At 54.0% G+C, this 108,876-nt stretch overlaps 4 protein-coding genes across 12 annotated transcripts in view; 1 reads left to right on the top strand and 3 right to left on the bottom strand.

The window, feature by feature from the left end:
- TNFRSF13B (TNF receptor superfamily member 13B) overlaps window positions 1-2,442 on the bottom strand; it is a 7,248-nt gene extending 4,806 nt beyond the window's left edge. Inside the window, exon 1 of the mRNA XM_065850458.2 lies at window positions 2,316-2,442. Coding sequence (XP_065706530.2) covers window positions 2,316-2,442 — 127 coding nt within the window. The remainder of the gene's footprint in view (window positions 1-2,315) is intronic.
- A 9,805-nt stretch (window positions 2,443-12,247) lies between these two features.
- MPRIP (myosin phosphatase Rho interacting protein) lies at window positions 12,248-87,051 on the top strand. Of its 7 annotated transcripts, none has more exons than XM_071815319.1 (26): window positions 12,249-12,816; window positions 23,399-23,476; window positions 25,572-25,637; window positions 43,192-43,343; window positions 45,169-45,253; window positions 49,589-49,799; window positions 50,804-50,963; window positions 51,084-51,320; window positions 56,714-56,855; window positions 57,377-57,493; window positions 60,104-60,160; window positions 61,405-61,473; window positions 61,691-61,780; window positions 62,168-62,277; window positions 66,489-67,074; window positions 67,962-68,078; window positions 70,849-74,718; window positions 77,183-77,330; window positions 77,942-78,059; window positions 78,763-78,922; window positions 79,058-79,177; window positions 79,744-79,830; window positions 80,428-80,590; window positions 81,559-81,644; window positions 82,758-82,819; window positions 85,846-87,051. In XM_071815319.1, exons 1-25 carry the CDS (start codon window positions 12,697-12,699, stop codon window positions 82,788-82,790), a joined length of 7,182 nt encoding a protein of 2,393 aa, XP_071671420.1. In that variant the 5' UTR covers window positions 12,249-12,696; the 3' UTR covers window positions 82,791-82,819; window positions 85,846-87,051. The 7 variants fall into 7 exon arrangements, with proteins under 7 accessions (XP_065706464.2, XP_071671420.1, XP_071671421.1 ...); XM_071815320.1 differs by having other exon boundaries at window positions 82,758-82,823; XM_065850396.2 differs by lacking the exon at window positions 82,758-82,819.
- A 6,392-nt stretch (window positions 87,052-93,443) lies between these two features.
- Window positions 93,444-95,206, bottom strand: PLD6 (phospholipase D family member 6). Its single transcript, XM_065850401.2, has 2 exons — window positions 94,804-95,206; window positions 93,444-94,712 (listed from the first exon to the last, which is right to left on the bottom strand). Exons 1-2 carry the CDS (start codon window positions 95,189-95,191, stop codon window positions 94,468-94,470), a joined length of 633 nt encoding a protein of 210 aa, XP_065706473.2. The 5' UTR covers window positions 95,192-95,206; the 3' UTR covers window positions 93,444-94,467.
- Window positions 95,207-97,290: 2,084 nt separating this feature from the next.
- On the bottom strand, window positions 97,291-108,449 carry FLCN (folliculin). 3 transcript variants are annotated; one of them, XM_065850974.2, is made up of 12 exons: window positions 108,278-108,449; window positions 107,111-107,389; window positions 106,175-106,321; window positions 105,394-105,615; window positions 104,740-104,900; window positions 103,877-103,968; window positions 102,981-103,171; window positions 101,742-101,855; window positions 101,262-101,385; window positions 100,757-100,888; window positions 99,515-99,620; window positions 97,291-98,723 (listed from the first exon to the last, which is right to left on the bottom strand). In XM_065850974.2, the coding sequence occupies exons 2-12, from the start codon at window positions 107,357-107,359 to the stop codon at window positions 98,522-98,524; spliced, it is 1,740 nt and encodes a 579-aa protein (XP_065707046.2). In that variant the 5' UTR covers window positions 107,360-107,389; window positions 108,278-108,449; the 3' UTR covers window positions 97,291-98,521. The 3 variants fall into 3 exon arrangements, with proteins under 3 accessions (XP_065707046.2, XP_065707043.2, XP_065707044.2); XM_065850971.2 differs by lacking the exon at window positions 108,278-108,449 and adding an exon at window positions 107,958-108,252; XM_065850972.2 differs by lacking the exon at window positions 108,278-108,449 and adding an exon at window positions 108,042-108,252.
- Window positions 108,450-108,876: the final 427 nt, after the last annotated feature.

Here is a 108,876-nt window from a genome sequence, read left to right as displayed (position 1 = left end):
ATTTGAGAAGAAACTTCTTCCTGGTGAGGGTGTCAGAGCCTGGCCCAGGCTGCCCAGGGGGGTTGTGGAGTCTCCTTCTGTGCAGACATTCAAACCCGCCTGGACACCTTCCTGTGGAACCTCAGCTGGGTGTTCCTGCTCCATGGGGGGATTGCACTGGATGAGCTTTCCAGGTCCCTTCCAACCCCTGACATTCTGGGATTCTGTGAGGAGAGGAAACGTGGGGCGGACACCACAGGTCTGGGACCGTGACCCCTCTCAGGGGATGCTCAGCTGTTCCCCAGCCCTCTCTGGTCCTAGGCTTGGGCTCGAGCATGCAGTAAAACCTGCTTCAGGCTTCGCAAGCTCTTCAAATAATCACCCTACATGAGCATGTCCTGTGCTGGTCCTTGGGGACACACAGGAAGGTCACCTGGGCTCATAGGTGGCCCCGTGCTGTGCCCTGAGGGTCTGGGGATGCACAGAACTGCCTGTGAGAACAAGAGTGGTGGGAACCGCTCCTATCTTTGTGCGCTTTTTCTGCAAATAACAGAAATACGACCAGAATGACCACTGGCAACATCTTCTGGAACAATTTTTGATTCTGGAAACTTCTGAATTCCTCTGTAGCATCGGGGCGGTTTGTGTGTCATTTCTGATGTCTCCCTTTGGTGCTCTGGCATCATAATGAAACTCTATTTTGTAAAAAATGCGTCAGACTCCCCCGAGCAGCAGCAGGAGGGAGGTCTCCTGGGAGAGCTCTCAGCGCTGGTTTAACCCCCGCCAGCCAGGACACCTGGGGTGGTCGTGTTCATGTCCCCATGAGTTCATCCCGTCCTCCTCTGCCACCGTGAGCCCTGTGCTGGATGTGATGCCAAAGGCACAGGAGCGAGGCATCAGCTGCAGCGCTCAGCAGCGCAGAAATCCAGCCAACAACGTACCATTTTAAAAATCAGCTTGCTAACGAGCATTGCCTTGTTACCAGCTGAAATATTCATGCGTGTCCCCATCTCTGTTTGCAACCTGTGCCACTGCAGGGTTTGGCCTTGGAGGCAACGCAAGTGATGGCCGTGCCATTGGTGCCAGTGTGCCGTGCCATGCCCTGCCATGCTGTGCCATGCCCTGCCATGCTGTGCCATGCCGTGCCGTGCCCTGCCATGCCGTGCCATGCCGTGCTGCGCACGGGGTCTGCAGCAAACACGACAGAGCAAGGGCAGGAATCGCTAACCAGCGTGAGCATGGCTGCGGTGGAAACGTGCCATTTGCCGACCGAGAGGGCCCACGGGCGACCACATCCCCCTGCGGAGCTGCAGCTGTTTCCTCCCAGTGTTGAGGGACCCAAAAGGTTTAAAACCCCCTGATACCACAGCACAACATGGGCCTCTGCATGCCCGGAGTCTGCACGTTACCTCGGCCGGAGCTTCTGCACCGCAGCCTTTGCAAAGCCAAACTTTGATTTCTATAGGCAAAACTCAGTGTGGGGATCCCTCCTTCTCTCTAGTATGTGGGCAGTCAGGATAAATCCACTCTGCACAAGGATGCTGGCCCTATAGTCCCAGTCGTTCAATTAACATTGCTATAAAATTAAATAGTCGCTTTCTAGCAAGCTGAGTGAAGACTTTCCCCAGGGCAAAGTGAGGTTCAAGCTGATGGGCTCCTCAGATGCTCTTTGAAGATATTTTGTACCCAAAAAGAAGAAAAAGAAGACCCCTGGGAATGCTGGTGACCCCTGGGGTCAGTGGTGACCCCTGGAGGTGTTGGTGAGCCCTGGGGATGGTGTGAGCCCAGCCACCCTTGGGTGATGGTGATGGTGGGGTTTCCCCTGGGATAACTGCATGGGAAATGGAGATTTGGGGCTGTGTCTAAGCTGGGGGCTGTGGGCTGGGCAGCTCCTTCCCCACTGCTGCTCAGGTGGATCCAAACTGGGTGTTTGGCCCCATTTGGGAAAAATCCTGCCCGATGGCCGAGCTTCCCGGGGAGCCTCAAGCTGCGCACGATGCTCCCAGCATGGCGCGGGCAGACTTTGCAAACCCACGTTTTCCAGCAGAGCTGGGTGAGTCTCCCCCTCTGCCTCCGCACCAGGGACGAGCACCCCAAACTCCACTGTGCGCCCCTCATCCAAAGCATTGGGCAACCATTTCACCTTCAGCCCCACGGCACTGACCGTCCTCAGCAGGGTGGAAACCCTTCCTGTTGGCTCTGCTTCCCAGCAAGAGCCTGGCGGGACCCGCTGCTCCCAGCCAGCGCTCCGTAAATGTCACTGTGACCCGGAGCCCTCTCAACGGTGAGCCCCTCACCTCCATCTCCCCCCACAGCCCCTCCATGGGGTAACTCACGTTTGAGTCTCCTGCAGCATCTAGTCCCCCTCAGCTCCCGCCATCGCACCGCGAGCTCCAGCCCGGAGCCCGTGCATCGCTCGGCAGGTTTATTATTAGAGATCGATTTGATTAATGCCTGGGCCATGCGTTTCCTGGGGTTTCCCCTTTTCCCTTCCATGCAAATCGCTCACAAGCACAGCACATTGCATTGGCTCACCGGGCGTCCCTGGGCTGTCAGGGGCTCAGGGAGGGACATTGTGGGGCCGTGTGTCACACAGGGAGGGGTGTCCTGGGCCTGGCAGCCACGTTGCAGAGGGGCTGGTAGGGTTGGGGGCTCTGCAGCACCTGGCCTTGCATTGCCTGGCTGCAGTGGGGTGGTTTGTTCTGCAGAGAAGGACGTTTTACTCTGTAGAGGAAAGAGTTATTGTGGGCCAGGAGAACTGGTGGGTGACACTGGGGGGTTGTTGCTCTCCTGGGCTTTGCTGTGTCAGAGCAACACAAAGGGGATATCACTGCGCGGAGCTGCGGGTAGAGAGGAACAAGTGTCCCTTCTAGTGGATCTGTGTCACACAGCCCTGCGTGTAACGTCCTGCCGATGCCACGTGGCACCGGGTGCTGGTCACCCTCACCTGCAGGGACCGAGCACCGCGCTGTGCGCCCGTCCGGTCCCCGTCTGCGGGGGGGGTCAACCCACCCCACCAATGTGTCTCCTGCTCACAGCACACAGAGCATCTCATGATGGGATGGGAGGAAATGGCACCAGGTTGCACCAGGAGAGGTTTAAATTGGGAACAATTTCTTCATGGAAAGGATTGTTGTGCATTGGAACAGGCTGCCCAGGGCAGTGCTGGAGTCACCATCCCGGAGGGGTTGGACAGACGAAGATGAGGTTCTCAGGGACATGGGGCAGTGCCAGGGGTGGGGGAACAGACGGACTCGATGATCTAGAGGGTGTCTTCCAAGCAAATTATTCTATGGCCCCCAGTATGATGCTTTACGCAGTGCTTTTCTCTGGTGCATCCATGCCCCAGAGGCAGGAGGGCTGAGGGGTTTTCAGGGGGACTCAGGGGGGCTGTGCTGGTAACAGAGGGCCTGGCGCTGCTGGCACTGGGTCTGCATGAAGCATTAATAGCGTGGCTTGGTTTTCACAGAGGGAAAGAGGTACCTCTGCACTGCTGGCAGCCTCCAAGGGTATAGCTGTATATTTGTTTTTAGGTTTCACCTCACCCTGCAAGTGGAATGGGTTTAACCAGCAAACCCAAGGTGGAGCAGCCAAGCAGCACCCCCAGGGATGCCTCAGAGGGGGCATTCAGCCCATTCCATGGGGCTGAGAGTGTCTGCCTGTGGTCACCTGGGCATCCACCCATCCATCCATCCATCCGTCCGTCCGTCCATCCATCCATCACTGCCCTGGTGCCTCTGACCAGCAAAACACTCCGGGTAGACCTGGCCGGTGGCACAACGCTCCACTGGGAACGTCTCGTGAAATCAAAGCCAGACTGTGCGCCTGCTGGTCTCCCCATTTCCCACTGGCAGTGGGCTCATTTCTGGAGGTTTCTCCCCCTTTCTGTGCAGGTGCAGGGCAGGGCTGTGCTGTGGCCGTGTCACCGGGAGGGGACAAGGGGTGCTGGGACTGTGGCAGGACGGTGACTCAGCTCAGCCCAATGGGACCTATTTGCAGAAACAGCTGAGGGGGGAAGGAAGCAGCAGCGATACCTGTTACTTTCTATAAACACCGGCAGGGCAGCGTCAAGGTTTTTTCCGCTCGGTTCAAACACTCCTACTTCGTGCTTTACCGCAGCGATCTGCAACTGAGAGAGAGCAAAAGGCCACTTGTGGGGGTGCAACACGCTGTGTCCTTTGCAGGGACGTTGGGGGATGAACCTGCTCACAGGGAGCAAAGCCCAAACCACAGGAACCCAGCGCTGCTTGGCCCTGCCTGCCTGGATGTGACCCACCATGTCCAGCTCCTGTAGGATGGACGGGACCAGCATCGGCACCATCCGATGGACCCTGGTGCTCAGGGTGGGGACCGGGAAGGGACAAGGCACGACATTGCCATGGGGACACAGCAGCACCGATGCTGTGCCACATGTTGTGGCTCTGGACGTGCAGGTGATGCGAAGGATGGGCTCATCGCTGGGCTTGAGTGTTGGCCTGCAAAGCTAAAGCCAACGGCAAAGGAAATCAGGATTTCGGCGTCGCCTGCGCTGCTTGAGCGTGACCTGGAGCGACGGCTCCAGCCCTCTGCTCGCGGGGTTTTGCAGGGGAAACCTGCTGCTGTAAATAGCAGCGGGAGACTTGCAGTTTCCACCCTGGTGAGCCCTCAAGAGGGAACTGAGAAGCACTTAGGGGTGGTTTGTCCCTCCTCACTGAGCAGAGATCAGGCTGGGTAATTTCAGCTTTAAAATTGTCAGTGTACTCTGTGACCAGAGCCCCATCTCCTCAGCTGCGCGCCCCACCAGCCCGACCCCCCGTGCCCCGAGCGGCATCACCCCCTCCCACACTCTCTGAGGACAGCGTGTGCCTTTTAAATGTCTCCAAACATGGTCCCTGTGAGCTGCCGTCTCGCAGCCAAAGCAGTGGCTGGGGTCGTACCTGCGCTCTGGGTGTCCCTGTCTCGGGTTCCTGAGTTCCTGGGTTAGACGCTTGGCTGTGTGCCACTAGTGGGAGAGAATCACCTGGCAGTTCCCTGTGCAGCCTCCCAGTGTGGTGCATCCCCCTGCATCCCACTGCATCCCCCCACATCATTTTGCATCCTTCAGCACCCGTCTGCATACAGTTCCAGAGGTGCCACAGTCCATTTGGGGTGATAGAGCCCAGTTTTGTCCCCACAATCAAATCTTTCTTTCTTCTGGGCTCTTGCCCCAGTGGCATCGCTGCAAGGAGAGCTGCAGGTGACAGGCAGACAGGGTGGATAATATTTGGCTCCAAAATTTTTTGGGGGGATGCCTGCCCTTCTCTTTGAGCAGCTTTGCTGGGATATTTTCCTCCCAGCTTCTCCTCAGCCCGTTTGCCTTTTGCAGTCCCTGTGCTCAGGCCCTTGGCCTTGGCCAAGGCATTTGCTTGCACACAAGCTCCCTTTGGGACCTGAAAAAAGGGGCCGTGAGGGTGCGAAGGGGAAGAGGAGTCATTTTGGGTCGAAACCAGCAACTGCGAGGCTGGGCTGAGCACAGATGGCTCCGAGCACGGCAGCTGAGGACTCATTTCTTTCACCTTCATTCCTTGCGGACACGTGCTCGCTCTCGAGTGCACTGGGGTCAGGATGCGCCCGTCCCCTGTGCATCGCCGCCTGTCCTCCGTGTCCTGTCACTGCCACCAGTTCCTCATGGCAAAGCTCAGAGCTGCTACGTGCCCAAAGTTGCTGGGCTGACGACACACAATAGAATCATAGAATCATTTTGGTTGGAAAAGACCCTCAAGATCATCAAGTCCAACCGTTACCCTACCCCTGGCACTGCCCCGTGTCCCTGAGAACCTCATCTCTGTCTGTTCAACCCCTCCAGGGATGGTGACTCCAGCACTGCCCTGGGCAGCCTGTTCCAATGCCCCACAGCCCTTTTCAGGAAGAAATTGTTCTCAAGATCCAACCTCTATGTCCCTTGGTGCAAATTGAGACTGTTTCCTCTCATCCTAAATAGCCACCACCACTGCCTGGTTTTTCGGTGCAGGCAGGTGCACGACCATGGCCGTGGCACCACACTGGGTGTCAGCACACGACCTGCACCATGCGCAGCTGCAGAGCCACGGCCACACCACAGCTGTCCCGTTGGCAAAGAACCACCATGATGTGCTTGCGGTGACATCTCGAGCATCCCTCCCTGTCCTGCCTGCCCTGCCTGCAGCACTGCAGCCCAGCTGGGAGCTGAGGGCAACCATGGTTCAGCCTGGGGGGCACAGAGAGCCCCGGGGTGCAGCTCCAGCACCCCAGTCCTGTAGCCCAGGGGTGCCCAGCCCTGCTCCTGGCTGTTTGAGTCTCTCCCCAGGAGATGGCACCCTTGGCTAGCCCAGCCTGGCTTCCCACTGGGTGCTCTGGCTGCTTTTGCAGCCCCAACACCCCAAAAACAGCCACTCCAGCTCCTCCCAGGGCTACTGTGCCCCACAGCAGCCCAGCTGGTTCCTGCCCGCTCCCCAGTGCCCCAGTACCTCTGTTTGCAGCAGCCCCTCACGCAAGGTGGGGTCCAGATGCCCCTGTACCCCTCACACTGCTCTGTTCCCCCATTTGCACCATGGCCACATCCTGCCACCACCCCATGGGGATGCAGCGGGCGTCACTCCAAGGATGCTCAGCACCCACTGGTACCCGGGCACTGCAGCAGCCCCTGTGCCATGGGGCTGCAGATGAGCCACGGGGTGAGCCAGGCTCCAGAAGTGCCCAAGTGGTCATCGAGGGTGATGCCGTGAGAGCCACTGTTCCAAAACCTAGCACAGATCAGGAGAAAACCAGGCTGTGCTCAGGGCCAGCTCCCCAAACCTGGTAGCCAGCTGGAGAGCAAGGACAGATGGACGGGAAAAGATTCGGTTTGGCTGAGAGCTGGCACGGAAGTAAGGATGAAACCCATTAAATATATAGCAAAGGGGAAGGGAAAGGAGACTTCAGCGCCAGGGCTGCGTGCTGAGGTGTAAAGCGTGGGTGGCAGATGCGGGGGATGAGTCAAAGAATCATTTTTGGCCAGAACAGCTAATCAGATAACGTGACGTTTTTAACCTGGTGGGAATAACTCCGCGTCCCCACCTCTGACATTGCTGGATTTTCTCAGGACGAGAGGCGTTTCTGGCAGGACTTTCGCAGGAAGGAGCTCTGCTGTTAATTTTTAACACTAAAAGCCCTGGGGAAATTCCAGAGGGCTGGAGGACAGCCAGTGGGAGTCTAATATTTAAAAGGGTTAAAAGGGCTGACCCTGGGAATTACAGACCAGGTAGGAGGATCGCAGTCCCTGGACAAATTATGGGCTGGGTAACCGGGGATACTGTCAGCCAAAAATTAGAAGCTAAAAATATAATTAAGGTCGTTAGCTTGGTTTCATGGATGGCAGCTCCTGTCAAGTGAGTCGGCTTTGGTTTTTGGCATGACTCTGGGCTGGCTGATAAAGCTAATTGTGTTGCTGCATTATAATGGGTTTCTCCAAAGTGTTTAATTTACGGCCATGTGACATTTTCATTTGTAAAACTTGCATTATATGGAGTCAGCAGAGCAGACACCCGACGGCTGCGGCTGGCAGGGGCGGTGGCCACAGGGACGAGCGGTGGAGGGAACTGGAGGGACCCAGTTTTGCGGGGGATAATGTTTCTAGCGAGGATGCTGAGGCTCGTGTTGAGAGGCGGGTGGGCAGGACAGGCAGCTGTTCCCTTCGCAGGGGAATCTGCTCTGCCCAGCTGAACAGGCAGGGCCTGGCCAAAACATGGGGGAGACGTGTGTGGGAGCAAAGGAGCCAGATTTTGCCTAAATCACAGCGAGATCCGATGGCAGGAAGCAGTCACAGGACCCGGCCGCTGATGACCCAGCCCAGAGCGTAATTAACCATTGGCCTGATTTTAGGAGAAGGGTATGAACTCCACAGGCACTTGGCGTCTCTGGACAAGAGGAAATCTCTGCTTGGTGCGATGTGATTTAATGCGGCTTCTGGGACAAGCTCAAGCCTCCGTGTGTGTGTTTGTGCATCCAGCAAAGCCGAGCTGTGCTGGACCATCCTCGTGGGCTTTTCCAGCCCCGTGGAAGCCGCATCTCTGGGCTGCACCCGCTGCAGTCGAGCGCTGTGGGTTTCCTACAGTGAATAATTAGGGTTCTTATATTTTTCCCAATGGGAAAATTTGGCACAGGTAGAGCAGGGCACAGACACAGTCCCTGGGGCAGCCCGGGGGACTTTCCCTCTATTTGTGAGGGTGTTTTTCACCCCCATACAGATTTCTAACCTGTGAGGGGCATCCAAGCCTCCCTTAGCCAGTGTTTCCCCTGCCAGATGTTCCCCAGGCAGGGCTGGAGGTTTGGATCCCCCATAGCTGGCCTGCCTGGCTCAGGGGCCACATTCAGCCCCATGGTTTGGGCTCCACTCAACACAGGGCAGGACCAGGGGAGCCCTCGCAGGCGCCACTCGGTCCCAACCTGGATCCTGTGGGGATCCCAGGGTTTGCCGGCTTTAAACCATGAATCCTGCCCTCTTCCCTGGGCATCCATCCGTCTGGCTCCACCGTAATGACAGTGAGGTGAAGGCGCAGAGAGATTAAATGACTTGCCCAAGGTCCCGCGGGGAGCGACGGCCACTCGGGAGGAGCATCCAGCCGTCCTGCTCCTGTCCCAGCAGCACCCGGCCCCGCGGGAAAAGCTGCTGCATCGCAGCTTCTCCTGCAAAACCAGGCATGGCCACGTGTGCCATGTCCCCATCACAGTGACATCCTCACGGGCGGGGGCGGTGGATGGTCCTGGCAGGACATCCATGCCACAAGGGGAGTGGGTGCTGCTCTCCTCTCTCTGGTGGAGTTTGGTGCTGCTGAACCTCTCTGCCTGAAAGGAGGTTGGAGCATGGAGGGTGTTGGTCTCTTCTCCCAGGTAACAAGTGACAGGATGAGAGGAAACGGCTTCAAGTTGCGCCAGGGGAGGTTGAGGTTGGATCTGGGGAACAATTTCTTCCCCAAAGGGCTGTGGGGCATTGGAACAGGCTGCCCAGGGCAGTGCTGGAGTCACCATCCCTGGAGGGTTGAACAGAGATGAGGTTCTCAGGGACATGGGGCAGTGCCAGGGGTGGGGGAACAGGTGGACTCGATGATCTTGAGGGTCTTTTCTAACCAAAATGATTCTGTGACTCTATGAACTCTTTCCTGGAGCAGGAGGGTTTTGCCGATGCTCTTCCCAGGCTGGGGCCGGTGCAGCCGGAGCCAGTGACTAACACCTCCTGGTCTGCAGATTGTTTACCTGGCGCTGGGGCTCCACTTTGGATCCCTGACTCACCACAGTGCCTTCCCCCACCGCTACTGCAGCTCCCTGACGAATACTTTCCATTTTTCCATTACTTTAATTGCCCTCATTTGAGAAAACTGCTCTGGACTGGCTTTGGGCTGAAGAGACCTGTTATGCATGGCTGGCCCCATTAGGCATCTCCATGACAGGGGCAATGTGGGGATGACGGGATGGGACACACACCTCCACAGCACATGTAGGAGACCCCCATGCCATGGCGTGCGGGGAGAGTCATTGGCAATGAGTTTTTGTTGGCCCCGCTGGCTGCTCACGTTGAAGGCGGCCGGCGGTGCATGGATGCTGGCTGTGGCACGGCTGAATGCGGCCCGACAGGTTTATGGAGAGGCCCGTCCCGTTCGGCTGGATTTTTGGAGAGGCTGGAGCCAGCCCCGGCACCAGCCGCTTCCCGCGAGGTGCTGCCGGCTCCGGCGGGGCCGTGCGTGGCGCCGGGTCGTGGCCCCGAGCCGCGGTGCAGCTCAGCCGCGTCTCCGGGCAGGCACAGCCCGCAGCATGGGAGACGCCAGCCCTGGCCCCTGCTCTGTGCTCTGTGCCACCGCTGTGACCTTTTTTGAGGGGACAGTGCCCCTGGGTGCTGGGGAAAGAGCAGCCCCTTCGCTTCCGGAGGGAACCCCCCAGCCTATGGGATCCTGCCCCAACTATGTGCATATCAACGGGGGGACATGCACAGGTCACCCCCGTACCCATCTGCCCCCGCTTTTGGAGATGTGTCACCCTGTGAGATGTTTGTCCTGGCCACTCGCAGGGAGCACGAGAGGATGCTGTGCTCATGGACCTTGTGTTGGCTGTGGGTGCTGTACCTCTGCCAGCTCATGGAAAGCCCCAAGGAGGTGGCAAAGAGCTCGGGGCCATGTGGACAGCACGTAGAGGTGCTCAGGGAGCTGCAGAGGGGCTTTTTGATGGAAAAAAAAAATGCTGGGTGTCTTTGGGACCCATGGGATACCGAGCACACCAGGTCCTCAGTGATGGGTGAGATGGAGAATAATCGAACAACATCAGGGATGGACAGAGAGAGGAAAAGGGGATCAGGGCAGGGCAAGGGCTGGTTGGGAAAACAATCTACCCTTGTCTGTAGAGCAGACATTCTGCAGTCATGTGCCAGGTGGACCCTGGACCCACGGCGAGGGCGTCAGGGTCTGTAAGTCCCAGAAGGGGAAATCCTCCCTCCCTGGGGAAGGACTGTGCTGTTTTCACAACATTAGGGTCAAGGGAAAGGCAAGAAAATCCACCCAAACTAGCAATACGTGGGGGGCCGGTGGCCACCCCTCAGCCTGGGAACACCACGTGGGCTCGTGGCCACCTGGGCAGCTGGTCCAGGGGCCAGGTGATGGTCCAGCGGTGTCACTGGTGTGGGAGGGGGTCAGCCCCGCAGCTCCACTGTCCCATCCTAATCCGTGGCACACCAGCACTGTGCGTGCTGTAAGCGGCAATGGCAGGAGGGAGAGAGACAGATGATTAAAGCAGCCTTTGATGAAGCAAAAAATTAATAAACAAGCAGACAATTGTGCTAGTCTTTATTTACTCCAGGATGACAGCGTGGAGCCGGCGCGGCGAGGCCGCCGAGGCCAGGCCCCACATCAAACGGCGGGGCAGCGCCGGGTGCGAGGGGACCACGCCACCGCCACTTCTCTGACGGGTTTTTCCTGGTCCCAACAAACCCGGGAAGGTCTGCCTGGCTCTTCCTAATAGCAGGGCCCCGTCCCATGCTGGCGGGGGATATTGGGGTGACTGGGAGATGCTGTGCTCCACAGCGGCATCCAAGCGTGGTGGGATGTGCCAAGCTGGGGTGCATTTTGGAGGTACCATTTAGCACGTTCACCTTGTCCCCCTGCTCCATGTCTCTCCTGCCCAGGTGATGCTCCACAGGTGCAGAGGTACCTGCGCTAGCCCTTGTCTGGTTGATGTGCAGAATTAGGGCTGGGAGAGTAAATCCAGACCCAGCATGTGCCCATGGGTTGATCCCTTGGCCACCCCAAGGGACAGAGCTGCGAGGCCAAACCCGCGCCCTCGTGCCAGGTCCTTATCACCTGGTCAGGTGTATTTACCTGCCGGTGTTGCCAGTTTCCACCGGATAACAAGCGCACTGGACAAACACAGGAGTTCCCTGCTGGCCCCAGGGCGGGTGCACCCCCATCCCCGCTTCGCCCCGGTGGGTCTCCAGCACCCCAAGTCGCATGGCTGCAGGAGGGGCACAAGGCTGCATTGCCCCCCAGATGAATTTGGGTGTCCAAGTGGGTGATGAACCCCTCTCTCCCACCATGTGCCAGCCTGAACCAGGGTGGGGCTGTGCCCGAGGTTGGGAACGGGCTTAAGGGGGGCAGTGTCCCTGCTGCAGAGGTTTAGCCCCCCACGTCTGTGCCACCCATGGGCCCATGTGCTGCCCCTGCGCTGGGGCAGAGGTGTGGGGCAGAGCAGTGTGCGGGTGGGGGGGGACTGCACACCTCTGCTTGGGGGTGCTTGTGGGGGTGCAAACCGCACACGTTGCATCGTGCGACCCCTCTATTGGGTCGCCAGGAGGGGCCTGGGCTGTGCAGCGGTCACTCCGCTGTATGGGGGGGCTGTGCATGGCGGGGGGATGTGCACAATGCGGGGGGCGTGCGGTTTGCAGGGGACCTGTGTGCTGGGGTGCGGAAGTTCATGGCGGAGGGGGAGCAGAGGGGAGAGAAGGGGTCGGTACCCGGTGTGGGAGGGTCTGCGCACGGCGGGGAGACGGCAAAGTGCGGGGGGCCCACGCAACCCCTCCCGTCGGGGCTGTGCCGAGCCGAACAGAGCCGAAGCCAGCCGAGCCGAAACGAGCCGGCCCCGCCCCCAGCTGTCAGCGCGCCGCCTCTCCCCCGCGGCCGCGCTCTCCCCTCTCCTCGCATCCCATTGGCCAGGGAGTCCTTTTGTTAGCGGCGGATACTCGTCCCCATTGGTAGGCTGGTCCGTCCGTCCGCGCCGCGGCTCCGCCCTCTTTTCCGCCTGGCTCCGCGACGCTGGAAACTTTGCGGGCGGCGCAGTCGGCAGCGGTGCCCGCAGCGCCGAGCACCCGCCGCCGCACCGGAGCCAGCGGGCCCCGCACCGCCCGGCACAGCCCAGCCTCACAGGGCGGGGGCACCGCGGCCTCTACGCGCCTTTCCGCGCCGCCCGGCCATGCTCGCCCGCTGAGCCGCAGCGGAGGCGGCCGCCTTGCCGTTTGCTCCCGTCCCCGGTTTTAACTCGACCTCTTTTATTTCTTGGATTTTTGGGTCGTTGTTGGGTTGCTGTTCGGGGAATTTTTTTTTTTGCTTGTTTGTTTTCCTTTTTCTGACGCTCCCCCCCGCGCTCCGCAGGCGCCAGGCGGAGGCCGCGGCCGCGGGGAGGGCGGCGCGGGGCGGCGATGGGCGCGGCGGCGGGCGGGCGCTCCGCGGGGCGCTGAGCGGGCGCTGAGCGGGCGCGGGGCGCGCCATGGCCGCCAAGGACAACCCCTGCAGGAAGTTCCAGGCCAACATCTTCAACAAGAGCAAGTGCCAGAACTGCTTCAAGCCCCGCGAGTCCCACCTACTCAATGACGAGGATCTCAACCAGGTGAGACCTTCCCCCCAAATCCACTGTTTTCCCCCCAAAATCCGCCCCGGGGCTCCGCCCCCTGCCCGCCCACACATGTCCGGCCCCAGGGCAGCCTGGGTCTCCGTGGGGAACCTGGGGTCCCGTGGGTGGTGTAGAGCCCCCGTGGGTGCCTGGTGGCCCCACGGGTACCTTGGGATGCACTGGGTAGGTTAAAGTCCCACGGGTGGCCTGATGGGGTGCCTAGGATCCTATGGATAGTGTTGGGTCCCATGGATGTCCTAGGGTCCTATGCATAGCAGAAGGTGCCATGGGTGCCTGCTGGCCCCACGGTTATCACAGATTCCTGTAGGATCTCCAGGGATCCCATGGGGTGTCTGCTGGTCACATAAATATTGTAGGACCCTGTGGGTGCCTGCTGCTCCCATGGATGGTGTGGGGTCCAGTGGGGTGCCTGCTGACCCCACAGATAGCACAGGGACCTAAAGGTGTCCACGAGTCTCATGGGATGTTCAGAAGCCCCATGGGTGCTCCTTGGTCCTGTAGTGTCCAGGGGTCCCGTGGGGTGCCTGCTGACCCCATGGGTGGTGTGGGGTTCTGTGGGGTGCCTGCTGACCCCGTGGGTGGTGTGTGATCCCATGGGGTGCATGCCGACCCCACAGATAGCACAGGGACCCGCAGGTATCCATGAATCCCGTGGGGTGTTCAGAAGCCCCATGGGTGCTCTCTGGTCCTGTAGCATGTCCAGCGGTGTCACGAGGTGCCTACTGACCCCATGGGTGGTGTGGGGTCCCATGGGGTGCCTGCTGACTCCACAGATATCCAGGCATCTCACGGGGCACCCAGCATCCCCACGGGTCCCTTAGGGCATGGCGCCCCACGGGAGGAGGCACCGGGGTGGCTCACCCCTTTCCTGAAGCCATTTGGGGACTGGCACCTGCGCTTGGGGTCACCTCAGCCCGTCTTGGGGTGCACAGCAGCAGGTACCTGGGGATCCTCTGGGCTCCACCATGAAAGTCCTGGGAGAAACTTGACTGCAAACGAAACCCAGACTTGCAGGGCATGCCCCCCCAGCCTATAGTCCCCTGCTTTCCTGGGGGGACAGGGAGGTGACCCCAGTCCCTTGCCGGTGAGGGTCTGTGCGGGCAGGCTGAGGCTGTCAGGGCTGGGCCTTCCTCCTCCTCTTCCTCCCAGGCCTGGCGCAGGCCCGGAGGCCCGCGCACCCATCACGGGGGGCGTTTGGGGCGGGGGGGCCTGTCTGTAGTGTTGGGGTGCGGGGAGCAGGGCCACCCTCCCTCCTCCCACACCTTTGTGGGCCAGGGCTGACATCCCCACTCCCAATCCTATTATGGCAATGAGATCAGACATATTGCTGTGCTTGCCTGGGGGGGGCGGGGGGGGAGGTTGGGGAGGGGGGGCATAATGAAATCTCAGGGCTAATATGGAAAAAATGTAGCTGGAAAAAATGCCGTGGTGTGTGCGGGAAGGGGCGGGCGGCGGGGAGCATTGTGGCCGTGCCCAGACAAAGGAGCCGTCCCAGAGGGGGCTCGTGAAGAGCCCCCCGCTCCCGGCCAGACCCTTCCTGCTGCCCCGCCTGGGGTTTTGCTGCCTTCTGGGTGCAAAGCTTTTTTATTTTTATTGGAGGGGTTCAGAGCATTGCACGTTGTCCCCCATAGTGCCTGCCTGTCCCTGCTGCGGGGGGCCTGCCGCCCTCCCTGGGGACCCAGAGCCGTGTTTCGGGCAGCCTCTCGTTTACTTTGTTCCCGTTGGGTTGGTGGGTGGCCCTGGGGGGGGCTACCACCATGGCCGGCTTGTGTGGGGACGGGGTCATCCCCATGGCCGGATCCGGGCCCTGTGCGGGGGGCTCCGGTTGGGAAAACAGCACAATCCTGCTGGGCTTCTCCCTTGCAGCTGGGGTGAAGTAATCCCGCTTCCCAGATAAGATGGTGGCTCTGGCAGTGTGTGATGCATGCACGCACCCTCCCGCCTGGCCGACCAGCCCCTGGCCACGGCCGGTCCAGCGCTTCCCCACCACCCCTCCGAATTCGTGCCCCATGTCGGGGGGAGGCTCCGCGCCGCAGCGAGCAGCCTGGCGGGATGTGGGGGTGTGCTCATTCCGGAGCACACCCAGGAATAACGGTTCATTTAACAGCTCTGAGGTTTTCTTGCCTTTTTAGTTGTTTGTTTGTTTGTTTTTCTTTAATCTTGGTTTGGGTAGAGGGGATATCGGGCTGCAGCGTGGGGGCTCTGTGCTCAGCTCACCCCATGGACAGGGGCTGTGTTGGTGATTACCTAGAGTCAGGCTAGAAAAGTGCTTTTGAGTCATCTGACCTTTCCACTTGGCTTGCAGGAAAGGTGAAGGTACTTCACGCTTACGCACTCATGTCTCTTTTGGATTTTTATTATATAAAAATACCTGTGTGGGCGTTAGGAGCCGCTCCTCCTGCTTCCCCGGGGTGCTCTGGGGGGGCTGGAGCTGCTCAGGGCAGAGACCAGCACACGTTTGCAAAGAGTCACAAATATTTAGTATTAGTGGATTCCCATCGTACTCGGGAACTGAATTAGGAAAGGGGCGGGAGGGGGGAATCCAGCCCCAAACATCAGGATTAATGAGCTGGAGCTCTCTAATAATAATCGGACTTAGCACTTCCAACTTCAAAGGGCTGCGTGGACGCTAAGTCCCTAATCCTGGGAGCGCTGCGTTCACGAGTTGTTTTTCTGCGTGGCTGTGCTACCAGCCGGGGGTCAGTGTGACTTGGGGTGTCTATGTGTGGTCCCACCGCCCGTTGGAGCCTTGGCCATCCCCCTGGGGCTGCAGGAATGAGGTGACGTGCCCCTGACCCCCATCCCCAACTTTGTTTGACCTTCTGGGGTGCCCGCATGGCATGGGAAAAACTGGGTCCGTTGCTGCGTCTGCTCCCCCCTTGGGAATATCTGTTGCTGTGGATCTACCCCAGTGATCGCGAGCCCCAACGTGGGCACTCGGAGCCCTGCGTGGTGACAGGATCTGGCCGTGGTCCCTGGCAGACGTGGTGTGGTTGGGTGTCTCTGTCCTGGACGTTCCACCCACCCATCACCAACTCCCTTTGTGCTGCCCCTTTTCCCAGCAAGGGCGAAATTCCCTTCTTGTGGGAATTCCCTCTTTCCTGGCAAGAGGTGCCTGTGCTGGCACCGTGTGGTCCCCTGTAACATCCTGCGAACCTCGGCTGGAGGGTCAGCCTCCCAGAGCCTGCCTGGGAGGACGCAGGGTTCCTGAGGACCTTCTTCCACCTCCAGGAGAAAACCGGCCTGGCCAGCGGGACCCTCTTCCTGGGGAAGCTCCCCAGGGCTTTGCAGGGCCATGGGGTGCTCTCTGCTCTCCACGCCGGCTGGCCCGTGCGCACACATGCCCTTGACTTGTAAGGGAGATGAAGCCCCCATGACAGGGACAGGCTGGGAATTAACCTCAAAATTATGCTTGACCTGAATTGGAAGAAAAGCAGAGTGTAAAGCAGTTGCTTTTAATTTTCTCCATGCGTGTGCTCTCTTGGGGCATGGGGACTGGCACAGATAGAGGAATTTGAGGACGTCTTTCCAGCTACCAGTGCCTTTTATTTTCTTTTTTCTTTTTCTTTTTTTTTTTTTTGAGACCATGGCATGGATGCCCAGAGGACCACCCAGTTAGAAAATGGAACTCACAGACTTTTCCCACTGCCTCCTCCCACTCTGGCCCGTTACCCCCCTGCCCAGCAGCAATGGGGTGCTTATTTCCATCTCTCTTCCTTGGACATTATCACTTTCCTACTGTTCTGGATGCTGAGCAGCCCTGAGGCTGGAGGGTGTCAGCGTTGGGTTGCAGATTGGGCTTTGCTGTGGAGCATTACATCCATGGGGCTGCAGTGCCCTGGGTTGGGGTGTTATCTTGGCTTTGCGCCTTGTCCGAAGGGTGGCAGGGTAAGGGATCATGTCCCGGGCACGCTTTCGCCTCCAGCCCCTGTTCCGTGGGGGAAGAAAAGCCCCCTCTTTCCTGGAAAGCGACCCCCAAGCTGGCATTCCCTGCTCCCAGCTGCTTGTATCATGCTGCAAAAATCTGCCTGTACTTGACTAATTATTAGGACCGAACAGGGGGAGATTCTCTGCAAATGTCAAACCCGCCTCCGCTGGTGGCTGCACTGGGCAGGGACTTGGGGGTCATGGGCAGAGGAGCTGGGGTGGGCAGGGGGTGGTGGCTGTCCCACCCTGGGGAATGTCCCACCCTCCGAGAGTGGTGTGAGGGCAGCAAGTACTCAGGAGGGATGTCAGGCTGGACACCGGCGCCAGCTTTGGGTGCACTTAACCCTCTCCATGGCCCAGGGCAGGGGGCATGGCGGTGCCTTTGGGTGCTGGAGAACCATTCCCCTTGCACACTTATTTGCTGCTGGTTTTTTGCGTGGTGCCGCACCTTATCTGCTGTGGCACCCGAGGAAGCAATAAATCCCCTCTCCAGTGTTTTGGAGAGATGTTGCGGCTTCTCGCGGGCGCTGAGGAAGCCCCATTGTGGGAGATACGTGGTTAGATACACCGGCTTGCTGTGGGGCACGCCGGGCTTCGGGGCTGCTCGAGGAGGGTGAGCTGAGATTGCAAATCCCATCCCTTCCCGCTTCCATTTTGCTGCTGCTTGACAAATTGCCCATGCACACTGCAGCTGGCCCCTTGCAGCTCTTGCTCTGGCTGCCCAAGCCGATGGCAACACTCGGACCTGAGCGCAGCTCTGGGGCCAGGACCAGGGTATTTGCAGAAGGAGACCGGCTGTTTGCACGAGGGGTGAACTCAACCTTTCTCCTTCCTGTTCCTCCAGTGAGTTGGTCGCTCCCGTTGCCCACGCGGCAAACTGCCCAGGCAGCTCCTTTCTTGGTGTTTGTCGTGGCTGGGTCAGGGCTGCCGGTGTGCCGGGACGGCTGTGCCGTGCGCGGTGCCCGCCAGCCGCCCTGTGGCAGTGGTGCCTCTTGCTCCTCACACCCCAGGTCCGGTCTGTCCAGACTGGTTTGGCCTCTTCCTGTGTGATGAGATGTGTTGGTGATGAAAGCATCGGCAGCAGCCTGCTCCTGCCCACAGCAATGCTGTGCAAATGTGTTTTTGCAGGAGGTGGGTGGAGAGGGGACTGTCCCATGTGTCCAGGGCTGTCCCCAGGAGGCTGCCCAGGTCTTGGCTTGGAAAAAAATGCAGTTTGGGCTGGACGCAGGGGGAGTGAGCGGCCACTCGGATATGGAGCTGTGGGATGGAGGGTGCCTTCACACAGCACCCTGTGCTGGGGTTTGGCCCCGTTCTGCTGCAGGTAGCTGAAGGATATACAGCGGAGGGGAAATACTGCATGGACAGGGAGACTGAGATGTATGTGGCTGAGCTGCCAAGGCAGGGTTATGTCCCTGGAGCGCGGGTTTGCACAGTGGTGTTTGCAGAGCCTCCTGCCGGCCGGGGTTGTGGGTCTGCAGCGGTTCCATGCGGCATCCCGCTGGGAGCGTACAAAATGTGAAGCGATGCCTGACTCTCGGTTCCTAGAAGCCGTGTTGTGGGCAGGAAAGCCTGCTTGGGTATCGCATCCCATTCCTGCTCCAAACACCATGTCACCTTCCCCATTCCTGCCAGGTGACAGCTCCTCCGACTCACCCTTCAACGATGTTCTCTCGGGCTCCAAGGTGTGCAAAACCAGGAGCGGAGCGGAGCTGAAGCTGCCCAGATTTCCTCTTCTGAGGTTGCAACCGCAGCGTTTGTGGTGACTTTCCCCTTGAGCCATGCCAGAAATGGGTTCCTGCCCCTCAGGATCCCTGAGCAGCTTGGGAGCTGGTGCACAGGTGACGGTGACTGTGTTGTCCCTACTCTGGTCTCCTGTGGGTGCAGCTGAGAGCTGAGACCCTGTTCCTGAGCACCCTCTGTACTGAGTACTCTCTGCATTTGGGATTGGAGGCAGAGGCTAAAGCTCTGCTGCAACAGTCCATTTTTTTTCCCCCTTCCCGTTCAGTTGCCAAGCTTGAACAAAACAAGCCCTGCCTCCATCTGAGACAGGCTGATTACGTCTGCCGGCAGCCTAAACAGATTATCCCTCCTGCCATGCGCTCGGAGCTGGGAGTCTCTCCCAGTGATGGATTTGGACGTCCCTTGGAGCACGTTGTGGTGGGTGAGGACCGGCTGTGGGGGCATCCCCACCACGTGTGGCTGTCCTAGCACCCCAGTGGGGTTGTGGCTGCTCTGCCACGGGGCTGTGGCTGGACCCTAAGAGGAGATGTGAGTGTCAGCAGAGCTCTCCCGTTCCCCCTCCTGCGATGAGCTCCTACGGGTGCCCTGTGGCTCTGCTGGGTGCTGTTAAGCACCCTGCTCGGCTGGCTGATTGCAGGGAAGAGGTGAAGGTACTGCCAACAAACACTACAGGTGTCCAGTGGGCACGCTGGTTGGTGTCACAGCCCTGTGACCTGGTGCTCCATGAACTGTCAGGCTCCTGTGGCCTGTCCTGCCCTCTGGAAGCAGGTGGCTGGGCTGCGCCCACTCTGCCCTGAGTAAGTGCAGGGGTTCCTGTATCACCCCGTGCCTTCGAAAGTGCTCAGTGGCCCTGCATGTCCTGCAAGCGCAGTCTCCTGGCTGCTGGGAACCGCATTCCTGGTGCTGGTGGAGCTGGTTGGGGTGGGCTGGTTTGTCCGTGCCTGGGCAGCATCAACTTGACAGCTTTGTATAAACCGAGCTGGGGCCGCTTCCTTCTCTGCTTCCTCCCACCCGCCGTGCTGCCAGCGCCAGCCTTGGGCTGCAGGCAGTGTCCCCCCTTGATGTGACACAGGACAAGGGGACAGATGCAGTGGCCAGAGCAGCGACCCGAGGGGCAGGTGAGGGGCTGCAGAGCACCCACAGCGCAGCTCTGGTGACAGGTCCTGTGGGTGGGGTGGGACACCTGGGCGTTGCCAGAGGTGTGACAGGATGCAGAGCGGGGACATGGGGACACTTCTGCCTGAGTCAGCTTCTGCCGCTGCCGTGGGACAGGACAGGGCACTGTGGGGCTCTGACTTAGCCGCACCCTCTGTTTGGTGGTGCCCCTGGATGGCACTGGCTTTATCACCTTTTTTTGGTGGCAAGGTGCCTGCAGATCTTTCCCGGCGTGGTGAGGCAGCGGCTTCGGCACCTCCCGGCTGAGGTTGCGGTGGGTGGTTGGCTTCGTCACCGCGAGCCGTGCCGGAGGAACCGGCTCTGCTCTTCCTGCCTGCCCTGGGAGCGCCGTCCCACCCCACCCCAGGCGTGGATGCGTTGCTGCCAGCAGCTGCCCTCTGCTCTGCTCTCCACCTCGTTCTGCGGCTTCAGCCAGGAGCTGCCTGGATAAAAGCAAAGCTGCCCGATTCCCGAGCATCCCACATTGCTGCTGCCTGCAGGGAAACTGCCCGGAGCTGCCCTTGGGACATCACGGGAGACAAATGGAGCTTTGCATCGTCAAAGGCATCCCGGGAACCGCGGGGCTGCTCTAACGCCATCCGTGCATGCGAGCTTGGACAGATCTGCTTGGACAGGGAAAGTTTTTGCTCTGAGCTCTTGCTTAGTGCTGGGTGTTGCATTTTTCTCCTCTCACTGAGCCCTCCAGAGGAAGCCGAGCTGGTGCAGAGCGTCGTGCGGCTCACGGTGCTGTGAACACCCCCCTGGACCTGCCTCCCACAGCGGCCTCGAGCGGGTTTATTTTAAGCCTTGCTTCAGCAGGGCTGTTCCAATGCAGGTGCGATGGGCTTATTTCAGACACTTTGTATGCTAATTCATATCCCTTTTATTTAGGTTTGCACCTCTCTGGGCATTTGCTTGTTTTTAGCAGTAGCTTGTTTTGGTTTGGCTTTAAAAAGCACTGCTGTGTGTTCATCTGTTGGTGGGTGGAACTGGGCTGCCCACACCGGCTGGCTCTAATTCATACCTTTCAGCTATTTTGGTTTCAATATCTGAATTTGGATGCCTCTGCCAAAATAAGTATAGCCCACTAGTGCTTTTTTGTGATGCTGGTAAAAAATGACCACGCTCTATGTTAAGGACATGTATTTCAGGTGCTTGGTGCTTTATATATGGTCGGTTGAGCCAAAATTGGAGAGGTTGAGGGCAAAATAATTCCTGCGGAGGGGTGTGAGCCAGGCTGAGGTAGGGAAGGGCTTGACGCCTGTGATATGAGTTTAAGGTTGCTCACCCTGGTGATGGTGTCCCCTGTTTGGGTTTCATGTTTGCTTTGTCCCCGGTGTGACACTTGGATGTGCCCGCTGTTTGTGACACTGGGAACGCTGCTGGGGTGCAATGGGGTGCTGGGGGCAGGATGGTCCAGCCGGGAGGGCTGCACCGCTGTAGCTTGTGTTGGGGAGAGATTATGCCCAGGGTTTGCTGGGCTGAGCGTTTGGCCGTGCCCAGGGGCTGTGCTGGGGTATGGATGGATAAATCGGGGGATGGAGGAGGGCTGAACCCTGCAAGCAGCCCACGGCATCGCTGCTGAGGGCTCCTTGGGGTGCTACTGTGGTGTGGTGGTGCCAAGTGTTGGGGACACCGTGTCCTGCCTTCGCTGTCTTCCTCTTCCTCGTTCCTGGGTGGTGGAGGCTACTTGTGATGCTGTCTTAAGCACCAGAGCTGGTTGTTCAGGGCCCACTGCAGTTACCTCTTGTGGGAGTTCGGGGACCTCCCTTCCGTGCCGCAGTGACCTGTGGAATTCACTCCCAACCTCTCCAGTGGGTCGTTATTTGCCATTTTGCCTTTCCTCCTGTAAAACAGAAGAGATCCTTGGGAAAGACCATTGCAGGTGGCCCTGCCCAGGCCGCACGGGCGGCCGCGGCCAAACCCCGTTGTGATGGGGAGCAGTGGGATCCCCGCTCCAAAGCCCTCCCCTTGCGTGGGCACGGCTGCGTCACGGGCGCGTTTGGGTGGGGGCGCGGGGCGGGCTGTGCCGGGGTGTGCCGGGGCACGGCCGGATCTGCCGGGCGCTGGCAGCGTGGGCGGCGCGGGGCCGCGCGGGTGCCGGGGCAGCATGGGGACCATGGGTGAGCAGGGCACCAGCACCCAGGTGAGCGGGATGGGGGTGGCGGGGGTGCCCCGAGCCCCTGGGAGGGAGGGAAGGAAGCAACTCCCCCAAATTAGATCCCGCTCCCAACACTTCCATTGTTTTTAATGCCCTTTAAAGAGAGGGGGAAGGAAGGTCTCCTCAAATCGTGTTTTCCCAGCTGCCAGCAGAGCAACACCTAGAGCTGATATGTCACATTGCGGGGTGGGGGGGATAAGAGATTTTGTTATTTATTTTCACTTCATAAACAGTAAAAGGGCTCCTCCAGCTTGTTTCCAGTTTGCTTACTCAGTGCTTCATGCGTTTGACAGTTTTTGGTGCATAGGCAGTTTCTTCTATTGTTTGCAGGGATTTTTCCAGAGGGGAAACTTTTTTTTTTAACATTATAAAACCACAGAAACTGGCAGGAGGAATCTAGGGGAGGTTCTGAATTGGAAACAGTTTTAAGCTTTAAGGAAAAGTAGGGGGAAAGAAAAAGAGTGAGAGCAACAAGATTAACCAAATAATATCGATTGGAGCTGGGAATGTATGTGTGGCCGGGCCGGTCTGGGGATGGGCATGCAGGGATGTTTTGTGGCGGAAAGCAGCGTCCCCAGACCTGGGGGCTCCTGCAACTGGATTTGTCCCAGGTTTCCTCCCTCCTGGCTTGTCCCGGTCCCTCTGCGGAGCCACCTCACCGGTGTGGCAATGCCTTGCTGCTCTTGCACCAGAATTTGGCCCCAGCACTTGCCAGGAATGGTGTTGGCTAATAGTTTGCAACTTGACAGGCAGCAGGGCCGGTACCCGTAGGACTTTGCAGGGGAGAACATGCCCGGTGCCCATCCCCATCCCACTGTGGTGTTGGGTCTGCTTCATTCCGGCCACTTCTGCGCACAAACCACTGGTGGAAAGAAGGAGCCTGGATTCTTTTTTTCCTGCTGATAAATGGCAGTGCTGTAAGGCATTTCTTTCCGGGTATTCTTTCCCTTTCTCTTCCCGACTGGCTGAATGAACTGTTTTCCCTCCGCCTGGCTCTGACCTTCCTGCGTGCTCGGCCCCGTGCTGCTGGCGGGGACCCCCCCGCGGGGAAGGGGCTGCTGGGTTGCACGGCACGGGAAGCGGCTGCGAGCTGGAGAGCCGCCAGCGCCGGGTAGTTTTTCCTCTCTTAATTAACAAGAGGAAAACATCAAGCTCTCCTCTTGGAACATGTCTTTGCTTTGGAGTCGCGGTGTGCTGCCGGCAGCGAGGGACAGAGCTGCCGGTGTGGGTGGGCTCTGTGACACCACGGTACCCGTGGTCGGTGCTCTCCGCACGATGCTGCACAGAAGTAGCCGGGTTTGGTGCTTGAGGCTGGGGTTTTACCTACTCCCAAGTTGTCATCTCAATCCTGTTTGCACACAGTGTGTTTAACACCACAGGTTGCCATCAAGCATTGTGTTCCCTGTGCTGACAGGGCTGAGTTTACCTGTGTGCCGGAGCCCGAACTCGTGCAGCTGCGTTTGTGCCGGGGGCTGGTGCAGTTTCCCCTGATCCGCAGCCATCGATCCCCTCTGGTTCTGGTCCACATTGAGTCAGTTTCTTCTACACCTGATGTGTTTCCCTGTTTCTTTGCAGGCCAAACCCATTTATGGCGGCTGGCTGCTGCTGGCCCCGGAAGGAACGGACTTTGACAACCCCGTCCATCGCTCCCGAGTAAGTGAAGCCATGACGTCCCCTCTCCATGCTGTGGGTGTGGGTGGCAGGAGGAGCAGCGAGGGCCTGTCCCTGCCCATGGAGGTGGCACCTCCGTGCTCCCATCGCCTGTGCAAACCAGGAGGCCGGGAGATGTTCCCTGCAGAAGGGATGTGTTCCCTGGCATGTGAGCTCTCCCGTGCTGGGCAGGCTTGGTCCCTGCCGTTTTATTGCCTACTGCTGTTGCTTTTTTGATGCCCTGATGCTGCTCTGGTTGGTCTGACTTGTGCCACACTGATGGGAAGGCTCTCACGCTGGTGGGGTGTGGGCTGGATGGCTCTGAGCTGTTCTGGGACCATCAGCAAGGCACCCAGTTTCCCTTTGGGTGCTTGGAAACAACCACTTTATTATCTGCACCTTCCCACAGGCATGCCCAGAGCCCTGAAGGGAGGCTGCATCCCATCCCTTAATGCAGATACCTATGTCAGGCAGGTCCTGCATAAAGGAAGAGCCTGAGAGGTGATTCCTGTTTGCTATAACCCTGCAGAGCTCTGAAACCGAGTTGGCAGCAGAGACCTGCAGAGAGAGCGGGACACACTCAGCTCCTGCTCAAAGGGGTTTGCTGGTGCCTTGTGGAAACAGCAGCATCATGTGGGGTTGGAGCACCCACTGCTTTGCTGCCCTGGGGGTGTGAGGCCCAGAAGGATGTAGCCAGGCTGATGTCCCTTCACCTCTTGTGACGAGGACTCCCAGCCTGTCCCCAGGCTGCTCTTCCAGGGAACTTGCTGCCGAGCTCGCCAGAACAGGGCTGTCTCGTGCGTGGGAGGGATGGCAGCAGTCTGTGAACCCTCTGTCGTGCAGCCAAAATGCTCTCAGAGCTGCTAGTGATTAAAAAAAAAATCTATCCGGAGTGAACAAGAATTGGGTTCTGAGTTCAGCCTGCGGTATATGGGTCATTATTTGGAGTCACAGTTAGTTGCAGGCTTGCTGGCCCAACATCGTGGGGACATGGGACTCGTTGCCCCCTCGGAGCAGAGGCTGCTGGCTAAGCTGGGGCATGCGGAGGTCCACAGGGTCCTTGGTAGTTTTGCTTGTCCCTGAACACCATGGACTTTGCCTGAAGGTCTGAGAAAAGTGTGATAAGAATTGCTGCACTGGGGCTATGAATCCAGGACTTTTTCTGTTTCAGCCTGCTCAACCAGTTTTTGCTCTTGGCTGAAAACAACCTGGCACACACAGGAAAAAAAAGGCATTTTCCCAGCCAGATCAGTTCTCCAATCTCATTTGCTGTGCAGCTGCACAAGCAGCAGTGCCAGTGCGGTGCTGGGGGAGCCAGGACCACCTGGGCAGTGCCACCACCGCAGGGGCAGCCACCATCCAAACCAAGCTTAGGCACTGCTGGGGGACATCTAACAGGACACATTGTCACCCTGCAGCACCATGTGTTGGAATGGACCCTGCGGGATGAAGCTGAGGGCTGGGAGCACTTGGTTGAGGGATCCATCTCGTGCCATGCAGGTCTTGGATCTCCTGGAGAGCAGTGATGGGGCTTAGGGTCATTCTTCAGGAGAAGAAGAAGAAAGTCCTAGTTCCAGTCTAGGAGTTGGAGTCTCTTGTCTCTGGTTATTTTTGTCCCCTGTATGGTTAAACCTGGCCAGCTTGAGGTCTGTCTGAATGCAGAGACAAGTGAGGTGGGGAAACAGCCCCAAAACAGCCTCTTTTTGGGTGCTCATGAAGCCAGGCAGTAAATCAGCGTTGAGCAAGGTAGGCTGGTGTGAGCAGACCTCCAGCAAAGCCACAGGACCTTGCTTTGCAAAGCCCACAGCACCCCAAACAGTTGGGTTTGGGATGTGAGGGGTTGAGCAGAAATACTTCTGCAATGCTTAGCACCTTTTAGGAATGGTCCCTGCAGTGTTGGGGGGTCCCCCCTGCATTTTTGGCAGCTGTATTCCAGTGCTTGGTGAAACACATCGCCCATTGTCACCAGTGCACTCAGCACAAAGGGTTTCGGTACCTTTTCACATCACTGGCTCTGTGGACGCAGCTCTGGTGTCCCTGGTGAGGCCTGGGGACCGCTGGGCACTGCTGTGACCTGCTGCTTTGTTTTCTCTTTTAGAAATGGCAGCGTCGGTTCTTCATCCTCTACGAGCACGGGCTGCTGCGCTACGCCCTCGACGAGATGGTGAGTGCTGTGTGGCGGAGGCTGCAACCGTGTTCGGGCTGTGGGGACCAGGCTGCCCGTGCTGGGGAGCTGGGGCTGCTTCTGCTGCCCTCGGAGCAGCCTGGGCGATGCTCCCAGTATGCAGTGTGGCGAGATCTCTGCTGGACTGGTGAAGAGTTTTGCTTTCTGGGTTTGACTTAACGCCTGGCTGGGTTTGCATGGGACGGTGGTGAACAGTCTGTGGAGGATGGCGGGTGTTTTGGAGGTGTGTGTGTCCCACCTGATGTGGGGTTGATCAGTTGCCAACAGATGCCATGCTGGCAGGAAGCACTGAGGGGGTCCCCAAGGGCATCACCCATCCTTTCCGTCCCGTTCCTTGGTGCCAGCTGGGGTTTGGTGACGGTGAATCTCCTTGGCAGTGCCCGGGAAGGAGGCGATGCCTGTGGAAAGCAGGTCAGCTGGAACGCCTTCCCGCTACTCACCCGCTGTGGAGTGAAAAAACAGACGGGAGAGGAAGGGAAACCCTCCCATCCGCTGCGAGCAGGGAAGCGGGGCTGATGAGCCCAGGGGAATCTGGGCTGCTGATTTCTCCTCCTGGTTACAGAGGATGCCCAAGGCTGACCGACCATGCTGGCACGGCACAGCGGGAGCCTGGCAAAGCCGGGAGCGCCGGGATGTGGGATAGTGTGTGTGCACACGTGGGGCTGGGACCTGTGGGGACACACAGGGACCTGCTCTGCGACCAGGAGGCTCCTGTGAGGGCTTTGTGCCTCAGTCCTCCACCGCTGCCTCCTGCGAGGGCTCCGTGGGGCACAGCAGCACAGCGAGCATTGCTCGGGTTTCATGCTTTGTTTGTTTGTATTTTTTCTTGGGGTTGATCCAAGTGCCCTAAATAATTTAGAAGGCTCGGGTAGGAGCAGTGGAGGCTTTCAGTACATTTTTAGTGTCTCAGCAACCTGGCTGCACACTGGGCTGGTGTTTCGTGTCCTACAGTGGCAGGGCAGCAGCGTGGGGCTGGCTGGGGTGGGGACATATGCTGATCTGAGGAGAGGTGGAAGGATGTTGGGAAAACCCAATTTGTAGTGGTTTTGTTTGTTTGTCTTTTCCGTTTTGCATTCCGGGGGGGCATTGGATTCACTGTCCCATGGCCCCTCGTGGTGTGACGGATGCCGCTGAAGAAGACAGGAGGACTGGGTCCGGTATCTCCGTGGCCGTAGATGGAGGTCATGGCTCCCTCCTCCTCATCAGGGTCTGACACATGGTGTAAAAATACCCTCCTGACCTTTCTGCAGAGCACGTCACTGTGTGGGATCCACGCTGCTGTTTGCACTGACTCTGCTAAAGGTGTTGTCTGACCATAGTTGGGCACAACCTCCCCCAGCTCCTTCCAGCCCGCAGCACCAGAGCATCCCCTGCAACACTGGCTGGACTGGGGCTGGAGGAGAAGCCCCTGAGCCAAAAAAGCCCAACTGTTTTTGCATGGAGAATCCACTTTGCAGCCCATGCAGGGGTGATCTGCCCCAAGTGTGCCCCTCTGGGAGCCAAGTGGGGGTCCCATGGGGGCCTCGGTGTGGGGACAATCTCCGCAGTGGGCTGGGAGCTGGGCGGCAGCTGGCCAGGGACCTCCCAGGCTGCTGCAGGCAGGGATTGAATTGCTTTTCCGTGAACCTGTTAGACATTAATTTTGTGGGTTTGGCGATTTCTGCTCATAGTAAAAGTGGGAGGAGAGGGAGAGGTGGGCTAGGGAGGGGAGCCCCAGCTGGTGATGGTGGCAGAGATGGTCCTGTGTGCCTGACCAAGGAAACCCCCCCGTCTCACTCCCAGCCTGGCTGAAGGCAGGGGAGACCTTGGGGAGTACCCAAAGACATTGGTGCTGTGATATGCAGAGACCATGGGATGGGCCAGCCTTGGGTGCAGAAGCCTTTTGCCATGGGGTGAGCCAGGATTGGTGTTGGATTGGAGCATTTTGGGCACGGAAAGCCATTAGCAGAAGGTGGGATGCAACGGGCACCAGCCGCCCTGCTGGCATCCAGCCCCCTCCTGAGGCCTGCCCGCGTGTCCCTGAGCTGACCCCGAGCCTGTGCCCCTGCTCAGTCACCTTCTGTGTGTCCATCCTTCCGTCTGCCCTTCCTCTGCATAGGCCATGGAGCTCCAGCCCCTCGGACCCACTCCCTGGGGTCTCCCTCTTGCACCCAGAGCCTGTCTGGCCTCTGGGAATGCCAAGCAAAGCTCTCTGCATGGATCGTGCCAGCAGCCATTCCTGGCTAAGCTGAGCCTGCTCAGACGTGCAGAAATTCCTCCCTCCCAGCCGCGGCTGGATGCGGAGGTTGTGTGATCGCTCGGGGTTGCCTTCCCATGCTGAACCTCTGTGGTTACCCCTCGGCACTGGCTCATTGCTGCTGTTTGATAAACCTCCGTGCTGGGCTGGATGATGTACAGGGGTTGACGTTTCTCCGCAGCAACTGGAGGATGGTGAAACTGCTCTTATGTTGGGTTGAGGGAAGGTGGGAAAGAGGGTGACAGAGAGCCGGGGACAGACTTGGGGATGAGCCGCTGCATTGTGAGTGTCTGAGGACGTTTACCCCTATGTGCTTCCCAGTCCTGTGGCACTTCCTTAGTTTTCCCAACAGATATATTCCCCCGTTCCCCATTGCATGGAGTGCGAGACTAAAGCCTGCCATAATACCTAAGCCAAGGCAAATGCATCCAGAAACTTGTTTTGGAGGTGTTAGAGTCACCCAAAGAGTTGAAACCTTTGGTACTTCAGAGTATTTAAAAGTAGAGAGGATAAAGTTCTCAGCCTGTGGGGAAACAGTCCTGCCTGGGCTGGGAGGGATCGTGCTCAGTCACTCGAGGGGACAAGAGGGGACATGTGCCAGGATGGTGAGCAAAACCTCTCCTGGCTGCCGCCAGCCCAGCGGCTGCATCCCAGCCTGGGAGGAGATGCCCACACTGGTGCTGGAAGCTGCAACCTCTGCCGCAGCCTCACGCTGTGCGAGGTCTCGGTCCTCCTGGTGAAACACCCAAGTGAAACCAGTGCTGCTGTGGCACTGGGAGAGCAGCCCGGTACCACGGTGGTTCGGGTGGTTTTGGTTGCGGTGTGGGAGCTGCCACAAAAGTAGTGCCAGGGTAAGGGGATGGAGCCAGGGAGTAGCAAGTGCAGAGCATTTGACTTCTTTTGTTTTGATTGCTGTGATCTATAATTAGCGGCTGAGGTCTCTATAAATAGAGCCCTGCTGCGTGGGAACGCAGTGGAGAGGCCGTGGGTGCAGGGGGGTTTGTGGGGATGGAGAGAGCTGTCCCCTCCCTCCTGGAGGGGTGGGTGGTGGCCTCAGCTGTCCCCTCCCTCCTGGACCTGTGGGTGGGTGACAGCCTCAGCACTGCCTGGGGACAGATCCAGCCCCATGGCTAGAGCAGATCAGAGAAGAGAGTCTGGATCTCCAGCTCAACATGTTAATGAATCATTACATGTCCATGGGCCAGGCCTAGTCTCTGTGCCTCAGTTTACCCCTCTGCCACTGTCCTTGGGCTGGGATTTATACTAGGTTGGCATTTGCTGGAATCAAGTTCCTTTCTACAATTGGGGACAGACATTAAGATCAGTGTCTGAGTAGAGTCTAAGAGGATGCTTAAACCAACAGTCAGCAGCCTCCATGCAAGAGTTTGCTCATGCGTATGGAATTAGGTGGTTTCATCCTCCACAGCGGCATCGCAGACCCTTCCTGGGCTTGCAGCACGGTGGTCCTGCTCCTAAATCAGGAATTCGGATGGATCATAACAGCATTAACCTCAGTACGATGGAGCGGACATCCCTGTTCCAGCCTGCGATGTCTGGGAGGGGGCTCAGGAGCTGATGAGACCAGGGTGGGATGAAGAGCGAGGCCAGCCTGGCATCTGGCAGTGGTTAGGGGAGCACCGGGACCCCTGGACTGGGTGTGTAAAGAGGAAAAGAGGGCCCAGCTCAGAGGTGGGAGGTCTGGCAGTGTTCAGGGGGCTGCCGGGTCACATCTGGAGACCTGCAGGTCACATCTGGAGACCTGCACACCCCCAGGCCCTGCTCCCGGCCATGTGGCAAATGGGTAAAAAGGGAGAGGGGTGTAAGCATTGGTGGCTGCTGGTGGGGATCAGAGCGAGGGAGCGATGTGTACCTGCCGATGCTGTGATGCGTAGGCACCTGTAATTGTTATTTCCTAATAAACCGCCTTCCAAAATTGTCTTTATTCAGAAGAAAGGGTCATTTTAAAATGTCACTGTCAGCAGAGTTGCCCCATCCTAATTTTCATCATAGTTCCCTCCTTTGTCATCTATAGTGTTTTATGAAGCCAAGAATCTGTGCGTGTGTTTTTTCTCCTCCTTTTCAGATCAAAGCAGTTTACTTCAGTCTTGGCACGGAATAGAAATTCATTGGCAGGGATTAAAAACGAACCTTAAACATCCTGGCCTCTCTGTCCTTGCTTTTTCCACACATTTCACCATTTAAGTGTTTCCAAGCTCTCCCTGCCCCCTCTTCCACAGGAGCACTGGGCTTTACAAACCCCCGTTCCCCTCGTCCTGGCATCTCCCCCCATGCATGCAGTTTTGCCGGTGCCTCTGTTTGCCAGATCTTCAAGACTTTCAGTTTCTGTTTAGCATAAAAAGCTTTTGGCTTGAATCAAAGCGCATTTCAAATTTAAATAGCGAGCAGAAACAGAAAGGCTGGAGCAGAGCGGCCGTTCAATGCTTGGAGGGTGGCAGGGACCCCCACAGATGTTTTTCCAGGGTGCGGGTCTGACTTGGTCTTGCAGCGGGTGGACTTTCTTCCCAGGTCCTTAGGTTTTTGGGTTGACCCCAACGGAGGTGGAAAGTGACCCCTTGCATGGCCACATGCTGCGATGGTCCAGAGAGGTGGCATGTCACCTCGGTGAATGCTGGTGACAGTGCCCTGCCAGTCCCACCGGTTTATGTGATGGAAGGGAAAATGGCTCCATCCAGGAGCTTCTGGATCCATAGTCCTGGTGTGGATGGAACATCATGTAGGATGCAGAGCCAGGGAAATACCTGGTTTGGTGGGGAGCAGGGTGAAAGATGGCCATGGGCAGGTTTCACCTGGGATGTTTAGCACGTATCTCAAAGATGATGCAGTAGAAATAAGGAAATGTTGGGAATGATTTTGGGGAGCAGTGATCCTTTCTCCTCCAGGAGAGGGACACCTGAAGTTGGGGTGCAAGGGAGAGGTGATAAAGTGCATCCTGTAGTTGCTTTACAGGAGATGTAGAGACAGCACAACTGTTGGTGGTTCCCGACAGAGCTCGGAGATCTTTGTTGGTTTTGTTGTTTAATTTTCAGTGCTGCTTTTGGGGGAGGGAAATAAATCCATGAACCTACAGGGAGCCCTGGGAACTCGTTCCCCAGGATATTGCTGAATCCAGGACCAGGCAGGCTTGGAGTTGGGAGGATATGCAGATCTTCATTTGTGGTCTTTCTGATGTTAGCGTCTCGCTTGATGCTGATCTGGTGTCAAGTTGTGTGCTGGGGCTGGGTGTGGGGATCCCATAACGGTGGCTTCAGGGGGGTTTGTGTCTTCCCTCTTCTGTCTGCTCATAGGATCTGGCCCCTGCTGTGGGTCCTGCTGTCAAGACCCTTGTGAGCACCCCCATGAATGGTTCCCTACCTTCTTCTATTTTCCCTCTTTCAGTTTGGTTTAGTGTGGTGTTTGGGGTAGTAAAATGGTGGTTTGTAGTGCTGAGAGGACAGGGAAGGGCTTCTCCAGGGATGGCCCCAGCACCTGGGTCCATGGCCAGGGACCATCACTGTGGCCCCAAAAGTACCTGGGACTAAAGTACCTGGGTTTACTGTGAGCTTAGGTGGGTTGACCTGGCTGTTCCTGTTCGTGTCTTCTCTACCGTGGATGGAAGGGACAGATGTCCATGTCCAAGTTGGCTGAGAAGGGCATTTGCTGCCAGCTGGGAGAGAGATTCCACGAAACACTCCATAGTGGGAGGTTTGGGAGTTAACAGAAGACGAGAGGATAAAAGCAGAGTTGGGAGAGCTCCATGCAGCCAGAGACCTCCTAATGAACGAGCAGCTTTGATGACCTGGCCCAGGTGCTTCCTTCCTGGAAACAACACAGCCCCTATTGTGTTCTGCAGGGCGAGCTGCAAAGCTGGAATCGCTCTTACACCGAGCAATGAGAACAGGTTCAAGTGGCTCTTCCTCCATCATGAGACCTAGTGAAGATCTTTGTGTAGAAGATGTGTGCAAGAGCAGTGAGGGAAATGAGCTGGATTTTAAATTGCATTTATCCAGTTTATGGGAGGCAGAGGGATACAGGCACTTGTAGCAACTGGAGTTTTTTCTTTCATGGCTTCTGGAAACCTGGGCCCAATACCCGTGGTCTGTAGCCTGGCTGTAGGCTCTCGATGAAAGAAAATCATGATCCACTGCAAAATATTCATGCAGAAATCAACCCCCCCACCCCGAAGGCATTGAAGATGTGAAGATGTCAGAGCTGGTCGTGAAATGACACAGCTCATTGCTGAGCGCAGTTACCCTCATGTGAGACCTTGGGGCCCCGTCTTCAGATGTTGGCATCAGACCCGCTTTTCCTCTGCATCCCATCACACTGTAAATGTCTAACAAAATAAGAAACCGCGATGGCCCGAGTGCTGCAGCGGTGAGTGACAGATGGGAGCACATGTATTTACTATGGGCAGTTGCTCCAGTTGTTTTCTTGTATTATTTTTTTCTTTTTCCATTTGAAACGATGCAGTGGGAGCTCTGCAGCTGAGGAGGGGGCTGCAGTGGTGGGTGTCTGGTCCCAGCTCCACAGCATCCCCCGGTCCCCGGGTGTCTGTGCCCGTCTGCAGAGACGTGAACAACCAACCAAAAGAACCAACAAAACCACAGTGTTGTTTCTTTCTCTGCTATTTTTTGGTGCCAGAGAGGGCGTGTGAAACGAGCTCCCTGTGGCACAGCCCTGTACCTGCCAGATGCACCATGTGGTGTTGGGGATGAGATTGGTTTTAATTCTTTCCAGCCCTTTTGTGGGCCATGGGCTGAGGTTGGTGGGGACCACCAGTGGGCTATGGGTTGGCTAATGCTGGGCAGTAGCACCCGGTTTCCTGTTGCGTAAAGGAATCCCTGGAAGAAATGTCATCCCGGCGACTGGCACATCCCTGTTCCCATCGCTGCTGGGTGGCACCGGGGTATCTTGGCCTCGCCTGGTAGGATTTGGCTCTGCAAAACCCTCAGTGACAGCTCGGAGAGGTGGCCGAGGACGTGAATTGAACAAGGCAACAAAGCAGCTCACCAAATCAAAGCGTGTTCCCCCCTTTTTACCCGGCGGAGATCCTGTATTCGCTGATTGTTGACATGACATATGTGGGTTGGAGAAAGGCAGCGGCTGCTTCTGGCAGGGGAGGAAGGGGCCGGGGGGGGGTTCTGCAAGCTGAGATGCTGATTACCAGGGGCAGCAAATAGCTTGCAGCTGCCTCTGCTCAACACGCTCTTTGTGGTGCTTGCAGCCACTCTATGGATGCAGCTATTTTTAATTTCCCCAAGCGTGCGCACAAAGCAAAGGGGGTGGGTGATGCTGCCGGCATCCCCCCCTTCCTGCTCCCAGCCCCACACTTCCCGGCTTCCTCCTGGCCTTGGGGGAACGAGGGGAGCTGCACCCCCCTGGTTTTTTTGGGTCCACCTGGGGAGCCGGCCTCGGCTTCCCCCCACCCCCGCCAGTGTGTGCGCGGAGCTGGGAAAATGCAGAAATAAATAAATACGCAATTAGGCCAGCGTCCAGCTGCGGCGGGGGGGTGTGCTGTAAAAAAGAGGCTCTGGCCAGATTTTGGAATGCTTGAGAAAGCGGCTGGAGCCGTGGACAAGCGCGGGGTCGTGGGCTTCCCACCCCCGTCCTGGCAGAGATGGGGCAGCTGCAGCCCCCGAGGAGGAGGATGATGATGAAGGAAGGAGGGTGGCAGCTCCAGACCTTTCTCTCTGGGGGGGGATTTTCCCCCCCATTGCCATCTTGCAGAGTCCAGGCCAAGGCATGTTTGTGATGGGAGCGGGGGGTCTCAGCCAACCCTCACTATGCTCAAGAGCAAACTTTGTGCCGGTGTTTTTGGGGCCGAAAGCCGAGGTGTGTACTCTGTTCAAGCAGCAACACGGTTCGAGGTTAATAAATTACTTATTTGCAGCCCTTGTTTCTCTGTTACGGTAAGCATTAGTGAATATTATATTTCTGGTTTATCCCGGGTATGCATTATTCATCAGGTTTAAAGTCTGTGAAAGGGACATTGTCAGGTTAAAACTTGCATGGAGACAAGCCGAGGTCTTCACTGAGGTTTTGTAAACAGCTTTTCTCAGGGTTGCTGAATGCATGGGTTTCACTGAAGCCTTCCACCTTTTGTCTGTGCTGTTTTGAGGCATTTCTGGTGAAAAATGAGAATTCTCAGACTGGTTTTGTTATTGGTCTTGTTCGGTGAATTATCATGGGCTGCAAGATATGTAAGGTAGAAAAGAAAACCAAAACAGCAAAATACTGCTTGTCCTTCATACCAGATCAGGTAACAGCATGTGAATGTGCTTTTGCTAATAGGTATTTTGTAAGAACTTTTTGTTTTGTCCCTTCAAAGCTGTGGAAAAGACGCTTCCCTGCGGTCGCTGTCTGACAGCAAGGAGGCAACAAGATGAAACAGCCACTCGGTCTTGCTGGAAGTTAAAATTACCATAGGTAAATCACGTGCACAACAGCTTAACGTTACCCTTCACCTCCTTCTCGCGGGATCCAGGAGCGGGTTTAATTTCTCTGTGTATATTAATGTGGCTTCCACCCGCCGCGGGCAGCGCGGCTCGTCCGTCACCTCCTCTGCTGTTAAGGGAGAGCAGGTCCCTGGGGCAGAGGTGCTGCATGTGGGGCTTGGGGTGCTCCAGGAGCTGAGGAAGGCTCCTACCTACCCAGGAGGGTTTTTTCCCCCGTATTTTTCTGCTATTGCACCCCAGGACCATGCTGTGTATCCATTGAACCCCTCACTGTGCGTTGCGATCTCAGGGGTCCCCGCTCTTGCATGCCCTGTGGCTCCAAGTGCTGTAGTTGTGGCTTCTCCATGATTTTATGGCCAAACAATAAGACTCTGGGCTGCTCCTCTGCTGCAGCCCGCGGTTGTCACTGCTCTCCGTCCCCATAAAGCGATTCTTGCAATGTTTCCTTTGCTGTGGGTGACAAGGGTCCCTGGGGAGAGGAGGTGGAACAGCAGCACAGGTTGGTTTTAGACATGTCCTGGCAGCACCCTGAGATTGCACGGGATTTGCACCCGTTCTGATGCTGCGGCCGAGGAGAAAGGGTGGGTTTTTGGAGCACACCCAGCCTTGGCCCTTCCCTCCTCGTTTCCTCAGCCCTGCTGCAACCACACCGATAAAGTCACAGCAGCTCACCAGGGCGCTGGGGATATAATTAGGGTTTTGGTTCACTTTTCTGGCTGCTTTCCCGTTAGGGGAGGGACAGCGAGGATTATGGACGGAGCAGATGTGTGGAGGAAGGGGATGTTTGGCTTACATGGGCAGTTAGTGCCATGCACAGGCTGCTGCTGGGGGGTGAATTCTGTTGTCCCAGGCGTGGGGGTTAGAGAAACCTCCTTGGGCTCATCCCCTTTGGATGCACCAGATTGTCCAATGGATGTTCCCAAAGGAGAGGTTGCGGGGAGCGCTCCCAGGAGCAGCTCCCGGCCGTGAACCTGCTCCTGTCCCTGAACTTCTCGGCAAGTGCAGGATCGAGGTGGGAGCAGCAGGTTTAGGCGGAAGATGCTGCTCCTCCAGGACATGGCGATGGCTCCAGCAGCCTGGCGTGTCATTCCCAGCCTCTGTCCCCGGCCATGGCAGGTGCTCGAAGCACTTTTCTCGCCTGGGTGCCACTTGCCTTTGAACCCATTAGTGCCTGCCCAGCCAGGACTGCTCTTTGCTGTCTGCGCCGGTGTCTCTGCCGCACCTTGCCAAGCTCGTGTTGTTGCCGGGTGGTCTCCTTATATGTGCCTGTTGGGAGCTTTTCTCCTTGGAACTGCCCCATTCTTGACCAAAAACCCTCCCATTTTGTGCCATTCTGTGGGATGGCCAACAGTCAAAGGTTGGAAAAGACTCTCCGGCCACTACCTTGGCTTTTGAGAAGGTCTGCAGAGTCCATGCTTGTCTGGAAGCAACACAGAGCAGGTATGGGGATTTTCTATAGGGGTGAGGTGTGGGGCGTAGGATGCGGCTGCTGCTGCTTGGTTGGCCAACCAAAGCACAAGAGGTTGGGTTGGGTTGGCCCTCACTTCTCCAGCTGCAGCCCCCCGAGCGCCCTGGGACCACGGCTGCGTGGTATTCCCAGCCCGGCAGGAAGCTCTGCAAAGCTCGTAGGAGCAACGCTGGGGAGTAATGAGATTTCCAGGCTAATTTGACCGGATTCAAGAACTTCCACTGAAGCATCTGCACCCATGGGAGTTGTCCGAGCATCCGGCGGATCTGGTGCTGCTGATCCCCACAGCTGTCCTCACCTTTTTTTGCAGTTGTTGAGCGCTGGTGCAAGGTGCTGTACTGGCACCATCTGCTGACTTCGTCCATTGCAAGGTGGTGCTTTCCTTCTTTTATTTTTGTGTTTTAGTGGAAAAAAATGAAAACTTCTAGTTCATATGGAACTGAATGTTTTTTCTTTTCTTTACTGACACACGAGGAGATGTCTTGCCATATTATTTACTCTTTTATTGTGGGAAGCACTTGTGATTTTTCACCGTGTTCTGGGTGCAGTTTGCTGTGCTTCCTGAGCTGGCATAATGCTTGGCCTTAAATTATCCAGAGCTCTAGACGACGGCTGTCTGAGATGGCTTTGCACGGCTGTGCCGGTGCTCATGGCTCAGTCTCTTGCTCTGTGTTTGCTCTGATTCTTCTCCTCAGGTGGGTTTGCAGGAGAAGCTGTGGGATGGCTGGAGACCCAGAGGCTGGTCCTTCCTTCCCGTCCAGGTTGGAGTGGAGATGGATTCACTTAGGGATGTACGGGACTTGGGTTTAATTTGTTGCTTTCCTTGGATGGCTCTTGGCTGTGCCCGTCCTTGGTGGCTCAGAGAAGGCAGAAGCAACAGCTCCCTCCACAGCCCCTTCTCTTCTCTCAGATTTCTAGATCTTCCTGGGTCTCTCCACACGGTCCGATTTTGGGTGTCACATGCAGTGGGGTGGCCTCATGTCTCAGCCCCTGCCCAGTTTCCATGCGTGTGCAGCATATCTCTGTGCTGCCAAGGGTGGTGGCACCTTGGGTGGCCCTTGGCCATGGTGGGATTTGCCCCAAATCGGAGCAGTGCTGAGCATAAGGCCTTGGGAGTCATTCCAGCAGCACTTGGTGCTGTAAATAACATTGAAACCACATCAGCTGCAGTTATTTTCCCAGTTTGCAAGAAGACTGGCTCCAAAACCGAGCAGTGAGGGAGCTTTGCCCTGGCTTCATTTCCTAAGGTTTTTCCCAAGGTGCGAAGACCTTTTCACTTAAATGCATTTCAGACCTTTTCAGAGCTGCCGTAAGGATCCTGAGCAAAGGTATTGCCCCTCTCGCCAGGCTTTCTACCCAACTCAAGGCTTGAAAGCAAAAGTTCTCTGGAGAGTCATAGTCTGAGCCCTGGTGTGACTGGTTTGTGGAGCCAGCCTGGGCCGTTGGGCAGAGCCTGTCCCAGTTTGGCCTTGGTTCTCCAACTCACCTGATGCCCAGACGGATGCTCGAGCATCCCCATGAAGCAGAAATCCAGGTCCAGCTGCAGTTGACCAGGGCTTGGGTGTCTGACCAACATGGGTGGAGACTGCCCTGTGTCAATCCAAGCTTTCCACCTCCTGAGCCGTCTCCAAAATCAGCATCACCATGTCTGTGACCATCTCTGTGTGACCTTACAAATTGTGCTCTAGGGACATGGTTTCTGATGTTTTGGTGAAGCCCTTTGCTCCTGGGGAGGGACACGTGAGCCGGCGTGCACGGTGGTGCTGGTGAGCACCCTCTCACGTGTGCCTGGCAGCACAGGGACCACCGGGGACTTGTCTCCTACACCGAGGGGGCGGAGAAGTTGATGAGGCCGATTTGGAGCAGTGCAATTTAAAATTAAAATACTAAGATGCAAATGAAGCCCGCCTTTCCTTCCCACCCCCAAATGACTGTGTTTCGCTCTCCAGGCAACTCGCCCGCCGTGGTCCCTGCGCCGAGCTCCGGTGCTTGCCCTGTGTGCCGTGCCGGCGCGTGGTCTCACCTGCCTTTTGCCATCGGGCTGATTACCATGACAACTCGCTTGAACGCTGCAGATTTTTGCTTCCCCTTTGGCCGGGTAACCGTTGTGCCTGTGCACCAGGGAGCGGGGAAGATGCCGCACTGGCAGCTGTGAGCAGATGGGGTTGGATCCGTTATCGTATATTCCTCCCACCCCCCTCCTAGGAGGGGAGGAGGAGGATGTTTTGCATTTTTAAATGCATTTACATCCCAGAGAGCAAGAGGGAAGCACAACTCTTGGGTTTGCAGGGCTGCAAGGTGCTGCTTTCAGCATAGCATGGCTGGCAAGTGCCTGTGCAAAGCTGGGCTTTCTCTTTGGTCCCCAAAGAGCTGGAATGGGACCTTGTTCCCATCGTGGTGCCGATGTTCTCTGCATCCTTCCTTTTTCTCCTCCAGCACTGGACATGGGGTGTGCATGTGCAAGGATGCACGCTGCCATGAAGGGCTCCCTGGATCTGGGGACACTGCTGAGGACCCGCAGGGAGGTTGTACCCACTTGGTGACCACCACCGGGTTTGCAGACCCTCCCTGCTCGATGTGGATGGATGTGCCAGGACAGAATCCGGCCATCCCCATCATGCACGGACCCCTTGGAGACCATTCAGCAGGAAAGAGGTTAACAGGAAGGCGGCAGGCGAGGCGCTGGCTGCCAGCTCCCGACCCCTCTTTGGGCTGGGGAGCAGCTGGGAGCTGCAAGAGCAACGCAAAAATCGCCATATAAGGCCAAGACGAGCCAGTTCCAGCCTCCCGCGCAGCCCCGGCCGGGTTCGCTGCGCTCCAGTGTGCGCTCCCCGGATGGGTGCCCGTGGGGACGGGGCTGCGAATGGGACGTGTGGCCCCAAATTTGCTGCCTGGGCACCCCCAAGATGGGTGCTGCCCGTTCCTGGCTGGGGTGGCCCTGGGTGGGAGAGGAGCCCCAGGGTGCTTGCAGGCAGCTCACGGCCTCTCTCAATGTTTAGACTCGCTTGTCTGTGGACATAAACACCGACTCTGCCTAAAAGCGGCCCCTGGCTGAACTCTCCTGCCCAGCCCCTGCACTTCGCCCCCTCCCCAACTGCTCCTGGGGAAGAAAATTCCTTCCCCTGGCGAAAGTGGAGCTGATGTTGTTTTATCTCCTGGTAGAGGCTCGGGAGGGCTCTGCGGGGGCCCGGCGTGTGGGGACAGGCATGCGTGGGGCCGGTTCCGTGGGGTGGGTGACCCAGGGCCATGGGGAGCTCCTCTGGCAAAACAAATTTCAGGACTTGGTTTTTGGTGCCTGTGATGAACAAGCAAGAGCCAGCAGTGGGGAAATGTGTGATGGGACCAGGGGGAAGAGCAGTGGTGTTTATCTAAGCAGGACGGTGTTTCTGCGCACCGGGGCAGGTGTCCTGTCCCCTCTATTGCTGGTGCAGGGTGGTTGGTGGTGGCACCACAAGCCAGGTTTGCTGTGGGTGCAGAGCCAAGGCCACGTCTGCAGAGCACCGCTTGTGCCTCCATCTGTTAAAGGAGGTGATGGGCTTCTGTCCCCTGGAAAGTTTGGGCAGCAAGGGAGATTTCGGGGTGTGTTCCCCTCTTTCTCGCTCAGGGGCTTGACCTGCGTGTGCCAAGGGACAGTAGGATGCATGTTGCTTCATATCTCCTGTTGCATTCCCTCACGCTTGGTAAACATCTGCTTTTCTCTTGCCTGGTGCACAGTCTGAGCAAGCTGGAGGTTTCTTGGTGCCTTCACTGAGCCGTAGCTGCTGGTAGGGCAATGCTACAGGTGGGAAAGGTGGCCGAGAAAAGAGACCTGCATCCCTGCCGGGCTGGTGCAGGGGGAGCAGAGAGGTGCTGTGGGAATGGGGGAGCGCTCCTGCTTGCAGGGAGGTGTGGGGTGGAGGAACACAGCCTTCTGCTCCCCTTTGATGGGCAACTGCTCCACTCCATCCTTTTGCAGAGCCCGCAGAGGTCGTTTTCAAGAGCCTTTGTCTAATTTAATAAATCCAGGATACTCAGCTTGTCAGATGATCTATAAGTGTAATGAAATCTGCCCACCGCAGAGCTCCAGTTGCAGTGTGGCTGTATCAATAGCCTTGTGCCTGGTGGCAGGAAGCCTAAAATGCTCATTAAAACCCTTCTGCTGTGCCAGCCCCGTTCACCCGGCATCTGAGCACCTCGGTGCATCCCCAAATGGGATTTAGGGAGACCATGCATAGCCTTGCATGTCTGAAAAGGCGGCTCCCTGTGATTTTTCGAGGAGTTGGTGCTTTCTTGCTGATGGCATCGGGTGGGAATGGTGGAGGCAGCGCTGGTGAGGGCTCCCTGTGCCACGCTGGTGCCGGGAGCTGTGGGTCCAAGCTGTATTTCTGCTGTCACCCAGGGCACGATTGTCTCCATGTCACTGTGATGTTGTGGCGATGGGGCAGCGGAGTCTTGCTCCCTCCCACGCCGCAGCCCGGCTGAGATCCTGCTCGCTTCTCACACCGAGCACCACGATCAGCCGAGCCTGGGCACCGGGGATGGGTGAAGCTTTTAGCAAATGCGGCAGCTGCCTTTGCAGGGTACTCGGGAGTACTGCGAATGAGCCGCGTGCTCGGCGCCTGCCGCCCTCATGAATATTTTAGCTTGGAGAATCAACATTTGTCAAGAAGCATTTATGGAGGCAGCGTGGATGTCTCTTCCCCAGGCTCCTGGCTGCTTTGGGACGGCGCTGGGAGCCAGGGCAGAGCCAGCCTGTGCCTGAGCCCTTCCCGTGCAGCATCGTGGCTGAGCAGGACAGCAAAGCCACCATCTCCCCGCCGGGACAGCCGGGCCCCGGTGCCAAGGCAACCAGCTCGCCATGCAGGATAGACAAATGGTTGTGTTTTTCCTTTATTTCTTCCCCTCCTGGTTCTTGGCAGAAAGTAAAATGTCCCTTTTGTTTGGTTTCCTCCTCCCTCTGCCCCTTCGCCTTTCTTTAAAGGTTGTGTTCCAGATTTCGTCAACCCACGTTGTGTAATAGCCCCGAAGAATGGCGTGGGCTCTGGCCGTGTCCCGCCGAGGCTGTGGCAGAGCTGCTTCTCGGGAGCGTGACCGTGGGGTTACCTGCTCAGGAAACATCTGTACAGTTGCTGAGCGAAGTTCCATTGTATTTTGCATCGAGATCCTACAATGCATAGGGGTTAGAAATGATGGGGAAGGTAGTTGGAGAAAAATCAGATATTTTTAGATCTAAATATTCCTATATTTCTACGTCAGCCCTGTAAAACCATATGGAGAGGAGGGACTCTTGCAGATGAATCCTGTTGACTTACAGCATCAGCCCCTGTGCCTGAGAGAATCCAGCACTGTGCATCCTCCTGCCGCAGCACCGGGGTCTCCGCAAAGTGTCCCCCTTGGGATTTCTTCCTTTGGACTTGTAAGAGGTCTCCATTTTTAATTTCCCTCCTTTCCACTGTCCAAGGCAGGGGATGCTGCAGTTACTGGGCTCTGCCTGCGAGCATCCATCCGAAGGTCACTGCATCTTGTCCGAGCTCCTTCCAGAGGGGTTGTGGATGTGGAAAGCACCCAGGCAGGGAGAGGAGGAGGAGAAGAGGAGCGTACTATAGGCTTTGTGTTGGATGATGGGGGCTGCCACGAGCACGTGTGTATGTAAATATGGATCTGTCATACTAGAGGAAACAGGATCGCGATTGTTTCTTGGCTCCGGTTCCTCTGCTGATGCTGGCAGCGTGGGGAGCTGTAGCTGCTCAGATGGCGCTGCCGTCCTTGCAGCCGGGAGCTGCTCCGCTCACCGGGCCGGTGGTGCGAGGAGATGTGCTGCTGTGATGGTTCCTGCGATGGTGTCCTCTGCTGGGCTTCCACCCCTTCCGCAGTTAACAGACACAGCCAAGCACCAGATCCAGTCGTGGGGTAGCTGGGTGCTGCATCCCATTGATAGCAGCATGGGAAATGGCAAAGGCAGGGCCAGCAGCTGGAGCTGAGCCTGAGCCTCCCGGTTGTGTTCCCTGGTGCAAAAATGCTCTGGGTGGGGAAGGGGCCGGACCCAGACCTTGGCTGTGCCGAAGGCCAGAGAGACAAAAACGTTTCTAAGACTCCACTTGGAGCAGGGGAAAGTTTTTTCCGTTGGGTTTTTATAGCTCCCGGAAAGCGGGGTTTTATTTTTGTTGTCTAAGACAAAAAAATCCTCTTAGGAGCTGAGTCCCTGCGGCGGTGCAGGGTGGGCGGCTGTGCCGGACTCTGGGCTCGGCTTCGCTTTCCCTCCCACCCGCCATCCCGTGGGGGTCTGTGGATGCTGGTACTGGTTTCCATAAAGGGAAAGAAGAGGTTTTGGTGTCCCTCCTGTACAAGCGGTCCTGTTGGTGTACCTGTGCTGGGCAGCGATGCTGCAGCACCTGTGATGGCTCCATGCCACCCCTGGGCTGTCACAGGGACACAGCTGCAGGGAAAGCTCTTTTGCTGGGGAAGGAGGTTATTTCTCAGAACCTGCAGCTGGGTAAACCAAGGACTTTGGGAGGCTGATCTGAATTTCCTGGGGCCGTAAGCTGGGGACATCAAACTCTCCCCAGTCGCCCCTTCTTTGCATGGCACCGGCTGCTTTTGGAGGGGTTTTACTGGCAGAGGAGCTGGTTTCCATGGTAAAAACCTTAACAGCAGCTGTCAAAAATCCATCTCCCTGTTGGCCCGGCCATCTGGAGGGCTCATGGAGTCCATGGCAGGGTGAGCAGGTGGCCATGGGCTGCTTTGGGCGGCTCGGAGGGTCCCTCTGCCCCATCATTTATGCTCCCAGTGCAGGTTCGTGCTGGGATGCAGGGGAGACCCGGGTGTCACCGAGCCTGGGGGGGCACAGATGGGCTGGGAATGGGGGACACCCAGCCTGGCTGCTCGGGGCGGGAGGGTTGTGGGTGCCGTGCACCGGGAGTGGGTGGCCATGCTGTAATCGGATGAGCCGGCGCCGCTCCAGATGGACCCGTCAGTTCTCGTCAGTGCTGACACCTCTCTGGGTCCCTCTGTGTCCTCTCGGGCTGGGGGGGCCTGTCCCACTCTGCTGTGTCTGCTTGGAGCAAGGGGGCTGGGAGGTGACACTGTGTTTGCAAAGCCCATCAGACAAAAGGTCCCTTCCCTTCAAACTCTGTGTTTTGTTAACTTGACTGGGAAAATTCTGTCTGTCTGTCTGTAGTGCCTGAGCCATCCTGCGCTGAGGACACTGGGGCTTTGCTGCTTTGCCACCCGCTGTCCCCAGGTGCCACCCCAACACCCTAGATGGTTTGCAGCTGCTCGTGGCCAGAGAGTCTTGGTGCACGAGATCCTGGTGTCCACCAGGAGAGGTTTTAGGGCTCAACTCTGCACTTGTCTGCTCTTCTCTCTTTCAACACTTATTCCTCCTTCCCCTCGCAGCCGACAACCCTCCCGCAGGGCACCATCAACATGAACCAGTGCACGGATGTGGTGGACGGCGAGAGCCGGACGGGGCAGAAATTCTCCTTGTGCATCTTGACGCCGGAGAGGGAGCACTTCATCCGGGCCGAGAACAAGGAGATCATCAGCGGGTGAGTGCAGGTCCGGGGCCGAGCGCCTGTGGGGCTCTGCCCTTAGCTGGGAGGAAGGATGTTAGGAAACATTTCCTCATGGAAAGGGTTGTGAAGCATTGGAACAGGCTGCCCAGGGAAATGTTGGAGTCACCATCCCTGGAGGGGTTTAAAAAATGCAGAGATGAGGCTCTTAGGGACATGGTTTAGTGCTGGATTTAGGTTATGGTTGGATTCAATGATTGTAAGGGTCCCTTCCAACCAAAATGATTCTATGATTCTAAGAGGAGCCGAGCTGCCGGCTCTCAGCAGTGGACTGCGACGGTGCAGCTGCTCAGCTGCGAGTGTTTCCCACGTGGGTTGTCTGGAGCTCAGTGCCTCCCTCCTAAAGTTTATTGGCATTTGGAACTGGAGTAGAAAGTTGAAGGGCTGAAGCGCTCGCGCTTTCCCACCACAACATCTCCTCCTTGCCCCAGCCCTGGCAGCAGCAGTCATTGCTTTCTGCTGAGGTGATTTCTACTTCCAAGCATTTTCTTTGGTTGTGACACCCCCCCATTTTGGTAAATACAACAGACTTGTCCCCTGGTAGCGTGGCCATCCCTCCAGCCCTGTTTGCAGTGATGAGGTTGCATCGACTGCAGAGCCGGGTATACGGGGGTATCTTGGCTCAGGGGAGCTGGCTCTTCTCCTCCAGCCAAGGCAGGAGCGATGGCTAAACCCCAAAACACGGCCAACCCCCTACCCTGCTCTCCTCTCCCTCTCCCCATGCTCCAATTCAGCCTTTTGCTGCCGGTCCTGGTGGCCGTGCGGGAGGGAGAGGCATTGCAAAGCAAGGTGGGGCTGATTTATTGTTCATTGGCCCGGTGCTGGATTTTGAAGCAGCACGTTTGCTCCTGACTGCAAGCATTAATCATCCTGAAACAGTCCCACTCTGGGTCTGAGCCAGGCGGGTTTTATTTGCAGTTGCAGCACGACAGGAAGATTTCCCCGGCTGGGGGAGAATTTGTTTTATGTTGGTTGCATGCTTCTGGCATTTATTGCTTAACCAAAAACCCACTTGATGTGGTCATCTCAAAACGTTTTACAGCAGCAGCGTGTGAAGTGGGGGGACAGGAGGGGGAAGCAGGGACATCTGAAGCAGGAATGTTTCCCAGCTCCACGGGTCCCTGTGGAGTTTGCAGAGATGCAGGAGCAGGTCATTGCACTGTGGTAGGAGGACACAGGAGGGTCCCCCAGACAAGCGGCTTGTGCAGGGGATGGACTTGTCAATGCCAAGTTCATGCTGCTCTCTCTTGGACAAAAGCGCTTTGTGTGCGGGTGTTGGCATCACTGATGGGGGAAGGTCCTGTCCCTCTCGGCTCCCTTTCAGGATCCTTGAATCCCTGTCCCGTGTCAGCCTTGGCCATGGCCTCACTCTTGCACTGAGTGGAGTCTGAGCCAAAACACCCTGGGCTCATCCATCCCCCCCTCCTCTCCTGCCTCATTTTTCCCCCAGGAGCTGGTTGGGATGATTTCTGGTTCCTATTTGCTGCACTGACCCTGTGCGGGTTGGAGAGGCTGAGCTCCTCGGCCTGCCCAGCTCCAGTTTGGAGTTGTGCTCATGGCCACGTTACATCCCCCAGAAGGCTGGAGTTGGGGATGAGGTGTGGGTGTTCATCTGTAGGGCAGATGGGATCCCAGAGGCGGGTTGAGCTGGTCAGAGTCATCTGGGTGGGGGGAACAGTTTTGGGGTCCACGGCCCACAGGAAGCTGTGTTAAACCCCACGGTGCAGTGTGAGCATCGCTGCGGTCCCTGTGCGCTGCCCTTCGGGACAGACCTCACCTTTTGTTCTCTCTTTGCCCGCAGATGGCTGGAGATGCTGATAGTCTATCCGAGGACAAACAAGCAGAATCAGAAGAAGAAGAGGAAGGTAGAGCCCCCAACTCCCCAGGTAACCCCAGTTCCACCCAAGGGGGTGCAAACATGCTGTCACCTGGTCCCTTGCCTCCCTCTCAGCGCCACAGCGTTGCTCTGCTCCTAGGGAAGATCCCCCCAAAACCATCCGCACCCCCAGGCTGGGGACAAGCCAGGGCAGCAGGACAGCGTGAATTAATTCCTGGTCGTTGCTTCCCAGGGTGACACACTGCTGCTGCCGTTTTTCTGGCTGCTTTGGGGCAGCATTTTGCCCACTCTCCCCCGTGTGCTATTTTGTGGCATCAGCCCCACACACGCTGTCCCCAGACCGGGAAGAGGTGCTGACCATTCACGGGCCATTTCGGCAGAAACAGGATGAAATTCCATCGGGCTCTGGTTACCCCCCTTTGAGATGACCCTGGAGATAATGGGAATGAAAGGAAAATATTAAAGGCCAGGGCCGTGCTGGGAGCTCCGGGGGCTGGAGCTGGGCTCTCCAGGGACTCGGCGGTGGCTTCGTGCTCACTTTGACTATAAATGGTAAAAAGCGGGGCTGGCCGTGACTCATTTGTTCCTGCTGGGCTCCCACGTGGCCAGAGTGGGGGAGAATCCCACAGATGGGGTACGTGACCCCGAGGCCACCCTCGTCCCTCGCCGGGGCTGAGAACAGCGGCTGCCTGACCTCTGGGCCTGCATCCCAGTGCCGCGGGGGACCGGCTGGGAGGGCTCCTCGGGCCCAGCCATCTGCGGCACCGGGGGACTGCAAACAGAATTGGGGCTCCCCTGAGCCCCAGTTTTTCAGGTCCCCTTAAATGAAGTCCCCAAATGGGTCCTGGGGCAAACTGGGCCATGGGTGGGTTGTGTATGGTGTTTGTTTGAATTGAGTTTGCACCACTCCACTGGATAAAGAGGTTCTGGGCAATGGGGGGGAAAAAAGAATGGGGGGAAGGTGGTCCTTTTTTTACACTTAAGCTGAAAGTTTGAGCCACCCCCTGCCAAGGCTGGAGTCATCACAGCCCTTGGGCTTGGGGAAGATACCTTCACCTTCCATGGCCAAGAGCTGGCATGTTACAAGTTGCTTGTCCTCGTGCCCCAGGAAGGGGGCTGCTGCATTCAGAACGCCCCAGCAGGACAGGGATGTCACCCCATCCCTGGCGCAACACTAAACCCGTGCTGGGTTCAGGAGAAGGACGAGGCAGAGAGGAGGAGAAAGGGGCGCAGAGCCAGAAAAACGTCATTCTGGGTTACATTTCATCGCCATGGCAACTTCTTGGAAACCATACAGGGTCTGAGCTCCTGAGCACCAAATAAGGGAAGCGGCTGCGGGAAGGATGCTGGCTCCCCATGGGCAGGCGGGCTCCTCAGGTGCTTGGGGACGGGCTGACCATGGACCCTGGTGGCACTTATCCCCTTCTTGGATTGGGGTGGACCCTCCTGTGTGAGCTTTAGCTCTGCCTCAAGCCCCATCCCACTCACTACCCTCCTTCCACCCCCTCCATCCCATCACTCCCATCCTCGTAGCTCCAAAAAAAGACTTAAATTCACTTCTACAAAACCAACCTCCGTGTGGGACCTACCACTGCATGGATGCCGCGGTGCTGGGTGCTCATGAGCAACATGCAAAGGCAGGAGGAAAATGCAAAAAGCATCTTTCCAGTGTCTTCCAAATTATAACGGTGCAGGCAGCCAGTCTGGGGAAGGAGAGAGGATACTGGGGAGAAAATCAGCACCAAATCCCCTCTGTGAAATGGCTTCTTCTGAAGTTGGCTGCTGTTCAGCTCGCTCGCAGCGTGTCAGTGGAGAAAGCCTAATTTATTTCTGAAGACGGCCACACGCTAATCTGGCTGCAGATCGTGTCTGAGAGCTGCTCAGGGAGGGACAGACACCTTTGTTATTTAAAAAAGATAAATCAAAACCATGGCTATTTCTGCTTTTTCTCATCCCCATGTAGTTTTTCCTTGTGAGTGCTACAGCAGAGCGTGGCTGCAGCCAGATGCTCCTGGGGCATCAGGGCCATTTTCAGCTCTCCCCATCATTTTGCATCTTCCTCTTGCAAAATCACCAGGGTGGGAGAAATGCAGGTGAAGCTGGAAATAACACTCCAGCTGCAGATTTTTGGACAGGAGTTTTTAGGTGCAATCCTAGAGGTGTTTTCACCTTTGCTTTGCAAGCAGGTCATGGTCTTACTGGAAAAAGGACAGGTTTCTCTGGCTGCCTTCGCCTGCCTACTCTCCCTGGGAAATTGAGGCAGGATTTGGGGCTAAAAGCTGAAATTTGAGGCACTGCCCTCTGTTGCAGGGCAGGTTTGCACAAGCTTGGGTAAGCGGAGCATGTCCAGACACACTTAATGCAACTGGAGGCCGTTTTTGCTGATATTTGGTGTGTGCTCCTTTTGGGAGCCGTTTATATTGCTGAGCAGTGAAGAGTTAATTTCTCTGCTTGCTTTTTGGCCCTCGTATCTCTGTCTAATTAAATACATATCCACAAATAATTATATGGGGGTGTGTGTAAGGGATGTCTAAAGATATAGAGCTGAGCTGGTGATTAGCTTTGGACTCTTGGATCAATGAATGGGAGAGTGGTTGAGGTTGGAGAGGACCTTGGAGACTGTCTGGTCCAACCCCCTTGCTCAAGCAGCATCCTCTTGAGCAGGATGCCTGTGAACTCGGGGTCGTTTACCTCCAACGCTGCATTCCTTTAGGGTGAAATTTCCAAGGGGGATTCTTTAAAAATTGGAGGTCATTTGGTGCTGCTTGTATCTGTGCATGGAGCTGGGACCCGTTCCCTGCGAGATCGCACTGGCACAGCCTGTGAGTGCTGGTTTGGAGGTGCAGGGCTAAACCCCACTGGGGGCTCTGCTGATGTGGGAGGGGACACTCTCAGCAGCCCTTGTCCCCAGCCCATGGCTAAGGCGACCCTGGATCCCCCTCTGCTCCGTGGAAAGGGAACAAGCAGCCGGGAAACTTCCCACAGTCCGGAGATTTTGGAGGGAGGGTTAATTGTCATTGATTTATTGGTGGCTCTAAGGAAAATAATCTGCTAATGCAGAAGCTTAAACAGCAAAACATCTGGTAGTGAACAAAGCCAAACCCTAAACGGGTTGTGAAAGCTGCTGCCTCTTCTGGGGCGTGCGCCCAACCTGGGCTGTGGCCACCAGAACGGCATCGTCATCGTCTGAGGGACTGCAGAGCCCCTCGTTAACTAGAGAAGCATTTCAGATAATGGGTGTTGTTTTAAAATAGCATAAAGCTCCATGCGACTTTTCTATTTCCTTTTTAAAACAAACGGTCTGTTAGGTAGCCGAAACACCTGGATTACAGCGCCAGTTGGGTTTTATTTGTTTTATCAGTGGCCTGTAGCAAACCAGCCGTGACAAGCAAACAATGCAGCTGTTGGTGGCAGGGAATTCATTTTCTCCTCCATCCTGTGTCCTTAGGCTTGATATTGTTTTTTAATGTTATAACACTGGGAAAATTCAGTGCTGGCAGATGGGACTCGGGAGAGAAGCCTGGTGTTGGTCTGGATTTGCGACAGGGAGCAGCTGCCTGCGAGCCAGCCCGCAGAGGGACCGGGGCCGTGCAGAGGGACATGGGGACATGGAGAGGGAAATGGGGGATGCTGTATTTTATTTCCATCAATTACAGAGGATACTCTGTCACCCCAAACTGGGTTTTGGCAGAGGTGAGGGGAGCGTTTCCAGGTTCCCCCATGAGTCACGACCCAACAGACCTGTTTCTCTGTGTTGTTGCACATGAATTCAGGTGCAGAGCCCCATGTGTGCACAGGGCAACTTTTGGGAAGAGATTTTGGAGTATAAATGGACTGTGAACACCAGGGGAGGGCCAGGGCTTTGCTCTGCTTGGGGCTGCACGAGCACAAGATGAGCTTTTCCCAAGAAGTGACGTGTTGGTGGCCACAGGAGGGCCAGTTCCTATCCAGAAACAAAGCCAGCGAGCCCCTCCGCTGCCGCAGCACCCGACCGAAGGTCTTTTTCATTTCCCGGCTTGCCTTTGCTCTGGATGTTTCCCAGCTGGATGCCAGGGGAGGTACAGCTGGCTTTGGGAGCCCTCCCTAGGAGGGCTGTGCCCCCCAGGCATCCGGCTGGGAGAGCAGCGATGGTCCCTTTGGCCGAGGAAGTTCTGACCCATCCTGGCCGCCACGCTGCCCTGGGGCAGGGTTTCCACCTGCGAGCTTGTCCCCTTGGGAATGTGGCCGTGTCACATGGCTGAGCAGCTCCATCCCCATCCCGTCGTGACATATGTTGTGAGCAGCACCCAAGCCGGTGGGACCTCTGGGGACAGCCCGCTGGGGACCCTGGGTGTGGAACTGGGACAAACTCCTCTAACCCTGTTGTCTCACCCGTTCTCTTTAGGAGCCCGGTCCTGCTAAGATGGCTGTGACCAGCAGCAACATCCCCAGTGCAGAGAAGGTCCCTGCCACCAAGTCCACGCTTTGGCAGGAAGAAATGAGGGGCAAAGACCAAGTGGATGGGGGCAGCGGCGTTAGCCCAGCGCAGAGCCCGGTGCAAGGCCAGGCTGGGGCTGCCGGCTCCCTGAAGGATCCCGTGCTGGACAGCAAGGAAGGTGAGGGACGGGGTGCTAGCGCCAGTGTGACACTGCGGTGACCCGATTTGGGCAGCTGAGCCAGCAAAAAAACACCGTACAGGGAAAAGTTTTCTACAGGTTAAGTTCCCAGAGCATCCCAGTGAGGAGGAGAAGCAGCCTCCATCCCTAATGTGTCGTGCAGGGACCTGAGTGAGGCCTTATGGGCTACAGTTCAGGAATGAAAAACTTGACATCATATGCTGGAAAACCATATAGCCTGAGGCCCAGTCCTGCCCTGGCCTCCCAGGCGGTGTTGCCCTTGTGCTGAGGGGAAAACGAGAGGGAAAAAATGCCTTTTCTAGCCCCTCTGCATCCCCATCTGGGGCAGCCGGAGGGTGTGAGGCCATGCTGAGCTCAGCCCGGCTGTCAGGGCTGCCAAACCCTGAGTGCCGCTTCCTCCTCCAGCCCCTGCGTCAGGGCCCTGTTTACATTTGGTCTCCCCGATGAGTCCGTGGAAGGCGCCAGGGCCTCCTGAAACATTGTTCTCCCTGGAACAATAAGGGCTGGGGACTCTTCCTGTGGGGCCAGGGACAGGTCCCACGTGCTGCGACCGTTTCCTTTATCTGCCTGTTCGGATGGGGGATGTTTTCTGCCTGCTCCTGACTGCCAGGAGCAAGGTGTCCGTCGCCTCGAGCCTGCAGAACTGCGGTTGGTGCCAGGCGAGGAAGGTCAGGGATGGAAATGGGTGCAGAGTGGTGATGGCTGCCATCCATTTCGTGATTTAGGTCTTTCAATCATGCAAGTCTGACCCAAGGGCTGACTGGCATCCCCAGATCCCTGCAAACCATGCCACCGTCTCCACAGGCATCGCGAGTGGTCACGATGCAAAAACCAAGTGTGCAAGATGTGCCACAGCATGTGCATAGGGCCCAGACCATCTCTGCTCTCATTTCCTACTCTCATCCTGGGTGGAATCAGGGTGATTTTTGTTACAAGCAGAACTTGGACTTCAAACCAAGCGTGGTGACTTTTCCATCTCTTAGACGAGAGCTCCATGAACGGAGACCGAATAGACTGTGGGCGGAAGACACGTGTGGAGAGCGGGTACTTTTCCTTGGAGAAGACCAAGCAAGACTCGAAGCTGGAAGAGCAGCAGCTGCCGCCCCCACCGAGCCCACCCAGCCCCAGCACCCCGAACAACAGGTACAGTTATCCCAAATCGCCCTCGCAGGAGCATGCCCAGCCCTTTCCTTCCCCAGGTACCCGATCAGGCGACCGAATGATTCACAGCTTCTCTCTGAACTCCTTGGACTCGAAGAGCAGTTGCCCCATGCACAAGGACTCCAGCAGCAGAGATGTAGGAAGGGGAGTTGAAAAATCGGGGCGTCCCCTTTCTTTTAAAGCCAGCCGGCAGTACACCACCCTGGCCGACGTTCCCAAGGCCATTAGGATCAGTAATCGTGAGGCCTTCCAGGTGGAGAGGAAGCGGCTAGAGCGGAGAACCCGGGCCCGTAGCCCTGGGCGAGAAGAAGTGGCCCGGCTCTTTGGCAGTGAGAGAAGGTAAGAGATGAGTGGCTCATCTCCTTGCATGCTTGCAGTGAGGCTGGGTCCCTGCCGCAGCCCCGGATGGAGCAGGCGGTGTTTGCTGGTGACACCCCTTTTTATTACAGTGCTCCTGGGTTTAAGAACGCCCATCCACACCGAGCAGGGGGTGGGATGTCCTTAGTGCCAGCAGGCAGGTGTAACCCTGCCTGGCTGCTCTGGGGACATCTGGCGATGTTCAGTGATTGTATTTCCAAGGAAACCCACCCTCCCTGTCCCCTCCCCGGCGTGGCACATGCTGGCAGCTGGCACTATTAATTAGGTTAGCTATCTAAATGGTGTTAGAGCCGAGTGCGTTATGCAACTGCCTAATGAGCTGAGAGGGGTTTCAAAATGTCACGGCATTAATCTGGGAGAGGAGAGGCGGGTGCAGCGCCGAAGCAGGGCTGCAGAACAGCTTAGTGTGGAGGAGGACGCCCGGGCGCGCGCCCGCACCGCGCCGGTGTGCTCGCTGCTCTCCGGGCGAGGCCAAGGACGGGCTCGACTTGCCCTGGGAGCCACACGTTTGTGTGGTGAGGGCAGCAGAGCAAACCAGGAGACGGGCCCCGGGCGAGAGGGCTGCCTGCCAGTCTGATTTTTCTTGCCCTTGTTTTCCTCCGGGCATGTTCTCTCTCGCACGGTTTCAGCAGGCGCTTCTCCTCGCTTTCTTCCCAGCCCCTCGAGGACTGTTTTCCAGCCTGGCTTCCTCGCACCGAGAGCTGGGAGCAGGTTTGGGGAGGGTGGAACAGCTTTGTGCTGGTGCTACCGATTGGCCAGAGGATACCGAACCCAGCCCGGGCTCGGCAGCGTGCACAGCGAGTGCCAGGCTGGGGATGAAGGAGGAGAGCGTGGGTTTGGCTTTCTCTGCCTCAGGAGCTGGGTGGGAGGAGAAGGGTGCTCCCCTGGTCACCCTGACTGGGGACAGGGCTGAGGAAAGGCTGGTGGCTGCTGGATTGCAGTGTGTTGGACGAGATTGTGTCCCTACTGGGTTTTCTTGCACAGGATGCCCTGACCAGTGCCCGCCCCAGTGCGAGAGGACCGCACGTCCCTCCAGTGCCACCAGCCCCTTGCTGCAGCCCCAGGGGTATCGTGCAGCACTAGCATCCAGCACCGAGCTGGGATATGCCAACCGAGGACAGGGAGGAGCAGATTTAGAGGCAGATATCAGGATCTGGGAGAGCATACTGCTGCCAGAGACTCCTTTTTTAACGTCAGCCCCACTCCCTGCCTGCTGACAGGTGCCTTTTCGCAGGGAAAGTCTGTTTTTCCCAGCCCAGCTGGGCTCTTGGAGCTGTTAACGTGTTTTTCTTGCTTTATCAGTAAAATGGCAAAAAATTCCCCGGTGTCAGCTTAGGGGCTTTATCAGAGCAGGATGGGTTTGGGGAGAGGAGTGGGCGCTGCACCAGGCACAGAGTTCTTGTGTTTGAGAGGGGGGTGATGGCAGAGATGGGGTCTCCACTTACTGGGGGGTTTGGCCAGGAGTTGCAGCCCATGGTGCCGGGTGCCATGAGCAGGGACGGCTCAGCAGGCGGGGTTTATGGACAGACATGTTTTTCTCCTCTGGAAACCTGGTAACTGGCTGGTGTGGGTGAGAGGCCCTGTGTCCCGGAGCTCGGATGGACTGGACAGACACAGAGATACAGTCCAACATCGCACCAGAGAGTTAACATCACCAGCACCCTGCTCAGCTTGGCTTGGCTGCTTTTGAAATTTGAGTTTACTTAGTCCGCGTATCCCTGTCATTTTTCTCCTTGGAGCTCAGGCTGTGCTGTTGGAGGTTGAGCAAATACAGTAACTCGCTTCCATGCTGTGGGGTCAGCTTTTTCCCCCAGGTTTAACACCATTTCTAATAATCCTTCTCAGTAACCCACTAACATGTCCAAAAATGCTTGCCTGAAATCGCTTGCCTACATGCCAACCCCATAGGTGCCAGCTGGGCATCGTTCAGATCGGACTTTCATCTCTCAGTGCAGCCAGACAAACTTGCTCTGATTCTGTTGGTATTTTCAGCTCTTCCTCCCATTTTCCATTTACCCACCGTAAATCAGTGCGAGTGTCAGAGCTGTGGATGCAAAATAATTATTTTAGGTACCCAGTGCTGCATCCTGAATGACACACCTGTAGTCTTGGCTCCAGATAAAGCTGTTTTTCATGCTTCTCGTCCTGTTTCCTTATAGTCAGAGATATTACACAACTTATGTCCAGGACTGTGCTGGAGATTTTCCATGCTGACCATTTACACCTGACTCCACGCCCCATGCAGGCGTCTGAGCTCACAGCCGCTCAGAAACGTGAATCAGAAACCAGGAGATAACCTGGGTGGTTTTGGCAGAGCGGCAGAATGCGGGTTCCCTCTGCTGGCACTTGGCAGGATGGGGCTGCCGGCACCGCACGGGGGTCCCCACCGCGCCGGGAAGGGAGTCTGTGTCCAGAAGGATCGAGCTGTACCTCCCCTCTCCCATCTCAGACCCATCCCAAGGGCGAAAGAGCAGCAACAGCTCTTTGCAAACCCTGTGGATGAATTTTGAAGCCTGTTTCACACACAGAATCACAGCGGAGAGGGCTGCAGGGATAACTTTGGATGCTGGTCCCCATATCCCAGCAGAGCTCTGCGGCTGCCGGGGTAAATCCTGGCACATCTCAGGAAGGTGTCAGCACCTTTGGGAAGGAGACCCCCATTGGGTGGGGGGTCCTTGGGGTGCAAAGACCCAGAGCCCCCTCCTCCAGGTGTGCGGCTGCAGGTTCACCCGCATCCTGTGCTCCCGGGGAACGCTGGGATTTCTGGTTGGCAAATTTGGCTTTTCTTGCATAATTCCAGGGATGCAGCCTCTAAACCCGCGGCTTTCCCAGTTCACCCCGTATTCTGCTCACACTGGCACGAGTCCATGGGGGCATCTGCCGGATCTGCTGTAGGAACGTGGTCAGAGGGCTGAGGTGTATTCCTGGCCTCAATAAATAGCAGAGCTGCCTGAAATAACTTAAAAGACTTTCTCAAATTCCTTCTCTGGAGCTTCTCGAGATGTCAGGCTCTGCTCCAAGTGCTGCTTCTACCCATAGAGAGAAGCTCCTGCTCTCCCAAGTATATATATATATATATATTTCTTGTATAACTGTCCTCTTCATTCTTGTGGACCTTTTGGGCAAACTCTTCTTCCATTTCCTGACACTTGCTGTCTTTCTTGCTGCCAAATAATGACTGAATCCAATAAAAACAAGCCCTTTCTTCCAGTCAAAGAAAATCACTTCAACGATGGCTCGTGCTGGTCTTTGTAAGCTTTCCTTCCCACCACACGCACCCCTCCACCTAACAGCCGAGGTTTGTAGCTCAGGTTTAGTGGCCTGGAAAAAATTAACAGCCTGCATGGCCGAGGAACTCCTTGGGATGAGCTTTGTAGTTGAGCAAGCACTGAATGGCTCCGCAGCTTTTAAAACGCTTTCCCGTACCTGTGTGCAGCCTCATTTGGTCAGCACAGAGCTGCTGCTGGGAGGGAGCAGCTCTCACTGCTCCCCGGCCCCCCAGGATCTCTAGCAGACCCCCCTCTGAAATGTTGAGCTAGTGGGAAAAAATATATATATATATTTATTCTTTCCTGTAATCTGGATTATATTAACCCTTGGGGCTGTGATTTGGTTGCAGTGATTGATTTTTCTCCTTCCTTTTTCAATGACGAATTACTGGAATGATTTTGATTTTGTTTTGTATGTAGATATATAATTTCCTCTTCTGTTCATTCATTTTCCAGCCTTGTTTTCTTCCAGGTCTTGTTGCTCTCCACCTTCTCCTGCTGTGTTGCTGTGTGACGTGTCCGCCTTTACTTCGCCTGCTTCGCTACCATCTCATCTCAATCTCAAGCCGTAGAACAACCTGGTGGTGCAGCCCTTTTCATGAGAAATCAACCTGCTTTTGATTTTGTTTTATGCTTTTTTTGGTTGGGTTTGGTTGTTTTGTTTTTCTTCTGATTTGTTTTTCTTCAGACCTTCACCTAATAGGGCACAGACAATGTTAATTCACACACCTCTTACTCCCTCCTAAACTGAGACTCAGAGATGGCTGGACCAGTGTAAAAAGGGTTGAAAAATTGTAACTTCAAAATAATTCCCTGTCTGTTGGTGAACGGAGGATGAGGATTTATGCTCCGCGGGCTGGTTTATGTGAACAGACATCTTATGTTTTTTGAGTCCTTAACCTGCTGTTCCTTTTTGTGGGAAGTGTTAAAAATGGGGTTTTTTGGATAACCTGTTTCTCCTCGTGTGGTTGCCGTTGTGATTTTCATGCACATCAGAGGTTCGCACAGAGCAGGCAGCCCCGAGTTTAGATGCAGAACGCGTGGGTCCAAATTTTTTGTCAGGAACCCGCCCAGATGAAGCTTTTTGAGGAGGTTTGAAATAGAGCTTTAAACCTCACAGCTTGGAGCTCAGCTGGTGTGTATATTGGGTTATTGCTTCACATTCCCAGGTTGTGATTAAAGACCTGAGGTTGATACCTGCCCAAAGCCCCAGGCGTGCAAACTTAGACACCAGCAGGTCCTTTGAAAATTCCAGTATTTCCTCTCCTGTGGGTCAGCGAGCAGCTTTTCATGCTGAAATGGTGCTTTAATTCCACCTGCCTGTTGTTTGCTCTTTCTTAGGAGCATCCCATTTGGGTTTGGTCTGGGCTTGGCTCCTTCTCCATGCACATTTCTCGAGAGTTCTCCTCCATCCTCGCAGACACGTGTGCCACGATGTGATGGGCCACCAGGGCATGGTCTGAAAGCCCAAGTTGTGCTCCCTGCTGTCCATACCGGATTTGCAGACCGATTTCAGAGAAGGGTAGAGCCAGACCCACTGTCTGGAGGCACCTGTGGATGCTCCACACTCAGTGCAGTCCTGTGGATGTCACCCATGCGGGGCTGAGTTTTTAGAGGGTGAACACGTGGGGTGACCCGTAGATACCAGTTACCTCTGCCTCCCAGCTTGGTCTGATGTGTCTCTGCTCTGTGGCCTGGGGAGCTGTCAATAGCTGCAGTGCCAGAGAGTAAAGACAAAGCTTAAGCTGAAGCCGCTCAGTAATCCCCGATTCTCAAAGGGTTGTAAAATTCACAAGTGAAAAGTTATTGCTGGTTTTGCAAGGGTTTTCTAGATATTTAAGTTGCTGTTTGTGGGGCTGAGTAGGGCGAGGTTTTTCCCCACTTTGGCTGCAGATTGGGGGATTTTGCCCCAGATTTGTGCACACTAGAGCTTGCAGAGAAACAGGGACCAAAAGCCAGGTGTTGTGCATGAACTCTGGGTCGAGCAATTCTGCAACCTTAAATTTATGGGATTGTACAGCTCAGCGCAGTCGCTGTTCTTGTGTTTAAACCGGCTCTGGTTTTCTCTTTCTCTCTGTTTTCCAGGCGGTCCCAGGTGATTGAAAAATTTGAGGCATTAGATATTGAGAATGCGGAGCACATGGAAACGAACGTGTCGGCCGGCGCTGCCCTTTCCAGCGAGACGCGGCAGGGCAGGAGCGAGAAGAGGGTTTTCCCACGGAAACGGGTGAGCTGCTCAGCCCAAGTCTCATGGTTGGGTTTGGAGGATGGAACCTGGGATCCGGCAGCCCAGGATAGAGGGTTTGGCTATAGGGTTTAGCTCTAGGGTTTGTCCCAGGGGATCTGGAGTCACCTATGGGCAAAACCACTGTGTGAGCTCGGTCTGGGCAGGTTTGCTGCTTTGCTGCTCTGCTCCCTGGCCCAGCTGCAGAGCAGTGGGAAATCAGGCTGTCTTTTCTCCTTCTTCCAAAATAGAAGGAAGGAAACTTCAGATCTGGCGTGGCAGGACATCAGGGTGGGGTGAAGGAACAAAAGAAACAGGCAGTCTTGAGAGTTCCAGATACACTTAGAAATATTGGGAACAAACTAATGCCTGAGAGGACAAAAAAAGAAGTACTGGCAATGAAATGACGCTTGTTCTGAGCCTGAGATGCCCCTTAAATATGTGGATTTTTATGCCGTGAGCCAAGAGAGTGGGACTTGCTGCCCTAGTTCCTGCGCTGATCTGGGCTAATGGTGTTTACACAGGACTTCACTTGTGAAGCTGCAGCTGTGGGCTCCATCCTGGATGTCTCTGCATCTCCCCTGTCCCCCCATCGCCGGGCAAAGTCGCTGGACAGAAGGTCCACGGAGTCCTCCATGACGGTGAGCCACCGTGTCCTCTGCCGTGGGGAGGACGTGCGAGGCAATTCCCGGGCAGGTCCAGAGAAAACTGGACTGTCTGGTTCTTCCCCATAGCCAGGAGCAGGTTTTGGTGACTCGGCTTCACACTTGGTGTGTTAAGGAGAGCTTAACACATGGCCTAGTTTTCTAATGCCTCTGCCTTGATGTTTATGCACTTGCAAACGGGATGAAGGCTGCGAGGAAGGGCTCAACCTGCCCTCCTGAGCTTTTTCCTCCCTCTGCATATTTCAAATGCTCACCAGACCTGGAGGCAAACAGTACAGAATAAACACAAAACGCTCTCCTCTCTCTCACCACCCTTCTGTAGGAACAAAATAAATACACTTGCTAATCTCTCAAAAAGATTACACAGCCATTGTAAATACGAGCGACATTTTTCATGGACAGACAGCGTCTGTTGAAGGACTTCTCAGAAAAATGCAGTAGCTTAGCATTTCTGTAGTAGCTTTTCATGTAGACTTGTGCAGCCACAAGAGCGATTTTTAAATTCTTGGTGGTAATAAAAAGGTGCAAGAAGTGCACATCGAGTGGCAACGCACCTCATCTGGTGAAGGCGAGAAAATCATCACGGTCAGTGGGACGAAAACCTTTTCCTTGTTTGAAATAGCCTTCTTTGTGCCACTCCGGCTATAAAAGTAGCAACATAAGAAACACCTGCACTCTGCTGGCTTGTGACTGTGATTGCGAGACTCCTGCTTGCCCATCGGGTTCACTGTGTCAGATCAGATCGGTTTTCTGCCAGGATAAAAGCCGAGGGAGAGTTCATCCCTGGTTGGCTTTGGTGGGTTACAGCCGAGCTGTGGCTCGCACGGCGTGGGTGTCTGTTCCATCAAGTGTTTCATCTGGTTTTGGTTTCTAATGTCTACACCCTTTGGTGGCAGCTGGTCCCAGACTTCCAAGGAGGGGTTTATCTGCTTTTACAGAAGATTCTTGCCCTGTGCTTCTTCCCAGTTGATAAATAACGAGTCCATGAGCAACTGTAGTACTTTCAGTCCTTCTGTTTTCCTTCTCTGCGAAGTGCATGGTTGGGAGCCGGTTGGTTTTGATCCAAAATGTAGATCCTTTGCTTGACACTCTCCTGTTGTACAAGAAAGACCTTCAGACAGGACCCAGATCCTGGAAGAGTGATCCCGCCTGCATATTGGCAGAGAAGCAGCTGGCGAGTGATGGTATCGGTCTGTCAGGGTGAATCGGGGCTGAGATGAGGATGCCCAGCTCTCATAACCCACTTCACAGCTGGATGTAGTCAGTACAAGTGCAGTTTTCTTTGTAGTTTGTTTGTGGCTTATCGCTCCCATGTCAGCAGGTCCTGATGGGACTCTGTTTATTGCCTGCAGCCCCATCACAGCCGGGGCTGCTCACGCTGGCGTCTGTCCGCTCCCTCCTCTGATTCTCAGGGATTCGGGAAGGGCAGGATGGCATTTACTTTCCCTCGTGTTTTTGTGGAGCGGGGCTGGGTTCCTGCCACCGTGGGAGCCCTCAAATGCACAATATGCCGCCGCACGGCCCGGGTTTGATTGAACAGGCTCCCAGACCCCAGTTTTCCGTTGCTGCCTGTTCCAGAGGCCGCAGCTGCGTTTCACACACCGCTGTCCTTTCCTCCTCCGCTCCGCAGCACGGGCAGCAGCTGGAGGAACTCGGACTTGGGAAAGCGAAAGCATTGCCACCACATCCTTCCCTGCGCACGGGCAGGGCTGGCGGGAGGTAATCACACGTTGTCTTGGTTCCTTTTCTCAGAGCTCCAGCATCCCAATGCACCCACTTTGGAGGAGAGAGCAGGTGTTTTTTGGGTGACTCGGTGCTGGGATTCCCTGCATTTCCAGCCTTGGGAACTCACTCTTGTTTTGAACCCTGCAGCCTTGCATCAGCAGCACATATTCTGTCTTTTGTAATACGTAATAGAGGGAAAAGACTTCCCGCAGTCTTGCTGATTCCTTATGTCTTCCTCCGTAATGCTGGTGCAGCAGTAGGAAAATGCAAGAGAAGTGCGAGGAAGGGAACAGCCTGAATAAACTGTACAACAGGTCTCTGTTCCACCCAGGAGTGAACATTGAGCCACCACACAGTATAATGATCCAGTTTGGACTAAATGACCTTTAAAGGTCCCTTCCAACGCAGACTATTCTATGAATTTAACTGTTGCTGGTCTCTTTTATTGCTGCGCTGTGTTTTATCAAGCCACTGCTGTTGTCTCCAGATTGCTTTCTACAACTGCCAGAAGGAGGGTGTTGGAGGGTGTTGGTCTCTTTTCCCAAGGAACAAGCGACAGGACGAGAGGAAACAACCTCAAGTTGCACCAGGGGAGGTTGAGGTTGGATCTTGGGAACAGTTTCTTCCCAAAAAGGATTGTTGGGTATTGGAACAGGCTGCCCGGGGCAGTGGTGGAGTCACCATCCCTGGAGGGGTTGGACAGATGGAGAGGAGGTTCTCAGGGACACGGGGCAGTGCCAGGGCTGGGGTGATGGTTAAACTCAGTGATCTTGAGGGTCTTTTCCAACCAAAATGATTCTGTGACTCTGGGTGCAGATGCTTCTTCCCATCCCCTCTGATCGCCTCGCTCCTCTCTTGCAGCCCGACCTGCTGAACTTCAAGAAGGGCTGGTTGACAAAGCAGTACGAGGACGGGCAGGTGAGTCTGGGGGGAGCTCTGGTCTTCGTCTCAGTCTTTGGTGCCACGGTTGGTCCTGGTCTCTGGCAGCTGACAGGGTAGATCAGCATTGGGCTGTGCTCCAGATGGGAGCAACTGGCTGTAGGCACTTGGGCAGAGCAGCGACAGGGAATCAGTGCAGCTCTGCAGCCTGGCAGCAGCGGTTGTGTGAGAACTCTGTGCAAACAGTGTTCTCCTTGGAGCAGGAGCAGCTGGTGTTCTGTCCTGGGGAAGTTTCAAAGCCCCACAGCTGGGTATTGTGTCGTGGTTTCTAGGAAGCTGGGGCACCTTGGGTAGCAGCACTGTTTTCGTGTTCCAGTTCTCTTAGTCTCATCTCTCTTGCGACCCAGCAACCTCTTTGGCGTCAGTAATGAGGCTCAGATAAGGTCTCTTGAGTGCCGGGGAAATAACAAGGCCAAGAGATAAATAAATGCCTCTGAGTTGGCACTGAGGGAAGCAGCCACTGCCGCTTTCCTCCTGTTTTTTCCCGGAGGGATGCGGGATGTGCTGCGGGGCACTGATGCCGCAGCAGCCTGGGTGCCCTGGCTGTTTGCAGACTCCCCCTTCCGTGGATTTCCTTCCATCCCTCTCAGCCTATTGAGGGAAAACGAGGGTGACTCCTCATGTCCTGGGGGCTGAGGGCACATCTGTGGGCAGCCAGAGGGGAAATCAGCTGCTGCAGCGAGCGGTTGTTAACTGGAAGCTGCCTTGGGTAAGCCTGTGCCTCGCTGGGAGCGTGCAGAAGGTGGATTTGTATAGAGCAAGGGCCAGGAATAGACTCCAACTCAATCTGAATCTACTGCAGATAAGACATGAATGTTTTACTGCCTTTTTTTTTTTAATTAAAAAAAGAAATGTTTCTCCAAGGCTTTAAATGCAGCCACTAAAAGCATCATCCTACCAGTGGAGCTCATGGGAAGGCTCCGGCTGCCCCGTGGCTCTCGCAGTGTTTCGCTGTCACACGCAGGGCTGATGTTGCCGGGGTCCGGTGCTCTGCCACTGCAGCGTTGCTGAGGAAATCCTTGTCCTGGCAGTGCAATCCGTCACAGTGCCCCTTGCATTGCTGCCTGCTCGGGTCTCCCTTTTCCCCCAGGAGAGCCTCTCGGTGAAGCTGGGAGGGGAGAGGCTGCAAAATGTCTCTGCCAGGTGGCCTGTGACAAACTGCCCAGGCTCTGCTGATGGCAAAGGAGCAGGATTGTAACTCTCCTGTCTTGGTTGTTCCCCAGTGGAAGAAGCACTGGTTTGTGCTGACCGACCAGAGCCTGAGATACTACCGGGATTCGGTGGCGGAGGAGGTAAGTGTCATCCTCATCCGTGTGCAACCCATCACTCTGCACCTAGGGGAGCTCCCAAAATGACCCTGGGCAGGTTGTCTTCCCAGATGCCGAGGTCCTGGAGCATCACTCTTGAGGGCTTTGTGCTTCTCCAGGACCTGCTGCGTGCCTCCATGCGAGCCCACCATGCTTTGGCGTTGCAAAGCATTACAGCTTATTCTACCTCTTCCCTCTCCAGGCAGCTGACCTGGATGGAGAAATCGATTTATCCACGTGCTACGATGTTACTGAGTACCCGGTTCAGCGAAACTACGGCTTCCAGATCCATGTAAGGAAAAGATGGGGAGGAGGAAGAGTCTGACTGCAGGATGCTCGATGGGGCTGCTCATGCTGTGCTGCTGCTTGGGGATGCTCATCTCCCCAGACACCTGAGAGAGGCCACCCAGCATCCCTCACAGTGCTCCAGAGAGATGTGGCCTTGGGTGTGGGAACCAGTTTTATGGTCCATAAAAAATGAAGGGGGAGAAGGGAAAGTTTTGTCTCAACCTTAGGGTCTCAGCTACAGCAAAACTATCCTGATTGCTGAGAAACACGAATTCCCACTGTGAGTGTGTTGGGGGGGGCTGTGGCACTGGGTGCAGGATGGTATTTTGGGGGTGGGAAGGTACTGGTGGGTGCAATCAGCTGCTCTGAGCCGGTCCCTCTCTCTCCCTAGACAAAGGAAGGGGAGTTCACCCTCTCGGCCATGACGTCGGGCATTCGCCGCAACTGGATACAGACCATCATGAAGCACGTTCGCCCCACCACTGCTCCTGATGTCACAAGGTAAAGGGGGGAGTCGAGCAGCCCCTGCAGTTGTCTGGTTTGCTGTGCAGGAGTAATTCTTCCCTGAGCCCCTTTCTTTCATCTTTCTGAGCCTTTTCCTGGAAGCTGTGGCTCTTTTCTCACCATCCCTCTCTCTGGGCTTAATTTGTGTACGCTTTGTGGGGATGCTGATACGCTGAGTTACTTTTACACGGGCAGACTGCAAAGAGGGTTGAAAATGTGGCTTTAATTTGTACGTAGGAATATGAAATACTGTTCCTATATCAAGGCTGCTCTGGATTCTCACCAGGTATTGTGAAACCACTTGGATTCAGTTGTGCTGGGTTCTCCCTTTCCTCTGGCTACTGTTCAGCACGAGCTGCCCATCCCCTCCGTGGGTCATGGCAGCACAAGCCCAGGGTTCAATTGAGAAGCTGTTTTGGCTCTGATATATTTTAAACTCCAGCCAGAAAATCATCTTCCCTCCTCTTGATCTTCCAGATAGCTGCCGCAGCTCCTTCCCCTTACGTTGTAGTAATGCTCGCGTCTCCTCCTGCCATCAGAGCCAGAGGAAGGGACCCCCCTGCTTCACAGAGTCCCTTCTGTGGGCGCTTGCGGCTGCGGGTAAAGGGTGTTTGACCTCCTCACAGCTAATTGTGCCAGCCACGCTCATACAGGCCACCTCTTACAGGCTTCGTGGACACGGCCGCACCATTAACTCCGTCTCCTGCCCCTACCATAGCTGCAACAAGCAGGTTTTTTGCCAGGTTTGTCCCCCACGTTGATGGAATGGCTCTTCTCACCTGGTGTTGTTGACCTGGAGATGCTCCAGCCTCTCTTTTCCCCATCCCGCTTGGTGCTCGGCCACCGTCTCCCAGCCCTGCCTGAGCTCTGGGGGATCTCGTGGGGGTCCTGGGGAAGCCGCCTCTCTCCTCACTCCTCTGTATGTTTGATTTCCATGCAATCCCAGGAAAAACTTCTCTTTGAAACTATCCGTGCTGAAGCCCAGGTTGGAAAACTGTGTTCTCTCCTGTATAAACGTTTTGTGGTTTGTATATCTTGTGATTCACTGCATGCTCCTCCTTTCCTGCACTTCGGATGGGAAGTCCTGCAGTTTCCATTTATTTTTCTTTCTTTTCTTTTTTTCCCCTCGTTTTTTTTTTTTTTCGTTTTTCTTTAAATAAAAGCCAGAGAGAAGGGAAGAAGCAACCTGATCTTGACACTTGATTTCCCCACACTGGTATCTTCCGATGTGACTAGATATGAAGATGAAGACCAAGGAAATTTGAGGGGACCTCTCAGCCTTTAAAGAGCCAGATATATTTCTAGCCTAACAGGTTACTGCAGCACGATAGTCTTGTGCTCTGCATCTGCTCTGAGCCCACGCAAAGGGGTTAGACTTGGCTTACCCCAGTGAGAGGGTCTAAGCACAGGTACCGGTTGGGCAGTGACTTGTTACGCTGCATAAACAGAACCGGGAATCTCAATCTTGAGCTGGGGAAAAGGGGATTATAGGTGCATTTCTGTCATTTTCCACCACGCTGGTTTTGGATGGGGTTAGAGCCTGGCGTGGGAAGGGCTGTGCCGTGCGTGGGGGCTGCGTTCACCCGGTGCCTGCTCGAAAACCTTTTGCCACGGCATGGGGGTGTGTGGGGTGTCCCCGCCCGTCCCGCCTGGATTTGGACACATCATTAACATCCGCACCTGGGGAGTGGCTTACAGACCGGGCTGCTGGAAAGCCGAAGGACAGACGGACAAAGGCTCTTGATGGGGAGGTGGCAAACATTGGCGCAGCATGAGAGGGACTTTATTCTGGATGCTCAGCTCTGCCGGGAGGGCAGGTTCTCCCCGTCCCCATGGCCACCTGCAGCCCTTCGCCGTGTCTCTTTAACCCGCTGCCGTTTCTCCACCGAGCCAAACACACGTATTCTCGGTTACTCAAGTCCTAATTACTGTTTATATTGCTACGTGTGTCAGCAGCCGGGGAGGGGGCAGGTGCTGCGCTGCTCCCTGCCCTCAGCAGTGCCCTGCAATCTGCAGAGGCACTAATTACACCCCGCTAATGATGTCCATGCAGATACGAAATACCCACAAAGAAAGAAGGGGGCTTCTTTGGCGCTGGGTCCTTGTTCAGCTCCCAGCCCGGTGAGGCCAGGTTCCCCAGTGCCCCCCAGTTCCCTGCAACCTTCACATGCTTCACTGCTCACAACTCGCACTCCTCCCAAAGCCACCTGTATTTAAAAAGCCACCTTTTTGTTTTCACCTATAAATACCATTGTGAGGCAAAGACCCCCCCCCTCCCGTGTGATGTAAATTAATTTGTCTGGGATGGAGGAGACATGAAATGCTTCAGCACAATTAACAGCCGTGGCGCACTTGCGGGAGATGGAATGAGAAACTTGGGGTCAGTCTTGTGAGTCTCTTTGCCCGATGCCCAGCGGCCGTCCCTGCGCTCCCCAACACACATCCCATGTCCTTTGGAAAGCAGCAGAGGAGAAAAGAGCTTGTGAGAGACGACACCTCTAGAAATGCTGAGATTCTTCCACGTGGTGTAATTTCTGTCTCTCAGCAATGTCTGACAGGCCCCAGGACCCCTTTTTCCCTTGTGCTCTTCTCCATTTTAAGATTCCATCTCTTATTGAAAAGGCAGCTGTAATCACCCACTGACTCCAGATTAAGTGCCTGGCTTTGCAGTCATGCACTATCTTCAAATAATTGAGAAGCAAGAAGGTTTCATTGTGGTGCCTTTTGGGTTTATTTTATTAGCTGCAAGTGGCTGAGCTGAAGCAGGAATTGTATCTGAGCTGGTTTAACCTGTAACTGCCAGAGTTTCTTAAACCCAGCTCTACAGAGCCTCTGGTTTGATCCTGGGTGAAAGTGCATCGGAAGATACTAACCCTGGGCCCATGCAGAGTCATCTCTTCTGCTCCATTCCTTGTTTTGGGCACACGCGAGGTTGTTGGCTGCAGGTGCTGGGCTGTGTTACGGAGAAGCCGCGATGCTGCTGCTGCTGCTTCCCGGCTCTCGGCAGCCTCAATGCACATGGTCGTGGGGCTCAGAGCCTCAGCAATGGTGGTTTGCCCGCAGCAAAGCACCCGGGGAGCAGCTTTCCAGCTCTTCTAGAAAGCTCGTGGAGGCTGCACTGGAGGCTGGAGCCTGGGGAGATGCTGTGGTTGTGCTGGAAGCGGGGAGAGCCAGGGTCAGCCTGGCTGTGCCTCAGGAGGCATCTCGGGGGCTTCTGGTAGTAAAGAGGGTTCAGCCCTTTGGGCTGGGCTTCCTCTGCAAACTCAGCATACTGCTATTTTCTTTTTTTTAATTTTGATCTGCATGTTCCAAGGCTGGCATGTCTACATTTAATAAGCTAATACTGCATTATGGATTAGGTTGGCAACGGTATTGCCTTTCCCTATTAACTTTCCCCTGCTTGACCAGTATGTCTCCCCTCTCAACCCACCACCCTCTAACTCAGCACTAAAAAAAAAATCATTCCTTGCTTGAGAAATCAGCATTTTCAGTGACTTCTGCCATGTGTTGAATAACTCTTGCTCTCCTTGCTACACCATACGGCATCCAGCCCCCATGTCACAGCACTACCCCCAAGGCTGGTTTCCCCAGGGGAGATCTGTGCCTTCAGCGCAGATAGCGGCAGGGAGAAGTTTTTGACCCGTTAGTACCTGACTGTGCCAAGCTCAAGGAAAAAAACCTTCCCCCTGTTGCCTGAGACCTCTGGGAGCTGCTCCGTGCTTCTCCACCCTGCAGCCAGACTGACACTGGTGGGACTGGTGGCATCCTCCCCACAAGTGACATTGGCCGTGTCGACCGGCGTGTGTGCACGGAGCCCTGCGGGCAGTGAGCCCACCAGCAGGTGCCGGAGGAGCTTTCGGAGCCTCTTCCCCGCCTAGCAGGATGGTTCGGGGTTGCTGCCTCGGCCGTGGGTCACGGTCACCAGCCCTGGGGTGGCTGCTGAGGAGGAGCGAGGTCGGGATGAGCCGCTGCTCTCCGGGGGGTGCCGCTTGCACCAAGGCTTTGCACACCAGCACAACCCCGGGGAAGGGCAGCGACAGCTCCTGCACCCGAGAGGTGACAGGAGATGGGCTGGGGGGCACCCACGTGGCATTGGCTTGGGCTTCCAGCAGCCCCTCTCCACCCAGCTCTTGGAGGCATGCGTGGGAGCACCTGGCTGCCTCGAGCACCCACTGACGCTTTCCTTCACCCTCTCTCTGTCCTTGCAGCTCCCTGCCAGAAGAGAAAAGCAAAACAAGCTCTTCCTTCGAGACTGGTCCAAAGCCAAGCGAGAAGCCAGATGTGGAGCAAGCTGAGCTGGACCCGGAGCAGAAGCGGAGCCGTGCTCGGGAGCGCCGACGAGAAGGACGGTCCAAGACCTTTGATTGGGCTGAATTTCGCCCCATCCAGCAAGCCCTGGCGCAGGAGCGTGCCAATGCCACAGACTCCTCCAAGAGCGGCTCCGCCGCCTTCCCCAGGGATGCCAGTGCCACCGACACTGACCCGGGAGAGCTGGAGCGGGAGCGGGCCCGGCGGCGGGAGGAACGGCGCAAGCGCTTCGAGATGATCGATACTGTGGACGGGGCAGGGTCAGAAGAGGTGCTGAGAATGGAGGTGGACCGAATCCTGCCCGTCCCGGCGGACATCAAACCGCAAAACGTCCACGTGGAGATCGAGCAGCGCTGGCACCAGGTGGAGACCACCCCACTGCGGGAGGAGAAGCAGATCCCCATCGCACCCCTGCACCTCGCCCACGCCGAGGACCGGGATGAGGGGCTGGCGAAGCAGCACTTGACCACGCTGCTGGAGAAGGAGGTAAAGCGGGGTGTGTGGGATGCAGGCTGCCTGCTAACATGGCCTCCAAGCCACTGCAGAAAGCCTGAGCCAGGCTTAAAAAATCTGCATTTGTTCCTACTTCGTAACAGCAATGAGTGGGGATGCTGTAGGGTCCCCTGGGGAGCTGGCAGGCACAGATCCGTGTCCGTTCCCATACAGCTCTGCCAGCAGCTTTCATGTTCCCACAGCTGCAGGAAGGGCCGTTCTTGCAAGGGTAAGACTTTGTTACCCCCTTGACTTCATTACTGCCTCTGCAGCCGACGCAGCCAACACTTCTGTTGGTTGTTAGCCGGGTATAATTGATGGGTATCAACCAGACTCGAAATTCAAGCTCCTAATTCTGTGTGTCGGCAGCTGAAGAGATTTGTGTCTGCAAAACTATAAACTGGCTGGAGTTGTAGCACACACCACAAAGGTTCATTTTTGTGGAGTCTACATCGAACAGTCTTACAATTTTAGGAAAAGAAAGGAGGAGACTCAGTTCACTTGGCAGAAGTCCATGCCTGGGATAACAAAGGTTGTTGTTAGTTGGGATTAAGGTGTATTAGCGGGAATGAAAGGGGAGCAGGCGTGGAGTAACCAGGAGTATCGCTGATCTGAACCGGGCTGGGATTTGTCTGGGTCATGCCTGGCATGAGCTGGTGCCCTTCATCCTTCGCTGCAGTGAGGTTTGTGAATTAAACTAATACGTAGCTTAGTTCTCTTGGGGGGAGGGACTTTCCTTGGCAAAATGAAATCCCAGAGCAAAGCAGCAGAGGGATCAGAATCCCTGTTTATTCTGCTCTACGTCCCCTCTGGGCTGGTTGTTCCTCATGGCCGACCCCCTGCCCACTCCCTGGCCGCTGTCTCTGTTTGTGTCCCTGCAGCTGGAGCAGAAGCAGAAGGAGGCCCTGGAGCTCCTGGAGCAGAACCGGCACCTGCAGGACCAGCTGAAAGTGGCACTGGGCCGGGAGCAGAGCGCCCGGGAGGGCTACGTGTTGCAGGTAGGAGAGCAGGGAGGAGAGAGGAATCCATCGTCTTCCTCTCCGCCCCAAGGGGACCCTGGTGTGGCCTTCAGTCCAGGGTGCTCGTGGGGACATCCTGGTTTACACGGGGATGTGCATCACTGAGTGGGCTCCGAGAGACTGGACCTTCCTGCAAATATTGTTGAATCTGTAGGCTCACTGGGGTCATCTGCTTAGCAAAACCTCTGATCTGGGATGGAACAGACAGAAAATAGCGTTACCTGCTGGTGTCCCAGAGGGAGAACAACACAACCATGGTAGATAGATGGGACCTCAGCAAAGTCCACCTCTGATCCATCCTGTGCTGTGTTGCCTGTGCAACAGGTGGTTTCTTCCATTACAAGATGCTTTTCCTCAGCAAATCCTAGAAGTGTGATTTGGAGTTCTGGCAAAAGAGATGGGAGAGTCTCTTGGGAAGCTTTTCCTCCCCTCTTCCACACAAAGCGGACCTTTTCCAGCCTTTCCTCTGGAAGGATCTGTGCCTGGAGGAGCCGCAATGGCCACAGGGCAGCTTGTGGCTGCTCTCAGGGGTCCCTCGTCCTGTTTTGTGAAGGGGTAGCGTTTTGACCTGCTCGAATCTACCTGACCAGACTGGCTCTGGATCGAAGCAGCCACGCTGCGCTCCCAGGGCAGCAAACCTGGTGTGGACACTGAACCTTACATCCTTATTTCTCCCAGGAGTAATTTCCCCCAAAGAAGTTGCATAGGCAGTGGAGCCAGCCCAGGTTGGGGGGCATCTTGCCTTCCTTGCCAGCGATCTCCTTGGAGGAGTTACTCATTAATGCATTTATTTCTGGAGTCCTCAAGCTGACGATGCTTGCTTGGAGGAGTTCCATTTTCACTTGGCAGCATTGGGAGAGTAACTTAACTCCCACTTCCCTGGGGCAAAGGCATCCAACCTCCCTTTGCCTGGAGCCTGGAAAATCAGGGAATGGCGCTAAAAGCTGGATGCTGAATCCACTGTCAGGTTGGGTGTGTTGAAGTTGGCTGTGGTGCCTGGGAAAGAGGAGGAGGAAGCCTGTAGAAGGAAATCATCACTACAGCGAGAAGTGACCCAAACTTTCACCTAGAATCTGGAGAGGGTTTTTGGAAGGGTCGGAGGCATTTGCTTGCTCCAGTCTTACAGTTTTGGATTCCCTTGTATTTCCCTGGGAGCAGAAGGATTAGAGTCTTTTTGCAGAAAGGAGTAACCCCAGGAAACCCTGCTGGGGTGAAGGGAGTGGAATCAGTGGGAGGGTTCTGCAGCCCAGCCCTTTTTTTGGACAAACCCTCTGAATTTCATGTGTCCCCCCCCACCTCCATCACACCTAATTTCAGAGAGTTTCCTACATTGTCTATGGGGAGGGATGATGGAGGAGCCCCACTTCTGCCAACCCGTCCCTCCTGAGCTGCTGGGAGGCACCAAACCCCCTTGGCAGCATGACCAGCCCCATACTGACCCCCAAGCGCTGCCCCCACTTAAAAGACGCTGCACGTTCCATGAAGCAGCCGCTGAAATACCCACCCCGATGCATGTGCCCTGCACCGAAGCCTCTCCGGCCTCGTGTAACCTCTGTCGCTCTGAGCTTCCTCGGGACGGGCACCCCAACCTCGACCCCACCGGGAGGGAGGAACCGCGGGGGCTCCTGCTCCTCGCAAACCGGAGACGTCCCCGGGCTCCGGACGCGGCGGGCGGGAGGGGTCACGTACTAACCTGTCCCAGGCGGAGATTCTTGCATGATTTTTGATGTAAAGCATGAAAATTAACTTAACATAACTGAGTGTCACATCTGTGGGCTTTTCCTTATCAGCAACCAGAGTACAGCAAGGCAGGCCAAATTCCTAGGCTAACGCTGTGCTTCTCTTGCCTCTTCCTGTCTGTGTATTTTTTTTAAAGATACATAATTTCTGTCGCCTTTTGCATGACTCTCTGTGAGTTTTCTCTTTGCATGCTACATTGCTTTGGTTTGAATCTCACAAAGGTTGGTTTCTTTTACATTCTCATCACACATTTTCCCTCCCTTCACTTGTCGGGCTTTTCATTTTGTCCTTTGTTGGTTTTTGGTTTTGCTTTTATTTTTATTTATTTTTGTTTTTGCAGGTAGAGAAATTAAATCCTCCTTAGTCTTAAACTTTAGCGTAACCACATCTCTTTAATGCGATGAGCAGCACTAAGTCCTGTTTGGCAGTCACAGAAATGACATCGCCACGCCGGCTGTCCTGTCTCCCTGCGTTTGGGTGGGATGTGATGTCATTTGCTGTCACCTCACTTTCTGTTGTTGCTTTTGGTCGGTAGGACAGTGTTACCTGAACTGTGCACTTTTTGTTTCACAGCAAGATGAACAAACATGCTAGAAAAGCAGTTCCTTTCTTCTCGATCTGTTCCCATCCCCTTCTCACCCTTCCTGTTTTTCTCTCGTCTGTCCGTCTGTTTTACTGCTGGTGTTTCTTTTTCATTGTTTTTTTGGTTCTATTTGATTTTGGTTTGGTTTTTTTTCCTTTCAGCCTGTTACTGTACAGCTGTTTTGATGTTGTGGTCCATGTTTTCTGTTACTGGAAAGCAATTGTCGCTCATTCAAAAAAAAAATAAGAGTTGGTTAGAACAAACCAAAAAAAATTGTGCCAAGAACAAATCATCCCAATTGGAACATGTGGGTAGCAGCCAAATCGCTGCAAGGAGCATTTCTGTGGCCTGCCTGGCCAGAGGTGTGACACTCAGAAGGGAGAGCCAAGAGTGTTACTAATCTACTATTTAATCAATTTTTTTAAGACCGAGGTGGCCGCCTCGCCATCAGGTGCCTGGCAGAGGCTTCACAAAGTCAACCAAGACCTCCAAAGCGAGCTGGAAGCCCAATGCCAGCGTCAAGAGCTGATCAATCAGCAGATTCAGTCGCTGAAGCGCAGCTACGCCGAGGCCAAGGACGTGATCCGGCACCACGAGGCCGAGATTCAGAGCCTGCAGGCGAGGCTCAGCAACGCGGCGGCCGAGCTCTCCATCAAGGAGCAAACCCTGGCCAAGCTCCGCAACGACCTGAGGAGCGAGAAAGAGAAGGCCAAGGAGCAGCTGGAGGAGTGGCAGCACGGCGAGGCCGCGCTCAGCTCCCAGCTGAAGGCCAGTGAGCAGAAGCTGAAGAACGCGGAGGCTTTGCTCCTGGAGAAGACCCAGGAGCTGCGAGACCTCGAGATGCAACAGGCTTTGCAGAGGGACCATCAGAAGGAGGTGCAGAGGCTCCAGGACAGGATCGCGGACCTGAGCAGGCAGCTGAACGCGAGCGAGCAAGCGCGGATCCTCATGGAGGAGAAGCTGCAGAAGAATTACGAGGCTTTGCTGGAGAGCTGCGAGAGGGAAAGGCAGGTTTTAATACGGAGTCTGAAGGAGGTGGAGGATAAGGCCAACGAGTATGAGAACCAGCTGCAAAATACCGAGCAGCAAATGGAGATTCTGCAGAAGGAGAAGCTGAGTGCCAAGTTTGAAGGCAGTGAGCTCGTCCACCAGCTGGAGGAGCAGCTGGTGATGAAGGAGGCCAGCATCCAGAAACTGGCAGAGCACATCAAGGAGCTGGAAAGGGAGAGGGATCAGATCAAATGTCGCTTCCACGAGCTCATGAATCAGGTCGCAGAGTCAGATAACGAAGTCGCCAAGCTGCAAGCAAAGTTGAAAATGGAAGAGACCAACTACCACAATCTGGAGCGATCGTTCGAGGAGGTGTCGGATCAGTTCCAGGGTGTGCAGAAGGTGCTGAAAGAAAAAGAAGAAGAGCTGAGACACGTTAAGGAAATGCACTTGAGAATTGTGGAGAAGAAGGATCAAGATCTCAGTGAGGCTTTGGTTAAAATGGTTGCTTTGGATAGCAGTTTAGAGGAGACTAAAGTAAAGCTGAAGGCCAAGGAGGAGGCTTTAAAGAAATTAGCTAGTATAGGCACAGCCCCGTGTGCTGAGGAGGCAGAAGACCTTGGCCCCAGTCTGGAGGCTGACGAAAGTCAAGCATCCCAACTGGGGCAGGCTCTGCAAACTCAGGATGTCCTCCCAGCTCTGACTTACGCACTGAAGGAGGAGGAGGAGGATGAGGTTCTTGAGACCAGTCAGAGGCAAGTAGAGGAATTTGGCTCCCCATCCAAAGCTGTAGAGCTCCAGGACCAAGAGTTAGTTCAGAAAGCCTTAGCAAAGCCTGATGTAGGAATCATGGGGGCCAAGAGGCAAAGAATCCGCTTCTCAAGCATCCAGTGCCAAAAATACATCCATCCGGACGGATCGGAGAAGAACTGGACAAGCAGCACCTCTTCAGACACGAGCCAGGACAGGTCGCTGTCTGAAGAAAGCATGTCATCGGAGCCAGCCCTTGGTTACCCATCGTCGGGGACAAGCGACTCCGAGACCTATCTCTCAATCATCCATTCCCTAGAAACCAAGCTTTATATTACAGAGGAAAAACTCAAAGACGTAACGATGAAGCTTGAAAGCCAGCACGGCCATAATCAGGAGACGCTCATCGCACTCCACCACCAGTGGGCCAGCACGGAGTCCCAGCTGCGGGATCAGCTTCAGACCAGCTTATCTCAAGTCAGCGCTTTGATGTCGCAGCTGGAGAGCGAGAGGCAGGAAAAGTTCAAGCTCATAGAAAATCACGTTAGCGAGCTGGGAGGTTTCCAAGTGAAAAACGATCAAGCGCTGACTTGTTTAGAGAATTGCAGGGAGCAACTAAGATCTTTGCCCACATCGGACAAGGAAAAAGAGGGCGATTTGTTCCTTGTCACTCTGTCCAGCTTGGAAGCCACCTTATCAAATGCAATCCAAGCCTTGAGAGGGGCGGCGGTCCCGTCGGAGTATCAGCAGGGAGAAAGCCTTATCGCGGAAAGCCCCGCTCCAGAAGGAGGGGTTTTGGGTGAAGAGGAGCGCGTCTCCAAGGAGCAGCGAGCGGGGACGTATGACGCTGGCCAGCTGAGGTGGCTCTCGGAGAGAGTGGCATTCGAGGCCTCTCTCATCAACCGAATCGCAGAGTCTTTGAAAAATGCGAGTTCTGAGATATCTCGGCTCCTGAGAGAGATCCAGGGAACGGCCGAGGTGGTTTTGTTGGAGCCGGGAAATGTTTCTCATACAGCAGTCGACTTGGCCAGTGTCCTATCTAAGAAGCTGCTGCTGGAAGGGGAGTTCTGGAGCCAGGTGGAGGAGCTGAGAGTGCACTTGAGCACCAAAGAAGGAGAAGCCGAGGGCAAAACAGAAATAACAGGTTTGGGCTTTTCTCCGTGTTTTCTCGGTGCTGTAGCAGATGCTACATTGATCAAGGCAGAACTTGGGTTTGTCGCACAGAAAATGAGAGAGTCTTTTCATCAGAGGTTAAAAACAATCGAAGAAGACCTCCATAATACCAAAACAGCTCTCCAGCAGCATAAATGCATGTTGGAGGAGATCATCAAAGCATACAGGACTCCTGATTTTGACAGAGTTATGCACCAGATTTCTGAAGCACTCGAAATTCAGAAAGATGCTTCAGAAAGAACCCAGATCTCCTGGGACGGGAGCCGCCTCCGAATGGTGCCGTGTCAGGAATCAGCCAAGGCGGAGGAGACTGGTGGGCTGCCGGACCATAGTGGTGAAGCGCTTGTTTCCATTCAGGAAGATCTTGCCCAACAACTAAAGGACAAATCAAACGTTCTGAAGGAAATCTCTGTTGCCTTACTCTCCCTGCCTCCCGAGGAGGCAATGGGAGACTGTCAGAAGCTCCTGAAGATATCTCAGAGTCTTTCCTACCATTCGTGCATGGGAGACCTTGAACGCTATTCCTCTTTGTTAGTCCAAGACGCAATAGTTCAGGCTCAGGTTTGTTATGCTGCTTGCAAAGTCCGACTGGAGTACGAGAGAGAGCTGAAGTCCTACAAGGAGTCCTTGCAGAGCATGGACGTGCTCTGCCAGGAGCGCGTGAAGACGGTCTCTCTCCTTCGGGACGAGTACGAAGACTTGCTCAGAAAGCAGCAGGGTGAGTACGGCGAGGTGATCGCCATGCTGGAACGGGAGAACGCCGACCTCAAAGCAAAGGTGTCCCAGCTCGAGAATCAGCGAAGGCTCTTGGAGGAAGAAGAGCGTCGACACAACAGTAGCTTGAGCGAATTGCAGGGGCGGTATGAGGAGGAGATCCGAAACGTGATAGAGCAACTAAACAGGACAGAGGATGCTCTGAAGGCTGAGAGGGCGGAGGGTCTCAGCCAGCTGGATGCCATCGTCCGTGACAAGCAGAACATGGAGCAGTATCACCTGGAGCAGATGCAAATGCTGGAGGACAAATTCCAGGCCAAGATCAAGGAGCTGCAGGTCATCCACGGCGAGGAGCTGCAGGCGTTGCAGGAGCACTACAGCCAGAACCTGCAGCGCCTGCAGGAGACGCTGGACGAGTACCAGAGGCGGCACCCGGAGGTGTCCCCCCCGGCAGGCCCGGGCGGTGGGGACACCTGGGTGGCCGGTGAGGCGGGTGGCACCGGGCAGGGCCCCGGCAGTGACCTGGACTCCATGCATGGTCTGAGGGAGCGTATCCAGGAGCTGGAGGCGCAGATGAACGTCATGAGGGATGAGCTGGAGAACAAGCACCTGGAGGGGAACGCTACCACCTTGAGGGAAAAATACCAGAAAGACTTTGAAAATTTAAAGGTCTTGATAAGTTTAACGCTTTCTGCTTTCTGCTGCTGAGCGTACGGGAGGGTGCGTTCGGTCCTGGGGTTCGCTTGCTGAAATAAGGGGTGTCCCCAAGAGAGCCAGCATGTCAAAACAAGCCCCAAAGTGTTAGAAAGGCCTCTGTAAATCGTGGCCTTTCCCTTTTCTCCACACTGGGGTATTCTAAATGCATTGCTGAGCACTCTGTATCAGTGGGAGAGTTGGTTACTGGAGGAAATCTCTGCGTGTAGACGGAGGGAGGGTTTCCAAGGAGCTCGATAACTTCACGTTATCCTTCAGTATGAAGAGTGTAGTGTTTCTTCTCATACCTAAGGTGTACGTTTTGTTTGTGATTTCCCTTTAAAAGCATTCCTCAACTCTGTCCTTCCCAGTCTGATCAAATCTCCAGTCTGTCTCTGCTGCCCTCAAAAATGTTAAGATGAAACGGAAACTTAACGCTCTCAAAATGTATGTTCCTGGGGAAAGAGCTGCAAACAGATGCCAAATTCCATAGCAAAGCAAAGCTCCTCTGCACGAGGCTGCGAGGAGAACCACCCCGGTGTTGCACACCGGCGATTCTTTACACAACAAACAGTGCACAGTTGTGGGAAACCTGGTCTGGGAGCAGAAAAACCCAGTGGCAATGAAGCGCCTGGGGTGTCCGGGGGAGGGAGAGCTGTTGGGCAGAGATGGGACAGCAGCGGTGGTGGTCACCGAACGCTGTCTCTTCCATCGTAACCCTTAGGAAGGAAAGAAACCTTCTTGGGTCAGTGGGACACACGGGTGACGCCTTGTCCTGCGAGCCATGCACCAAATGTGGACATCTGTACCAGGGGATGTTCTTGGTTTGGAAGAAGCAAAAAGGCCAGAACCAAAACAGGCTGAAAAATAACAAAGAAGCTGATCTCCTGCCTCTGCTCTCAGCTTTGCTTTGCCGAATTTTCTGTTTGCCTGGCGGGAAGGCAAGGAGCATCTTCTGGGCAGAGCGGGAGGAGGGCGAACCAGCCTCTCTGAATCTCTGCAGAGGGACAGACAGCAAAATAGAAGCTTTCCTTGGTTAGAAAGCTAACCAGGCGATTGCAAACCTGTTCAATTTACAGGTTAAAACATACTCAGTCCTCCTCTTCTGAAGCTGATGGAGAATGTAACATCAGTAACACCAGATACTGATTTGTACCTGTTCAAATCTGGATTTATAGCAATGCATTTACAATACATTAAATGCTGACTCTACAGCCAGACCTGTAGAGGAACCTTCACCATTTTTCTCCAGCATTAGAGGTTTTAATGAAGAATCCTGCAAAGCTGCTTCGTGCCTCTCCAAGTCAGCCAAGTCCAGACATGTTCTGGCACTGAGTTATGAGGGTTTTTTAAAACAAAAAGGCTGAGAAAATGCAGAATGCCTCAGGATTCAGGCTTAAAGGGGAGCAATAAAAGCACCAGAGATGAAAACTGGGGATGAGAGCGGCACAGGTTACAGAGCATTAGACAACAAAGTGATGCTGAAGAGCATGTGTTGGTGGAGGTCAGCGGGTATTAGACTGTCATGAGCAATTTTGTCACTGGGGGAGTGAATTTGTCCCCCTTTAATTTCCCATGGAGTCCCAATAGGTGGCAGTTCTCGCTTCCCGAGGAAAAGATGAATGTGAATCAAGAAGAAATCCGCTGAAATCAGGAAATAAAGCCGGCCTGTAACATGAAGAGGAAGAAAAGCCCGGTGCAGCACTTAGCATCAGGGTTACCCCTAAATGTCTGACAGAGCTCATGCAGGCCCCTTCCCAGCTCGTATCTCGAGCCTGCCGGGAGCTTTGCTGTCCTGTGTCTGTCCTGCAGCTGTCGGTCTGTCCAGAGTCCCGATGTGCTTGGCGGGACAGCCGGGCTGTCAGCTGAAAACAGCTTTTGCATCCGTCCTGCTGCTGGGGCAGGAGCGGGGTCTGTGCTGGGGCAGGACCGGGCTGGGACTGAACTCTCAGAGCTGGTGGCTCCTGAGTCCCCCCCCAGAGCGCTGCTCCCCTGGCCTGGTCTAAGTTCACTCCCAGTAATTAGCAAATAATGGCCTGTGCAGCATTTGAAGCGATACTGGGTTGGGAATCTGGGTCCTGTTGCTGTCACAAGTCGTTTGTTTTCCACCCCAGAGGTAGCTGCATAAAATCAGGCATTGCAAAAGAGAGCAGAAGGGGCACAGCAGGGTTTTTTTCTTTTTCTTAACATATATTTGCATTCCCCAGCCTGGTGTGACCCCAGACCTACCCTGTCCTTTCACCAGAGCTGTCAGGAGTTGAGCTGACAGGACGAGCTCTGACCCATCTGTGAGGTCCATCCTTGTCCAGCTCCTCCATGGTTGGGGAGGGAGAAGATCCCCATGATGGAGCCAGGAACTTGAGCTCCTGGTGGGCTCCCCACCACTGTGACACCAGCCTCACACTCCCGGGTCAACCCCTTCCCCTCATCCCTTTTGCAGGCAACATGTGAAAGGGGCTTTGCAGCCATGGAGGAGACACACCAGAAGAAGATCGAGGACCTGCAGCGGCAGCACCAGCGGGAGCTGGAGAAGCTGCGGGAGGAGAAGGACCGCCTGTTGGCAGAAGAAACGGCTGCCACCATTTCAGGTAAATGGGGACACGCCAGAGGGTCCCCAGCGGTGGGGCAGCTCTGTGTTGATGGGGACATGAGGATGGTGTTGGCTCCAGCATGGAGGAGTGGAGTCTGGGGTGGGATGAGGGCCCCGTGGGGCTCATGGAGAGAGGCCGATGGGACGTATGTTTATGATGGACGCCCGTCTCCTGGTCCTTCTCTAGGCTTGGTATCCCTCTCGTTGGCTGTAACGCAGTCTGATCCATCTTCAGTTCCATCTCAGAAAGGCGTTAATTGTTGCTGTGGTTAATTTGTTGCTGATCCCACACTGAATTTGTTCTTTGGTACCCCAAGGAGTTTTAAAGTGCTGGAGCCCAGGTTGTGTTGAGCATGTGAGCATTAGGAGTCCCACATCCACGAAACAATGTGTGAACTGGACAATCATTTGGACTTAATTAAAAAGTGGGATTTGCAGAAGCCCTTAAGTTGCTTTGCAGCCAGGGGCACAGACTGAAGGGGCTGCGAAGCAGTGGGAGGTTTGCTGGATGATTCAGGTTTTGATTTAAAAATCAAACGAAAACTCAAAAAAAACCCAAGCGCCCTTGGGTGGAGCAGCTCTGGGTGCTAACACTGCTGTCCCATGCAGCCATCGAAGCCATGAAGAACGCGCACCGGGAGGAGCTGGAGCGGGAGCTGGAGAAGTCCCAGCGCTCCCAGATCAGCAGCGTCAACGCCGACATCGAGGCGCTCCGGAGACAATACCTGTGAGTCCATCATCATCCTCTGCATCTCGCAGGGAGATGATGTGTGTGGGAGACCCTTTTCTCCCCTTCAATTTCAGTAATGAGTTAGGGACAGACCTGTCATCACAGGGCCTTTTCCTTTGGTCCCAACTCAGCTGCAGCATTTCGAGGCTCCTGGTTGCCCATGATATTTCGAGCTCCAGGTCAGCGCCTGCACACAACCCAAATTCAGCTGCTTTATGGTCAGCAGAAGTAGCAGACGTGCAGAGACGGTGCTGCTTTTCACGCAGCTGCAGCGGGAAGGTTGCCCAACCAAATTTAACCGGGCGAGGAGAAAGCGTTTAGCGCTTTGTGGCAAGGCTGTCCTCGTGTGGGAGCTGAGCAAAACAGGCAGCTTTAACCTTGATGCATTACATGAGATGTGTAAGTGTGTAAATACACAAGGTCCCGAGTGTCCAGAGCAAACTTGATAGATCTCAGCTCAGTTTTTGGAAACCTGAGGAGGTCCTGCCATTTAACCTAGAGAAAGACGTCCTGTCCCCTTTGGTGCCCAAGCACCGCTGCACCGGCAGAGGGAGGGCTGGCTCGCTGTGCTTTTTCCCAAAGGGAATGTGCAAGTCCTCAGTGCTCACATCCCTGTTGGGTTGTCCTGGGGTGCTGGAGGAAGAGCGGGCAGGAGCGGGGATGTGTGAGGAGGGCACTAACCCAGCCTGTGCTTCTGCAGGGAGGAGCTGCAGTCGGTGCAGCGGGAGCTGGAGGTGCTTTCGGAGCAGTATTCGCAGAAGTGTTTGGAGAACGCTCACCTGGCGCAGGCGCTGGAGGCTGAGAGGCAGGCCCTCCGGCAGTGCCAGCGCGAGAACCAGGAGCTCAACGCCCACAACCAGGTGAGGGTCCCTGTCCCCACCGTGTCTCGGGGCAGCCGGCACGGGCAGGAGGTGATGGGCAAACCACCCGACGGGCTCCGCGCTGAGCTACGGACGTGCTCCCCCTTTCCACAACGTCTCTCCTTCTCTTCCCAGGAGCTGAATAACCGCCTGGCTGCGGAGATCACGCGATTGCGGACCCTGCTGACCGGGGAGGGAGGGGGAGAGGCTGCTGGATCGCCTCTCACGCAGGGCAAGGATGCCTACGAGCTGGAGGTGAGCTCTGCCACACCGAAAAAGCTTTGGTGGGCACAGGTGCCTCTGGACTCCCAGGAGCCTGTCACAGGCTCGACGGGGCTCTGAGCAACCTGATCTGGGTGAAGATGTCCCTGCTCATGGCAGGGGTTGCACTGGATGAGCTCAGAAGGTCCCTTCCAACCCAAACTGTGCTATGATTCTGTCCCTCTATGCATCCACGCATGGCTGGGCAGCACTGTGCATTGTGGGGCAAAATGGGGCCAGGAGCTTTTGGCATCCCGATCTTCCCTTCTCTCCATTCCCTGCTTGTCCCCTGGGATCCAGTCTGTGCAAAGCAGCGGGGAACTAATGTAAACCAAGGGGTGTGCAGGGAGCGCAGCAGCCGTGCAAGCTTGGGTGAGGTCCCACGAGACCCAGGAGGCATTTTCTTAACATGAACCAGAAGAGGGGTGAACAGCAGTTTTGGAGCTGGTGTGGGACTGAGCTTCCAGCCCTGGCTGGGTTGTCACCAGGCACAGCAGGTGAACATCTTGGGATCACGCTGCTTCTGCTCGGCTGTGAACACGCTGCTTCTGTTCCCACAGGTCCTGCTGCGGGTCAAAGAATCAGAAATCCAGTACCTGAAGCAGGAGATCAGCTCCCTCAAAGACGAGCTGCAGACAGCACTGAGGGTAATGCCCAGGGACATTTCTGCAAATCCTCTTGCAGGCTGTGCTGCTCCTCTGTGTGCGTGCTTAGATTTCAGCTCACTTATCCCCACGTTTCAAACAACATTTATTTTTTTCCCTTGATTGGAACTGAATAGCCATTCTGGTGTAATCAGTAAAGCACTCCACGACTGTATCAGCTCAGGACTTTCCCCTTCTCCCTTCTTGTGGGAAAACATCCCCTTCAGTGTTTTTCCCTGTTTCCTGTCACATCAGATCAGATTTGAAGTGGCAAAAGTGATCAGAGCCTCCCAGCATCAGGTCTGGTTTGCTCCAGATGGCCTCTTTGCCAAGGCCATTTCTGGGAACCTTGCTTGAATTCTCTGTCTTTGCTAAAATGAAAACCCACAAACAATCCTGTAGCGAGGGGGCTGTGTGCACGGGCTGTTAGATGCAGCTTCGAGAGTGTGTGTGAAGTGTGTGTGTTACCCCCAGCCGAGCGTTTCTTCTCGCTACCGGCTCTTCCGTCGGCGTTTGCCAAGCTCCTCTTCAGCGCGTTCACAACCCCCTCTGCTCCAGCTGTGTCCGACTCCAGCTGTGTCGTTCTTATTCCTTTGCCAGGATAAGAAATACGCCAGCGACAAGTACAAAGACATCTATACGGAGCTGAGCATCGTCAAGGCCAAGGCAGACTGTGATATCAGCAGGTTGAAAGAGCAGCTGAAAGCAGCCACAGAAGCTCAGGGAGAGAAATCCCCTGTGAACACCACTGTATCAGGATATGGTCAGTCCTCCAGCAGGTCTACGCGATCGTGGGTTTCCTGAGATAACATGTCCACCCTGGCACACAAGCCCTGATGCAGAATGGGGCTGAGCGGTGCTTTTTTTTGCCACTTTGTGCTGCTTCCCACCCTTGCTCCTTGCAGACGGTCTCACCAGAGGGGGCAGGGACCAGGTGGACCTGAATTGCCATCTCATGGTAGTTTCTCCTTCCAGCCCTGTGAATGGGAAGCTGATGGGCTTTGAAAGCCACCTGGCATTTTGTAGTGGGAAAACCTCTTGCTACACATTTGCTCCTGTACTGAGCGCTGGGGAGGCCAAACCTCGAATCCTGGGGTCAGTTTTGGGACCCTCATGCCAAGAAAGCCGTTGAGGTGCTGGAGCGAGTTCGGAGAAGGGAGAAGGGAACGGAGCTGGGGAAGGAGCTGGAGCACAAGTGTGATGGGAGCGGCTGAGGGACCTGGGAGGTTCAGCTGGAGAACAGGAGCTGAGGGGAGACCTTCTGATCTCTGAACTGCCTGAAAGGAGCTTGGAGCCGGGGGGGGTTGGGCTCTGCTCCCCAGGAACAAGCGCCAGGACCAGAGGAAACGGCCTCAGGTTGCGCCAGGGGAGGTTGAGGTTGGATCTGGGGAACAATTTCTTCCCCAAAGGGCTGTGGGGCATTGGAACAGGCTGCCCAGGGCAGTGCTGGAGTCACCATCCCTGGAGGGTTGAACAGATGGAGATGAGGTTCTCAGGGACATGGGGCAGTGCCAGGGGTGGGGGAATGCTTGGACTTGATGATCTTGAGGTCTCTTCCAACCAAAATGGTTCTATGATTCTAGACACTGTGCAGGGCAGCAGAGACCCCTGCGAGTCCCCTCTGCCCTTCCAGCAGCGCTGCCTGGGCCGGGAGGGCAGAACAGCCCCAGCCCCGCTCCTCGCAGACCACACGGGTACCAGGCTGACCCTGTTTCCTTTGCTTCTCCCCAGATATTATGAAATCAAAAAGCAACCCTGATTTCTTGAAGAAAGACAGATCCAGTGTTAGCCGGCAACTAAGGAATATCAGGTCAAAGGTGAGTGATGAAAATATCCAGCGTTACTCTCTGGTGGGGGTCCCAGGTGGGAAGGAATTGGTAGGGAAAGAAAACTGAGCATTTCCCAGTTACTGGAGTTAGTCTGGGGAGAAAAGTGACCTTTTGACTGCAAAACGGCTGGTGGGCAGCCAGGCAGGGCCTGGCAGGACACACACACTCCTGACCCTGCTGAGATTGAGGTGTGAAGCTGCTCCCTGCTTTAAAAAAGGATGAAGTTCACCCTGTTCTTTGGTCTTTCACAGGAGGACTCTCCCCATATTTGCTCCCTGTTTTCAGTTGAAATTCAGTGGTGTCAATGTGCACATCGTTCTGTTTTACAGTGTTCAAGTGCAAGATTTTTGGTCTTTATATGGAACAACGATACCTTTGTCCTGTATTTAACACACGCTTAATTTGTGTGTTAACATGGTGCAGGTGGCCCTGTGTTTGTCCGACTGTTCTGTACCTGCTGTGGGTCCCAAAGCCCAGGTGATGCTTTGCCAAATTCACCTGCTGACAGCCAGAGTTCCCTCATGGCTGTTCCTGTGGGACCACAGGGACAAAAAGGGCAAATAAAACCACTGAGAAGTCATCGTTGGTAGGAAGGAAAAGAAAGTAGGTCAGTTGGAAGGAAGATCAACATGGGCAGAACCTGCTTTGCCTCTCCCCACTGGACACCTGGTGTCTTGTGCTGTTTGAAGTGGTTGAGACCTTGGGCAGAGCAAAAAGCCAGGCAGGCAAAAGGCTTTGAGCTCGGTGCCCGTGCTGGGGAAACCGTCACCACCCGAGCCTGGGTCATCGGCTTGGGGTGTCTGTGCTGCACCCAGGAAATACAGAGCGCGTCTCTGTGCATTTCAGGGGCAGCCAGACCTGCTGGGCCAGGTCTGATGTTGGGTTTCCCTTCACCACTTCAATTCAGACCATTTTATCTTGTGTTCCCTCGTCTGTGTTGCTTGGTGGGGGAAGGAGAGCAGAGCAAGCATGGGCTCTGCCCGCTCGCATCGCTGCCGGGGGGGCCGGGGCTGCGCGGACTCCAATGCATTTAGGATTTATGAGCTTCTTGTTTTGTTTTGTTTGGTTTTTTTTCTTTACTTTGCTTTTTTCCTTCAACAGTCCGTTATTGAGCAGGTCTCATGGGATAACTGAAATGAACCCGAGTCCAGGTTCCCTGCCACGTAGGTAAACAAAGCGGCACCCACCAAGCGACGCAGCCGCCCGCTGGAGCGGCTCACTGCTGCATGCACTGCTCACACCTCCACCAGAGCCCTTCCTTCTCTTAATGACTGACCAGTTTATTTACGGCTAATTATTTTACTGGGGTGGAGGGGAATGGGAAGGGAGAAGTCAGCGGATCCCTATGAAACACAATCTCTCTGGCTCTCCCCCTGGGAAGTTTGGCTTTCTTGTCTTCCCGCTCCTCCCACCCTCGCCGACACAGCGAACCAGCACGGAGAGGATTTGGACATGGTGGGGCACGTTCTCCTGTTTGCTGTGTTGGGAGCGCGGGACGCCAAGCGTGCATGCTTGAATGACTCTGCATGCCTCAGACTAAACTGCAGCAACATCCAGGTCTTGTAGGATACAAAACCCAAACAGCCATTTTGCTGTTAGCCAAGTGGAGGAGTGGGTCAGTGATACCTGTAAATGCATTTCCCACGAAGATCTGTAGCGTGTAAAGTGGTGGCCCCCATCTTGATTGCAGAGGAGATGCCTGAAATTTCCTTCACCCGTATTCGCTGCTTCTTTAGGTTGATATGTGCTTGAGCAAAAGAGTGTTGCTTGCCCAGTAACCTCCTCCCCTGCTCTCCAGGCTTCCTCCAGCTCCCTGCTGCTCCCCGTCCCACACGCTGGCCCGAGGCTGCCGAGCTCCTCCAGCAACAGGAGGGAGCTCATGAGAAACGAGGCCGGTCCTAATGACCCAAATCTCTTGAGTAACTGGAGCAATAGTTAATTTACTGGCTCGCGCTGAAGACTCAGGTTAGAACATCTGCAGAGGGAGGTCAGAAGAGAGGGGAGCTCCCCAGCGTGGTGGCAGAGGGGTGGCTGGGGAGCCCTAGGAGGTCTGATGGAGAATCCCTTTATCACAGATTTCATCCATCAGGCTCCCCTCATCAGCAACCTGAATGGGTTGTCAGGCTGCCTGAGGGCTGAATTTACTGGAATTTGTACCAGCAGGCAGAACAATCTAATGGTTTGTGTTGTCTCCTTCCATGTAATGGGAAATCAGATGCATGAACTGGAATGCAGGGGTTGCTGCCTATTTAAAGAGGCCCAAAGTAAACTTCCTTGAGGAAGTGGATGCTCAGAGATCCGCATCCCAAGGGACCGCGATGCCCCTTGAGAAGAAAGCAAACGGCGTTTGTAAATTCAAACCAATCCGTTTTAGTGCTTTCATTTCCGTACTGCTTTGCAAAGCTGTTCTGTATTCATGGGCCTGTGGGAAGAGAAACATTTAAAGAAATACAGTAACCATGGGAATCTGCACAGGCTCGAAGCAAGTTTATCATGGAGTCCTGCCTTGATAAACACGCATTAAAACCCAGCCCAAAAGTCGTAACGAGCTGCTATGATTGTACAGTCCTCCAGCACCACAGTCAGGTAATAAAAGCAAAAGGGGACGTGGCTGCCTGTTAATAGGAGGGACTTTGTGTTCAGCTCTGTGCCTTGTCTTGGTCTATAAAGCAAATAACGTTCCAGCTGCAGAGTGAATTCCTTGCAAGTTGCAAAGAACCAGTTTGCAGGTGGGGTGACCTCCGGGGCACCTGTCCCAGAGCAGGAGCAGCCCGGCAATGAACGCTTTTCCAGCACGCAGGGGCAGAGCTGTTGCGCCAGCTGTTGGTTGGGGACATGTCTGTGCCTCCTCTGTAGCAGCAACACACAGGGACAACTCGCTGCCTGGTGCTCTGTGCCCTTGAAGCTCTTGCACCACAGCTTTGGGGCCGCAGGATGGAGGGAAGGTTGGATTTAGGCTTCTGTGTCTGCTCGGACTGGTCTCAGGTTAAAGCTGTTGTACAGGCGACAAGAACTTGCAAGACCTTGAGGTGCTGGAGCGAGTTGAGAGAAGGGAATAGAGCTGGTGAGGGGCTGGAGCACAAGTGTGATGGGAGCAGCTGAGGGACCTGGGGGGTTCAGCTGGAGAACAGGAGCTGAGGGGAGACCTTCTGATCTCTGAACTGCCTGAAAGGAGCTTGGAGCCAGGGGGGGTCGGGCTCTGCTCCCAAGGAACAAGCGCCAGGAGCAGAGGAAACGGCCTCAAGTTGCGCCAGGGGAGGTTGAGGTTCGATGTGGGGAACAATTTCTTCCCCAAAGGGCTGTGGGGCATTGGAACAGGCTGCCCAGGGCAGTGCTGGAGTCACCATCCCTGGAGGGGTTGAACAGATGGAGATGAGGTTCTCGGGCACATGGGGCAGTGCCAGGGGTGGGGGAACGGTTGGACTTGATTATCTTGAGGGTCTTTTCCAACCAAAATGATTCTATGATTCTACACCCCTCACAGTGTTGTTTTCCTGGGTCCCCGCATGTAGGCAACAGATTTCACAAATGCCAAGGGCTAGCAGGGCAGGCTTTTCTGTTGCCTCACGGAGTGTTGTGCCATGAAATCTGGATGCTGCATCAGATCATCCCTGAAGCGGGCATTCCACAAGTTCTCTGTCTAACCCTGCGCAGTAGAGGCAGCTTTGGCTTGGGAGACCCCCCTGGCTGGGGTTAGAGAAAGGGTGGGATTGTCACTGGCAACAAAAACAGAAGTTTCCAGGGCTGCTTGAGCAAAGCCTGTACCTTGACTGAGTGCGGACCATCCCAGGCGGACGCACGTTCAGTCGGTGTGGGAAGGACCGACGTGCAGGTCTGGCTTAGCAGATCCGAGCTGGCCCACCCAGGGCCCTGCTGAAATTGCCCCAGCTCCCAGGATCATTTGTCCGAGTCGAGCTAATCCCGCTTGCAGCGTGGTGTTGCCTCTTCATTTTGCTTCTGGTACGTCGCCTGGTTTGTTTGCAATCTCACCCTCTCTCTAGGCACCATTCCCCAGTAACCGCTCTCCATAACCGTGTGTTTTCTCTTAGCATGTCCCACTAATCTCCCCGCCGCGGAGTCCGTCCTGCTGCCCACGGCTCCTTTCCCTCGGCATCGCGCCCTCTCCGTGTGCCCGACACCCACCACCACCTCCCACCCGTGTCCGACCTCTGTCTTTTGTCTCTCCCAGAGTCTGAAGGAAGGCCTGACTGTGCAAGAGCGCCTGAAGCTTTTTGAATCCAGGGACTTGAAGAAAGACTAGTTCTCCCCGCTCCGCTTGACCACGCGCACCTCCCAGCTTGAGGCAGCACAGCACCAGCACCGTTTGTCTCTTGTTCCTTAACGACTCTCCTCGCTGTCGTTTCGTCTTGGCGCCCTCGACGGGACCCGGCGCCGTGGTGGCCGTGCCCCCCGCCACCCCCTTCGCCTCCCCTGCCTGTGAGATGCTCCAGAGACTCTGAGAGGGAGAGGAAGGGATTGGGGTGGGGTTGTTGGGTTTTTTTTCCCCCCCTCTCTTCGGCGCTTTGTAGGAGAATCCTTCCTTTACTGTAAACCATTACACTAAGTGTCAGTATTAAGGCTCAGTAGCCTGTTAATAAGCTAAATCTGTCGTACCAACCGTTTTTGGTATGCAAGCAGGGCCTGGGGTGGTATCGGCCATACCGAGCTCTTACTGCTGTCAAGAGACACAGTGCTCAGAGCACGCCAGGAGCCTAATTAACCATTGATCTCTATTGCATTACTTGCACCTACAAGGCAGGGAAAGCCTTGGGGAGCTGTCGGGGAGCGCAAGTCCGTGCCGGCGTACGCAGCCTGGAGGTAACGACACTGATGTCTCGCTGGAGAAGGACGCAAGAGATGATTCTCCTGCCCCGTGACTGTGCCGTATCCTGAATGTAGGCGATGCCGCAGCCCCGGCGATGCCGCAGCCCTGGCGAGCTTTGGGGGCTGCCGGCGTGGTTCCGGATAGGGAGCTGCACCGTGAAGCCCGCCCTGTCGGTGTGGCTTTGCCTCCCGTCTTGCTGGTGGTCGGAATCGGTGTTTCGGGGGCCGAGCTCTAAGATCACTTTCTTGCCTCTCTTAGATCAAGCCCAGCACTCTGTTTTGGTTTTTTTGGTGGTTTTTTTTTGGTTGTTTTTAATTTTTTTTTTGCTGTTACTCCTTTCCTCTCATTGAGTCCCGTGTATCCCAGGGTCTGTGCGCATGTGAAACTCCCTTTTCCTAGTCAAAGGAAAGTAGAGTAGAGAGTAGAGCCAATATTGACTGAAAATGCACAGTGCTCAATGCATATAATGCTCCTTTTTTATCAGCTTCTTGAATTCAACTCTTCTTGTCAGCAGGGCAGCTCCTATTTTAATTCTTTAATCTTTTTCCTGAAATAAAAATCTCAAAACCAGTTACGTGCTTCAGACCTTCTCAGTCCTAATAGCTTTTGTATTTAAAGCATACGATTTAGCGCTGCGAGGCTGATAAAGGGAGACAAACTAAAAGTGAATGAGGGAGCTGGGAGCACTGGGTGCAGCACACGGCAGCTGAGCAGAGGATGTTTGGTTCTTCCTAGAAGCAGCCTACGCTGCTTTACAGCATCAGGGCTGCCCTGACGTGGTGGCTTCATCCTGGGCTACTGAGAGCGTTTCAAGGTGCCACCGGTAACAATCCTCGCCCATCACCCTGGCCGGGAGCAGTGATGAAGATCAGCCACCCAGCAACCCACAGCACAGGCTGGGCTGTTAGAAGTACCCCTGCCCTTCACGTGAAGCAAAGTTCCTCTTGTCTTTTGCGTGCTCAGCATGTGGTTGTTGCAAGCAGCTCTCAGAGCTTTCGTGGCTCATTTTGGGTCCGTTGGGTGGCACAAGCGCATCCCTCAGAGCAAACTCGCTACAGCTCTGGAGCGGTGAGCACCGAGGGATGGCAACATCTCCAGTCCTACCAGGTTGGACCGCGGCGTGAATCAGGTTCTCGTCCAGCTTGTGTGGCCTCAGCATGACCAAGTGCTCGGCTTGACACCTCCCCGGGCGCTCCCGCAGCACGTGGCAGCTGTTGGTCCTGCCCATGGGACCCCATCTTGTTCCCGGCCGAGGTGCCAGTGCCATGCGGTGGGCAGAGCACAGACGGGGATGCTCCCGCTGCAACGCTCTGGGGTCTGTGCGTGGGCATACATGAGGTCCTGGAGACAGGAGCAGGCTAGGCAAGACGCTCAGCCATGAAGATACAAAGGCACATGCCCTCTAGGATGTTTTGATGAGCTACTCACCCTAATCTGAATTTATTGTAGCACTTTATGTAATCTGAGCGTTGGAGGACCCAGGAGCCTTCCCAACCATGACCCGCCTGGACCATCTCTCTGACCAGGAGTCTCAGTGTTGTTCCTCACCTTGTGTTTGCTTTCACCCATCGGTCAGCAGCTGCCTTCGTTCTCCTCCCATCCCACCTTGGAGGAACATGGCCTGTGTAGCCGATGCTGCTTGCCATGAGCTTCTTGCCTGTGTGATGGGAGCCCAAACTAGGGAGCCCCGAAGTGGAAACGGTCACCCTGGGGCTGTGGAAATCACTGTTCTCACCATGTGGAGTGAACTAATGGTCATCTAAAGCATCAACTGCTGTTGCTAAACCCATGTATGTTGGTAACGCATAGCGGTGGCTTTCTGTACCCCTGGGATGGGGTCCTGCTTCCCTTCCGGCTGAGGAGATCCAGGTGCAGCTCTCTCTGGTTGTAGCTTTTCCCAAATTCAGCCTTCCCCAGGTCAAGTGTGTATGTGTCAGGCTTACAAGTGCACTTCTGGAAGAAGAAGGTCTTTTGTCACCGGTCGTGTGGGGGTTTTCTCTCTCTCCCCACCTCCGGTGTGACCCCATGGTTGGGTGATGGGTGCACGATCGGGTCCCCACGCTCACAGCAGCTGGGAACGTGACGCTTCGGTGGCACCTACGGGCAGTTCAAGGCGGTTGTGGAGTTGAAGCGAGGACACCAGCGCCTGCCGAGCGGAGCAGGTTGCAGGTGCAGCGGAAATGTCAACACCACGGCCCGGGTTCAGCTAAGTCCGGGCTGTTACTTGGGTGGGAAGGTGACTCCATCCACTGTCAGCCCTGGCATTGTCCTTGTTCTGCCCTTACAGGATGTCAGTGGCTCCAGGAGATGCCCTCCTCTTTCTCCTCCTCCTCTTAAGACATATGATGGGACTTTGTCCTTTTTAGCCAACCAAGCAGAACATGCGCTGGTCTCCTTCTCGCCACATGGACCCTGACCTTTCTTCCAGCCCCTAGCAAATCCTGCTTTTTCTTCGCCTACTCCCTTTGCTCAGGAGCACTGATTTTAAGCATGAGGCCTAGAAGTTACATACGTACCTTGCTGTTTGCGTTGGCCCACGAGACGGAGCCTTTCTGATACAGGATCACATCACCGAGCATCTCCAGGCTCCCCACAGAGGGACGTTTGCTGCTGTACTCTTGCTCATCCCAAGAAATCCTCTCGTGCAGCTCAGTATCCTGCCTGGGACCAGCTGTGAAGCCTTGATTTCTTTGCCAGTGCTGCTGCTTGGAGCCTTATTTCTTAATGTAGAGAGCAGCTGGAGGACACAGGTGGGGTGATCAGGTGGGGATCATCAGAAAGGCACTGCAGTGTGTTGGCAAAGGGGGCAGCAGTTCGGTGGTGGATGGTGCAGGAAGGCAGAAGGTGCGATCGGGGGAAGTATTCTGGTTTATAGACATATAAAAATATACCGGTGTTTAGCTGGGGGGAAGGTCACCCAGGAACACGTGTAGAGCTCGTGCTCCTTTCCTGTAGCCATGCCTATATACTGAACAAGAGATCATATATAATTCTGGGCCACTTGTGTGAATTCTTCGCCTGAGGCAGCACACACGGTGTTCTCCATCATTCCAGTGAGGCGCTGCCAGGGGATCCGGCACCAGCAAAGCTGTGATTTCTTCTCTTTCCTCTAGTTTGTTTTTAACTTATTGTAGAGAAAATGTCAGTCCTCACATGATGCTCCTCCCCCTTTTATGGGCTCCCTGGAGCACCTGTGAAACGATTTAAATTGAGATTTGCTGGAACTCCTTGGTGAACAGGATCAGGCCTGGGGAATCAGCTGCTCAGAGGTTTCTTATCAGGGAACTTTTATTTAATACATAGTGGCTGGCTTCTGTGGACTTTAAAATAGCTGAGAAAAGCAAAACAGGGAGGTTTACTGGGAAAAAAACAAACAACCCTGGCATTAACAATGGGTGTAGCTGGAATAGAATGTGTTGGATGGCAGGACGGCCCCAGGGACCACGGCGTGCGGAGGGACGGGGGCACTGCCCGCTGTTGTCATGGTTTAATGCTTAATACGCCAAATCAATTGATCTTTATTGCTGAACTTCCCGGGTTGAAAATACTTATTGCAAAGGGGTCTTTCATGGCCATAGTGGTGGTGGTGGTGGTCTCATGTGCTGGTAGGAGCGAGCAGGGGAGTTCAGCTCCTTTGAAAATCAGCGACACGAAGGGGCTGAGCATCGTCAGGATCAGCAGCACCTTGCCAGGTGGGAATGCTGTGAGTGTCTGAGCGCTATACAGTGATGTTTTAGCTGTATATGATGTCTTACAGCAGTAACTGTGAGTTTGGGGGGTCACAAAGAAGCAGAGGAGGATGAGGAAGATGCTGCGGGGTGCAGAGAGCTGTTCTGTGTTCGGGCTCTGCTCCCCTCTGCAAAGCGAGGGGCAGTACATTACCTGCCGTTACATTAACGACTGAGAACTTGCAGTGCTAAGAGCCAAAAGCTGAAATATTTCTGCAGAGAGCTGTGCTTTAAAATCGGAGGGGTGGAAAGCTCCAGCTGGGATGGTTTGTTACTGCTAGCAATGGTGCTTAGTTGCCTGTTGCTCCTTCCTGCTGCACCTTTCAAGGTAAACCCGTGTCTGGGTCCTGCTGGACACGGTGTGGACACCCAAAACGCGACCTGCTGCGGTTCACACCCACGGAGCTATCAGTGCTTCCAAAATGTTAGGTCTAGGAAAAGTCAAGTGCAATGGAGGCAAAGACGCCTTCTAATTGGCTCTAATTCATTTATTTTCCTGTGTAAAACTTTCCTACTGTCTCCACCAAAACAGACCGAATCCTTCTTTAAATGTGACCTTTTCTTCGCCTGCATATAAACAAACAAAAAAAGAAGCAAATTGTGTTCATTTGCTTCAAAACTAGAATTGTGTGCTGACTCACAAAGCAGAAAAGTCTCTTTTCCCAGGAGCATGGGCGGACGGGGCTGCAGTGACAGCGCTGCCCCCGCACTGGACACGTGTCACTTTGTTCTTGATTGCGCTTCCACCAGACCTTGGCATTTTGTTCATGGTTCGGACACAGTCCTTGGCTTGTTGTGAACACTTCAGCACATTCGGTGCAGCTCGCTTTTCCTCTGTAACTTTTTCAATTATTTTTAGGAAAAAACAACAACAAAAAGCCTTGTTATTCTTCTAAGAAAAAAGTAATTTAAAACCTGTATAGTGTTTGAAGCGCGCAATGTAAATATTCATTACTCAGAAATTAGTGGAGGGTTATGGTTTGTGACCAAGTTGTGGCTTTAATCTTTCAGTCTGGTTCTAACACGGACGTCCCAGGCCGGGGCTGGCAGAGCAGCTCCCAGTGTCCTGTGTCCAACCAGCCCCTCTGCCCTGATAAACTGGTTTTCTTTGGTTTTCTTGAGGGTTATAAATATCTTTTCAACCCTCTTCTCCTGACCTATCCCTTTAGTTTGGAAGTGCCCTGTCCAAAGATGCGCCATAACTTGGTTTGTTTTGCTTACCATTTGGAGCACTCAGTAATCTTGTATTTGATAGCGGCACTAAGGCCGTGCACATGCGAATTTCTATCTGTCATCGTCTGGCACCTTCAGGATGCTCTTGGACTTTAGACGGGACCGACAGACCCCGCTGGACGGACACACGTCACACAGCAGCACGGACACACTCACAGTGCGTACCTGTTCAAACACAACTGTCCGTACAATGTAGTTACAACTGAGTTGGACTTACACGATCCTGTGGCACAAATAACTTCTTATAAGATCCAGGGCTGGAAACAACACGTTTGCTCTGCCTCGGTGCAAGAGGACGGCAGCAATCCGAGGGTGTGGGATTTATTTACTAGCAGAGACCTGATGAGCCAGACAAGTTGGTACCAACTGAACCAAACCAGCTGGCCATGAACTTGTAAATGAGTGCAATTACAGTTATTAATGCTTTCTTCACACGCTGCCTGCGCGGGGTCGACGAGAACACTCATTCTTTGTTCTAAGTTAGAGAGAGCATGTGTTGTAAAATACTAAAGGCGGTGCTAAGTAGAACGCAGATGGAAATGCGTGGTGTTCTGGATAATCTGAGGTTTGTAAATAGCCATTTATTTGAGAGGATGAAGTTTGGGGGAGTGAGATGGAAGCTCTGCAGGTGGTACCTGGCACGGCACTGGCTCTCCGGGTACTAATGGTCGGGTTTTTCCACCGTCCTAATGAGAGTTCTGTTTGAGCACGGCTTGAACCGACCACCAACCCGTAACCAAGGGGGACTAGTCCTGGATTAAAAGCACGCACACACTGTGCTGGAAATGACCCAAAGGAATGGTCAGTAATGAGGACACAGCGGTCATTTCCCAGTTTCTGCGATGCTGTGGCCAGTCCTCTTCTGGGCAGGGTCAGTTGTACCCGGGCTGGGTTTGTGGTAGCCAAATACCTGGGGTTTTGGTACCCAAATACCCAGGTTTGGAGTACCCGAATACCTGGGGTTGTGGTACCCAAATTCCCAGGTTTGGAGTACCCGAATACCTGGGGTTGTGGTACCCAAATTCCCAGGTTTGTGGTACCCAAATACCTGGGGTTTTGGTACCTGAATTCCTGGGTTTGTGGTACCCAAATACCTGGGGTTTGTGGTACCCGAATTCCCAGTTTTGTGGTACCCGGGCAGTGCTGGGATGCTGCAGCCTCCCCGATGCTGGAACCCCCTGCGGCTCCAACCCAGAACAATCCCAGTGGGGCGATGGGGAGAAAACATAACACAGTTGTCCTCGAGCCCTGTCCATCCGCAGGGCAGAACGGCCTCTTTGAAGGGGCCTTTTCCACACACATTAGTCTGGGAAATGTCTCACGTGGTTTATTTTTCCCCACTGCGAAGGGGAATGGGTGTTGGATGCTGCTGTTTCTTAGCAAGTTTCTTTCTCCTTCTCCCTTCCACTCATTTCAGTGCTTCTTTCTCTTCTCGATCAACTGCTCACTGTAATAGAAACATCACTTTTTCTCACGATATTTATTCCTTACAAAACCTTGTGTGACATGCTAGGTTCCCATGGATGTAGCTGATCATTTTTATTTTGTAAATATAATTACCTAACTTTACATTAACTGTATCGTAATAAACTATTTTTGCACCACCGTCTGCATGCTGCGCAGTGAGGTGTTTCTTTCAAAAAGGACGTTACTGCAGAAAGGAGCAGAGGCCAGAGCCTGAAAAAGAGCGAGCTCTTTGCTTTTATAGCCACACACCACAAAGAAAACGCAGCAGGTAGCATTTTAATAGCAATAATTTAAAGTCAAGTCTAATGCTGCTGAATAGGATTCACTAGAGAATGACCTTCCTGAGCTTCTTGCACAGATTACATTAATGGATTTTCCCACAGCACATGCCAACTTTCTTAAACAGAACAAATTGCAATCTGTTGATGTTGCTCCATGCACCCTAAATAGCACCTAAGGACCTACAGGACTTTTTAAGGATTTGGATCTTTGGAACCATGAGACCACAAGGACTGGAGTGCAAAAAAACCAATGTTGAACTTCCCTGTGAAAATGGTTTATTTAATAGTGCAAATCACAGCACGACTGAATCAAGCAAAACTGGTAACAAATGTTAAGACCCTTTTTTCATTTTGAGAGATTTTGAGGCACTTTTTATTCAGTATAAAGTAATAACCACACAGATGCTATTCAGAGTTTTGAAATTCCAGATTTTACCCCCATCTTTGTTCCGCCCTGAACTGCAGGGACAGACCTGGCCTCCCTCTTCCCCTCGCTCGCTGTCCCCGCCGTGCTGCTGCCAACACGGCCAAAGTCACCAAACCAGACCAGTGTCCCCACTGAATGAACTGGGGTTTCCTTCACCACCTCGCTCTAAATCGGTGTCCAACCTCCAGCCGTGTCTGATCTCAAGACCGACTGATTCCAAACACGTCTCTCTCATGTCTTTGCAGACTCCCCTACACTTGCCTGCTGAAGATGAGCTGGCATTGGTTTCTGCTCTCACGCTTTTATGCTGGAACTCTCCTAATCTTAAAGCAAAGGAAATGTGTTCACAATCAAAACAAACTTCTAATTTGTGCCTTCGTATTTCCCACAAATCTCCTTTTATAAACTTTTAACAAATAATGACAACAAGAAATGTAACTAAGGTGCTTAAGCTCTCCATATAAAACCAACCTTTCCTGTTACACTCTTAACTCTTCTTTGGTTACTGATGTAGCGGAGCCATTGGGCTACAATTCTGCATTATCCCATGCTGGATAATGTCCATTTTACTATTGAAACACGCACCCTATGAACATACCCCGATCACACTAGGGCATGGCAATGAGCAATTAAGCTCTCTGAACGCCGTTCTACCACAAAACAACTCACCAAACAGCTGGGTCATTCCCTCTAGCACAGGAATGACCCACAGCAAGGGACCTGTGTCACTTTAGGGTAGAGAGCACTTTTTGCTTCTCCAGAGGAGCTAAATTACACCCAGATGGATAATATAATGATGCCTATACATAAGGTCTATGAACGTTAAGTGCTCCACCATAAGACAGCTCAATCATTTATCATCTTCTTTGGAAAAAAAGGTGTAGTTGCTGGGGTTGTACTCTTCCCAAATCCTTTCGAACTCCTCCAGGAAAGGCTTCACGTACTCGGCGTCCTCCAGGACCAGCACGTTCTCCCGGTTGTTCTGGATCGCCTGGGTGGTCCAGTTGAGGGAGCCCGTGATGAGCATCCTCCCGTCCACGATGGCGAACTTGTGGTGCATGTAACCGCCCTCCTGGTCATGGCGGACCTGGATCCCTGCGGAGACACAACCGACCTCCTCAGCGGTGACCGAAACTGTGCCGAAAGCGTCCCCAAAGCTGCCACCCCACCCGGGCTGTCCCCTGACCCGCGTGCCGGAGGAGCCCGATCTGGGAGCCCCGCAGCCCCATGTACTGCGCGTCCGTGACGATGCGGACGCGGACCCCGCGGCGGTGCAGGAGCTGGACGGCGCGGCCCAGCTGCGGGCTGGAGAAGGCGAACAGGCAGATGTCGACGGAGCGGCGGGCGGAGAGGAGCCGCCGCAGGAGGCGGCTGAAGGGGGAGTCCCCCCGCGGCAGCGGGCAGGGGCAGGGCCGGGCCTCCCCGCCGGGCCCCGCCGCCTCGGCCAGCAGCCCCTCGGTGCAGCTGGGCCGGGAGGGGAAGAACAGAACCTCGCGGAGCGGCCGGCGCCGCCGCCGCCAGGCAGCCAGGGCCAGCGCCACGGCCAGCGCCCCCAGCGCCAGCGCCCCCCGCATGGCCCCGCAGCGCACGGAGCATGCGCGGTGCGGCCGGGCGCGGGATGGCGGGAACGGCCCTGAGGAGCCGCCTCAGAGCCCCGGGTGTGCGGCCCCGGCGCACCTGGGGAAGCCCGGCAGCCAACAGCGCCCGGCTGCCGCACCTGAGCGACCCCGTGGAGCTGCACTGCAGGGACTCAACGGATCCTCTTCAGCTGCACGAAATCACAGCAGGGTTTGGGTTGGAACACACCCTGAAAATAGAACATTTTGGTTGGAAAAGACTCTCAAGATCATCCAGTCCAACAGTTAACCCACCCCCTAGCACGTCCCTGAAAACCTCATCTCCGTCTGTCCAACCCTCCAGGGATGGTGACTCCAGCACTGCCCCACAGCCCTTTGGGGAAGAAATTGTTCCCCACATCCAACCTCAGCCTCCCCTGGCGCAACTTGAGGCAGTTTCCTCTGGTCCTGGCACTTGTTCCTGGGGAGCAGAGCCCGACCCCCCTGGCTCCAAGCTCCTTTCAGGCAGTTCAGAGATCAGAAGGTCTCCCCTCAGCTCCTGTTCTCCAGCTGAACCCCCCAGGGTCCCCCAGCCTCTCCCCACCGAAATACCCAACCTGGACAAATAGAAAAAAAAAAGGATCGTTACAGATCGTGCCATTTTCAGCAGTTGTGCCATTTTAGCTCGCAAGTTTAGAGAAAATATCCCAGGTGTTAAGTTCTAGAAGAATCCCATATAAATGACACCTTGCATCTCACATTCTTCTGAATTAAGTTGTAACTGGTATGTAATGTTGGCTGGCTGGGGGGGAATGGGGGCAGCAGAACTAGTGCACAAAGGCTTTGGCTGTAACTGCAGCACCCACTGCTCCCACCTTCCTCCGAGGTACACCCTGCTCAGCCACGCAGAACCTCACAGCGGAATGCAGAAATATCCTGCTTTAATCAGCTTGTCTGTAAGGCGCATTGTTTAGAGGGAAGGAGGGTGGCGAGGGATGGCTGCAGACAGGCTGTTTCGCTAATTAAGTCGCGCTAAGAGCAGCGTGTGCATTCCAGCTATCACTGACGGCAAAACGAGCACCCGCGGCCTCATCCGTGAGTTGTGGGAACTTGCCTGGACAATTAGTTTGGTAATCCTAGGGATAGATCTGTTCTGGCAGGCAAGCACATCTGTTCTCATCGGTTCACAGACTCCAGCAACTCTCCCCCTGCTTTCCTGTGGGTATTTTGTAAGTATTAAGTTAGTGGTTTCCTTGCTCCGGCTCAAAAACGGTGTTATCCTGAGTCTGCAGAGACTGAGACCCACCTGAGACTGATGGACATTGCAAATAACTCACTGCTGGCACCAGCACATGGAAGAAGAGGACGAAGCCTTAAGCTTGACCTTGTGGTCACCACTTTGGAAAAAATAAAGATCACACTTCTGTTCAGAAATGTGGGCTTTGCTAATGGGTGCTTGCACACCCACTGCCGGTTAGAGATGAGGTTTTCCTGTAGGATTGCGTGGGAGAGCTGCTGTTTAAAAGATTAAAAACAGTTCAGCAATTGAGAAGGCTGAAATGGTAAATAATAATAAATAACCTGTTATGTTACGCAGCTCTGAATCGGACCAGAATAGCTTTCAAGCAGAAAATTAAGACTACTAGGTCACAAGAGTGAGCACCGGCCTAGTACTAGAAATTCCAGCTCACTAGTCCAGGCTTTTCTCATCACTTCTGTGCAAGATACACACAATACTCAAAGCCTCCTTTCCTGCGTAGAGAGCGTGAGCACCTCATTTGTCTCATATGTCCTTATTGATAATTGGGACATAAACCCCTTTTTTCAAACCCCCAAATTAAATCAGCGCTTAAGTTTTTGAAGTGACAGTGCCTTTTTCCCAGCATCTGTTTGCTGCTTGGATACCCTGTGATTATGTCCAGTCAAGCATTTTAAATTAATGTATCTGAGCATCTCTTGCTCCAGAAGTACAAGAAACTAATGCCTACAAAGCTAAAAGACTTGTTAAATCAGACAAACTAAATCAAAGTAACAACAGGAATTAACTTGTGGATCAATTGCTGCTTCCCCCACCCCAACACACACACATTGAAAAATCAACACAAAACCAGGCTTCGTCCGTTTTACAAAAATAGCTCTTGATGAGATTTAATGCCTGTCTCCTTTTTACAGATGTTCCAGACAAAAATCAACCTGCATATTTTATACATAAGAACAGAACTCACGACAAGTTGGAACATCTCCTCTGAGTTTGAGTCTTGTTTGACTGAGTGTAGAAGGTCACCTGGGTAAAACCTGCCTCTAGGTTGTTAAAAACGTCTGCGGTAACGTCAAGTTTTCCCAACAATGATCCAGGAAAAAAGACAAAAAAATACTTCACAACAGAACCAGTAATTCCTTACAATACAGATAAGGAATATCTGTTTAGGTAATTAAAAAACAATGCACCAATGTTTCCATGAACTATGAAGCAAAAATGGCTACTATAGAGTTATATAAGAACGGAGCACCTACAGGTTGGATTTTTGTTCCTGCTTAACTTAATTAGGAAGCTAGAAAACTATTTCTGAAGACAGAAGAACATCAGCAACCTCATCCTGGCGAGGTTATCTTCATGACCTGGAAGTTTTGCAACCACAGGAAAAACAAGGCGAGTCTCTCACCCTGCAGAATACAAACAGGCTGCTTTCTGCAACTTCTAATAGACAAGATTTCCAAAGCAAGTGCTGAAACTGTCTCAAGTTAAGATATAAATAAATAGAGTGACAGGACTCCAACAGGACATCCTGACTTATGCTACAGCAGAAAATAGTCTCTTCTTAAATCCGAGCACAAAGTGGTTTGAAATAATTTACACGTGATTCGTACCCTGTGACGTGTCACTTATTTTTGGTTCCTGTTCTCTCAGGCTTTTAGGTGATTTATGTGGGATTCAGAGAGATTAACTTTATCCACTCCCAGGAGTTCTTGATGTTGCCACAGGTATCTGAGTCTTGCCAATGAAATCTAAAACCGAGCTCTACTGCCACACCGTAATGCTTAATGAGGACAGTATGGGATTTTAATTGACTCATGCTGATTCTTTGAGCATTGCTGTTAAGTCTTGAGTGTGCAGGTCTAGATCTAGAGTCGAGTTTCAGGACAGACAGCAGCACTATTTATTAGCACTTATTAGTTCAGTCTCACAGCAATTAGAAAAGACTCAAGTGACTCTTCAAGTTAGTTTGAGGACCAGAGGAACAGCAATGAAGTTTCACTGTCCGCCTAATGCATCTGCTGCGGGCTCAGCAGGCAGAATTTGGGGTTCCCCACGATTATCTGAAGGCAGCAAGTGAGGTTGGGCGCCTTTTAGTTGCGGGACTCTGAGGACGTGGGGCTGCGAACCGTTGACATCAGGTGGGACTTGTACGTCTTGCTCAGGCCAGTCATCCAGAACTTGAGAAGCTTGACGTTGTCCTCCTCTGCAGCTCCCAGAATGCTCAACAGTTTCTGGGTATCCTCCTTGGGTCTGCTGTCCACTTTTGTGAATTTGAAGAGGACCTTCACTTTACTGCAGAAACAAGAAATTCCTGTCACTATTGTGATGGACCTGCACGCATCAAACAGGGAATGAGCAGCGAGCGTGGCTTCTCTTGGCATCTACTGCAACTAAAAGTTAATAAAAGCTTCAAACAATATTCTGTGGAAAGTATTCTCATGTTTTGAATGAAAAAGCACAGGAAAAGAAGGAATCAGTTAGGGAGACTACTCATTTTCAGTAGAAATATGCGTAATTCTAGCCTGTCTTTTCTTTCTAGCAAAAAGTACAATTAATTGTGACAACTGGGAATCTACCTGAGATCAACATCTAGTGCCCATCTGGCCTTCAGGTAAATTCACAAAATCCTAATGTTCCACGAATTATTTCACATGACTGGCTGGTCTTCCTTTATAACTACGTGCGCCTCTGAAATGCAGCGCCCGAAGGCGCAACCATGACATTTGTTTGGCATGTTATCTGCACTGGAATATAGAACAAGTTGACAGGCGTATATATATTTGCATACTTAATCCTCGTAATGTACACAAAGCAGACAAGTATTGTCATGTAGGTAAACTACAGATGGCGTGAACTGAAGTGTAAAGGTTACGAACTGCTGAAAGCCAAAAAAGAGAGCTAAGACTAGACTAGAACTCCAATATTCTTAGCTCTCAACAGGATTCCAACCTAAACGATTCTGTGATTCTATTGTCAATACCCCACAGAAGTTCCCTGACTACCAGTGAGTCCTGTTCTCTGCTGTAACTGTTCCAGGATTAGTGCCAAAGCTGTTTCTCCAAAAGCTGTGTAGTTGTACTTACTTCATCCACTCCTCCTTCAGGCAAACGAGGCACTGATCCACAACATCCACAGAGAGGTTCTGGTTGGTAAGAGCAGCTTCAATCTTGTTCAAGATCGTAGGGCCAACTACAGGATCCGAAAGAGGAGAAAAAGGGTGAGAAAAAGGACACACATGCTACACATTACCCACTTACACCTTTACTAGTCATTTTTTGCAAGGACTAGTCCACTTATTCTATGACTTGGGCCTGAACTTCCACTGGAATTACAGACAAGGACGCACATTTGTTCCACTTCTCATTCTGTCCAAGAGCACCATCCTGCACTCATTTTTCACTGGTGCTTTGGTCTGGTGCATTAATGCAGCTTCCTCTATATGCAGAAAGCTACACTATTAATACACAGCACAGCCAGTTTCAGAGATTTTTGGTTTTATTAGTTCACGGATAATAATCTTCCTCGAGTCATGAAGAAATATATTCTACAAGGTGGAAAAATATACCCCGCAGTGGGCCTGCCTTGATTTCATTTCTATAGAAGAGGAGCTGAAGATCAGCCCACTAGAAAAACATCCGATCCAAGAAGCAACATGAATTTTGTGAAGGACCCTGGGACATACACGCAGGTTCAGGGGCCTTTGTTTTCTTCAGACCCACTTTTAAACTGCAGTCGTTTAGATTCTGTTGTTTCTAGTCCCATATCAAAAGCTCATTAAAAAAATGCAGAGTTACAAAAAATCTTCATGTTTTGTACAACAGACAAGGCTGATGAACTTGACTCCAATCCCATCTAAGTGCAAGTGTTTGAGTCCTTGAACAAAGCAAGTAAAAAAACCCCAAAGGTCTGGGCATTTCTGTATCAGCCATACTTGTCTATCAAATGGAACATGGGACATCAGTCATGTCATGGTCCTTCTAAGCTAGACTTAATCAAAATAAACACTAAAGCATTCCAGGATAGAAAGAGTTCATTGTGGATAACAGAATTTCCTTACCATTGCTACTGTAACCATGTTACAGAATTTTTTTCTCAGTTCTGAAAATTCATAAGTAAAATGCTGATCAGGTAAAGCAAACCCTTCATAATTAAACAGACTGTGGTAAACCTCACCTCAAACAGCAGTACCGCAGTTGTACACTGACCTGGCTTTCTACCCAGGCCTCCTTAAGGGCCAGCACATAAACAGCATAAAAATCCGGTTAAGATCGAGATGCTCTTTTAATCTCAGTGACGCAGATTCTTTCTGCTTTCAAATCACCCACCTCGATCTGCTGCAACGGGGCTACCGCTGGTGACAACAAACTCATACTTGTTGAGGGACTGCTCATCATCAAACAGGGTTGGGCAGAGACTGGAGCGGGTGGCGGTGCGAACTTCCACAAGGACCGCGAACTCTAGAGCAACAAGAGCCCAAAACAACATTAACTGGACTAGCCCAGATTATAAAACACACCTACATACCCTGCCCCAGGAAAGCACAGCTCTGTCAGCTCACAATATTTGGCCCAGAATTAACCTTTCCTCAGTAGGAACCAGGATTGTCAGCTGTGCTATGATCAGTGCTTAATGTGGGTGTTGCATCTTTCAACTATTGATCAGGCAAGAATATGAGGCAAAAACAACAACAAAAAAATGAAGTGTTTCAGCTTATAGTTCACGCAGCATCATGAGAGACTGCCAATATGTAATCAAGAAAAAAACCCACCATGTTGTGTCCTTTAACCTAAGATTATAAGGGAAGGAGAGGTTTCTGCAACAGGTTCTTACCAGATGATAATATGTGGGAAGGGATTTGAACGTGCGGGCTCAGCCCTAGGAAGTTACACCGATACGCCTCTTCATACTGGTCACTGTAGGGGATGATCCGCACACAACCGACAGGCAGCATGGTCTGCAGAAGGGAGGAAACCCATCAAGAGAAACACTGGAGTTAAACCAGTAAAGTACAGGTTTTCCCTTGACTTCCAGAACCAGCCAAGACTTGGAGCACTGCTCACACAGATGCTCCTGACCTGGGGGATCAAAAGGATCCTACTCAGCTTGAAAGACCACATGCACTTGCTGGGGACAACCAAGACCAAAGGTTGAGGGATTTTGTGTTTTTTGTTTTGTTTGTTCAAAACCATGTCATTTACAACACATTCTCCAGAAGATTACATGTCAGAGTCAGGTTGTTATGAAGGCTGGACTACTAGAGAAATATATGTTAAAATATGCAGCCAGGAAACAAAGGAAAAAGGTTTTTACCCGTAGCACGTCAAAAGCAGACTGAACAAGATCGGTATCTCGAGCTTTCCAGATGACCTGGTTCCCCATCAGGACATGCCAAGCCAGCATGCGGAATGCTGATGCCCCAAGAACCTGAAAACAAACCATTTTCCCTTAGTTATGAAAATTAGCGAAACATCTGGTTTGCCCTGGCAAAAACATGACTGGCATGTAAAAAAATGGCTGGAATTGAACATGAAAATTTAGGTGTTGTGCACAGAGTAATAGCTCTAAACCACAGCACCAAGGTCAAGTGTTTCTTTGACTGGTGTGAAAGGCATCAGACTGGCATAAAAAACAATATTCACCCCCATCTACGGTTTCAAGAACAGAGAGCAGCAAAGTCCCACTTGGCCGACTTGCCCAATGAATGACCCAATCCAGCATCAAGCACATTAACAACAGTTGCATTTCTAGGTTGCTCCAAATTCTGAGTGCATTGATCAGCCCACTTGTTGGCCAAATTAGCGGTTTTGGCAAAACAGACACAGGCCCATTTGGAACGGGACTGAACAACTTATATGAGATGATAACAACTTTCTCGCATTTCACTGATCTGGGTTATGTTCACAACAGTGATTCAGGCATAGAAGATGAAAGAATATTCTTAGACAAGCCTCCAAAGGCACATGCTTGTAACACAGCGTAGTTTAATACCTTCAAGCATTCCAAATTAGGAGAAAGTAGAACAAAAGGAGGCTAAAGAAATAAAGCAGATAAAATTCAAAACTAGGGGAGGTTATTTGTCAGGAGTGTCCAGGAAAACAGTGAAAGAGACTGTGGGTCAAATGCACAGAACCTTCCACCTCAGTCAGGTAACTGGAAGCACTAAAGCTAGATCTGTATAGAGCCACTGGTTTTCTTTGCAAATTATTTTCCCTCCTTTACAACACTCTTGTTTTAAGCAAACAATACTTGACTTTGAAGATGCTGCATGACCTCTGTATTAAATTACTGTCCCGGGAAGAAGAAAAGTGCATGCTTTGAGAGAAATCATATGATTCCATCCCACATGACCTCAGAGGAAGGGAGAGTCCTCAGAGATGCAGCTAACCCTGCTTTACTTGCTGTGCAGGCACTGTGTTGAACACAGAACCAAGAAAAAGGTGAAGACTGCAGGAAATAAATATATCTCTTTAAAAAACACATTATCAGGAGGAAAAAAAAAAGTTATTAGCTTGTGAATTCATCATCAGAGCACCTGTGCTCCTCTCTTACCTGTCTCATGTGCCTGAGAGAGCGGAAGACAGACAACCTCCTATGAGCTACGTTCCAGCTGTTGCAATCCGGCATCAGAGATGTTTCAGGGGAGCATTTAGAAAGCTCCTGCCCTTCCACAACATCTGGTTGGGAAGAAGGCTTCTGTTCTTCCTCAGAACCATCCCAGCCTTCCGACTCTTCTTTCAGGTCTAACAAAAAAAAGGCAGAGTGGTCACAAAAACTGCTGCTCTGTAGGAAGGGGAACTGCACACTGCTGCAGCCAACTCATTTTGGCCCTTTGTGGGGAGTTCAAAACACAGCAGCTACAAGAACTGGCGTCACAGACACGCCCAAGGTGTCAACCAAGTTTCGTAATTCAGATAACGGAAGGGTCAAGAAGGGATGTCTGTCTTCTACAGAACACAAAGTCACATCTTTTGACCAGCTACTCATTCTCTGTTCTTGCTTTAAAGGTCATGGCCAAAGCTTTGAGGTAGGTTTTGTAGATTCTAGTCTAGATGGATTAATAAAACAATTCAATGCAAGAAAAAAAATCCTTTAATTTTAGAGATTTTGTAGGAAAAGGAGCAAAAAGTCCATATATTGTGATTGCAAATTCCCCTGGCTTAGAGACTCATTGGGAGGCCCAACCCAGCCAGAGAGAACAATAATCATGATGATGCAACATTCCTACGCAAGTAACAAACACCACATGTGCGCGCAGAGAGCCTGCAAGGCCAAGGGCCTCAATTTCATGTTCTTGTCATACGTGAGAGCGCACCAGTTCTTGCAGAGGCTGACAGCAAGGTGAAGTTGATGAGAGACGGCTGCACTATGACACACAAAAGGACTTGGTCTTTTACCATCCAAAGCATTCTCTATGGGTCTTCCAGCTCTGGAAACTTCGATCTCACCTGCAAGTTTTTCCATTTGAACGAGGGTGTCTTCCGTTGGTGCTCCCTCCAGAAGCTTCTCTGTGAGTCGGCTGCCACAAGCTTTCAAAAGCCTGGAGACACAGAAGGAAACAGAAGTGGCGGCCACTGAGCCTGCCCGCTAAGTGCAAAAATCCAGTAAGAAACTGGGCGCGATGAGCTCAACAAAGAAATTCAACCACTTTGTGTTTCCTTTCCGCACATCTCTCTGCTTTCCTTGGTGTGGTAACTCTCAATGCACCTTACAACTGCTGCCACTCCAAGTCACCAAAAAGCCCACCATTTTGCAGTTGCTTTGTGCAACATACTTATCCCCCATCCAAGTCACATGCCCGTGTTGCAACCCTCTCTGTGGCAACTTTCCAGGGAAGTCTGAGGAGCAAGTCAGGCCCTGGAGCAACTGGACTCCCGCAGACACACAACTGCAGCAAACGCCTGCGCCTCCCAAACCGCCCGTCACAAACCACGGGTACTGCCAGGTGAACAACTGCTGTATTTCAAGCGCAAATCTGATGTACAACAAGGTACGGGTAGAAACGTTTTTGCTTACTTTCTTCCATACTTTCTTTTAAACTGCAAAGCCTTTCCATCTAGACAGACGTGGTTTCCATTAGCAACCACACCCATGGGTTTACTTCACAGCAACAAGAATTTTTTTTGTCCTAAAGGCATCAGCAGGCTGCTGTCTGTGCTTAACTCACTTCAATTCAGAGACTACTTAGCAAAGTCCAACTTACTGCCTCAAGGAAAAAATACCCACTGAAATCACATTTCCACCCTTTCAGAACATGACAATATTCTCGTCACGAAGGAGCAGCAGAAGCTAGATACACAAACGGCATTACCAAGCGAAGGAAGTATGCAAACATGCCCAGAGGTTTTCATCATTGGTCAGCGAGGTTAAGGAGCGGGCGGCGTTGCCGTTGCGCTGGTGCAGGAAGGGAGTGAAGGCTGTGTTCATGCGCTGGGCGCGCTGAGGGCACCCGTACTGCTCCGCTTCAAACACCTGCACGCAGAGAAAGGCAGAGTGAGAGACTAAAAAAATAAAGAGAAAGTGCTCACATAAAGCTGAGCCAACAAAACCCCAACAAAAATACAAAGTGAAAAGGGTGTGCCACACACAATCACCTAAAATACATTGTAAATTATGGGAAAAGAGAGGGAAGGAACATCTTAGTCTTAGATCGACTAAAATTACAATTAAGCAACACCTGTGCTCCAAACCCATCATCCTTCACAACTTCAGTTGCTTAAATTTCTAACAGAGCTATTGCCTAGCAGTTACGTCTGTGACAAGCGTTATGAGCGGTTTAAAATGAGATAATGACCCTGTTCCTTCTCTCCTACATGTCCCAATACGCACTGTCCTTATGTCCCTTATGTCAACCTTAATGACCACCCTGGCTGCAACGAGCTGGATCGACTTTTTGACTCAGCTGTAAATCAACTATTGTAATGTTTTACTAATGTTGCATCAAATGGACTCTGCACTGACCTACCTTAAGTGCTTTCCCCTGAAGCTCATCAATGATGCCCCTGATTTTTCCCAACAAGAAAGGCCAGGAGTTGATGAGGTAAATCCGGTCCATCATGATAGTGATGATGCTGTACCAGCGCTGGAAACCACGAGCCAAGCTGTCTTTGATGAAGAAGGTGTGGCTGAACACAAACCCATGCTGTTCGTCTCCGAAAAAAATAGGGCCTTCACGTCCTGGGCAGACCTGAAGGGGAGGGAAACACACGCCAGTGTAGTTAAGAACATCATGCAGCTGAAACGGTAATAAATTGCACAAAGCTTCCTGCTCTTTAGCACGCACTTGGTGAATAAAACAAAGGTCTGTACAAAACGTGTGGTCAAACAGAGCTCCAGAGTTATCACACAAACACTATAAAAACTTCAATTTAACTGTATTTTCAGAACTCGGCTCTATTCAGCTACAGCGTTGTCGAGAATCCACAAGGGATTTTGCTGATCCCGACACAAAAATGCTCACTAATCTGTGAGGTTCTCCCTTGACTTCTATGAGATGCTGAATGTTAATGGTCTACAAGCATCAAATATTTCTGGCACTAAGCAACAGAAAAGAAAAACAATAAACACAGAGAAGCAAAGACTAAACAGGGACATTTCTGGTCTCACAAGGTGAGAGGAAGGAACCCTCATGGTTATCAAAGATCAACCTTAAAAACTGAAGCCAGGAGCAGCAAAGCACTATTTTGGATTCGAAATTATGCACAAGGCCATAGAGAGGTTTTCTCCCTGAACTCCAAGGCAGTTACCTCACAGCTCAGGCTGCGAACACAGGCCTGGCGCACAATGCTGAACAGCTGGGGGTGGTTCGGGTGCTGGTGACTGACGTACTTGATGGAAGTTTCTTTGTCGTGGCTGACATATCCAGGATGTCCTCCTGCAAGAGAGCGGCAACCCTGAAGACAGAAAAGCAGATCCAGCCATCAATGAGCACGCAGTTATTAAGGTTTCCAAAGGCCTCTGCATATTCCCTTCAAAATGTAGGGAAGCATTATTTATGTGTACAGATAAGAACACAAACACTTAGAAGAAAAAAAATAGGAGTCAGGATCAGGATTTGAACCCAGCTCCTCACACAGAGCTCTGTGTGATATATTTCCTCTGCTCTTGTGCTCCCTTCCCCCTATTTAATTTGATTGTGAATTTCGTGCTGGCTCTACAAGTCATAAAATTCCATTAACAGCCGCTGTGAAACCAACTGGCCTAACAAAACTGGTCATAACCTAAAGGACAGTAAATAACAAATACCTCAGAACAAGTACTAACAGTAGACAAGCTTGAGAACAACTAAAAATACACATTTGCTTTATTGTTTTAATCGCTTTTGCATTTGTTTCTGTTTCCTAATTAATACCACTCTTAAAATTACTATTAATAAATGGCCAGACCTAATCTAATAAAATAAACACTCTTCAAGAATGAGGGAGACGCTTCTCAGCCACAAGAGAATCACAGGGCTCAGAAAGACCTCAAGACACCATCTTGTCCTGGTCTATATGCCCAGCACCCTCGCCTTGTATCATTACCGTTTATGAGGACTTAGAGACCTTCTGGTACTGACAGTCACATACAAAATGAGTGAAGTTCACCATTTTTTTTCTCTCTCAAACAATACAATTGGAATTAGAGAATCCAAGAGTTAAGCTAAAAGGCACCAACGTCTGCACAGAGATATTCACACTTGCCTCACACATGTCTGACTTTTTTGGCCCTGGGCTGCTGGAGTCGGCGCTGGCACCTTCTGCTGGGCTGTGCGAGCGGATCCGACTGCTCATCTGAATGCCGCCTTCCTCCTCTTCCGCCTGCTCATTCTGCCCAGAGATGTCCCCGCTGCTCGCGCCTTGGGGAAGTGGCGAATGCAGAACCTCAGTACAAAAGAGGGTGCGAGGACCGTGGAGCTCACAGAAATGGCAGAGGGCAACAATAGCGTTCATAGTGAGAGCTCAGCACATGCGCCAGGGCTCCTGCAGACAGGGGAGAAAACACATAATATCAACACAACAGATATTAAAGCATGTCTTAAGACTAGTTTATAAAAGTCCTGCTCTATATCCTTCTAGGAATGGCTGGTCTTAAGCTCAGCCTAAGGGACCAGCACAACTCCACCACGGGGTAACCTGAACAAGAATCAGCCCTTCGTGCGCTAAGGGATGGGGCTGGAGCGGATCGACCCCCCGGGTCCCTGACTCTGCCCCTGACCTCCGCCCCCACGGGGGTGGATCGGGACCGGGCCGTACCAACCCCCGCCCGCCCGGACACCTCCGCTCTTACCGGGACTGCTGGGGTCTGACAGACCTGACCGCCGGGCCCGGTGCGGCCTCCCCGCACCCAGCGGCCTCAGGCCGTGATGGTTCGGACCGGCCCTGCTCAACGCCCGCGGACCCGAACGCCTCAGGCCCAGCCGCACCCGGGCCAGCCCACCCCACCGGGCCTCGGCCTCCCCGCTCGGAAAGCGGCCCAGCACAGGCTCGCCGTGCCCGGACCCCGCCCTGACCCGGTCCCGGCCCTGACCCTGACCCGGTCCCCGCTCACCTCCGCGGCTCCGGGCTCCCCCGTCCCGTCCCGTGTCCGCGGGCGCCTGACACAGCCTGACCCACCGGCCCGTACCATCCCTACCCGGCAGCGGGGGGGGGAAGGAGGGGCAGACAGCTCCCCAGCTGCCCAACCACCGCCTCCACGGAGCGTTGAGAAGAGGAATAAGAAAGAGGGAGAGAGGGAGGAGGAGGCCGGTCGTACGGCGGTACCGAGCCGGTCCTTCCCGCCGCCCTCCCGAAGATCCTCCTCACCCCCCGGGTGCGGCAGTGAGTCGGCCCACGGCCGCCCTGTCCACAGGGGCCGGGCAGAGCCATTACCTCAGAACGAGACGGGGGAAGACGAGAAGCTCTGGAAGACGCCTCCCTCTTTCCGTCGCTATCCCCTGCCCCACTGCCGCGCCGCAGAGAACGGACAACCGTGTCCGACCCCCGGGAGCCGAGAGGGAACAAGCTGCCACCTGCGACCCGCAGATGCCGCAGGCGGAGCTGGCTCGGCTCCCCCGGCGAGGTGGTGCGGGCCGGAGGGCGGATCACGTGACCGGCGGCCCCTGGGAGGGGACACGGCGCAGGCGCCGTGCGCGGGCGGGGCCCGGCTGAGGGAAACCCGGGCACCAGCGGCCGGTGACGGCTCGGGCGGCGGCTGGAGCGTCGCCATGGGCTCTCGTTAAGGACAGTAATACAAGTGCTGGCAGTCCCCATCTTGCGCTTTATCTCCTTAAACTAATTAGAATAAAAGAGGAAGGCTTCAGTTAAGTATTATCTTTTCCCACTCTATTTATAAAGCAGGTATTTCCAGCTGTTCATACAGGTTAATCCAAGGTTAGGAGCAGATACTTAAGCCTGGCCTAGGCTCTGCAGTACAGACCCTGTCTCGGTTAAACTAGTCCAGCTTCTCTTCAGGATAGTGAGGATTATTG

Source organism: Patagioenas fasciata, chromosome 15, assembly GCF_037038585.1.
Source record: "Patagioenas fasciata isolate bPatFas1 chromosome 15, bPatFas1.hap1, whole genome shotgun sequence".
In the NCBI taxonomy this organism is placed as follows: Eukaryota; Metazoa; Chordata; class Aves; order Columbiformes; family Columbidae; genus Patagioenas; species Patagioenas fasciata.
This window is presented reverse-complemented; position numbering and strand designations above follow the sequence as displayed.

Excerpts from the sequence above, each read along its gene's own strand:
- MPRIP (XM_065850392.2), top strand. The coding sequence starts at position 12,697 with ATGGCCGCCAAGGACAACCCCTGCAGGAAGTTCCAGGCCAACATCTTC. Across the intron at positions 43,344-45,168 it reads AACAAGGAGATCATCAGCGG|ATGGCTGGAGATGCTGATAG; the intron begins GTGAGTGCAGGT and ends CTTTGCCCGCAG. Across the intron at positions 74,719-77,182 it reads AAGACTTTGAAAATTTAAAG|GCAACATGTGAAAGGGGCTT; the intron begins GTCTTGATAAGT and ends TCCCTTTTGCAG.
- PLD6 (XM_065850401.2), bottom strand. The coding sequence starts at position 95,191 with ATGCGGGGGGCGCTGGCGCTGGGGGCGCTGGCCGTGGCGCTGGCCCTG. Across the intron at positions 94,713-94,803 it reads CGGGCTCCTCCGGCACGCGG|GGATCCAGGTCCGCCATGAC; the intron begins GTCAGGGGACAG and ends GTGTCTCCGCAG.
- FLCN (XM_065850974.2), bottom strand. The coding sequence starts at position 107,359 with ATGAACGCTATTGTTGCCCTCTGCCATTTCTGTGAGCTCCACGGTCCT. Across the intron at positions 103,172-103,876 it reads TCAAATGGAAAAACTTGCAG|ACCTGAAAGAAGAGTCGGAA; the intron begins GTGAGATCGAAG and ends TTTTTTTGTTAG. Across the intron at positions 100,889-101,261 it reads TTCCCACATATTATCATCTG|AGTTCGCGGTCCTTGTGGAA; the intron begins GTAAGAACCTGT and ends TTGTTGCTCTAG.